General features: G+C 39.7%; 1 protein-coding gene across 2 annotated transcripts; it reads right to left on the reverse strand.

Annotated features, from left to right (window-relative positions):
* Positions 1-18,091: 18,091 nt before the first annotated feature.
* On the reverse strand, positions 18,092-108,563 carry SPTLC3 (serine palmitoyltransferase long chain base subunit 3). 2 transcript variants are annotated; one of them, XM_067294654.1, is made up of 12 exons: positions 108,301-108,563; positions 73,777-73,968; positions 72,074-72,228; positions 70,962-71,110; positions 59,718-59,842; positions 58,848-58,941; positions 46,906-47,011; positions 39,263-39,482; positions 36,945-37,071; positions 22,054-22,189; positions 20,932-21,061; positions 18,092-18,550 (listed from the first exon to the last, which is right to left on the reverse strand). In XM_067294654.1, exons 1-12 carry the CDS (start codon positions 108,406-108,408, stop codon positions 18,437-18,439), a joined length of 1,656 nt encoding a protein of 551 aa, XP_067150755.1. In that variant the 5' UTR covers positions 108,409-108,563; the 3' UTR covers positions 18,092-18,436. The 2 variants fall into 2 exon arrangements, with proteins under 2 accessions (XP_067150755.1, XP_067150756.1); XM_067294655.1 differs by lacking the exon at positions 18,092-18,550 and having other exon boundaries at positions 20,947-21,061; positions 22,064-22,189.
* Positions 108,564-144,179: the final 35,616 nt, after the last annotated feature.

Below are 144,179 nucleotides of genomic sequence, written 5' to 3' on the forward strand. Positions count from 1 at the left end.
GCTCTTTTGCTTCTCAACAGAGAAGATGCTTTGCCTAGTCCAGATTTTTTTTCCCACTTACCCCACCCCTTCATTAAGGCATGTTTAACTTTAATTCACCATGACGGGACAGTAGCATGAATTTAAGGGCTTTGGTGAATGAGGCGGGGGTTGCTTCCACATTAAAAGCGATGAAGTGCTGCACCAGAGCTTTATCTTTGTAAGCAATGGAGTGAATGCTTGGTCTTAGCTGTGATGTAGTTGCTAGTTAGTAACTTAGTTCTCTTGCTTCCAAGACATGTACATTTCGTCTTTTTTATTGGCCATACTTGCACTTCCAGAGTTAATTTCACCGTCTGCATCAGAAAAAAGAACTGGAAAGGCCTGGAGGAGGTTTCCGGAAAGAATGAGATGGGCATAGGGAATACAAGGGTTTAGAACAGAAGGTTTAATAAATCACAATTATAAGCTCGGCCTAGGCTATTCCAGTGCTGGAGCAGAGTACTTGTATTTGCTGACCTAAGAGGGCTTTTCCCTCATCCCTCAGGCTGTAGAAGCCCAGCATCTATAGCCATTTGCTCTTAACAGCAATAAAGCTGAATCACTGAAATTAATGGATTTTGTCCACCTGTGGATTTCTATTTCCTGCCCACTTTGCAAAGGATAATGTGTTTTTCCTCCCTCAACTTCCTTCCCAATGGCAAGACCTCAAACTTATATATAAAAGAAGTCAAACTCACTGGTAAAACTTATTGAGACTAATTAAATAATCCAAGTGCCTTGCTTACTCATACAAGCACAGCTACTGGAAATTGAAAGGCTGACACAGTATCATACTGTGTGGAGCATAGCATGGTAATATTAGGAACATTAATATTAATTAGCAGTCCCATTTAAAAACAAGTAAACAAGTATCAAACAATCAAAAATAAAAACCAGATAATTTTAAAATGAAAATAATTTAAATATGTTTACATGCAAAAAAGACATAACGCTGTAAAAGAATGGTAATTTGGCTTGCATAACAAATGCGGACCTGTCTGGACTTCTCCATTATCATCTTTGATCTTGAAAAGAAAGTCTGCAGCAAAATATTAGAGAAAACCAAAAATAAATCATTAAAACCATTAAAATGTTGTGTTAAAAATCACACAAAACATTCTTATTAGAGCATATGCATCCCAGATCACACTCTTACTGTAGTACAATGGAACATTTTTTTCTTTTTATAAAAAACAGGGAAAAGATAACTTGAATAAATACTGTGTGCCTACAAAATAAATGACTCAATGGCAACTTGTCCTGAATAAGCTTGGGAAAAGTATCCAGCAGAAATAACAGCAACATCACAGATACACAGAACAAGTATCTTAGACCAGTCAAAGTACCTATTATTGCTTGTTTTTATCCTTCTCTAAAGGGAAGCTATGTTTGACCTCTAAGGAAGGTCAACAATTTAATTATTGTACTCAAGACAAAGCTACTCTGTGCACAGGAAATGAAAGCTGAAGAGAAGCACTTTGAAAAGAAAGACATTTTACTCTTTTAAATAAATGAGACCTGCAAAATTCAATATTGTTTTCATCCTGATCAAGGCTCCTGGCTGGATGCTAAGTGATGTTCGTTGGGTAAAGACAGGAAATCCAGGAGCCTTCCTGCCTTTGCAATACAAGAGTTGTTGTAGGGTAAAGGAGCCTGGAAGACAGTAAAAGAAAAAAAATCTGTACAGGGATGGCTCTCACAGCCATACTTGATTAGAAAGCCAAATCCACTTGCTTGAGCGAACTAGCACCTTGAGACATTTTGATTAAAAAAAAAAGCCATTTCTTGTGCTAGGGCAGTGGGTAGGAAAGGATAGCAGTTCTGCTAGGCAATTGCAATTTAAAGAGAAGGGAAGAACAATTAACCTATAGAGACATGCTGCCTTCTGAGAGAGCATCTAACATTATAGCTTGGCAAAAAAAGTCCAAATTGAACCAAAACAAAGGATGCAGCACCACTGCAGAATATAAGCACTGTGCTCTGCTGCTGAGTTTTTTAACTGACATGGCTCCACCAGCTTTGTACCTCAGTTTTTATTTTACTGCCATACATGGGAGCTATGAACAGTCCAAATAATCTTTGAGGTCATTTTGGTAAAAACGCTGTGCAGTTATTTAGGTGTGAGCTAACCAGTGATAACCAGGCCCACGGCTGCACACCAGCCAGAAGATCTCTCTGCCAGCTGCGAGTTTTGTGCAGGAGAAGGGAGGAAAGGTAGGCTATCGCTCATGGAAAGTGAGGCAGGGACAGCAGGTTCGTGGGGCAGCAGGGCTGCAGCGGGAACCCAGCTCCAGCACAAAGTGCAGAGGAGGGATGCTATTCACCAGTATTGCCAAGACGTGAATCTTTGGCTAGGGTGACCTGGCAAAGAGTGCAAATCATCAGCTGCAGGCCTTTTCAAGAGAGGAGAAAGTGCTGTTTGCAGTGAATCAGGCAAAGGCTGCAGCCTCACTCCGGGTGGGGGTGCATGCCCCGTTCACCATGGACCAAAACATATGCCCAGATTGCAGGAGCCTGGAGCACTCCCAGTCAGATGAACACTGGTAAGCATGTGTGTGTGTCACCGGTCACCAAACAGCACTGTGAGCGGCTGGGCTACTTCTGCTGAGCCCTCTGTGTCCCGGCTGAAGATCAAAACTCCAGGCACCCGGCATCATAGCTTGGCCTCTACCTGCCCTGTGGCACAGCCAAAAAGCTCTGCTCAACACCACTAATCCCCATCCAGCCCGCTCAGGCTTTGAAATACCTCCCTGGTATGACAGAGGAGGGTGGGAAGTCAAATGAGGGTAAGGAAATCCCTTCTGGCTCCCTGCCTGTAGTATATCCCCACCCATGGGCCTGGCTGATACTCTTTTTGGCAGCTTACTCCCCTGCTCTGTGATGATTAAATGGGATGATGTTTCCCAAGAGCACCCCAGTGATTTACAGCTCACGTTGCATTATCAAAAGTTAGGTAGAATTTAGGACCCTGTATTGAATATAATGCAAATGGCAAAACTGTAAGGTAGAGGACCTGTGGAAAAGGCAGTAGCAATCCCCACTCACTAGGGAAATAACTTTAAATTGCGCAGATAACCTTAATCCTGGCATTTCTTACCATCTGAATACTTGACTGAAATTCTTTCATGTGTAAAAGCAAGAACAATCATCTCAGCTGTTCAGTCTTGAAGGGTGTCTTAGCTCCAGGAACGAAGAATGACCTTTCCAGTCCAACAAAACCATTTGACCAGCAGACCTTTAGCAATGTTTTGAACTGCTCTTTGATTTCCATGGTGCCTTGTTTCTTCAGTTACGATTGGCTGAGCTGCCCAAAAACTGTGCTCCTGGCCAGGGGCTTGATATGGTAACTGGTAATGTCCACAACTGCAGCATTGTCACTGGAGATGATAAGGTACTGCAGAGGGATTACCACCAACTAAGTTTCGAGTTCGGAATCTGGTACTTTCTACCTTTTTCCAGCTACTGGAAAAATGGAGACAAATTGCCCCAAGCAGGTGAACTTGCACTGAAGTCTACATAGTGGCTGAGAACCGAAAAGCCTGGCTAGCTGGACCTGACTGATTACATAGATTTAACACAAACAGATTTTTAAAATGGTTGGGATTGGCTTTAATCTGTCTGCATGTATGTACTGACAGAGCACACAGCCTGTGTCAGGGCCAAGGCTGTCACAGTCCCTGCTTCCAGGATGTAAACTGTCATCTGTGGTCTTTGTTCTCAAATGTATGACCTTGCATCTTGCTGTTTTAAAACACATGTTTAGAGGAGTCTAGTTTACCAAATGTTGCAGTTTGCCTTGCAGACTTGACCCATCTTGTTTATTTACCACTACAGCAGTATCTACAACTTTTCCAGCAGCTATTTTATTTTTTTTTCTTTCAAATTCTTGATAACAATAATGAATAGCCTGGGGGCAAGAACAAATCATTGCAGAACCTTGATAAAAATACCCTCATGATACCCTTCCGTTCTGATATATCTGTTTACACATTTAATATGTGCTACATTCATTTTGTATAGTGCCATTTTGAAACTATTTTATACAGATATTTCTTACTACCAAATGTGCCAGTGAACACTCATAAGCCAGAGCAATTGACCTTTTTTTAAATTTGTAAGCATTTCAGGACAAGAATGACAAAATCTATTTTACGTAAATCTGTGCTGACTGGTGTCATTTATGTCACCCTCTCTTTACCTAGACATTGACTACCTTGCACATAAGATTTTCTTGCAATTGTCTCAGAACTGATGTCAGGTTGACTGGCCTATATTTACCTGGGAAGGCTGGGAAAAGTGGGTCACCTCCTTCAAACTTTGAAAATAATGAAACATTTGTTCATTTGTAGCTCTCTGGAATTTCTGTAATATTTTATGAAGGATGTCCACAAGAGTTGTTAATATAAAGTACAGGCTGCTCTAAGCAAGAGAAAAAAATACTGGCCTTGAGGCTTGGAAAAAACTTTGTAACTCTTGGTTTCAACCAGATCAGTATGGAAATGGATAGTATTTGTTTCTGTGGATTAGTAATCTGTCCTGGTTTTGATTCAGATGTATCCAGCTCCCTCAGAACTACATTAAATTTCTGCAATTTACATTTCCAATGTCAAGTTACTGAGTTCTGCAGCAGCAGCATGACGTGGCATTACCAAGCACTGCCTGGTTTCCACCTGTTACTGTAAGTTTCCTGCATTTGCATTAAACTTGGCCCCAGCTTGCAAATATCAGCACAACTGGCCTGAATTGCAGGTTTTTATGAGACTTCTTGAAGTAGGCAGTTTCACCTGGTTTCGAGTTTCATTAGGAAAGCTTTGCTCCAGCTTCAACCATTTTTATGGGTATCAGGGCATCACCTGTTAAAAATGAAGACAACTGTTCATCCTTCAGGAGAACATCAACTGCATGGAGACTTCACTGGAAAACTGTCTTTGACAGAAGACATGTTTTTCTAATGTTTTGCTTTATCTGATTTTAAAAACTCAGAGAGAGTCAGTCTTTGTTTTTCTCCACCAATACTAAATGATTTATCTCCCTGTACACACTTCCGTGTTTCAAGGTTGTGCATACCTCTTCTCTGAATCACTGTTCAGCATGGTCTATGCCTATTCAGTACCAGACCTGGAGAGATGCTGGGTTATCAGACATCTCGCCAGTCCACTAGCAATTTTCACTGAGTCCAGAGGAGCCTATTTGTACCATTTCTGACTGGTGAAGGAGTATTTGCACCTCCTCCTTCTCCCAGTCCACTTACTATACAGCAGGAGAGAAGTCTGCTATGGGGTGCAGGGATATATCATGAAGAGCTGCTCTCTACATGCAGCTCCCTTGCTGTGTCTGCTGGTAGGGAAGAACCTATGCCCGAGACTGGCAGGGGAGAAACATCCACCCTCTGTCAAGCCTATCTGCGAATGGGGCAAAGCAATCAGCTCCCACAACTCTTAGTGCTCCCAGCCAGGATCTGTTCAGGGTCACACAGTGGGATAAATCTGAAGGTGATTTCAGGGTGCTCTAACTCACAGCACAAGCTGACCCACAGAGCTGGGGAGCTACTGAACTTTGCAATGCCTTTATGGCCCATCCTTCTTCTGTGCAGGAGTGGATCTCAAGTGCAAGAATCACACCTCTAGGTTCAACTTTGTGCCTATGACCCTGAATCCAGAAGGGGTGGTGTAAGGACCTGCTTATCTAGTGGATATTTTTATTATTACTTCTTGATGGAAGTAATTCATATTAATGAATGGAGTCATTTTTATGGGGCAATAGATTTGCATGGAAGTCATAGAGTGGTCTGAAGGCCTAGCAGGTTAACAGATGGCAAAGAAAGGGCGTTGCTCAACACCGAGGAAGGAGCAATAGGCAGTAGATACAGCTCTGAGGGCCAGCATGAAGCATGCCCAGAAGTATGCCCAGCTATGTCCAATTGACATCACTTCCCATGAGCATTGGAGAGAAATATATTGTACTGAAACTTCAGCGTGTCTTTGAAACTAAGGCCATCTGAAATCAGTCAGTCTGAATCTTTAACTCTAAAGGAAAAAGGGAACTTACTCACAGAGATTGTATTAGGAAAAATCCAACAGGAGAAGAGCTCATTGATTAATGGCCTTTTTTAAGACTCCCCATAGACTTCCACAAAACATGCAGTGGATTCAGCTGCTTCCCCTCATCCTTGTGAACAAAGACTTAGAGAACCCCCTCATCTTTTTAGGGTACATCTTATCTTGTTTACTTAGGACATTATTCTCTCCCAAGAAGTATGTTTTTCACAGATACACTATTTACATGGGCATAGGGTTAATCTCTGTGCGTTTTGTTCCACCCCTGCTCCCAGCAGAAAGAGAATAAAATTACATAACAGAATAACTTTCATCACTACTTTTAGGGTTGATCCAACATCAGCATTTCTCTTTCAAGAATAACTCCCAGTCTCAACAGCACAGAGGTAGGACTGATCTTCATTCTTCATTAAGCACACAGAGGGCCAGATCCCCTGCCATTAGGGTAGCTGTCACCAAGCTCAGATAAAGCAAAGTCAATCTGCACCTTGATTGCTTTCAGTTCTTGTCGACTGAAAAGGCTGGTTGCACCAAATGAAGTCCCAAATGCATCTACAGCAGACATACTTCCTAAGTTTAACAGGCAGCACCAGCTCCATGTCTTTCAGTTTTACATCTATTTCTTTAAGTTTATTCATGAGGTAAAAGTCCTAAACTATTTAATGCCTTTTTTAAAATCAAGAGTGCCCCTGTTCAGTCAATATGGTCAATAAAATTGACCAAGAGGACTGCTCAACAAAAGCATATGAGAGGTTTAGGGAGCGCTGGAGAGCTCCAGCTCCAGAGCCTGAGCCTCAAGGTTTGTTATGAATGAATTTATGCCCCGTAAAGTTAATTCTACTCCTTACATGGCATTCAGGACACATCCTATATCCAACTTAAGGTTTTTCATTGATATTCCTCAAATCTGTGATGGAAAGATTGTGCCTAACAGTGACAAAAAAGTGAAATCTATCAGTGGCCAGGCTGGGATAGCCAGCTTCTCTCCTCAATATGAAAGCAGTAGAGTCCCAACTGCACTTTCCCTCAGATGTCAGATCAGGAGTAAGAACTATCTGTAATAACTTTCCAGTGCAACTACTTTTATTGTAACCCCATCCCAGTCTTCTGTGACCTAGCTGGATGCAAGCTGTCAACAGAAATATCCAGGCTCCCTCTTTCAGTATCAGTTTTATAGGCTTCACAGAAATTATTTCAAAAACTGGAAGCCTGTTAAAAAGAACATTTCTTGCCTCCATTAATAACACAAGACTGAATTAAATGTTATCATGAGGTATTGATTGCCAGAAGAGTTTCCTTCTAAAGTATAAAAAGCCATTGAAAGTTAACATGCTTAACTGATATAGCACAGATACTTAAGAACTTTAAAAGCCTTTGCTGTGCTTCTTCTCATGTGAAGAAAGTGGCTAACTCTGTACATATGCACACGGGCAAATACATCAATTTCTGCCCATAGCTTGTGTCTTGTGCTGCAGCAAACAAGCACTGCAATTTATACCAGACACTGGAGAATATGAATATTTTCTTTACTACTCAGCTCTAGGAAAGGATAATTACTATAAGCAAAACCAGATGAAAATCTGAGAATATTTTATGATCCACTTTCATTAAAAAAAATCTCTATTAGCCTTAGAACAATGGGGCCAAATTCACACTTGGGGTAACATCACTGACATCAGTAAAATACTAGAATTAATTTGGCCCATGGGATCTACTTGAAGATATAACACACTGTCACAAGGATGACAGCCAAATTCTGTGGAGAAAATCTTTCTATACCGACTAATTTGGCTTTAAACAGACAGCACAGCTGTACAAGCAGTAATTCAGTGGGCTGGATCTGCAAGTGAAACTCTGCTTACATCTCTACTATAAAGCTCATTTATAACTACCGGAAAATCTGGCCAAGTGCCTTTTCCAGACCAAATAGGAGATCACAGTGTAAATGTTATTCAGCACCAGTATGATGCTTATGTGACATTTAGACAAACAAAGAGAAAGATACTGGGAGGTAGAATTTAAAAGGAACCAGGTAGCCAAAGACCTAAATGAAACGGTGATATCCCTTGCTAATCCTCACTTATCCTGTCTCCTCTCTCCCACCAAGCAGTCTCCTGAACCATATTAAGCTGCAGGGAGAATCAAGAAGAAAAGTAGAAGGCTTCTCTGCTGTTTCTGTCGTCATTTATTTATTTTTAAACAGAAAATTCTTGTGTGTTTTAGCGACGACGGTTTAATGAATCCATCAATCACTGCAAACTCCAAACTAGAATCCTACATAAGAGAGACCTATTTGGAGTATGTGACCTAAGCCCATACCTAATGAAATTCATTCTCAGGGACACAATACAAGTCTTTCATTGCTGTCTCCATGGAATCGTAGATGATTAAGCTGGACAGGGCCTCATGGATCCTCAAATCCAATCCCCTACACCTAGCATCAGTTTATCCCTGCGTTGTTCCCTGGGGTGTGTTATCTAATCCTCTGCTGACTGATTGCGACCCACCTTAAAACTTCTCTTCCACTGGTGAGTTTTTCATTGTGTGTTGCCTTTGCAAGCTTGTGATCACCTTTACAGATCTTCAGTTCTCCTACAGCATCTTTTTTAGAGTGTTTGGATCCATGCTATCTCCTCTTCCCTTAACTATTTTAAGACTTCCAAACATTGCCTTCTGCTGTTCTTGCTTCCTCTGTCATTTGCTCTGTACTTCTCAGTGCTGCATGTCGTATTTCAAGGGTGGCCCAGCCAACGCTGCGTCTCCCCTCCGCCACCAGCTATGGCTTCTCAGGGCATGTACCGTTACCTACTCCTGGACCTTTTTTGGCTGCTGCCATACACAGTAAATTCTCCAACCTCACTAGGTCATGACTCAGTTCCTTGCTTCCCTTTTCATGGCTAACAGACTGTTACTATTTCCTTTCATTACCTTTGCACCATTTCTCTCAGGTTGACATTTGGCAATTCTCACTTTATCCCTCTGCTTTCTGACCACTACAGCTTTGCTTTCTTTGCTGATCCTATAGGCTCTGTGTTTGCTTCAGGCTCTGTGCTTGCTTCATATATCCTTGTTGAGAGGACTACTTAGTCAGTTAGGTCAGGAACAATTTCCCTACCGATTCCTCCTCCTCAGGACTCTCACCAGCTATACCACTGAGATGCAAATCCCAAAGAGGCTTTTTAAAATCAAAATTTGACTTAGAGAAGATCCGAACTGACTCCAAGTCTGCAGCTTCTGAGCTCTCACTCTTCATTATTTAGGCTAGTCATGATTCAAACCAATGTAGATGACTGTAATGCACTCAGAGTGCTGCAATTATGGACAAATCCATGGACAAATATGCTTCAGAAGTATCAAAGAAGCTTCAGAAGTATCAAAGAAAGCAGTTGCTGCTCCCATGTGGTTGTCTGCATCAGCCCTGTTCTGAAAGTTACCAGCACCTTAGCTCTGCTTCTGCCTTTGAGCTACTAGCTATCCACAGAGATGCTTTTATTCAGAGATGCTTTGGTTCAGCCAAAGCGAACCAAGGTAGTGAAGACTTACTACGGAAACTACTTAAATCAACCCATGTCCACAGCCTCATGTGATCCCTTGACAAGACTCAGATGGGAAGACTATTACAAATAGCAGGTGTGTGGTGAGGAAGCTGCAACAGTTTCTGAAGCAACTGGGTGATCCAGAACCCAGTGATTTCTCTCCATCCCTTTCCACTTCCTTCTTTACCTCTTGGTAAAGTGTTTTCAGTTTTTGAATCAGCATTTTTGAATCTTAGATGGCTCCCCGATTTTCAAGAACTGAAAGAGACCAAAACATTTGCCTTTTGTACAATACATAAAATCAAACCCTAGATGTTAGCCCACAGCTGACCTCCTGCTGTGTTCACCACAGACAGCATCACATTCTGCTCAACAGCCCCACATCCAACCACCTTTTGTGCTTAGGCTAAAATGTTCCACCTCCTCCCACAACCATGCCAAATCCCGTTGTTTTCCAGCCCTCCCTGTAGGGCTCAGTTCACTCTCCACTGCACTGCAGAGTCCAGCAGCAGCCCATCTCTGCTACTTGGGCCGGGGGGAATGGAAATAGGAAAACCCTAGGACCTCTCCCCTTACCAGTTTGCAGCCCTCTGCTGTCTGTGGCTTGGCCTCTTCTTGTGGCCGGCACGGTAACACTGGTCCCAGCAAGTTCTGTCACAGCTGGGCGCCAGAGTTTGTCTCCCAGTCAGCTGTGGCAGCCCACAGACATGCTCAGGGGCCACACAGTAAACCTGCAATTACAAAGTGAGTGGCAAATTCAGACCCTTTAGAACAAAACATCTTATTATATTGGGGCCAGAACAGAGTCAACACTTTCACTGTATCCTTATTCTTTGGAGGTCCATTGTCCCTTACTACATTCACTAATCCAGAATTTTCTTTTCCCATCTGTTAAAACCCAGCATGAAAATCAGGCAATGCCCTTGTGCCCATTTTTCTCTATTTTACACTTGAAAGCTCACTTAACTCACCCATACCAATTTTGATCCTGTTTGTCTCCTAGTGGTCAGAAATGTCCAAATCTTCACAGAGCTAGTTCCAAGGAAATCTATTGCTTTTCATGACTTTATCATTTTCTGTTGGGACTGGAAGAACTCACTGGAAAAGCTACCTGAGCATCCATATCTTAAAGCATTTTCCTTTCTCTGTTGGAGTTGTCCTTGACCTGTTTCCACAGTATCATTTATTCTGAATGAAAGACGATCCTTGTTACCGTCAACTTTATTTTCTTTGCCACTGGTTCACATCTAACGTGCCTAGTTACGGAATACAACACACCTCTCCGCTTTTTGCCTCCACATTGTTCCTCCCTTGTTCTAAATGATCAAGGGTCCTATCCCCGGTCACAGAGACCTGTGTTGTACTGGTGTGGTGGGATTTCATGGTCTCTTCTGCTTGGCTCAAAATCAGTCTCTCTTTTTTTTCCCCTCCTTCACTCCTGTAGAGCCCCATCCTGGCTGTCTCCACTGTCTTGTCCTTTTGTCTTTTGGGGGATAGTTTCCCTTCCTTTCTTCTTTGCCACTGAATTGTTTTTCTTCTCCAGGGAAATGAATCTGTTGCTCAGCTTCATCTTTCCTGCACTAGCAAACTTCATCCTACCTCTTGCACTTGGGTAGTGTTCTTCCATGGATAATCCTTCTCATCTCTGTGTCCTCCAGGCCATATTTTTCAGAAGGTGGTGTGCTCTAGAGCTGTTTCTTAAGTCTCCTCAGGACACTCCTCAATTATGTCTTCAAATTCCTGTCTAAATTTCAGGTTACCTCCATCTACCTCTTTAGCGCATGCATTGCTTCCTCCATGACTGCGATCAAATTACTTTTCATACATATGTAGCTTCCATCATGTGTCATACTGACTAATGTGCAACTGGGAGCTTCTGCAACCGCCAGCATCTGTGGTGAACCCTTTGCTCTTTAGGCCATTTTAAATGCTTCTTCAAAAGAGTCTAGGTACCAGAATTCCACTGACATTTACTGGGTGCTAGGTGCATAGATTTCTAATACATATTAGAGAAACAGGAGACCATCACAAGCTGTTAAGCAATAAATATCCCTGCAAACATCATCTGTTGTGGTAGGACACTTTATTGAAATCCTGGATAGTCATTTGCAAAAAAGCTGACATGCAGGGTTTGGATTTAATCTTCACATTTCCACTCAAACTGTGGCACTGTTTGAACACAACAGCTTTGGGATCCTGGCAAAAGAGTAAAACTGTCCGAGTTGTTCCACTCTGGTTCGAATTATCTCTCTTCTTATTTATTTATTTTTAGCTTTGAAGTCTGTGTATTTTAAAAATCAATGAACATCATATTAACAAGCAGAGACTAATTACATTTTAACAAACTGGAAAAGCTTGGCTACAAATCTTTGAAAAGATAAATTCACATTTTGAAAAGCTTCCTAATCCAACTGGCATCACTGTAGTAAGACATTGACAAAGCCTGCACAGCATGAAAATGTTAAAAGAATCTATTTTCCAGAAAGTTTTCTATAAATTATAATTAGTCCTCATCATTGTACTGTCTAGTACATTAAGTCTAGTAAACAGGGTACTCAAAATTTTTACAGGATTAATGGAGAAATTCTGAGATGTAGAAATGAAAAGATCACTCAGCGATAACTCTTAGCCCTTCTATGGATCTTCTCATCAGTTCAGCTTAGTGTTTTACAAATTAATCATGATCACCATCACAGTTTTTACAGAAGGGAAAGAATGAGGCCCAAGGTGCCAATGTGTCTCATCTACAATTATTTTGGAGGGCAGAGACAGAAGGGAATTGGGCCTCTTGCATCCAGTGCAGAGCCCTGGTCCATAGGTTACACTGGGCTGCTGAGAAGAGGAATTTTTCAGATATGGCTATTGGAGTGGGCAGCAGGAAACAGAGTTCAGATCAGGATGTTCTGCACACTGGGAAATGCCAAAAGGGTAAATGGGTGGTCCAGGAACTATGAGGAATATCATGCCTGTTCTGACTGCTCTGGCTGGGAGTAGCTGCATCCTCAGTGTTAGGGATTTTTGAAAAGCAGCTCCCGCATGAAAGTATGATCCCCAGCAATGTGCAAAACAGTTTCTGCACAGCACAGAGAGCCAAATCATCACGAGGTTTGTGTGGTAACAAGGGACACACACGATACTTGTGTCAGAGCTAGCTCCAGAAAGCACACTGGGGAAGCTCTGCTTTTGAAATGTCCCCATTGATTTCATCACTTCTGTGCTATTTCAGAACAGCTGCTGGAGAGGTCAACAGAAAAAGAACCCTCTCCAGACAAGAGGCTACCTGCAGCACAGCAAATGCCCGTTTCCATGAGGAAACATTTACTCGCTGCAGTGCCATGGACCACAGGGTCCACACTGGACCCCGATAGGCTTAGCTGTCAACATTAAGATGGGCTCTGAACTGGAAAGATAGGCCTGCTGCTTGCTGTGCTAGGAGGCGAAATGGAATTAGAGCAGATAAGGGCCACAGATGTGATGACACTTAATCCTTTGCCACGGCACAAGATATCAGTTCTGAGCTCTGTGAAGGACTGGAGAGCACATACCTTGGCCTGCCACAAGACACTAGAGTTAGCTCAAGTTCACACAAACTTATCTGAGACATAATTTCAAGGTAGGTGACGGAAAAGCAGTCTTCACCCATCAGATCACCATTTCTCACTGTTACACACATTTAATTTCCTTTGCCTGTTACTGCATGTAACTGACTTGTGAGAATTGATTTCCTAGACTTCCTGTAATGTTGTGCTTTCACAGCTACATCTTCTGGTTGAATTGGTTCGCCAGAAAGAAACTCTTCTGCTGGAGCCTCCTACAGGCAATGCCCTTCTACATCTGCAAAGAAGAGGGCAGGCTGTCCTGCCTGTGCTGGATCCACATTGCAGCTGCGCCTTGCAGAGCAGCATGGGCAGTTCTTGTCACACCACAGGCACCCCTGGATTCAAACCATCTTTACCTGCTGATGTGGGCATCACAGCCATTCTTGATGCTGTGCACCATTATCATGGGACCGATCTCTGAAGTTTTTTTTCAGCATCAGCACTGCTCACTGTAGATGGTGGCTCAAACATTACAACAAACCTGGTTACCCATGCGGCACAAGCTTTTGGACTCAGGTATATCGATAATGATTAATGTCTGTTGGCCTTAGCACAGCACCTGGCAGAAGTGACCCTTCAAAAAGGATCTATAAGAGCAAATCTTAATAGAGTACTAAATGTCAGGGACACCTGCCATCCCATCTACCTTGTCTACTCTTCATAAACAAATTGGAATCACATGCAGAGTGCAGTGTCTCTCTTTACCTCATTCACAGTTACCATCTTGATATTAAAGAGCAAGTTTTTCACCTAGCTGGTACACAAGCTCTAATAACGCTTGCAACACTTGCATAAAAAGTTGTTTGCACTCACCTGGATCTAGTCTACCACATCTCTCTAGATCCTGTGCCTCTCCACTATTCTCTTCATCCGATTAGCATGTGATATAAATGGCTTTATCACTGCTCTGTTATGTCAATAACATACCATATATGTGGAGAACAACATGCTCATCCCTCAGGTGACCGCTGAGCAAGCCAGTCTGATTCACACACCAGATTCCTGTTCTCATGGTGATGAATAATTATTTTGTGTGGTCATTGGAGTGGTCGTTGTGAGACCATTCTAATGGGTCTGAAGGTCTCTGTACTTGCTGGAAGTGTGAACTTACGGGGCAGAAGGTGGGTAAGACGACAAGGTGGCAGTCCACTAATGGACAGAGTAGGATTCTCATTATCCTGTGACTGGTCTGCAGCAAGCATGAACTGCACTGGATGTGTGAATAAATTAGGGAAACACCTACATACCTTTTTTTGCAAATGTAAAAGTGGTTTGTGCTCCTTAAAAGGCATCTGGAGGCTCAAAAGTTCAGATGCCAGTATTGGAATGACATCTACCATTTTTGAGCTGGTGTTGTGGTTTCTTTAAAATTTGGCCATAATCTGTATTTTAATTTGAAGAACAATTAAACTTCATGCACAAATAAAAAGCAGATCAAATACTAGAGAATCTCTATTGGATTTCTAAGCAGGCTAGAAAGTGCAAAATTACGTCAATAAATCAACAAAGTGTAGACTGTAGACGGTTTTTCTCTTGTTTCAGCAGGACTGTGAAATATATGACACCTTCCACCAAACACATTTTGGTGGTGGGAGCGGTGGTTTGGCAGAAAATTCAAATCCTACCTTAATCTTTAAATCCACTCCTGTATCTCAGTCCTCCTGTGAAGAGCAGCAGCTGTGAAATAGTCCAGAGACATCAGTGTTCAAACTCCTCTGAAAAAGATGCAGGCAGCTCACCTCACACTCTGACAGGTTCTTCTCATAGTTGCACCAATTTTAAACCAATGGTATTGACTTCAAAGCAAGATTTAACTTGATCTACACTTGTATGAGTGATGAATAAAACCCGCTCTTGGTTCAACAGTTTGGACAGCTCAGACGTGGTTCAGCTTAGAAACTTAGCACCATCAGTAAGAAACTTTTATTTGAAAAGGAAAGATTAAAGTCTGCAGAAGCTGATGAGGATACCAGGAAAAGCAGGCATGGCAAGTCACTGCCTGGAAAGCCAAACATTATTCACAGTTCAGGTCCTCAAAGTCTGCAGCAGCTAGTGCACTTTCCTGTAGACCCAGAGGACAGAAACTAACAGAACAGAAGGAATGATGTAAAAAGGCAGGAGAAGCAGATGCAAGGAAACACCTTGACAAGTAAGATAAGCACAGGAAATGAAGGCTCTCTAAAAGATGAGGTGGGATAAAGGCACAGGAAAGGACAAACAATTCAGTTATTCTGTCAAACAGACCTCTGGAGTCTTCCCAGGGCATGAAGGTCAATCAAGATTCTGGTAAGATAGCAGGGTGTTGGAATTACAGCTTACCAACAAAAAGTTAGTGTACCCGTACTTACATTTCCACTGCATTACAAACATAACATCTCGAGCAATTTTTATTTATGGAAGGCAGTTCCTCTTCAAAAACATCTAAAACAATTACAGAGAACTACATCTCCAAAGAATATGAATGCCTGAGGATGGAGTATATTATATGAAATATGCGACTCTTAGGTTAAATGTGCTAATTCCCTAATAGGTACTCCATAAGTTTTTTTTCCTAAGCCTACTAAAACGAAGCCTCCAAGAGACAGCCAACTCTAAATGTATTTACACTGAAATAAAGCTGGAAGAACTCCACTGAAATTACACTGGAGGAAAAGCCAGTGCTAGACCATAACTAAATTCCATGGGGAAAATCTAGGAGTCTGTAGTTCCTGGGAGTTTTACTATTACATTACTGGAGCAGGGATTTCTCCCCAAATGTTCCCCAAGCCCATAGATAGTCAGCCTATATTCTCTCTAATGCGTAAGGGATGGAAGAAATCAGAAGAGAGCATATAATAAATCAACTGACAGTCTCTGAAAAATAGCTGTCCTGTCTCCTTAATACGAGAGAGAGTAATGTTCTGAGGGCAAGAGGAATTTGGCTTTAGACAGACAGAAAACATTCCCCTATAGGGGGACAAAAAGTGATTGTTGTGAAGCTTAATCAATCTCAGGCCTCTCTTTGAGGGAAATAGCATGTTGCCTGCAACAGCACGTGTAATAATGTTTGCTGAAATACAAACTATGGCCATATACCCTGAGATGGAAGGTCAGAAGTCAACTGAGGATTTGGCCACAGATGTTTGGCAATAGAGATCAAAACGCAACACATCAAATTCAGTACTTTTCCTTGAGGAACAGGTTGTAGAAATTTCTCAGTCCATCTCCTCGGCAGTAAGTGCGCTCACCCTGCATGTAACAAAGCTGTACATCACAAATTGCCAGGTAACTCAAAGACACAGTTCACATTTCCTAATTTCTCCCCTTCTTGTGCCTGAGAATAGTGTTTTAATATTTATATAGTGAGTTTGCTCTTATGCACCCACACAGCTCCCTTGAACCTCTGCAAAGTTTTTCAAGTCCATCTACCAAAGTGAAGAATCATACGACACCATTTAGTCCTCCCCCCAGCCCCCCAGCTCTTGATAAATGCTTTCTAAAGCTGACATCTGATATTATGGAATGTGTTGTAATCAATGCTTAAAGTTATAGCACCACTGGATTTTTATTAACTTGCACAACAACAACAACAACAAAAATCCAGCAAAAAAATAGGCCCTCATAACCAATCAGCCTTGTTATATCCTGAAAGCTGCTTTAACAAGCAGGGAGTAATACAGTGTAATTGGTACGCCACAATTTAATTGTTCTGTTCTTAAATCTAATATTGCAGCTGTGGGTTAAGTTTACACCAGAGCTTTCAAGAGAACATGAAAGTGTGGTACATCTGTGCAACAGAAAGCTAAACATCTCTCATCTGATGTGTTTACAATGACATTTGATAGCGTGGAATGGTTTGAAGTTCATTCTTAAAGCTACAGAACTACTTTTAAACACTGCAAAAAAGGGAAAAACCCTCCAGTCTCCTCCTAACAACTCAGCCCACATAAGCCTGATGATAATGCCACTTCAGGCATTGCAGGGAAGTTGCAGGCTACAACATCTCCTTCAAGCGTCTTTGTGCTTTTGTCATTTGAGCAATGAAAAAGGGGACAAGGACATCTTCCCCCTCAGATGACACAGTCAATTATATGAAAAACAAACCACTTTAAGAAGTCTGCAACGAGACAAGTAAAAGAACCCCTGACATGCACAAAGCAGGCAAGAATATTTCAAGAAATGTTATGAAATGGATAGCCTTAGTTTAGAGATGGCAGAGTTTTCAGTTTAACAGGTGGCAGAACGGCTTATGATATCTTGAACTTTACATTCTGTATACCTAACAGCTTCAGCATTATGTACTTGTTAGTGAATTTATTAAGCCCATAAGTAGTTCAAGAAACTTAGGAATGGGCCCATAAATGTCATCTGCAGTTTGTGAACTGCAAGTATCTGACTGTTTTGATCAAGGTTTTTACAGGAAAGTTAAATGGTTATTAAAATTATTTACTACTGCTACATGAAAAGGGAGCAAGCCTGCTGAAGAACTTGTGTTGTGATAAGATGTGGAAGGCTGTAGGTCAAATGTGTTAGCAGAAAAGCATTTCCATTTATTTCTAAGCCCAAACTTGTGTGCATTACGAAGATTATTGTGTATTTAAGCGGCCGAGAAAGGGTCTGTGGAAGGGAGGAAACATTTTCCCTTTCCCATAATCTGCTGTCAGAGATATTTGATCTGAGGAGGCTACTACTTTTCTTGTTCTCAGCATTAGCTGCCTTCTAACTTTTTCTGTCCTTGGAGAAATGCATGATAGGGAAATTAAAGAGGTCACTTTCTGCTCTTTCCTCTGTAGCAATCTAAACCAATGTCTTGGTTTATGCTCTTCAACAGACAAAGGTCAATTTAACTGACAAAGCTCAGTTATACTAGCATACTACACTGGAATCCATTCAGCTTTTAAACTTTTTTATTTCAGTCACAATTAAGACTATCTGAAGCCTCTTCATAAAAAGGGGCCATAACATAAGCTGTACGTTAGCAACTCCACCAATGGGATGCTTTCTTTCTCCATTAAAAATACCACAAGAAGGATCGATCTCCTGGGGAGGCAAATCTGTATCAATATTTCAGTCTGTTGAACATAGAAATTTGATACAATAAAATGCAACAACCAAGCTTCCCCTCCTCTCAATTAACTGTGAACCAAAAATTGTCCTTAGAAGGGAAGAAATGCATTCATATTTTTTAGTTTTGGGGTTTTTCCCCTTTCATAGCATCGTAATGTTCTCTTCATGGGTGGAAAACTTAATCTTCAAGTTCAAACCTAGTTTCTTCATACAGTTCAGGATGAGCTGACTTGGAATACCGGGAATACTTCAGCTGTAGAAAATCACCCAATTCATCCAGAGCTTTCAAAACCTGTAAGACCATTATACTGTATCAATTCTCTTGGAAAAGACTTGAGGTTCTTCTACTTTATAGCAGAACAACAAGATCATAAAAATATCAATTAAGGAAAGTTTGAAGTGCAAGTTTTGCTTTCATTCTCCTGTAGTGAGAATGTCAGTGCAGTCACAGATGTACAATAGCACGCACGAGAACAGAATTTACCCCTTCAGTACATTATGGTTTATTAGTCAGTTCATTAATTGAACACAGATGAGAAAAACAGATCTTTTCCAAGAAGCACAGGAAGACAACATTCCAGATAAAGTGTTATCTTTGTTTGTGAAAAAGGCATATGCAAGGCAATATTTCAGCATTTCCCTGCAGATCCCAAAGACTGGAGTTGTCACTGCATTTTCTTAGATGGGACTCAGCCCACAGTGTTGATCAGAGTTATCATAAATACCCAGAATAGGTTTAGTTATTTTTTACTTCATTCCATTCTCTGCTTGTATTAATATCACAGACATAATTAATGTTGTATTAACATTGTAATGCAGTTTGCCAAACTGTGTCCTTAGCTCTTGGTAGGTTCAAAAAGTAGCCAGGGAACTCTGTACTATACAGAAGCAGCTCAATGTCTGGCAGCATCTGAGCCACATTCAAGAGAAGCCACCCTTTTGGTACCAAAGAATAGTGCAGCGATTTTGATTTTGAGCCTGTTTCTGTTTAGCCACTGAAATAAGATTAAGAACAAAAAAATACAGTATTTTGGTAATAGTTTATGCAGAGAGATAGCTTCAAGGTCATTAAGGAAATTATTTTTGGGAGTTTGCCCATCCCACGGATCTTTCTTTCTCTTAGTTCCAGGTCAGGATTCAAAATGAATTTTGCTGAAGGGAAAATTTTTCATGGTACTTGTTACCTGTTGTTACACTGGATTTAGGCATATTCACAAAGTGTTTGCCCTAAAAATCTTTCCATCTGCATGTAATTAAAATTGGGGCATTTCCACTCCCCCATAGTGAAGGACATTTAAAAAGAATGCTACAAACACTGTGGCAATGATCCCAATTTCAAAGCAAAAATAAAGAGTGTTCAAGAATGATGGCCAGGGAGTGTATCAGACCTTCACTGGTACCAGGAAGCAGCAATGTGCAGGCACCAGGAAGTGAAATTGTAGTGATGGCTCAAAAATGTAATGGGTATGATGTTACATTTTGGGGGGAGAAGGGGGAGCAAAGCAAGGTAGCAACCTTAAGCGATTAATCTTCAGATTAACTTCATTGCCTCTTACTAGTTACATAATCCAAAGTTCATATAATCAAACAGCAAAAGACAACAATGACACATAGCTATGCACTGCTCTATGCCATTTTATCTTTAGGATATTACACCCTGCTAATAACTACTGTGCCTTTAAGAGCAGCAGGAATTTTACACTGCACATATGCAAGGCAGATTTTTCAATGTTGCTTGAGAGTGGTGTAGATTGGCATGGGAGCTGGTCAGCCAGGCAGGGCTCTGGCCTCTGATTACATATGAATATCAGGATTCAAATGGAGAGCCAGGAACTCTCTGCAAGCACAGGTGCTTGCCTACACAAAGGAGTGGTGTCTTCTATTCAAATATGTTATGTGTTCACAAGTTTTCTGCTCTGAGCATCATACTTGTGCAAAGAGAAGAAAAAGAAAGCCTTAATTTTACTGTTAAGTCTCAGTGTTGCCTGCCTGTAAGTTGGCATAGTTTGAGAATGAATGAGCCTATATTAAACCAAGCCAAAAACACCTTCGGCAAGAGAGGGAGATGGAAAATTTCAAATAGTTTCTTTTAAACACATTTATGATTATGTTGAAATGGAGGTTTATGATGGAAATCTCAACAAACTCTTAATAGTGTTTCTGGTATCAGGGAAAGATACAGAACTGAGACAGGCCAGACAGCACCAATTAACCCTCATTAGGTTCCAAATACTGTTTGCAGTTTCCACCTGTACCCTCAAGGCTGTCCCATATACTACTTCTGCAATTTAACCAACACGTGGAAATATGTAATGAAAATAAGGGTATGGAAAACCTGATTTGCAAGTATTTCCATAATGCTTCTTGTTTCCTACTCTGATAGTTTTGACCTAGTAGTTAACTTTTGCCCTGCTGTGCTCTTCATGTAGGTCTTTATTAGTTATGACAGATTTGGTCACTATTAGAAAGGGAAGAACATAGCAGGTTAAGTGTCCCATAATTTATTTTTTAAAATAAAATATATAAGGCTAAAATGCCTTTAAAGAACAAGTGACAAGACCAGAAAAACAAATGTAAAAATGAATTACTGAGATTCAAAGTAACAGACACACTGCTTCTCCCAACCCCCTTTGCATCTGAAGCTAATTTCAGCAGGACATCTGCTGTACTTACCGTGTCTAACATCTCCCGTGTATGTGCAGCTGACACACAAAACCGAGCCCTGGATTCTGTGATAGGAGTAGCTGGAAACCCAACCACAACCACCCCGATATTTTTTTCTAACATGCGTCTTGCAAAAGCCCTAGGGGGAGAAGAAGAAGAAAAAAAAAAAGTAAATTATCTCCAATAACCTGACCACAAAGAGAAAATATTCAAGTACAATAAAACAATGGGTAAAATCCTGTCTTCAGTTGAAGTGGATGGTAATATTCCCACTGACTTCAATAAGAGTCAGAATTTTACCAGTAGGACTGAGATTCTTTGCTGTTTAACAGCTCCTGAAGCAAAGAGGGTGTCAAAAACTAGCAGTGTGATGGCAGAGAGAGGCAGCATCATCATAAAATTGGATTGATTCATTTGATTCATTTATGTCAATCAAAGGGCTTGGGTGCAAATCAAAGTGTGAGGGTGTTCACGGTCCCTAAAAACTAATAAAGTTGGGCCTCTGGAAGGTATGAGAGCTGCGTTCCTTCACATCAACAAGAACAAAACAGTCTGTGTGATGGGCTTCTTGTTCCCACAACTGCTCTGTCAGTTTAGGAACCTAGAGCAGCTATCCAGCCTGAGTTACATGCAAAGGCTCCCTACAGTTTGACCCTTTTGTTATGCTACTACTGACTTCTGATCTGCATGTTCAGTTCAATACACAAGTGCTGCTTGATAGGAACTAAATGGTAAAACAATTTATCTATGCAAAGACAGTTCAAATATTGGATGGGGGGAAAGAATGTCCATCCCAAACCATTCATACATCAAGGGCAATACATCTGTTTTAACCATTAAAAAATAAAATAAAAGCAAGTCCAAAATGCTATCAAGAGTGTTATTCCAGAACAAGTTAAAAATGTTATGCACATCTGGAAAATTCTTAAAATTCTGAATACCGAACAGCTCAAAACTAAGTCCAGGACTAAATTTAAAATAGAGCATATTTAAATGATGCAGTCACCTAACAGAGTAAGTTTCTCTTGTGAAGCATTTACCAAACATAATTACATTTTTCACAGTTTATACCAAATAACCCATGTTATTTGAATGGTGTTTGTTTTGCCTATGAGTTTTTTCAGTACTTACCCTATCTTACCAGGCATGAAAAGGAGCAAGGGGACAACAGGAGAATCATCATTGCCATAAATGATGAAGCCCATTTCGTGCAGTCTTCGCCTGAAGTATCTTGTGTTTTTCCCTAGCTGGTGTACTCGTTGGAGCCCTGGAATGAGTCAGTTGGGAGAACAGTCAGTGCAAAGATCATAGCAGGAGTTCAGTAAAAGGGACTAGAAGTAGGACTGTTGGTAACATTTCTGAAAAGTTTGGATGAGAGGTATATGTTGCTATTTGATTCAGAAGAAAAAACATGGAATGAGGTAAATGCAACTATGTTGATTACTATGGCATTTTATCTGATTCGTAATGGTGGCACAGATGACTGATATTCCTGTACTCACAAGATGCATTCCCACAGGCAGAAATAATATGTCTTCTGTGGATATAGACTGGTGAATGGTTTCCTTTACTGTATTCATGGAATAGAGTCTACCGAATGACTGGTACCCACAGAGAAGAAGTTGTGGGTCTCTGTGGATACACGACATTCAATAGAGTAATTTCTTTTCCAACATAATGCACTATAAAGGGAAACAACTTATGTCCACAGAAAGAGATCTTGATACAAATGTCATTATATCCATTTGGTTGTTTTTCTTCTGATTAACAATGCTCTACAGTGCTCTTCTCACATTTTAGCTAGTTCTGTGTGCATACATGGGTTATTTTTTCTGTGGCTGTAATGAAGTTTAAAGTAGAAAATGCTGCATTTTGGGTCAGCCCAAACAGATGCTTTTGTTGCAATTTTTCAGACAAAGAAAAAGCATATAGTAGACTTTGCTTATACACCAAGTCCGATCATCTATATTTTGTTGCCAATAATCAGCGTATCTCCAGATATTCTAATATGCATCTACATATCTAATCCCTTCTTGAATTCCCCTAAGTTTTTGTTCTGAATGACTTTCTATGGTAAGGTCAAGGTCCGTTCCCTCCTCATCTTCTTTCACGACGTAAACCAGGCATGCTCAAAGGGAGCATGTGACAATCCCATGGTATGCTTCCCCTTTTCTCTAGATGCTGTGGAAGAATCCACCCACGTCGAGCATCCGTTCTGCACATTTTGCCATTTACATCAGATAACCCATGCACTCACATTCATAGGACTCCCTTCAGCTACATGCAATCATTGACAGAGCAGGTAAATTGTGGAATTATGTACAATCATTACTGTACATGTTGTTACAGCAAGGAAAGTCCCCAGCTGATGAGAAGCTTTGGCTCTGGGGCAAGAAGCCTGATTTTTAAAGGAATTCTGGTTGATCCAAGAGAAGCTGTTTTAACTTTTGTATTGCCTAATCTTTGGTATCTCACCGAACCACTGTATTTACACCAGTAATGTCCTGTAGCATGGACCACAGGTTCTGCTGTTGATATGGCACAGACTTCGCTCATTCCTGAAGATCTGAACCACTGCTGTGATGCGATTATCCCAAGTGCACAGCAGTGGGGTGATCTGCAGTGGCTGGGCAGGCAGAGGGAGCGTGCTCCTTCCTTGTGGTGTGCTTCCAGGGGCGTGCTCCAACCCAAACTTCCTCCTTGTCACAATCTTACCTTTCCTTGTATGAAAGTCACCAGGAACACCTTGCTGTCTGTCTCAGTAACCACCTACTGAATGATGATTACTTATGCGGTCCCCATTCATTCCCCATGTCCGGAAGGGGCATATGACACTCAAATCCCCTTTATTCTCAGCCCTTATTGTTCAATTAATCTAACTGTCCTGTCCATCCACCAATCTTTGATTGTTCATGATTTGAGGAATGCAGGCTTTGTTGCTATAATCAGATTATTCTTTAGCAGCCCTGATTTGGATTCTGCAGATTTTCATTTCCTACTTCTCCCCCTTCAGACTGCATCTAACTCTTTCTTTTCTTCTAAGACTACTATTTCTTAAAAGGTAACCAGTGTAGTCCCTTTTGCATGAACCTCAGTTCGTAAGGAACAGCAAACAGCATTATTCTGCAGTCCCTGAGTGAAATTATATTGTTAGAAAAAAAATAGGAAAGAGTGGAAAAGAGTATTATAAAGATGACTTGAAAAAGAAACATTGTCTTTTGGTCCTTATTTGCATAACTTATGCATTAGAAAAGCATCTGAAAGATTTTTGGTTTCTAGGGTATGTTTCTACACTTGTTTATTTATGCATTTTTAAACAGAGCACCAAGCTTTACCTTCCTAATTTAAGCAGCTGGCACAATGGTAGGCTGGAAAACTGTGAATGCAAAACAAGGAGAACAAGGGGAATTTACTCAGACACAAAGCTGAGATACAGAATATCTTAATATTTCTTCTAAGAGCTTTCTTGTAAGTCCTTGAGAGGACTCAGAATCAAAAAATTAGCTACTTAGTTTCTCTGTCTTCTTATTTTGTTATTATTACCTCAGTATCATCGCCTGACGACAAAATTTAATCATTTTGGATTTTTGATACAAGTTCTCTGCTCTGCACTGTCCCTATTGTCCCAGACCTCATTCAGTCACTAATCCACTGATGTGCCCCCCAGCAAAACTGACAGGAGAGTTGAAAACAATTATTTTTAATGAATAAAAAAAGACAAAAAACAGCAGAGAAAAATGTGCTCGAAAAGTCAGCTCAGCCTTTTGCAGTGTCTCTAAGAGGGTGGTTTCTAACAAGCGCAGTTGCTTCCCTACCTGTTAGCAACATGGTTGCGCTAGCATGCAAAAGGAAAGAGCCACACTCCTCATTACTTCATCTCTATCTGTAGGTGGGGGTGAGTGTTATGTCCTTACCCTAGCCATAACTGTCATATTTCATGAGCTGGTCAATATATGTACCACTCTCCAATACTGCAAGGTGCTGACAGGGCTGGTGCCACCTCCCCCATCGTACCCCCACTACCTCCCCAGCATCAGTACTGATGTTCATACAATCATGCAACAAATCAAGCCAATTCCTTGATCTGCCTGAAGAGTGGCCTGACCAGAAAGAAAACCACCGAAACAGCATCAGCCAGGTCAATTCTATTAACCTAATCACTGGACAGCTGCACAAACACTAGTGCCTGCACAGCAGAGCTGGCGAGCACACATGGCAAGAGTGGAGTTTAGTGGGACACATCTCTCATCTACACACTTATCTTTCATTTTCCTCCCGTTCATCAGCCCATACTTTCAACATCACTTAGATTATGTCACCAGACACGAACACTGAAGTCTCCCAGTACAACTCATTTCCTCTTTTTTCCTTTAAAGTTGCCTTTGTACATATGCATCTTGTTTTCACTCTTAATTTACTTTTTCATTTTACTTTTCATCCTGTTCATTCACTACTTTCTGCTGTGACCATGCACTGATTAGATGCTTGTTCCCTGATTTCCTGTCTTCCTCCTTGTAACCACAACAGCTAGTTCAGCATTTACAGCTGTTACTACCTTTGGCAGATCTGTCCTCATACCACATTTTGCCGCAGTACCTGCTGTTCTTCCTGTTCCCTCTTGGCTAAGGTGGGGATCACCACACCTACATAAATCTCTTTTCCACTAATCATTTCTGAGCATATATAGGTTTAAACAAGATCTGCTGCTTCATCTGTTCTGTATCTTCTCTAGTCAAGGTTCTGTCAATGTTCTGGCTGGGAAATTTATAGGGAAACTGGGACTTGCTACACAGTGATCAGTGTTTTGCTGAACAAATTAAAAGATCTCATAAAACCAGTGCATTTGTAACTTTATGCACAAAACTGCCCACGCAGACAACCTGTTAGTTACAGTTTCAGTCATTCAGTTAAAAAAATTCATTGGAAGAGATCTGCTGGGTTAGAAAAGGCCACAAATAGTTTAACCATCTCTCTAATACTGCTAAAACAAAAACAGCTGTGCCAGAGCAAGGAAAACAAATGAAACACAAAAGCATCCTACTACAAAGCCTTCCAGTCACTAATAAAAACAATAGTCTGTGGTATTTCCAAAAATATTTTTGGTGTAGTAGATCTCAAAGAACCATGAGGAAATATTGAGGAGGAGGAGGAGAGATGGGGACAGGGGAGATGGCAAGGAAAGGGGGTTAGAGAAGAACTGCAGAGTAACATGTCTGAAATCTGAGAGAAAGTTTTCCCCTCCTAGAGTTTGTAAAAATGTTATTTGCACCTCTGAATGCCCAAATTAGAAGGAAGAAAGGTGGGGGAGTGACCTGAAGTGGGGGCTCAAAACCACTGCTGCTTCTTGCTATCTTAGCAGCCCTGAACTAGCTTCCAAACTCTCAGTCTACAGCATTTGAAACTACTAGACTTTCAATTAGGGAAAGTTTTCATAAATGCAGATGTTCTTGGCGTTTAATACTTGCTGCCCTCTCCTTTCTATTCAGCTGTTTACCACAAAGCTGGAAACAAACTGTCAGCCATTCAAAATTCCAGGCCCTTCAGTATTTATCAAACCATATGCGCTGAGCCTAGAGTTGATCATTTTGTCTCTATTTCTTATTTTAGGTGCCAGAAATGTAGACTCTGAAGTAAGACAAGGAACCCAGCAAAGGAAACATTGCAGCTCAAAGAGGAGTTTTGGGCAACCTCTCAACCCCGACAAAGTTGAACACCTCTTCCTTTTCCAGTCCTCCCTTGCTAAATCTATATCCTCAATGACTTTGTGATGGGACAGATCCCCTTTCAAGAACGCCTGTGGAACTCATTTCCAGAAAGCCAATGCTGATGCAAAAGAGCCACTTCTTTAATTTAGCAACATCCCAAAATAGTAATGTCATTTGCAGGGATACATTAAAGAAGCAAATAAAAGATCAGAGCATTCACATACATCTGGAGGGAAAAAAAGCACATTAGGAGACAATTGCTACACACACTGTATTTGTGGGTGGGTGCCTGGGAGGAACCTATTTCTTTACCAAGTGTCAACACTTTCCTTTTTGATGTTAAGCTTTGTGGTCAAAGACCACATACATGCATCATATATACACAGCCATCTTATATGCTGTCCTGATAAGAGTAACAAAAACCTTAAAGTTTGTAACTGTGTTTCAACGCTCTTTTTCTTTCATTTATGAGACCCTCCAAAGTCAGATAAGGAGGCAGATCTGAGCAAAATGTTTATTTTGGTCTAACTGGCCCAATTCTTCCTCCACCCTGCAGATTAAATCAGCGTAAGAGTTATGGAATTCAGTTTAGAATCAGATCTTAGTCCAAATTTCACTTGGGTACGTTTAACCAAAGATGTTGCATTTAACAAGAATTTTCTTTAATTCTTGAGGCTGTGATCTTGCATCCCTTAGTCCTGCTAACCTCCTTCTCTTTTGAGTGAAAATCTGCAGACTCAGGCCTATGAGCTAAAATGTTATAATTGTATCTTTCTGAGTACAAGTGCTGCCTCTGCAGCACTAATTACAGCATCAGGGCCTTAGATAGTAAGTATATTTGTTCAAAAATTCTTAGCTATGGAAAATTCTTGAGGATTTACGGTCTTCACTGTCTATGCAAAGAGCATATAGCACAGCGTGCAGGTTATGCCAGACAGTTACGTTCCATGAAACATGTGAGCAACAATGCAGCGTATGTTCAAAGAAAACAGGGACTGGGAGAATTGACCTTTAGCTGGCTAATTAAAAGGAAGCCTACTACTGCTTCAGAGTTTGCAGCTAAGGTTGAACATGTCCTTGTGAAGAGCTCTACATCTTTTTATTAGCTGAATGCAAAGGGAAGGAAAAGAAGGGAAGCTGAAGGACAAAGCATTCTTAAATTTCACAAGTTATCTTCACAGTGCTTGGAATATATAGTGATATCTAACCAGTTTACTGTGATTTCACTGAAATAGAGGATTAATTACCTGGATTGTCCAACGAAAACTGATATTTATTGCAGTCCACCTACTGCTGGAGAATTTTGAGTTTACATTTGTTACACTGCTTTAAAAATATTTATTTTATTGCAAAGTTCTAAAGTGCTGGCAATTCTGGGAAAAGTGCTGATTATATTTTATTTGACACGCACTATTGCATATTACCAGTTTTAGCTCATTAACTTTTCCAGGCTTTTAAGAGGCTTTATGGCTCACAATTAATATGGTTTAGTTTAAGAACAAAACAAAGAGAAGGCAAGAGAGAAAGAAATGATAACAGATAGATGGTTTTTCTCACAATTTCTTTGAAACAACAGGCTCTTGAGAGAGTCACTATGACTAACAGACTCAGTGGTGCTTTGTCATTGCCCAGGGCCAGGAGTGCCATGTGGTCCCAGGAGCAGAGCAGCAGCCAGGCTGCTCCCGCGTGCTCAGGAGCTGCCGGGACCCATCAGGTTAGGGGAGACCCTAACCGTACCCCTTCGTGGGAGGAGGAGACCCCCACTTCGACCCACGACAGGGCTGTCAGGGAAAGAAAAAGCACCGTCGCAGTGCTATGGCTACAAACCTGCTTTTGCTGAGGGCTTTGGAAGCTGCTCTGGAGCTTGACAGAGGACGACATCGTGACTACGAGCCTGAGGGCTGATCTCTAGCGGGCGTTAACTGGCAGAGCTCCACACGCTTCAACAGAGCTCTGCTGTTTATGCCAGCTGAGGGCCTTACCGGGGCAGCCAAAGAAGTAGTAAAACTATCAGGTCTTTGCAACGAAAGCTTATCTTCCTCTTCCAGAGACGTCTGCTTTTCAATCCTGAAAGCTTTAATAAGCAGAGAAGCTGGCTGCATTCAATTCTTGCACAAACATTTTACCTTTGAACTCTTCCTGTAGGCTTCTAACCTTGGAAATTCTGACTCAGTATATTGAAAACAGGAATAAGCAACCTGTAGCCTTTCATATCAAGATCTCAGGTGTATTTTAATTGCTGGAGAGCTATTGTTCCAGAGAAGATAATCCCACATTGTACTTTCCTTTGGCACACAGTGGACTCTTCAAGACACAAATCCACCTGCTTTAATCTTCTCCAGCTGTTGTTTCATTGGGTCTTTTTAGATAATTAGTTACACAATCAAACTTTTACATACTGGTGTCAGTGTGTCTCTTCAATCTGTGTTCCTTGGATGCAGAACTCTACTCCTTGCCCTCCCCTACTAACAACTAGATAGTAAAAAGCAAACTTTCATAGGCTGAAAAAAATTTGGAAAACAATAGCTCTTCCCCACTAAACTGTTGCAGATGGACAGATTTTCTTTTTTTCCTCTGATTCCATTATAAGAGTAACACACATGTATCCCATGTGCATTAAATCACAACTAGAATGCTATAAAACTGGGGTGCCTAAAGGAAATATGTTCTCAGATAAAAAATCTTTATAAAAAATAACTTTGCTATGAACTGGGGAGAAGTGAAGACATTTTCTTCTACAATCTAATGCCAACTATAAACCTAGTAATGTCAACTTAATTCAGCTGCTAAATAAGCCCTTAAGGACTTATTTAGTCAGTGCAATTTTAACTGTGAACTGCTGCAAAACACTTTCCAGAGCTGACTACAGGAAGAAAAAGTGGCAATTTCAGCTGAAGTAGAGAGGACAGAAATGGTACAGACAGTGTCTTTTTTGCTTTATTTCTCGAATAAGTCAAATATACCTACTCGGTCCCTTATCTATACTCAAATATATAGTGTTGCATTCAGTGTCCTGCACAAATGCAGGGACATGGCAGCCAGCCTTGGCTGAGCCTTATTTACTCCCAGCACAGGTGATTAATCACAAAGCATGTCTAGTCCCTCCGCTGAAAGCCGGCCAGCATGCAACGCACTCCATCTGTATCACATTAGGTGTTTTTGAAATGCCAGTGATCTAAACGCAGTTAGAAAAGGCAGTTTTCTCCTTTGTGCTCCTCAGGCTGATAACAGCGCTGGATTCCTTGCGCAGTGGCAAGCAGCATCTGGAGCTGAGAAGAGATCCTTGAGCTCTGCTTTCTTGGCAGCAAAGATACCTTTTAAAGATGACGACTGCACTGTGGAGCTGTGTGTTACTGCCTCTAGGGAAAGTGTGACTTTCTTTTCAGGGGGCAGACCCCTGCCCACTGAGCGGACTGCATGCCAGGATGCGTGGAGAGGCTCACAGTCTGGTCACATCCCTCCTCTCCCTGCTCTTAATGCTTATTTGAAAACACTGAGAGACCTATCCATGGGTAGGGTCTGCTAAGGGACTCAGCCCTGGTTTGACTACGGAAAAACTGACTTCAAACAAGGCAGAATTTGGCCAATACCGAGAGCTCTTGCAAATCTCACTGAAAACACTATTCTTCCAATGCCCCTGCTTGCAAGGATCAACAGAGCCTCTGTGTATACAGTTTGGCTTCCTTTAGAAGGCAGATCGCATGGCAGGTGGCTCCACTGGAATAGGATGTCTCACTCATTTTGAGTAAGGATGGCAGAATTTAGCTCTGTTTCATCAACAACTGCTGGGAGAACATCTGTGATGCTAGGCCCTGACAAATAGTGATAATGATAGCATATTACCATCATCAGCATCTTCACTGTCATAATGACTTGGAGCCCTAGTCATGGAGCCAATGCGATGCAAACAGGGAATAAATCCACTTAAGTGCTTTAAATGTAGGTATGTATTTAGTGGGAATATTAATTTACTTAAAATTAAGCAAGTGTTCAAGCATTCTGCTTGATGAGGGCTCGAGAGAAGCAATCATCTCAGAATGAAGCAACAAGAAGAGAATTTGAGAGGGAATGGTAAAAAGACATACTGACTGACTTTGCAAGCTGTTTCGAGCAGGTTCAAGGGGTCTGTCACTAAGTAGCTTGCAGTATTAAAGCTTAAAGGTTCAGTATTAGTTTCATGACTAGTTCAGTTTGGCACAGGTTTATTTTGTTGCAAAAGGGATTGTTCCCCTCAGCTCTGGCTGCTCAAGTCCTGGCACCAGGATTCATGCTGCCATATGGTAAATTGGCTCAGGGAACCAGTTTGGCCGTAAGCTAACCGTTTTTGGGGGGTTAGGTTATTTTTCAGTTAGATCAGTTCCCTGTTTCAGTTCATTGCATGGCTGCTCAAACACTAATGTTGGCATAAGGAAAGGGGGCAGGAATAAGGGAAGGGGCTAGGCAGGGGAGAAAGGCAAAAAGGAGGGCAAGACTGCCCTTCTCAGCAGCAGTGCTGATTTATGCCAGATAACAGTGATCCTTAACTACGGTCTTCGAATTTACAGAGGACCCTGACTGCCAAAGGTAACATTTTCAAAAGATTGCAGATTCTGCAGAGCACTGATAGCAGTAGAAAATGGAAACTGAGCATTTTAAGAAGCTGGTCCTACAGTTATACCAAAATCTAAGGCAGATGGAAATGCTTCAAAAGGGAACCTTTTAAAAACAGAATCTTTTTAAAGCCAAGCCAAAACAGAAAACATAGTATCCTGCAAATTCTTGAAATCTGAATGTGCTCAAATGCAAGAACTCAAAATCTGCTAAAAAGAAAAATGAAAGCCAGTAGCTGCAAAATGATAAACCAATCAGCACAAATGACAAAATACATATATATTTTGCAGAAACACTTTCTATCTAAACAACCTCAGGAATTACCTTTAACACCTTTTGTCATTCTGAGATGAGAGAGGACAGTAGATGCCTCAGAATATATATTTCAATTTCTCAGTGTCCCATAAAAAGCATATGAAAAATGCCTAATTGCTGTTGGTGAATTATTGTTTGCCATGCATTAAATAGAAAAAATGATGGCTTTGGAAATGCTCTCATTTGATTTTTACATCACTATAATTTATTCTTAGTCATCAAGAAAATTACTTTAGATTTTCTAGCAGTTTTAACTCTGCCTGCCCAGTGGTTCTATTTTTTACCTATCAAATTTAAGTATAAAAATATGCTTTTGGTATTCTCAGGGAGAAGGGGAAAGAAAAGGTCCAAGGTCACAGCTGGAGGGGCTGTGTTAGTGCTTTCCGTGTAAGTAAGCATACATGAAAATTTGCACAGGGTCCAAGTACTTTGAGGCAACTACAGTGTCATCGTATGGATAAAACCTCTAAAGGCAGCTGCTGAGTTTCCTGAGGTATCTCCAGTGGTGTAATGAGAAGCCACAAGGAGAATGTATAAAGAATATCTATATAATGAATTATAAAGAGTAAATACCATGGGAACTTGTGCTTCCCATATCTCCTAATGAATGAAGAGAGAGACGTTTAAGATGAAAAGGCCACAAAGGTATAATAAGACGGATAGAACTATTCTTTTGTAGACTAAATGAACTGAACTATGGAACTTAGTGCCTTATGGCATTACTAAAAGAAATACAGCTGCCAAAATTCATACACTTGTGATCAATTCAATTATACAAGCTATGATAATATCTATAAAATTATGCTACCAAGAATAAAAGTCAGTCTAGAAACAAAGGATCATAGTCCCCTCTGTCTACCTTTCTTTCCCAGACAGGAATAACTATACCTGTTAATTTGGAGGGTACCTGTTAATTTGGAGGGTACTAATGCCTGGTATTCATTCAACATTTCTTGTGATTCATTTTCTCAAGTCATAGCAGAAAACATGGCAAAAGAAGTAATAAGTGACTACGGGTTCTGCAATATCATCACAATCTATTTACTGAACTTAAGATAATGAAATTGCAGGAGATATAGATCATTCCATCATGACATAAAGTTTCATGCCTATCACGAATATTGATATGGGACCTACCAATACATTTATAGACTTTTCTTTGGGAAACACCATGTCTTCTCTTTATCTTTTTACTTTCATCAGCACAAGTTTTTTTTAAATAAGAGCCTCCCCAGCCAAATTGGAGTCTCCTGCTGCAAAGGAAGGTAAGCAGACTTTTTGCTAGTGCGCTTTCACAGCTGTTTGCTGACCAGAGAAGAATAAGGAAACCAAAGCTGCTGAGGTAACAGCACTGGTCTGAAGGGCTGTGTCTCTGCCATAGTTGCTTATAAACCCATGTGTCCTCTCCTTCCCTGTGCCAGGCCCTGTTTGCCCCAGCCTCTCCAGCCTGTCTTCTCAGCACCTTATTTTGGTCCTAACGTCCATCCCCACCACCCGCTTGTCAGCTGGTCCCTGTTGTATCTCCTTTACTTGCCAGCGTCTCTTCTCTCTTCATGCTTCCAGGCTCATCTCCCCATGGGCCAGACAGCACAGGAGGGAGGCAGGTCCCAGGCCCCAGTGCTCTCCCCGGCGGGGCTGTGCTGTTCAGGCCTGCCGGCCCTGAGCTGGAATAAGCTCTTTCACTTAGTGGATCTGGCCTTGCGCAGCCCAGCCACAGGCAGCATGGGAAGGTACGTGCTCAGATCAAGTAGCATCCTGAGAGTGCTAAAAATTTGTCACTGCTCATTTCAAGTAGAGATTTCTTAGAGGCTCACAGGACTCAGATGGTATTTCATAGACATGGCACAAATGATAACCTTGGCTATCAGAATTCAAATCATCATCCCAAAGCCTGGAGAAACTGAAGCTTTTCAGGGAAGAGAACTTTTTTTCCTAGGCTGTCAAAATCTCATATGCATATCTATGAGTCTAAGGAAAGATCGAACCTTTTCTGTTAATATGAAAAAAATAGAGCCTGAAGCAGACACCTGTTACGGATAATTTCCAGCTAAACAGTTTAGGTTTGGTAGAGTCATCTTTAAAGTGTTAGCAAGTTGAGCATAGACAGCACTACCCATTCCTTCCTTCTAATTACACTGCACCCCTGTGTCCATATGCATCCATTCATATCCTGCAGTCATGCATCCAGTAAACTGATCCTCCTTTGGAAATGCAAGCCCTGATTCCTTTTCTAACCATAAATCTTGCTAACTGGAGATAAATGAGGAAAAAATTGGAGATCAACCATTCTGATACACGTCAGAGTAAACACAAACAGTATCTCTGCATTTCTGGCCTCTGATTACTGCATTGTCCACTATATAATTCACCTAACCTACTCTTTTCTAGGTCAGCTCTTAACAGATCAGTGAAGAACAACTAGCAACAAATGGAAGGGAATGTAAAAACATGATAGCTGCGGAAATATAAGAGAAGACTGTGTGAAGTGGTAGAAAATATAAAGAGTTTTCAGAGTGGCAATTAAATGACCAAATCAATCCACCTTCCTTTGGCTTTCTATTAACCCACCTAGGAGTCAGTCATGAAATTCAGATGTAAGAACAAGATGGGTTAGCACATTTGTTGTCGCATTATTTCACACTTTTCAAGAAATACCCTGTAGTTAGTATAGAACTTTTTACCAGACTAGAATTTTATCCCCTGTATCTTTTGCAAGGACCTCTCCCTACAGGAATGCCCTCTAGAGGACAAGCCATTGTCCATTAATGGAGATCTTGAAAAGGATTCCCCCAGTCATTCAGTGGGAAGGGAAGGCCATTTGAACCAACTGCAAAATAAACTCCATTAATGATCCAACAGGTTTCCAGGAAAAAAACCAAAACCAAAAAACATTTGATCGCATTTTACGGAGGGTCCATTATCACTCTGCGGTAATTCCGATTCACTTGAAACCTCTCTGCCAGGTGTCTCTGCCACACATGTCACTACCTCACAGGGACAGCTCACATGCAGAATTCACCATTTTCAATGACAACAGAGCAAAAGAACTCAGCCAAGGCTGCTGTTGTCCTCAGAAACAAAAACATCTAAGAAGAGACAGGCCTCTCTTCCCTGAGCCACCACCTTCCTCCCTCTGATGCCAAAGCAGCATTGTAGCGTGGTCCAGCATAACATTTTTTCCTGTTTTTTTTTTTCTTGTAGTCTACAAGACAGTCTAATAAAGGAAGGCCCACATGAAAGAAAAACCAATAGACTAAAATAATGAGTCTGGTTCAGAAACATTTTTACACATCATAGCCAGTTTGCTAGCCTTTGTGCAATACTCTAAGTTGTGATATATGATTTATTAATCTGTTTTTCTATTTGTTTGTATTTCATGTTACAAGGAAAATTTTAAAGACCTTACAGAACAGTAATTTACTTCCTAAAGCATTTTCAGGAGACTTAATAAATGCTTGGTTTGTGCAGAAATACAAACACTGTGTCATTAAACAAACTGTTTCTGAAAGAGAAAATGCTGCAATCTCTTAGCCTGAAAACAGAGTCAAACACGCACATCTTAAAAAACTCCACTTGAACCAAGTCTCCTATTAGCCTGCGCTGAACTGCATGCAGAGTTATGCTAGCTGAAGGTCATTTGTAAGAGGCTTTGAAGGTTTGGAAATGTTCTGCATGTATAATATTTTACATGCGGCATCTATGAGACCCTTAAATATGTAACTCTTGGGGAGGCTTGGTGTAAGATCGCCCTCTGATGGCAAGCATTTCATATGACTAGTTCAGAAAAGAGCATTGCAGGACAAGCTGTGTGCACATTGCTGAGATGGAAGCAACATGTCAGAGCTGGTTTCTTATATCAAACAAGATGTAGACATCAGCAAATGCAAACTTGACCTTTCAGATTTCAGAGTGCAACAACAGTTCCAACTTAAATTCTCTGCCAAAATGACAAATGCATCATTTTCTCATTGTCTGCATATTTGTACTGGAGTTTTGCTACACTTCATTATTACACTGAGCAGAGTTTGGCACTGGGACTAGATTCTCTATCCCTCCTTTCATACACTGGGGTCTTGCAAAGCCTGGCCTCACTGAGGGGCTGTGAGATACGTCTCAATAGTCTCGTGTCTGTCAAGGTTTGAAAGAACCCCCCGGGCCGCTGTAATAGAATAGTGCAGTGCAGTGCAGTGTGATAAGGTCTTACCCTCTCTCACATACCAGTTCTCTTTTCCATTCCTGCCTTGCCCCCACTCAGATCAGGGATGGCTAATACAGAATTACTCTATTAGCTCTTCAGTAGGCAGGAGAAAAGAGTATAGCACAGTGCTGCTGAATCAGCATAAAAGAGATTGCAAATCCAAGCAGAACCTGTATCTTCCACTACCTGTTACACAGACGACATTGTCCTCAAGCATTCCCAAAACAACTTATAGAAGTTCCAAAACCACCAGCTTTTATCTCTGAGTTAGGATTTAATCCTTCAAACACTGAATACATCTCAGTATCTCACAGAAATACTAGCAGATACCTCACAGTTGTTTTTGTCACTTGCTGCATACAAAGCATGTTACACAGAGAACTGAACTATAGCTACATCTGCAACTTCAGGGAAGGAATATAAATAAACCTAATTTTTCATAAAAGACACCAAATACTGAATTGTTTGGGGACAAAATGTATTTCAAAACTAGCTTCAGGACACCATAATTAATGACTGAGATGGGAATTACTACAATCATTTCATACCATCATTTAACATAAAATAGCTGTGTTGAAAGTCTGAGCTGTGCTTGAGATGCTTGCCAAATTGTAGGCTTACACTTATAAAGAAGTTAAACTGGCCACTGCATTTATTGAGAAGAAATTCCTCGCACAAATACCTCTGAGAAGCTACTTTTTGACAGCATCCAGTCCATTAATGAAGGCATAAGGGATTTTCTCCTGAACTCATCCAACAAAGTCAGACAGTCTACTCAAAGGGCAATTTTTTGTACTTTTTCTATTTTTTGCTGTGAAGCGCTGTGGGCTGGTGACTACAGCAGGTAACTCGGAGTGAGAATTCCAGAATATTTCCATCTCTGTGCTACACTGTGTCTTGAGGAACATCACTTAACCACTTTGCCTGCATTCTCCCATCTGCAAAATGACCATGGTGATGCCCCCTTTCTGCACAGGACTTATAAGAATCCTTGTTCAGCAAACAATGTCTGATTGCTGTGCAAATAGGTGGATAAGGGTGGAAAAAGAAGTAGAGTTGATAACACTCAGAACAGCTGTACAGTGAGAGTGATTTCCTTTGCATTGTTACTATTATTATACTACTTTGCGGCTGGATGACATTTTGTGTGCAGCTGTACCCGGTAGGTGCTCTGGTTATAAACAGAGCATGTGCAGTTAGTGAGGGTGGCTTACCTTGCGTTGTCCCGTCTAGTCCCATGAGACACTTCATTGCCCTGATGATTTGCTCTGCTACGGGTGGACACATGGATGTGGCGTACACAGCACTGTGAGAATGAGTTCGTAAAAAGTCCACAAGGTCCTTACACAAGCAAAACAAAGTATGAATGAGCTTTGATGTGGTCAGAAAGCAGATCTCCCTTTTAACTACTGCTGGAGTGAGAACATGCAAAAGGAAAAAGATGTTTCACCATTTATTGGTTTACTTTCTTGGCTGCTACTGTTAGTTAATACATGGCTTGAAGAAACACCTGGCAGATGTAAATACTTTACAAAGTAAGTGGGGCAATTACAGCTGAAACAAAGTTCTCGAACAGATATTTACTTATATGGTGAGACTTATTACAAAGGAGCCAAAATCATTTGAAGACCAATGAACAGCTGCATTTAAATTACTTCTCAGTTCCTCTTTTAGTGGGAATGAAACATAACATACACTAAAATAGTATAGTTTCTCTGGTAGAGGACCTAACTTTAGGAAAAGCAACCTGATTGATATCTATCTTTGGATATTAACCAAATCTGACTATTAGTTTCTTAAAACTGTAACTTCCCATCAGTTTAGCGGGGATAGTCATGTTAGAGTTAGTAGAGCTGCTTGAGCATTTCCTTGTATAACTAAGAGCAAAATCTGTAGTCCTAGCAAAAGCACTGCTGTACTGTAGGCATATCCAAAGTGCCAGTTACTCTTCTGAACCCAGTGATACTGTAGGAAATTAGAGCTTAATTGAGTCTGTCAGTGTTATGACAGGTTATACCTCCTAGTGCAAAATGTCAGAGAGTAGAAGCTACCACACGAAAAGTTGAGTGCAAGTTAAGGTAATGAGGCCTGCTTGAAAATTGCCCTGGATAAAAAATATCACCAGAAGAAAAACAAAGATATTGGCACAAATTATTGCCAAGAAAAAGCTGTATAAAGCTATGCTGTAATTCCAATGCTAATGCTAAAGAATTATGAAACCCTATATAGGCTATGCACCGCTATGATGCAATTGTAATTTGAAGGGTTTAACCAAATAGCCCAGAAGGCTTCTGTACTCTTACTGACGCAGAAGAAACACGGTGCCACTGTGAGTTTTTGCTTGTATCAACTAATGTAGGTTCATTAAGTGTGTTGGGTGAGCTGACACCAAGGCCAGGAAGCCTGATGGAAAGCTTAGTGATATTCGCATGTACAGAAAGGCTGATCCACTTTCATTTATGAAAACTTCCAAGGATTAGATGAAGAATTACTTTAGATCATCTTTTACAGGTCTAGACTTCCTGTAATTTCTAGCTGTATTAGCCACATTGTCTTCTGGTAAAAGTTAAGCCTTCAGATACAGATTCAGGAAGTAAAGGAAACAAAATTGATTCTTGATGCGTTTTGCTAGTCTGTTTTGAGATCTCCAGGCGGAAAAAGTGAAAAGTCACTCAGTGAGAAAGATATGCTTTGTACTTTCTTATATCCCTTTTATTCTACTCAAGTGCTAACTTATTAATGTTATCCTGACAATATCTATATGGGCTGTCTAAAGAGGCTTCCTACTCATCCAACAAACTACTTAAAAAAAGAAATATATTTGGTACTGTATGAATATGGTAAATTATCAGCAACCACTTGATATTTCAGTCAAACCACAAAAACTATGACATTTCACAATGGTGCTGATTATACTTTCTCTTTTTCTACACCTCCAGTTAAAACAAACTCAGCTCTACTTTTTGTTGACATCTATTGCTGACAAGAAGTCATTTTCCTAATGCATGCAGAGCAATTGAGGACACAGACTTTGCTGTTGCAAAAGGCCCTCAGTAAATCCTCTTTCTCCATCTTCCTAAAAAATGCAACTATGACAATCCACCACTGTTTAGGAATTTTATTATCAGTGGATGAAACTGTGGCTTTAATCTCTACACACTGTTTTTGCTCCACACACTGTTATTGCTCCACTCACTGTTTACAAATGTGAAATAAAGTAACACGCAGTCTGCATGCAAATTAATGTAGTGAAGTATATTTATCCAGCCACAAAGTGGCTAAACATTTCCAAGACAAACAACAATCATCAGGGTGGCACAGAAATACCCAACCCAAGCAAATTACATAACACAACATGAGACAAAAATAAGAAAATCTGACTGTTTTATGTGCATTTGGGATCCAGACAAAAATGGTACTATCTTTAGAATAGTGCTCCTATGAAGCAGTCTATATGAAAAGAGATTAAAATATCCCACACAAGATAAGAAGGTACTTTTCCTCCCCTTGATGTTAAGATGTTTGTGTTTACCTTTTTGCCAGCTATGTATCCTCCAGCTGCGCCAAAGCTCTTTGTGAACGTTCCCATTAATACATCGACATCGTCAGGATTCATCCCGAAGTACTCCACAACTCCCCGGCCTGTCGCTCCCACCGCACCGATGCTGTGAGCTTCATCCAAGTAGAGGTAGGCTTTGTATTTCTTTTTCAAGGAGACAATCTCAGGCAGGCGCACGATGGAGCCTTCCATGCTGGGGGCAAGAAGAGCCGTGGTCAAAAATGAGGAGTTCTACAGCCACCTTACTTCTTAAAATACTGACACAAAATTGAGGCATTATGGGCTACGCAGTGACTCAGACTCCATGAAAGACCTGCTGCAAACTCAATTTGCACTAGCAGTTCAAAGAAAAATTGCAAACCCCTCCCTTCGCAGGTGAATATAAAACAGTCAAGTAGTCTTAGAAGTCGAACAGTCAAAAAGAGTTAAAAAGTCCTTGAACATTTGTGAATTTTCAACATCCCAGAAAAGAGAAGGAAGGTACAAAGCGAGGGGGTGACCAGATTACCCAGACTAACATATTACAATTCACTATAAAACAAATATTGCAATGAATTATAAGGAGCTGCTATAATTCACAGCCTGGTCCTTGCTTATCTTGTGTATGTGACTGCAACAATATTTGGGGTAACAACTCTAGAGCAAACTACCCTGGTGCAGAGGCATTATGGTATAACATATGTAGGAGATGGGTCATGATAAAATGCACAGTAGGTGCCATAACTTAAAGTAGCCCCAGTTCTCAGTGCAGACAAAATCAGTGATATGAAAAGGCATACTCTTGCTTTTTGTTGCTCCCCATACGCACTTTTCAGGAAATGCAGCCTGCTACTTAGCACTCCAAAGTAAAAAAGTCTCCATTTTTTTTTCTTTTTATCTTACAGTCACACAGGAGAAAGAAATATTCTGAATTTCTACTAATGGTGTATTGAGATTCCTAGAAAGAAGACAAGATGATAAACCTTTCATATTATTTCATTTCAGTAAGTTAGGTGGCACAGAGGACCTGTTCAGCAAAATGAAAGCCCTGGAGACAAATAAGAAAGGCACTCTAATCCCATAAAGATGAAGTATCAATAGTATTGCTGTGAAGACTATTATGTCTTGAAAACCTTTGTGAAATGAGTAAGGCTATACTTGGACATGCTCTGATGCACACAGTATTCATTTCATAATGAGTTAAACATGTTATTTTCCACTAGCTGTAGTGAACATGTCTTTAAATGCTAAATACTTCCTATCAAACACAAAGTGACTGTGCTCTGTGCTAGGAAAACCAATGTTTTGTGGCTCAGGCCTGCAGCTAAGGTGTATCTGATTGCAAATGCTGTGGGAGTTTCAGGTAAACAGAAATGTCAAGTTTGTTCCCAAATGGCATATACAAAAGAACAGTGCAATCAATACGACTTCTTGACAGCTTTTAGGCTCTGGACCAGCGGCTTTCACAGACTGTGCGATCGGCACTTTGTAGCTGCACTGTGCAGCCGAGATTTGGTATCACAAAAGGGGTAGGTGGTGCTTTTGGCACTTGGGAAATTTCTGACAATTTTAGTCCTTCTTCATCCTTCAGCCTCCTGAGCAAGCTTGGAAACAAGTGGAAATTCTGAGGAACGTGTTTGCCACCTGTCAATGGGCAAGTCTCCACAGTTTTGAAACAACAACATGAGGGATCGGCCTGTGTTGTTTGTACTGGGAGGTTCAGCAAGCCTGACTGCACATCCCCAGAGGCACGTTTTTGGCTGTCAGGTGCCTGCTGGTGAGTCTTGTCCCTCTGTTACGCCAGCCATAGAGGAGGGAGTTGAAGGGAGCATACACTGGCACCGCAGCCTCTCACAGCAAAGTCCCCTGCCTTAGCTGAAGTTGCCGACTAGGTGGGCTTGTGCTGTGAGCCCGAGGGCTGGGCTCTGCCTCTGGCTCCCCCTCCGCTGGGGACAAACCCCTGCAGCAGGCAAGGGGCACTCAGCAGCTGGGGAGAAGCAACTGCAATCAGCGCAGCTGTTTTCTTGATGAATACAAAGGCAGAACCCACAGTCCTCATGTAACCCAGAGTCGAAGCATTCGTCAGTGAAAAAGTATACCAAGCCACTGGGTGCGCTCTGGCCTGCAGGATCCTGCATGTGCTGGAGGACAGCTTTAGGCCACATCTGGACGGCTGGTAGGTCGGCTACGGAGTGGACAGCCAGCAGGGGCTGAGCATGCAAGGAGCACCTCTCCGGAGGACAGTAGCTCTGCCTGTGATCAGGTATGTCACTTTGCACCTTCCACTGTGCAATGTTAGGGCAGATCAGCCAGGCAGAGAAGGAGAATAATAGTTTTTCCACATTTACATGGACATCATTAGGTTTAATGGCTCATGGATTCAGGCAGGAGACACAGTATTTATCTTCAAGAAGACAGAGTAAAAATTGCGAACAGAGAGCTTGATTTGCTGTGTGTGTGTGGAATGGAAGTTAAGTCATTGCTGAAACCCAGAATACATAGAGCTGCTACATGATTATTGTGACGTTTAGATATTAAGAGGATTTAATGAAAATTTTTTCTTGCTACTATGAGTAGGAGATTTCTTTTTGAACTCTAAGCTGTTTAGCATAACAAGGCACTTGCATTCAGTTTCAGTGCTGACTTAGTGCTCTTGAAAGATGCTGCTTGACATAAATCTTATGATCATTGACAGAGATCCTAACATGGCCTTGAAGTGTGCATGAAATGGATACTGTGCTGCTGGTTTAGTGTACATTTTCTGTGCTGCCATTTGAACAGGCCTCAGTCCTCCAGAGGCAGAGATCAGTGCTGTTTCTATGCCTCGTCTCTTCTTAGTCTCTCTTCTGACCCTGGAAGATGGTTTGTGATATGAACACCTCCCTGTCTAGAGTCACTCCAAAATAAAGCTCACTTCACATATTGCCTTGGGTAGCCCAGATGGAAAGTTTACTGAATCCTTCAGTAAATATTGATATGGACTGAGTTTAAACCAGAGAACTACAAGTGAACTGTAATCTCTCTGCCTCAGTCTGGTTGTGTCACTTTTTAGTGACAACAATAAAGCTATTGATCTGTTTCCAGATCTGTTCAAGCACATAGGGCATGTCTAAAGAGCTGGATGCAGATAAACTTAAGCTGGCTCTGCCCAGGCCAGATATTCTTGGTACATGTTATTACATCCTGTCTTTTAGCAGAAGTTATTAGCTTGGTTGTAGGGATGTATGGCTTCTAGGTCACACCTGACCCTCATCTACCTTGTGCAGAGGGCAGACAGAAGAGCTTGCACCAGTCTGCACTCAGTTTGAATCCACTCTCAGACGTGGGCAGATACATTCAGAATTTTGAGATCACAGAATTTTGAGGCCTGATTCAATTCCTACAAAACCACTGAGATTCTTCCCAATGCAGATCATGAATTCTGGAGCCAGGTGCTATGAGAGACAGAAGGCATATACTTGTGCTGGTCACCTCACTTTGAATATAGGCTTGCTCTTGACAGGAGATGGACAGTGTTCACCCAGTTTATTTTGAAACTTCTCAGGAAAGCAGTTTTCTACAACCTGCTATGATACCACATACTATTTTCCACAGTTTCAGTCTTTATTCTCTCAGGAGAACTAATTTACCAATATTCAAACTATTGCCTTCCTCATAATTGCATCACTCAGCTTCTAAATATGCCCTAGAGTACCACGATCTTTTCAACATTTGAAAACCTATCTGTTCTCCTTTCAGGCTATTTTGTACTTAGGAAAATACCTCCTTCCCTCCTGACCTCTTACTACAAAAATATATGCATTATATTTTAATATTTACTTTGGGCATTATTTTCTTATGCAAACCTTGCACATTCAGACAATAGTCTCTATTTTGTGGTTTAGAGCAATAGTTAAAAATAAATCCTTCAACCCTGCCTCAAATACAACCCCATACACTGAAATGATAGAAGTGTTAATCTTTTATGCTGGCTCCTGGCCAAAGACATTAAATATTGTCCCATTCTTTTTCTGAAGTCCAGTCACCTAACCCCAGGAAATAAAAAATAGCCCCGATAAATTTCATATTGGCATTGAATCCTGAGGAACTTCTACTGTACACAAAAAGGCACTGGACAATATCCAACTGATCAGAGAGCTATTTTCTGAGTTGGAAGGAAATATATCTAAATCAAATTAAAAGCAGGGAAAAGCTGGATAAAAAAATCATATGTTTTGATCAGTTTCTGCTGCCCCTTAACTCCTGCCCTGGGCCTTGGCCTATCTGACTCCTGGTAAAAATGTGTGCAAGAAGCAGAAATCTACCAGTAACCATGTAAGAGCACACTAACTGATTAATTCTGAACTGAAAATGGTAGAAGCCAAAGAAAACATTAGCTAGAATTTAAATAACAGAAATATGATTTAACAAGTCAGTTTAATTTGTGCCCTGGACACTGCCAAAACTTGTTCATGCTTTTTGTGCTGAAGATTGATGGCTGGATGGTCTCTCTTAGTTTGGAATGAATATGGAATTTATTTGCTCCTAGGCTAGTTCAAACTGAGAGCCAGCTTTCACTAGTGGTTACATTTACTTCTGATTTTTTTTTTTCTTTTTCAGATGTTAGATACATTAAAAAGCAAACAAACATATACTTCTTGCTAGGCTGGGCCCTTCCCAAGGCAATGGGCCAATTCTGCCTTCAGTTATAACCAAGTGAGATCTGTGGCTTAAGGTTTCAAAACACAAGTCTGATTTTTTGAACCACTTGTGTTGACTAACAGTGGCCCTTTTCAAATTTTGCTGGCTGTTAAGTCTGGACTTATGTGCAGTGTAAACATACCTCTAATGGAAAGAATAGACAAAATATTTTCCATATCATCAATCTTACCATGCTAAGACTATGGTCCCATATAACTTTTTTTTTTTTTTTTTTTTAAGGCAAGCTTAACATTTCTTTTGCATCTCTGGTAAAAAGCATTTCTGAAAAAAATTGCCAAGCCAAACTTGCAGATCAAGATATTTTAACTTGGAGAGTGGTTTTGACCAAGTTATTTAAATTCTGTATTAACTGACACCAAAGCATAACTTCTCCCTAAGTCCTTATAAAAACAAGAAAACAAAAAAACCCAAACTGTTGTAAGAAGAATACATTAACAGCAGTCTACCTCCTCTTAAACCTTCTAGATGAATGTTAATTTACCATCCAGCAAATCTTCAAGAGAACTAACATTAGCCAATATGGGTGTTGGAAAGTCTTAGTCTATTTCAAAATTCATGGGCCAAGAAAGGAAAATATTAGGACGAGAGGAAAGAACACACACAAAAAAGTAAGAGTACTTCTAACAGGATTTCTAATATGCCTTCTCCAGCTTTTCTTTTGCCTATGGAATGTTATTAGCTACTTTTGGATTAGACTACACAGTCTGCAAATCTGTTCCCAGGAGTGGTGACTAAGGTTGTAAGGACAGATCAATTCTGTGCACCTCAAGTTGGTAGTGTCAACAGAGATGCAACCTAGTGGGGTGTGGTGGTATTCTCCCTCAAGTCAGAGCAGACTTGCTTTGCAACCAAACCACAGTCTTCAATTTCTGATCTGCTTAGGCTACGAAAGTAAACAGCAAACCAACCAACTTACCTACTGCTAGGGCTGGTCTCCAGTGAGATATTATTACAGAACTGAGCCTTGCTTTTCTTCTACTTTGTGCCTTTTTACAAGCACAGACACTCAAGTCATGAGTGGTCTTAATATTATTCATCTCTTATTGGGTGAGAGTGATATGAATGAGGTGGAACCAAAGAAATTCAGTACTTGATTCCCTGTCTCTTTGATGTTTCCCGGTAATCAATAGGAGGTGACATACTAAGGCTGAGGTTTTTTTAGGAAATATAAGATGATTAATTAAATTGTCAAATCCCATTGGAAAGCACTGACTTATGGAACTTTAGGTACCACTAATAATTCCTACCAGAAATAAAAAATCCTTTTTAGTGAGGTTCTCTGAGGTTTAGCATATTTTAATTTTGCTTTTCAACGGAAGGACCTGTGATTATTCTGTAAAGTCTTGCTTGCAAGCCAAATGCAAAACAAAAGGAAAACAACCCTCCTTGCCATTTCTACCTCTGGAGATAAAGTTGCAAATGTCACAACTATCTGACAGTAAGTTTGTCCCACTACTTCACCTGATCTATACCTCTGTGTCACCAGTTTACCTTCTCTCTTTCTAGTGGTCGATATCCAGACCAAAGGATTTAAAACTGAACAAAGCTCAGCAGCCACAGAATTTTCTACAGGCCATGTGACATGACAGAAGTTTTTGTCAGTAAAATGTTGGTGGTCCACTTCATTTCTGCATGATCAAAGTCCTTAAATCTGAGTTTTCTTTTAGTTGTGCCAAGCTATGTTTATTTGAAATTTTTTCCTGTTTTTTCTGGTTGAAAGGAGAAGTTCAAACTTCTTTGGATCTGCTGCTGAACTGTTTCACCTCTGAGTGACAGGTGGTTAGATAAGGCTGATTTGTCCTCTTTGCACCAGATGACAAACTTCAGGTAAAAAGAGAGTGCTGATGACTATGAAGTTGTGACAACACGGGATTGTAAAAGATTCATTATGAAAAAAGCTAATCAGCTCAACCGCACTAGCAATCCTCAAGAAAATGGCATAAAATACTGCCATCCAGACTGTTTGTATTTCAGCAACACATGAAATTGTACATGTGTATAGTGTTAAATGCTGCTTTCATAAACCACTTCACACTCTGTAAATGAGTGGTACCCTTCTGTCTGGTGCAAATGTTGCTACTGCTAAACTTATCCTTCTCCCACTCCACCTCTCTCTTGTCACTCCGCTGTAGCCTTGCCTAGGTCTGTACAATAGTTTCTCCTACTTTCTAGATCCCTGCTTCTTCAGTCCTTGCCTCCCTCTTATGATCGCTAACATTCCCTGCTCCATGAGCTCCTGGGACCAACTCCTTGCCCACCTGCCCCAGTTCCAGATGACTAGAATACTTTGTAATTACATGATATTATTAATACCAATAATATTTGACAGATCCTTGAAGATGCCTCTGTCATTCACATTCCTCCAGGGATGGGGGCTACATGAAATACCTGTTAGACCGTGAGTCCATTAGATCCAGCACTAATTATTGGAAAGGTGCTGGTGTCACTTGGCCTGAGTTTAGCTTGAGGTTTTAGTTTCCACTAGCTGGGTAAGAACTGGACATGCAGAGCTTACCTATTAGGAATAGCATAGCTGTCTTTTGATCTGCCAGCGCATAACAAACTTCTGAACTTACTTACTCACTTTGCGAAACTCCTCAATCCTTCTTGCTCCACGAATTTCATCACATCTCTGGCGACATACATGAACTGACGATCTGTCTTACTTTCATAGTACATCCCCCATTCCAAAGGAAAGTGATTTGCTAATCAACATTCAGAACAACAAACAGGATCTAACTGGAGCAAGTTATGCTAGTGCTCAGACTGACCTAATGAAAATCAATGCATTTATAAGATCACTGAGGATGCTATTGTTACCTCCACCGTCATTAAGTTTTCCTTTTGATTCCTAAGTTATTGATAGCTTCACTCAATATATCATTCTGTCCTCAAAAATGATAAAGAATACTCACGTTTCTAAAACAAAAACATACCTGTAAATGCCCTCCACAAGGATGATAATTTTTCTCCAAGCTCTGCGGCTTCGAGGCTGCCCATATATTATTGCATCCTTCAGTAAACTCTCAAGACTCTGCATGTCTTTATTTAAAAATAAGGAAAAGGAGAAAGCAAAAGATTAACATAAAGACTTTTCCAAGGAACTTTCAATTTTCTTCTGGGTGCTATTTTTTTGTATACAGAAAAAGACAACATTAAAAAAATGTATCACAAAGATAAACTTCCTTTGTTAGCAGGCAAGACCCAATAATTGATTTAATTTACTTGAATGCAATCTAGTGACAAGAACAGTTAAAAAAAGCTTTCAATTATGCACCTTATCCAGGAAAGAAAATTCAATTTCTAGAAATTCTTGGCTTACATTTTTATTTAAAGGCAAAATGGAACTCCTTCTGTTAACTACAGAGGTTAATTGTCAGCTGTTGCTGATATGCATAATGTCTCAAGGCTTTTTGAACAGTGAGTTTTTAGTCACTTTCCAGCATCACCAAAGGCTCATAAATAAAATGGACTGCTTCAGCAAAGGTTTGGATCAGGATGCAGAAGCACGTCTGGATAGCAGCAAGAGAAATCTTGTTCTTCTGAAGAAGGAAAGAGAGTGATAGAATGCTAATGAGAGAGGGAGACACAAGTGGGTACACGTACATGGCATGGATACCCTAATTCGGTGCCAAAATGCCTGGCACTGGCATGACTTCAATATAAGAAGGCCTGGAGCAATGTTAGAAATGTAGCTGCTTTCTCAAGAGCTGAGTGTGGATAATCCCATCAGACACTTTAAGGAAAGCCACTGAAGTTTTGAAAAACATAAAAGAAGGAAAAAACCCAGAGAAATATAGAAATAAGGGTCAGATCAAAATGTGGCTCTCACTGTGGAGTTGAAATCTAACCAGCATATTGGTTTCTGAGTGTAATTCTGGTACTTTTCAGGAATCTGGATAGACATTTCAAAATGTTTTCAAAGAAAGTCTTACAGAGATTTCCAATACTCCCAGTATTACTAGAGAACAGATCAAATTGTGGGCTGGGAAAAATTAATGTCATTTTTTTCATTATATAACCTCACCTTTTCAGCAAGATATCTTAATGCAATTATTGTAACTTTCCAAAATAGTACAATGCTAATCTTTAAAATAGAACTCTTCCAGTTAAGAAAATACATCTTACCTATATTAATGTTGACCTACAGTTCAGTTTCCACCCGACTTTCTCAATTGACTGACTTTGCTCAATACTGCCATTTACTAATCTCAATGAAAGATAAATTTCTCAGAAACACCTGTGCCATTCTGTACCTTATAGTGTAATCTCCTGACCTAGCAAAACCTCTCTATAACTTACAAAGCACAACACATGCACCATAATTTGCGGCTTAATTCAACTGCACAATCATTGGTGCAGCTGGATGAGGTCCGAGATAGAAGTATGAAAAATGCAATGCACACAGCACAGTTTCCACTAGATGGCAGTCAAGGAAATAAAAGTTCCCCAGTGCTTTAAAAGGCATTTATACATCAGCTGACAGTTTGCAGCACTTGCATATTTCATAATAGAGAGCTGCTCACCTTCCCTTTTGTTTCCAATAGATAATACTCAGAAATCATTTACAGTTCTGAGAATTAAAGGACTCCATAGGATGACAGAAAGCTCACGCGTTACAAAAATGGGGGAAGATTTTCAGGCACACAAAGTGGAATTTAGGCTTTCTCTTTTCTCCACTGAATTTAACTGGGTCTTGGTCACCTATATCTTGTTGGGACTTTTGAAACTCTCCTCTGAAGCATACAGGGTCTTTCAAGTCAGTGCTCTGTCTATACGTCAGTCCTGACTGATGCTAGACTTCGGGAAAGCCAGTTTGCCCAAACCTCAGAGCTGAAATCATGGCTTGAACGTTCAATTGTTCTAACATACATCCACATGGAAAGAAAGGAAAGGAAAGAGGGGAGGACAAAGAGGAGGATGAGATGTATAAACTTTGTTTTAAAGAGCTAATTTGGAAAATACATGGATGTGAATAGCTCCTCTGTCCAAACTAGTGTGGAATGAGAGACTGCAGACAGGGAAGAACCTCTCTGCAGCATGAGCTTGCCTAACTTTACGTATCACATAGTCCTGCTGGAGTCCTGGCTAAGGATGTGTGTTTGCAGAACCAGGGCTATCTCACTTTGCTTTCGATATCTCATTCTGAAAAACGTGTGTATCTGTCCCTTTCTTAATCCTGTAACAGCCAACACATACTTTGTTAAGGGGCAGAGAAATTTTACTGCCCCTTTTACTCTGTGCTTGTAGTGTCTCATTTGGAAAGGGGAAATTGGAAGGAGAAGAAAATCTATTACCTTTAATCTTCTTAAAGAAGACTTCTCCTGTTACTCAGGCAAAATAAAGATGCAGTGCTCTCTATGTGCATGTGCTTGGACTTTCCAGACAGCAGGCTATATTGAATGCCAAGAAATAAAGAAAACAGTACCTCCCCAGCTAACCTTCTAATATCAAATTATTTGCCTATTAAATATAGTTAGACTGTAAAATACTGTGGTAGGGATGGGTTGCACAAGTCCATCTTGAATAACCAGTTATGGGGAAAATAACTGTGCTCTCTCGTTTGACCATGACTAGCCTGGGATCCTCAGTGGTAGAGTCTAACAGCCGTTCACTGGGCCCAGGAGGTGGTGGTAGGAATTTCACTTCATTAATTAGTCAAAGCACAACCGAATCTAACCTTGCCTCAGTTTCCACCTGCTACCTGTGGCATATTGTCTACATATGAACAATAAGGTTTCTGAAGCAGTAACTGTGGGTTGCTTGGGTTTTTTAGAATTCAATACAGCGAGGATATACAAAATCCTCATTTGGGATCCTTCAGAGTTACTACAACAGAAACAGTAACAACAACAACTCCTGCCACTGGTTCTTGAGGCAAGTCTGGACCTGGGCAGGTGGCAGTGTGTTGTGTTGCCTCCAGGGCAGGTGAAGCCCAGGCTCCTGCAGGGTGCCCCTGCCCTCTCCCAGGCATGCTCTGCGCCTCCTCCTGGGACACACTGTCTCCACCCCTTATCCACTCATCCCTATATTATAGTGCTGGAGATGTCATCACCATTCCTCTGTGTGGGCTGAAAACCTCCTGCATGATGTCAGCCGAATCCTTTGTAATTAAAATAAAAAGGCCCCTACTATCCTTAGCACGTTCTCCTTTCCTTCCCCTTGTGTTCGCCGCTCTTGCTTTCAGTTTCTCCCACTTCACGCTCTCGTACAAGTTCACACACAGTCTGTGGCTGGAATGAGCCACTATTTTTAAACACATCTTGAAAATCCTGCCCTCCTTCCCCCATGTTTTCCTGCCATTCCAAGAACTGGGAAACTACAGTCATTTTTAGCATTAGACTAGCAAGTGAATGTCTGATAATCACAACACCTCCCTAATTAGCCTTGGCTATTGCAAAGGGGAAGGGGAGAAATGCTGTATTCCCGTGTGGGCCCGTTGCCTGCCCCTTCTCAGCCTCCCATGCAAAGAGCTCCCTTGCGCTGCAGTGCATCTTCTGCAGCGTCCGGCCCCTCCTCTCTCACTGTAGCTTTCCCAGGCTCTGTCCTTGCTGGGGTGACTTGAGTGCCTCCCTCCGATGCTATCCTTCCTTGCAGATCTCTAAAGCAACAGCAAAGAGAAACCACCGCAAGGCTTTTTTGTTGGACTAAACAGTACCTATAGGATTTTAAATAGCAGTTTTCATTCTAGTAGAAACTAGTCTTTGAAAAGTCCCTGACTGTTGGCACAGCTCTGAACAGCAAGAGAGTACTTGGAGTTGTTTCTCTGAAATCACGGCATTGATTATCTTTCTTTGGAATGGGGCAGGGGGTGCTTACTCCAGCCACAGTAACAGGCTTAGGCTTCCCTCTCTGCCCCTCAGTAAATACTGAGCCCTGTGAAAGTGAAGAGCCCTCAATTCAGGACAACTTCCTACTCACACTTAGCAAGTCAAACGGCTTTTTCAAATCAGAGAGGTCAAATGCAGACACAGCATGCTAGGAGCAGGATATACCAGTCTTCTCCCTGCATCAGCGTCTGTATGCATCACAGGAAAATACATGCCAAACTGGATTAAACTGTGGTCCATCTATCCAGTGCAGTGATCTTGTCTCTGATAGTGGCCAGAGGCTTCAAAGAAGAAAAAACCTTAGTGGGTAATGTGCCTTTCATCGCGCTCTGTAATAGCTAGTACAGTGCCCTCCCTTCTTAAATTCAAGGGCCACTTAAACCTCTGGGGGGAAAAAGAAAAAAAAAAAAAAAAAGGAACAACCTTGTACTAAGTTACTGCAAAAGCTCATTTGCAACCAAAGAAAAGTTTGGCTAATTTTCACTTGTTCATTTACTCCTTTTGTTTTTCCCCATTTTATCTGTTTGCTTGCTTACAGCCATGCAAATGCAGTTTTCCACTTTTCTTTTCTTTCTTTCTTTTTTTTTTCTGGAGTATATATTTGCACTGAAATCTGATGACCTTCTACTGGCCTAAAATTTCTTTCAGTGTTAACTACAACAGCTCCAGATAGCTGTGTTTTCTCTTTCTATATGTGTGTCCTCATGGCACACGCATATGAACTCCAAAGCAATAATTTGGCTGAGCAGATTGAGAAATGCCAGAGTTGGATTAACATAAATTCACATCTGTTGTCCATGCAGGAGAATATATTTTGTTCGGAAACCTGAACAGCTCACACCTGCCTGACACAGATCTGTCATCAATCAGCTGATTTGTGAGAACACCCCAAAATCCCTTACTGTCTTTCACAACGCTCTGACAAGGTGCATAAGGAGGAGTTAGGTATGTATTACACTGATCCCCAATTTTTAAATGTGGATTCAAGCACCAGATTAGAGACCAGATTTTCATCTAACCGAGGTGCTTGGTTGTGCTTTGCAATTGCCTGTCTTCTTCATACTATCACATACTCTGCATGTTGAAACGCCCTTGCAATGAAGAGAACTGGAATTTTTTTTTTACCACACAGCCTGATTTCTGTGAATATCCATGACATTCTCACAAACTGCTTATGCAATTACAAATCTAAACCTGAAAATGCGACTGCAATTTACTTGTTTGAGCTTACATAGGAAAAATGCAGTAGAACTAGGATGAATAAACAAATCTCAAGCCTTGACAGCATCCTCTTATACGGGCTAAAATGAACAGCATTCACCTGGATGTAGTTAGAAGCACATCTGTCCACTGAATGAACAGATAGGCTCTCATCCAACACCAGTACAAGACCCAGAACTGCTGTGAGAGAAAACCCCTGATAAAATCACAGGCTGATTAATGGATAGCTATTTGGTTTTACTTTTCATGTTTTATTAAAAGGTTAAAGGGATTTTGGATAATATTTAACCAAGAAGAAGGTCAGAGGTTCTGAAAAAGTGCTTTAAAGTATGTGACATTAGCAAAAGATTGTCTTAAACATAAAATGGGATGGGTGATAAGTCAGTCTCTTCCTGGGCTACAATATTCACTGTTCAAATTCCCACTGCTGCAGGTAATAAAGGCAGCAGAGACTGTATCCCCAATATACTTGAAAGGGCCTGAGACCCCTTGTGGGTCACTTGAGGAGGGTGGGAGATGCTCTCTGGAGTCCAGACCTGGTGGGTAACACCAGACACCTGGCACAATCTAGCAAAATGCTGTGCCACTACCGCCACTGTGGTGGGGAGAAGTTTTAGTCTCCCTTCCTCTTGCTACCCCCCACCAACTGTTGGGCCATGTTGCTATCACCATCACATTTCAAGTGCAGAAGTGCAGATCCTTCCTCACTCCCTCAAAAATCACTGCACAGGAAATGGCAACTGGAATGGTGCCCACACCATAGCAGGGGAGAAGACAGGCAGACGTTTTATGGGCAAGTCAGAACTGTTCTAGCCCACTAAAAATAGTAGCGCATAAATTTAGGACTGATTCATATTTTCACCAAGCAATTTTACTTAGGTCCACACTCATGTTTGGGGTTTTGAAAACAGGCCTGAGTCAATCTACTACTGCAGGAACCACAATCTGTAATCCCTATTTATGAACCTGACAAATTCCATCTTAAATCTAGTCAGATTTAAAGCTCTTACCACTGGGTTAAGAAATCTTGCAGACTGTTCTAAAGACAGAATTACTTGAGCCCCCAAGGAGCAGGCAGAAGGGCCCAGCAGCAGAATGCTCAGTGCTGGTAAGAAATAAAAGAAAAAGAAACTGCATGCAAGAATGCTTATTTTTAAGCCATGAGCTTCCTAGTCACATGGCAGGTGACTGCAAGATCTCCTCTGTACCTCAGCTCATTTCACTGGCAACAAGCTAAATGACATTCAGTGAGACTGAAAAAGGCTGGGTGATGTGCAAGAGAAAGATTTTAGAAGACCACGTTTCACTTCTTGCAGTGCAAATATCAGGAAGATGGTATAGGGCAGATTTCAGTCATTACAATGACTATCTTCAGGAAACAGAAAAGCTGTGATTCACAAACGGGCCTCACTTGGCTACTTGGCTTTTTCTGAGTGCTGTGCCACCAGCTGTTAGCTGAAACTAGGCCAGGTATGTTTACATGTGCTTCAGCTATAGACCATGTGTATTCTTGGAGAGGTACATTTCACTTCACCTACAATGAAAGATCATGGTGCAAATCAGGACTGACTCTACAAGCAGGCAACCTACAGATTTTAATTGTGATCCCTTTCAAAAAAGAAAATATTGCCTTAACTGCATTTAAGTGGGTGCTCAAGACTACACCCACACAGCAGAGTGGGGGTCACTGGAACAGAAAATGTCCCTTAGAGGTTTAACACCCTGTGGCCTACTGGGGCTACCCTGGCAGGGTGAAGACTAGCAACACTACTAAGGAGAACCCACAGGAAGGGAATGCTCCATTCAGTAGTTTTTGGTTATAGGACTGAACTGGAGGATTTTCCTAAATTTCTCTCACATGGGTGACCTGTGGGTGTGTCTGTGTGCTTCTCTCAACCCCAGCCTGTAAATTCCAGTCTCCTGTTTACGAGAAAAGGTTTGTTCACCAGCAGTCAGGTACATTCCTATATCTGAATTAAATGGACTCACAGGTCCACAGCTCCTTTTTGCTCTATCATTCACCTTAAGGCTTGAAAACCTTCTCATGCAACTTAATTGTGTTTCTCAGAAAGAAGAAACATCTAAATACCTGTTATTTTACTTGGGAGAAGCATAGATGTCTAACAATTTTGTCAATTTTAGGAAAACTATTCAGATTTTTCTGTGAAAAGTGTAATAACTAGGACAGCCACCCATTTATTAAAAATAAATTCCCTTAACTTTTGTAAGAATAAGAATATTATACATCACTAAGGTGATTCATAATAGGGATTATTTACTAATGAAATAAGTATAATTATTTACTTTTCCATTATGACAAATAGATCCAATATTACAGATTATATGCTTTGAAATAAAATAAAATAATTTTACATTCTTACAGAATTAGTTACAGAAAACACTTTGAAGGATGGATAGGCAGCAGTAATAGTTTTAAAATGGCAAATTTTCCTCTCTTGTTCTATGATAAAATTTTCACAGAAAAGTTTCCCTATAATTTTTTCTGAAAATAATTTTTCCATTTGAGGGAAAAAAAAGGGAGGTGAGAGAGATTTACAATGTCAAACTTGTTAGGAAAGAGGCTAGGCCTCCTTTCCTAGGAGGTCTAGAACACCCTGTGCATTTTTTTGAATATTCAGGAAGCAGTTGGTTCAGAAAATATCTCATTGCTTCACTAAATCATTACATAATTATTCTTCCTCATTTTGATAACCATTTATAGTAACTTCAACAAACATTATTCACACCTCACCCTTCTCTCAGTGCACCTTCTATACATAAGTAACCAAGGAAGTCACAGCCAAACATTCTAGGCAGTTTTATCAAGGGTATTACACTGCATTTCAAAAGAGGATGATGTAAGCAACAAGGAGCATGGAACGAACCTGGTTTCTCAAACTGCATTCTGATAGCAAAAAAGTTAACTCCGAAATCTGCTGGCCAATTTGAATTTATTTTTTGAGTATACTACCCAGACAGCATGTCTGAGTCACGAGTGGCAGTAACGCCTGGCATCTCTTCTACAGTGTTTTGTATAGGGCAATACTGGGTCAAAGAGTATGTGTGTAACTTGGCACAGCTCCCAAGGAGATGAGCCAACTCATGCCAGCAGACAGCTTGGCTCCATATTTATATGTAAGAATAAATTGCATATTAAGCCCTAATCCGTCTGGGAACAGGACTTGGTTTTACTCATTGTTTCCTTTCTTTGCACCTTTCTGGAGAATTGTTCCAACCACTCATCAAAATGCCCTAACCAAGCCTTTGACACAGTAATGCTCTGACTGGAGGTAGGGGCCATGCTCTGTAAAGGATCATTGATTTAATTTTATGAAATGACACGCGTTGATTCCCTCTTCTTGGAAGTGAGGTGGTATTGCCAGAATGCAGAAGAGGGTTTCAGAAAGTAAGACAGCACACATTACTACCTGATGCTGAAATTAGTGCTTATTAAAGATTTTGCAGTGGCAACTCCAGGTGCGAAGTTTTCTGTACCTCCACAGGGACAATACAACATAAGGAACCTTCCCTTTGCATCAAGCAGTATAACATAGATAATAACTTACTTCCCCTGTTCGTAAGCATGACCAGCACTAACAGAATCTGACATTTTGGGCACGTGTGTGTGCCTGTATATGTGCTATATCTCCACACATTAGCAAGGAGGATAATCTGGTAGCAACATAGCTCCAAACTAGCAAAGCAAACAAGCACCTGCCTAATTGGAAAGAGAAGAATCCTCTTAACACAAGTTGGTAGTTTAGGTCATGTGTCCTTAATTTTTTGCTATATAGTCTTGTATTACACTATTCTCAGATCCTTAGAGAAGAATGCTGTCTGCTTGGTTTTGGGTGAAACAGTGTGCATCCTACAAAGGCAGTGATGCTGGATAACCATAACCACTGCTATCCTTTCCCAACATACAACCTATTTTCTCCAAAGCAAACAGCACATAAATGTATTTCCATACATGTGATTTTGAGAGCTTCAAAACAACAATTTCTCTTTGCTGATGGCAGGTGACAACTGTACCTGAAATGGATTACATAACTTGGCTGTGCTTGCAGATTTGGACTAGGCCTATCTGAAGGACTTTCTGGTTGTCTTCCACAAGTGCTACAGTGTGGCACCCTCTGAGGTCTGCTTCAAGTGAGCCAAGGTCATGCTCTGTAGTGCCAGTCATGCTACACTTCAGGGGGTCATGAGCAGTGAAGTGCCTTGGATGAAAGATGGTCCATTAACTGTGAATGGTCAATGAAGAACATACAAAAAATCTTACTGGTCAGACCAAGGTCCATGAGGCCCAGTATTCTGCCTCTGATGGTGGCAATAGGAGATCTATTTAGCATGCTATTTTGCCTAGCCACTTCCTATGGTCTGTTCCTCTCAAACTTCACAATTATCCTCAACTGTCATTCTAGAGATGTTAGAAGGCACATCCTTGATTATTTCTTTCAATATCCACTTATGAACTTGTCTGCCCCTGAATTTATCTGATCTCTTTTGAACCTACTTGTCTGACTCCACAACCTTCTGTAGCAGCAGCTTTCAGAAGTTCCCTACCTGCTGTATGAAGAAATACATTTTTAAAATCTGCTTAAAATGACCTTCTACAGGCTTCACTAAGCACTTCCTAGTTCTACTACTTGTCATTAGACAAGGAAATTGTGGTGATATGTAACTCATGGGTGTGATTAAAGAAATACTTACAGGAACTTCCTAGCCATGGAACTACCATACAGAGAGGCTCACAGTGGGCTGAGAAAAAGAGCATAAATGTGTGAAGCTTCTTTGTATGAAGTGCTCTGTAAGTGCAACTCATATATATATATATATATATATATATATATAAAGATAAATATAGAAGTATCAGAGTATATATATATTATGTATACATTATGTGTATATGTGTATATATGTATATATATATTTATGTATATAATTGTGTGTGTGTGTGTATATTTTTTACATATATATACACATACACATAATTCAAGGCCTACAAATTTGTGATGACAAAAGCTAACACTCAAATTCCATACAATATTTCCATATGTTTCCACAGTTTCATTGTGAAAATTAGTTAAAGTAGTGTCTCAGAAATGGCAGAGAAGACTGACTTTGGCAAATCAGATCTCTAATCTAGAAAACTGAGTTTTTCTATAGTAACCTTAATGGGCTTCCACTAATGTTTGCTGAGGTACTTAAAAGGATTGCCTAAGTTTTCCAATGCTAGATTGGTGCTTGCTGGATTAGGTCACTATTATTTTTAGGTTCATGCAATATTTACACAGACCATCAGTTTTTATTTAGCATAAGCCCAAGCAGAGACTGATTAGGTATCAGCTTCTTGGGAATGGAATGAAATATTGGCAGATGGTTAGAGTTTGCATTCCTTAAAGTGAGTATCACAGCCCAAAGCAATGTCTTCTCTGCTTCCCTAGGAGTTGAGAGTAATACATTCCTCAAAGTGGAATGGTCTTTGAAACACTGTGGGAAACAGTGCAAGCCAGCTGGGCTGCACACAGTGCTAAATGGGTGGAGAGACTGAGAACATTTGGATTTGGGTAGTGAGAGGCCATCCTGCAAGGTGTAATGCAAATCTAAGTTTAAGTGGGATAAGGCACTGAACAATCTAAGGAATTGTTGAGAGAACACTGGTATAGAAGCCATGCCCAGCCTATCTAGATTGTGAAAATGGACCAAGTTTGCATATGTTATGGGCCAATCTATGAACAATTACTTTTGTAAAAATGTTCTGGTTCACATGATCCTTAATTCTTGAGTGATCTTCAGAAATTGCTTCTTGTCCAGTTATGAATAGATATGAATTATAATAATGTTTTCTATTAATTACATTTATAGTATACCTTTCATTCCAAGGGATCCTTAGGCCTTTTATAACACATACCTAATTCATTTTTGCTCACCTCAGGGCTGAGCACAACACTTAGAAAGCAGGGATTGTATTAGCTATTAGCAAAGGTGATCAGACCTCTTCTCTCATTCCTTACCACTTATCCAGCTTCTTAACCTCTGCTGCATTCACTGCCTATCCCTCCTGCAATCACTGCCTGGTGGCAGTAGTGGGGATGAAAATGGCAAGTGCAATGGGGAATAAAGGCAAGAAAAAGGGCAAACAAGCTCTAATCATCAAAGCCAGTCATAATGTCTGTGACTGTGACCACAGCAACATTAACTAAATAAAAGTTAAAAAGCATGAGCATTTAAGGGATAATTACGTGGTTTACAAAGTTAATGTGTGGTATTAACATGATTTCTACACTAAAATGATACTTTGAAGAGTATTTGCGATGATGCTGTTATTATTACCATCTGCATATTTGGTAAAACCCCTAGGAGTTCAGGGTAGCAATTTCAAAGGGATGCCACATGTGTGTAACTGTGGTAGCATTGAACCTGCTAGAAACAGAGGCAGGAAGTGTGGAGCATTTCTGATAAATCACAGTTTGTGTATGTTATTCTAAGTATGTTTGTATGTATTTTGGTTAAAGTGACAAAAAAACCAAAACCTTTTCAGCAGCACACAATCATTCAGCATGTCAAAAAGACAGCAACAAGGTGTAGACCCCAGGTTTTGAAAATTAAGGTCCAACCTGATGACCCAGATCATGCACAAGAGTAATTATCTTACATAGCTAATTGTTTCCCCTTAGAAATCACTTGTAATATGAACAGTTAAATCCTTCTGCCTGGATAAAAGCATTATCTGGGAACTGACAGCACAGCATGCATTGCAGAGAAGCACTCTTGCCTTGGAGGTACAAACATCTCTGTCACTAAATATTTCCAACTTCAATACTTACTATTATGCTTGAAGATTCTAATAGTAGCACCTGAAAGCCTTGCACCAAGAACGAGAGAAGCGTGGTTCAACTCATCACTTAAAATGAGGCAGCCCTGTGGAGAAGGAGTACAGTAAGGATCTGCATGAGTTGTGAGGCTGTCCACAAGTCTGCATGTGCGTGTGCACAGACATTGTACCAATTAAGCTGTAAGTTTTAAAGGTGAATTAGAATTTCTGCCACCTCTCTGGGGATGCCAGAACTCTACGGCGAGGGCAGACAAACTGTGGTATTGGATTCCCAGAAATTCCTGGGAGGTGTGAGGGGACCAAATATTTCCTACAACTAGGAAATTTCTGTCACATGGCCTTAACTTTGGTCTTCCATTTGCAAGACCAGCCAGCTTTCAAGGCTAGCCAAAGGTCCATTTATCAGGAATAATACGATTGTGTTTCCTCTTTTCTGAAAGTGTTATAAAAATATCCTAATCATCCTCTTTCATCACAAGCATCTGGGCAATTATTCCTGCTCAATCTCTGTGCAAATAGGGAAAGAATCAGCCCAAAATACTTCATCCCACAACACCTGTGACATAGGAGGCAACATTTGTTCACTCTTTAGGGGAAAGTGACTTGGTTAAGAGAAGCCATATAACCATATCACTGATCCTTAAATAGATGCCAGATATGTGTCATAGCAATACCCAGAGATAGAGAATGATGAAAGAGCATAGCCAGGGCCATGAGGTCATCAGCCTTATGACTCAGGGGTTCCTGAGTTTTATGCCTAGATCAAGCCTTTCCATTTAATGTGTGGACAGACTACTGCAACAGTTGTTAGAACAATTGATTTTTTAAAATCGTTTTAGGTGTTCCTTAAGGAAGTACTCACCTTCCCAACAAGGGCTGGAATATTCATAGAGTTAGTTGCAAAGCCCATGCCAAACACCATGGCATCTTCCACACCAAGGAACCTGGCCACTAGTTTCTCCAGTTCTATGTGCTTGTCCAGAGTGCCTGCAGAAGTAAGCACAGGCAATCTTAAAACTCATTAGACTGTAAAAGTTATTAATTCTAAGAATACAAAGCATACAAAAGAACAAGCCAGAAGCGTGCCATTAAATTAGATGGAACTTTTAGATCTGATGAAGGTTTTGCTCTTGTATATGTGGCATAAACTGGAAAATGGAAGAATGCAAACCAGCTATAATCTATGATAACAAATACTGCTGCTCTTAAGGTAGCAAAGCAGTTTCTGTGACAGTTTCCTTTTCACACGATAACAGTTTTTGATCTAGTTTATCCTGAAGATTCATTTTTATTTGTTTGTTTTTGCTAACATGGAAAATATACCTCCTTTTTATAGGAAATTTAGGACAAACACCTTAGACATTCTTGAGTTCTCTCTGGATGAGAGAGAAAGCAAAAAACAACAAAAAAAATATCTCCCATTTTTCCCTGGGTGCTTCTGTGCATATGCGTACAAAATCCTTAATTATGTTTTTATATGTATAGACAAATGAAAGTTTCTACTTCAGAAGTCAAAAGCTATGCTGCTCTAATAAGTGATGATAACTCTCTTTCCTCCCTCTTAGTAATCAAACATAAATGCCAAGACAGCACTAGAGAGGCTTTCTTATTGCATCTCACTTATCTAATACTAAGTCCTGCAGGCTCCAAACCAATAATGTGCTCCAGTTGTCCAAAAACAATAGTGTCTTTCTCCAGCAGCTTACAACTGAATACGACCAAAACACAAAAGGGAAAAAGAAAAGAGTGGTGTTAAGAGGATGAGATAACAAATAACTTTGAACGGTAATGAATCATCTCAGCTTGCCAGCTGTCTAGCCTTTGGTGGCCTGGCTGTGTACTGGAGGTACCAAGGCAGAAGGAATTCTTACAGGATGATCTGCGGGAAAGAGAGTGGCCTGTGGATTCTGATAGAGCATTTCCCCTGGGAACAAGGCCGCGAGCAGGAAACAGAAGAAGAATTCATATAGCAAACATCTCATCTCGCTTGTGAGGCAGGAATTGATGTCACAATAAAATAAGCGAAGTGAATTAGTGAAGGGCATTATATTGATGGGAATGAGAAATCTGTTTGTTGTGGTGGACAAAGGGCAGAAGAATGGAGGGAAAACAGAAGCTTGGCTATGCTGTCTTGACAAGAGCAATGAGTCAGGAAGGTGATCTTATCTTCCTCACAGAGGGAGGCTCATTAAAAGCAAATCCAAATAAAAATGGTAGCAGTATGATTTGAACAACAACACTAATTCAGCTGGTTGCAGTGAGGTAGCATTTTCATTACTTTTTCTCATTAAATATACAAAGTGGTTTGTAAGAATAGCATTCACTTGGAAATAGAACTGAAAAATACCACCCAGGCAGGCAACTGTCCAACAGCCAGGGAGATAAGGAGCAAGGATCACCTGGCTACTGGAAAAACCTGGATTACATGGACACTGGAGAACAGTGATGCAGTGATTTTGCCCAGAGGCTCTGCTAGACCTGAGCTGACTCCTGCAGAGTTTCATGAGTGTCTCTGCACTGCCTACATATATCCTGAATTCTGCAACTCTGCATGTCACATTAGATGATACAACAAGCACATTGAGTTGGGTTGTCTCTGGTACTATGCTCCTGCTAAGAAGACCTCCTGACGTGTTAGGTGACATGATTTAGAAAAATGTGAGTGTCTCTGCAGAACCTGCAGTAGGATGTGAGCTGACTCTGTATGAAGCTCTTTAAGGATGGCTACTCCTTGCACTTGCAGCTCCAAAGACACACAGCCAGCTCAGATCCTCAGCTCTTAGTAGCTAAGCTCCATGAAATACAGAAACATATGATGTTTCAGAGTTGAGCTGCTCACTGGAGAGGTCACAGACATAAATGTATGAAGCTCTATGTCTTAGCTTGTGAGCCCAGTCAGTCTCAAGCTATCCTTATGATTATCTCTGTATTTTTGCATTTTTGGCCTGGTTAGTCTTCCACCTGGTTACAGCACTCATGGGTAACTGTGGATTCCAGCATGGTCAGCTGCCCTAGTGTTCCTTACAGGTGTGTTTTGTCACTTTAGTACTATGGACACACAAACAGAAGATGAAATCTGAAATGGAAACTTGAAGCCAGCCACACTATGGTTAGAGCATGAATTAGGAGTAGGCTGGGCATGGGAAAAAATGAGAGACAAGCAGGGTGTGCTTTGAAAGGCAGGCATTTTAAAGCACGAGAAAATTGTCCCTGACTCTTCCAGGGGTAACTCTGACACTACTGGGGTGGAGCTTTTTGGGGTTGCATCATATATTTTCTAGTTTTAAAAATCAGCAGACCTTGACTTGCTACAGATTATTCTATTCAAGCACCTATTATCTTAGATGAACCAGAAAGGAATAGCACACTTTTGACCTCGTTTTATTGATTTTGTGATGGTGAAGGATTAAACATTATGAAAGTGACTTATTCCTATTTATTATCTACTAATCCTAACAGTGAATTTAGATATTATGGTATATCACTATTGCCTACAAACCCTGGACTAAAGATAAGAATCAATTGGGGTTTGGGTTTGCAAAACCAAAACCCGAATGACAAGGATTTGCAAAATCAGCATTAGCTTTGAATTACTCTAATTATAATGGTAGCATTGTAGGTGGTAGGTGAGGTGTTGCAGGAGTAATACGATACACATCAGTTATTAGGCTAGTGATCAGCGGGAGGCTAGTGACAGCCACATGCATTAGGAAAAGTAGAGCTGATGAAGCATACAAGCTTTCATTTCCCCAGGTTTAAAGTAAAAGGGGTATTTAGTTAATAAGTTATGCAATTATTTAACCATATTGGAATATTTTTCCAGCCTGGGAGATTCCTTAGCCACCATACAAGCTGTACCAATTATATGACCCTTCACTGGGGGAAACAAGGAGAAGGATATGATCTGGAGGAATGAGGTTCATCCACTAGGATTTCCAGGTGGTTGCAGGGACCACCCCAACAAGCCAAAAGAGCACTACCAGACTGATGTGAATCTGATCCAAAGAAACTTCCACAGGCACAAGCCGCTACATCTCAAGCCACATAAGAAAGACTAATTACACTGGTCTTCATTAAACATACACTCAGCAGTGTTAACTCATTTTATTCTGACCCTGAAAATATTCTGTGTTTTGATGGATTCAGACCAGCATCATGATCTGGTAAATGCAAAAGCGATATGCTAAGTATATTATTATTAATAAATAGATATACTGTATACACAGACATACTGTATGCATAAATATAGACATTAGATTTTTCCCCATAGTCTATCTAATTCTTATGTTTACTCCAGGTTGGTCTGACCTGAGAAGTTGGTATACAACTAAAATACAGCTAAATAATGTATGCCACCTTACTACGAAAGATTTGAGAGAAAGCCATCCGCACCTGTAAGAGACCAAATAGAAACAGTTTCTTTCAAAAGTCATTCCCTCCTTGTGGAACAGTTGCATGCAAAAGAAGACAGCAGGTGTAGCAGCTGTTGTTATTTTGTTTCAAGATTATATAGGTGTCATGGAAAGTAAAATCAAAGATCTTTATCAAAAGTGGGGACTTTCACAATGTTAGCCTCCTCCACAGTTTCCCACCCTTTGAAAAGTAAATCCCCTCCTTTCAGAATCTGGTGACCCAGTTCCCTCTCTAAGCTTGTCTCTGCACTCTGGGGACAGGGAACATGAAGTATCTTTTGCTATGTCAGGCTTTTATAGGCTTACTCTGTGCTCTGGAGTTAGAAATCACTGTCAGTCTACTAGATGCAAAGCTTGGAAATTCACTTCCCATGAACCAAACAGTTTATTATTTAGCCTTGACACTTCTTTCAGCTCAGACAAGATGGTTTATACCACTGGTTAGTCTGCCCAATATAGTCTGCCCAGGATAGTGTTCCAGGTTTTTATGTGCTAACAATATGTGATAACAAATGTGAAGCAGTATCTTTTAATATCTTTTTTATTTGTAATTTTAAAACCCAGGCAGGCAGGAAAATACCTGTTTACTTCAAGCTAAACAAAAGCTGGATTAGTAAACCGATGCAAGCAACAAGCCTTTGAGTGAAAAAGGACTCACTTAAAGGATTCCCATAAAAGTCATTTCCACACATGAAGAGCAGCTGTGAATCTTATGGATCAGTGTGAAAAAGAACCATTACTCTATGAAAATGGCAACTTTTCAGAGGTATCTCGAGCTGAGTAGTGAACAAAACAACATGATCCTAAGCTTCCCTGCCACATTTGAAACAAGGTCATAAACTGAGGCCTCCATCTGGTAAGATATTTGTCAGAGATGAAAAAATAACATTACTGAAGCACATACACACTTTTATAAATGCAAGATTAAATGGGTTATTAGAAGCAGAAAGAAGTAGAACATGTAGAAAGTGTATTATTTATTTGCACAAGAGTGAATGATCCGGACAGTATCACTGTCCCGCAGAGACCAGTACAGGAGTGAATCCTAAACTTGTAGAATGATACATGCTGATGAGAGAGTGGGAGAGAAGCACAAGGTAACACTATGCAGTTGCCTCATTTTACCCTGCATGTGTATAAGACAGCCCCAAGAGAAGTGAGTTCTGAAGAAGCATTTGAAAGAAGAAAATGTTGACATTTTCTTAATATTGATGTCAGATGATAGGGTTTTCATACCACAAAGGTACTGCAGGAGTCATAGATACAATAATGTACTTGTATCATTAACTGAATCTCAGAAAAGAGTAGATTCATTTTAACAAAACTGAAGTTTTGAAGTTTCCTTCTTCCAGTTTTGTTTGCTTTTTTTCCTTTATAAAAATACGCAGCTAAAATTTACGGTTGAAGTCCAGCCTCTTCAGTGTCACAGACTGGATGTCAGTGTCTTTAAGTTTCTAAGGATCTGCAGGTACATAGATAACTGTGTATACTGTAGATATTTTAGGTTTTAAACAGATCACAGAACCCTTAGTTACTCCAAATGCCTTCAGTTCCATCTGCCGGGAGTTGGACTGTCCAGAGCTTAATCATGCTTTGCAGAGCATACTTTTGCAATGCTGAAATACCAGAGACAAACCTGATCCTTTGATCATGAACTGGATCAGTTATTCATGAAAGGGTAGGCAAAAAAGGAAAATGATGTTAGTGGGAGATGACAAAGAAGGAAAATTCCTCTAGTTAACTGTTTTCTAATTTACACTCTACCCTATAAGAAACTAGCCAAGATTATAAAACACATAGGTACTAATTCTCACTTATGCAGCTGTATTGTTCTCTAAGCTTATACTTGGAAACTTTAAATTATGGGAACTTTAGTTCCTTGTCACTGCCTGATAAGTGAGGAATGAACCATTTATTTCTGTGTTTGTACAATACTGTGTACAAATTGGGCTCTGGTCCTCATTAAAGCTTTCAAGTGGTGTAAAACCAGGCAAACAACTATTTCTACCTTCCAGAATCTGCTGAAAGAAATTCATATTAGGCCTTAAAACTTAATGCAAGGAAGCAAAGGGGATGGAACTGCTTCTGTAATTTAAATGTTGGCACAGGTTTTCAGATTTGCTTTTTGGAAATCAGATAACCAAATATCAAAATCCCCATCAAACAAAAAAGCCATGCAGCTGAGTACAAGGTAGGCATTAAAATGTAAACTCCTAACCATGCCCTCCAAAATGAATCACCTTGCAAGTGTTCTGTGCAGGCTCCACCTTCTCTTTTGGTCCAAGGCATAATCAGAGGAGAAGGTTTTCAAAAAGGCAGGAATCCTGCTTGGCTGCTTAAATTTCACTAATGATACATTTGCTCCTGCTACTCAGGTATATCATCTCCATAAGGAATACTGGTGAATTAGATAAATAGAGCATTGGAATTACCAGCTGCTCACGTTACACCCACATCCCTGTCCTGGCACTAAGCCTAGGAGTGTGTAGGGCATGATAATCTGCTTTATTTCAAAAAGTTTAAAATTACTGATTTTATTATGATCTGCAGTCAGCAAACAAGAATCAGTTTTAAATAATCATTGTGCACAATTCTCCATCAATATTCTCAAATCACTTTCCTTAGAAAAGCTTTGGTATTTTTAGTGTCTATCAGTGATCTCTCCTCTGTATGTGGCCAATGTCCCCCTGAATAAAAGGAAACCAAGTTTTAGCATCTGCAATATTCTTTGCAATGAGTTCCTCAGGTCTGCAAGCCTCCTGTGTGAAGAGCTGCCTCCTGCTGTTTATATGGAAACCTCCTACCAACCTCCTGCAATGCCCTGTAGATCTTGTACTGCAAGAGGCAGTGAACAGCTAACCCCTGGCCACTCTTCCATGCTCCACAGCATTTTGAAGATTTCTATACTTTTCCCTTGAGGCTCTTTTCCAGCCTGAAGACAGGCATTTTGAACAGTCGAAGACAGCTATCTCAGTAGTTCTTCACAAAGAAGCTGCTCCAGACCATTGATGATCCTTGTTGCCCTTCTCTGGTGTTTTCCAGTTCTACGAAGTGTTTTTGACCAGAACTGCACAGAGAACTCGAGAGCAAACCATAGCTTTATACAGTAGCATACTGATGTTCTATGGTTGGCTTTCTGTTCGCTTCCTAAAAATCTCTAATATTTGATTTGCTTTCTCCCACTGAGCAATGAGCTAATGCTTTCAAGGAACTACTGCTTACAATCCTCGTGAGGGGTAATGGTTTGCTTGGCCTTAAAAAAGGAAAATATTTTTCCTTCAGATTGAAAGTTCCACAAAAGCCTCAGGAATGTGTCTTAAATGACACTATTATGTTAAGAAAATGTTTTATTATTATTATAATTTAAAAAGAGCATAGAATTAAAAAAGGAGAGAAATGTCTAAAATCTTGTCATGGAGGATAAGTCTAGAAAGACCATTCACTATTTTTGTCAGGTTCTTATGCCTCTGTACTTAAACAGGAATGTCTGTTAAAGTGACGCGTGCATTATTATTTTAGAGAAAGCAGGAGTAGGGCTTTACAGTTCACATTGCCATTAGTTTCTGAACTATGTTAACACACATATTTTCTGGGAACATAGAACTTTACATTTAGCGAAGTTTAGCCTCAATGAATTTACTTAATAAAATATAGGTTTGTAAATTTTTAAACAACCATGTTAAAACTTTCATATTAACGTATTCTGAGAGCAAACCACCTGCAACAACATTCTGATCTGAGAGCAGTCTATACCCACTCCATAGTCTGCACAGTAGTAAAAGGAACAGTTCAGGCAGAAGACAGCAGAGGACAGTTTACTATCATATATTCTTTCAAGCATCAGTGCTGTTCAATTTATTTGTTTCTTCTTTGTTTTCCCCTCTCCCTGAAATCTTCTCAAAGGAGTGCAATGATCTTTCTCTTAAAGAAAGACCTATCGCTGCTTTGAGAGAGATCTTGGTAAGCAAAGCCCTGAACATGCCAGGCACTTAGGCAGAACAATACTTTTGAAGTCAATTAGCTGAAAACTATAAATATATTCAAGTGCTTTCTTGGATTAGGACCCCACAGGCAATTTATAGCCTTGGCTACTATTATTCAGTGTATTTATATTTCAAACCACTTTAGCTCAGACACACAATAACAACAAAAATTTTGAAATGTTATCTGTCCAGGAACAAAAGCTTTCTGTTCATTTTTTCTATGATTAGAATGGCAAATGATAATTAAAAAAAGCGACCTTTCATACGACAGACCCTTCCCTACCTCTGTCTTAAAAGTATATGTATATATATTTTAACTCAGATACATGCATAGTTAGAATTTTGCAAATCTGCTTGAGTGCTAACCAAAATAGAGCTGAAGCAGCACAAGTGAGGAAAGAAAAAAGAAAAAGAAAAGAGAGTATCCATACTACTAATGGGAAGCTATTTTCTTTGGGTTGCTTATACAGTTCTTGGAGGGAAAGAGGCTCATACAGAGCTAAGGCCTAAATCATTGCTCAGAATTGCTCTCTGGAACGACTTTTCTTCCCCCCTGACCACGCAGGGTGAAGCCCTCAGCTCAGGCTCTCTCTTAGCTGCTTAACAAAGTGGTTTGACTGCTCCTCTACATGATCTAAGCCAGCTCTTACCACCTGGCTTCCCTATTTTCATAGATTCTGATCTCCTGTAGGCTCACTGAAATCTGCTCCCTAGAAAGCTGTACATTGTACAGTAAAATATGCATGATGAAGTTGTATCAAAAAAGCAACCTTCTTTGTAAAAAATAGCTGGAATCTGTAATAAGGAGCACCTCTTTCTGCCATGTACCTGTATTTCCAAAAAGTGCAAGCAAACAAACACGATATTGTAAGACTGATGGTAAAGTGCTAATGTTTAAGTTAAAAAATCTAAGCAGTCTCATTTATTTCAGATACACGGAAGTCAACTGCAATACACCCCTTGTATAAAAAGAAGCGACATTTTAATAATTTAGGTGCTGATCCTGCAAGGACTTATACACTATCCTTCTTTATTCATAGTGCATTCTTGCATTGTGAATAGTCTGAATGAAGTTAAAGGGACTCTTTGTTGTGAATGCAGTTAAGTACAAACATAAATGTTTGCACAATGTGTCCTAAACTATCAGTCAAGATACCTTCAGGAGTACTGCACAGGAGCTCAGATAAGAGAAAGTCCTAGAAATCTCTGCAATGTGGCTCATGTAACAGACTAGATGGAGGCAACTAATTAGATTTTCTAATACTTGAGGAACAGAATCAATCTTTTCATAGGGTTTTCTTGATAATAGGCCAGAGTCATAAAAGTCTTCAAAACAAAAATTGCACAAACCAAAGATAAAGAATGAGGAACACGGCAAATTTTCTGAAGTACTGGAAACAACTCAAAACATTCTCAGACAAAACAGAATTTAAGAGAAAAAGACCCAGAGAAGAGAAATACTCCTTGAATAACTTAGATCACTAGTAATGGCAACCAATTTCAAGTATGCAGTTCAGGTGAAACAACATATTGCAATCACCAGATGGGTCACCTACCAAAGGAAAGTAGGATCAATCTACAAACCCTCTCTGAGGGGTTTGCATTACTTTTTGTGTCTGGACATGACACTTGAAATAACCATCCCCATTAAAATATGTTATTTTTTCCGTAAGATCCCTGGATGAAAAAGTTTGGTTTGAGAGAAACAAAATGTAAGTTTTCATCTTGCTGGATAAAAGGCTTCCAAGTTTTTCCCCCATCAGAGAGGAAACAAAATTATCCAGAGCCTTCTTGATCAGCAGGCTATAGAGCATTCTTTTAATTGTTCCAAATGGAAAATAAGCAAAGAAAGAACATTTTTCTTTACTTTTTGTTTTTAAGAACTGATACTTTTCTACAGACAATGCAAATTTTGTGAAAGAGATTTTCTATCAGATGGATAATTTTTAATAGGCTCTTAAGGCATATAGATCAATCAGTCAGAAGCTATTTAATTTTTGCTCTAACACTCCCTGCTGGTCAGATTTCATGAAGGATCCATCAGATTTACAGAATGATGTGGCCAATGACAATAACTCACAGAAGACAACAGACAGCAGTTACCCAAGAACAATTCTGGAGCCTTACAAGTTGTGGTACTCAAAGCTGAACGGTAACGCTGAGTCAAAACGAGTGCTTGAAAACCCCCAAGCTGTCTTCGTCATCATCACTAATAAAAGGCAGAACTGGACACAAATAGCATCTCTTCATTTGAGTTTCATGTTATTCAGGTTCATCATAATAAAAATTCCTGAAGATTACCCCTCCCCTGCCAGTTCGGGAAGGAGAATGCTTTAGGATAGCAATGTGCTTGAGTTGCTGATATATCCCAAATAATCAAAAGAGCCTGATCATCAAAAAGAGCAGCAAATTAAAAGGTACTGCAGACTGCTAGAAAACCCAACAAACCCAAGCCCTGTGGGAAGAAAGACCTTTGAATCTCCCACTGCTCATCTTGAAGGATTAGGAATGCGGTAGGAATGAATGCGGTGTTTAAGAAAGAGCCAATACTTCAAGACATATTCAATATCATCCAGTTAGTTACATCTGTAAAATCTGTTTGAGTCTGTAAATCTCCAGTATAGACTACATATAAATAGCCAGAAAAATTTTAAAGAAAAGAAATGGAATAGTGACTAAATTTTCCATTTTGCTTAAGCTATTGCTAAAAGGATTTTCTTTTTCCAAAATCCTTATGATAGTTGCAGGGAAAACATAGCTATTTTGGCAGTAAAGTGCACAAATCATAAGTTGAAGGGTTTGTTTCTGAGTATCCATTGATACTTTTTAGTAAAGAAAAATAGCCTTCTATTTGGATGTTGGAGCACAGCTGTTGAAAGTGAATATGCCACTGACAAAACAGATGAAAAATAATTAACCAGAAAAGTTATAGGCTTCTGTTTAAAAAAAAAAAAAGTCATAACAGTTCCCAAGAAAATAAAAGCTGAAGGAAAAAACCCCCTGCATTTCTATGGCTGGAAGTTGTTTTCACCAAAATGCAAAATGACTTTACTATTAGGAATGCATCATTATATTCACATTTAATATTAGTTCAGTAAAATGCTTTATATAAAAACATAGGACTGAAGATAATACTATATGCAGCCTACACACCTAAAAAGTAATCAATTCATAGAGGATATATTAACCAAAAAGTCACCCAGAGCCTTCTTGTACTCTCTTCTTTACAGGTGTGTTGGAAAATTCTGTGCTGTGCCTGTGCATGTCTCATAAAACATTACAATATAATCTTAGAACATGGGATAAAAAGAAGAAAGTATGTAAAACCTCATTTTACTAATCAGTACTCTGTATGTGGTAACTTAATATAAATCTGTGATGCAGTTAAATTTGCCCTAGAACAATTCCTCTTGAAGTCTCAATGTTTGGTTTACCTCTTTAAAAAATAGCCCTGTTACTTTCTTCATTAAATATCCAAGGCTGCTACATGATACATTTGTTTTTTGCTTTTCCAAAGCTCAGTAACATTTTCTCCTTTTTAAAAAATCCTATGTGATAAGTAATAAAATTAAGCATCACTTTTAGTAGTCAGTCAAGTAATTGTTGCTGTGATTACAATTCTCTAAGCATCCAGTTCCTTCAAGACATCTGTATGAAAAAGCATTTAGTTACAGAAACTTTGGTGACCATCTAGCTGTTTACTCTACTTACCCATTTCTTGTCTGGTACTGCAGATTCCTGTGCCATATTTTTGTAACTCTTTGGTCACAGTTTTCAATGCATTAGCATCCGTTTCTGCAAAGCCGAGGTAGTTATAAGAACCCATATTGATTACATTCTTGATAGTCCTTCCTGTAAGCCTATAATTAAAGCAAATTTTAAGGAATCGTTCAACCCTCCCTCCCATCCCAAACAAAACCAAAAGAAAACACAAATTAAAATTTGCCCATGAATTTTGTTCTACTTTTTGATTCCTATTTGGGAATTTACAATCCTCATACTTCAATATCCTAAAAGTTTTTTCCAGTGGCTTTCTATTTTCCTGGCTAGATACTGCATCCTGCTCAGAATGTTTTCCATATTCTAGGCTGTAGATGGCAGTATACTGGTACTGGGTAAAATGGTGCCTTTATGGATTTTTTTAAAAAAACACCTTGGACTTTTTATAAGGAATTTACAAACACTATTTATTCAAGTGACTTGTCAACAACTTCCACAAAGTAATTAATATGCCAGAGCTGTCACAGAAAAAAAAAATTAAACATTAGGAAAATGGGGTGGGAAACATTATGATACATTCTCAGTGAGCCAAAACCCATTGTTAACATAGCCAACCCACTTTGTTTGTGGTGAATTTCCTTATCTATTTAGCTCAGTAACAGTTGGAATGCACTCAAATCTTCAGGTTGTAAACTGCTCAAAACTCAGCTCAAAGGCTCACTGTGTAAACCAGAAACCGTGTTTACACAATGGAAGAAATTATGACTTAAATCCTAACACAGGGGTACAACAAAGTCAGTTGTAATATTCTGACTAAAGGTCTGTTATTATAATGAAGTACAAATACTCTTGTGCTGACACAGCCAATTAAAGCCCATCTGTGATAGCGTTTGGTCCCTTCCGTACTGCATTGTCAACCAATATTCAGAAGAATGGAAACAGATTGTCAGCACTATACTGATTTCAGCAAAAATATGCTGATGTATGATGTTACAGAGCTGAGGGGCTCTATAACAGGGGCTAAATGCAGCTTTCTGTGCATTGCAGATGTACCAGAAGTTATTTTTATGAAGCTGACACCTGCAGATAGTAAGCAGACTCACCTAAACGTCCAGTTGTAATCATCTGTAACACGTTCCATAAGGTCAAACTGAGGCCCTGGGACACTGCAAATTGGACGATTCCAGTTATCACGTATTCTCATGTAGAGGTTTCTGGTGTAAAAGTTCTCAAAATCTTGATAAAGTGGCACAAAATCCTGTTTTAAAAACATGCACAGGGTTATATTGCTAGGAAAATGTCTATTTATGTACCTATGTTGTTGCCATTAAAAAGGAAAAACTTATTCATTAGTAAATAGAGGGTTATAACAGCCACATGTTCCTATGTCATGTACAACTCTGATCAGCAAATGTCTCAGTTTAATTCCCTCGAAATACTGTTCATATTTTTTATGGTCAACAAGTTGGCCTAATTTTCCAATCCAATATTTGGAAAGCTGGAAATGGAAGGAGCCATGATGCTTTCATTTGGAGAAACTGCATGTTTCAAATAGAATGCTTTGCTACGTGCAGAGCAGACTGCAAAACTGGGATAAACAACTCATTATAATTCATTAAACACTGGATTCATTAGATTCAAGCTAATCCAGCATAATTGGTCTGGGCATTTTTGCCCTTGACCAGATGTGCAAACAGCTAGTTAACACATAAATGCCTTTTGATGGCAAAGAGTTTGGTTGACAATTAGTTTGAATCTATGGATTTTACTTGGAAATTAAATGAAAAGAATAGAACCAAAACAAAGTTTTATATAATACAGCAATATATACATATTAGTCATTGGATACAATAAGCTGATAAAACAACATAGCATGCAGTTAAATATGTGGGAGAAAGGAAAATTAACTGAGCATGTAATGCGTGTGGGGCTGTAAAAAGATTTAACTTGCATGTCTGGAATTACAGTAGTTCACAAATTGCCAAATCATGAAGTGAACTAAAAAGGTTATTCCATGAGAATGTGAATTATGCCTTTGCACCGTGATACTTCATCAGGCAGTGCACACATCTTTGAAAAGCCAAAGCAGAAAATACTGTTTCAGTAATTTTAATTGTAAGAGGAACAGTAATACTATTCACACTTTTCCTCCATTATGCCAGGTTTTGTTGTAAATGATAGCTCAAATTGTAGAGAAGAAGGAGGAGCAACAAAAAATCTAAACAAAGTTGGAATGCGATTAAACTTGCTGAGGTGCAAGTTTCTGTTAGGACTATGCGGGATGCTAAAATTTCTAGGTCTGGACTCACAAGAATTCAGGCTACATTAGGTTTGTGCATAGACAATGATTCCTGAGTGCTCTGTGACCAGTAGATCAACAAACGCAAGTCAACAATTATAAAAACATTAGCTCTGCCTATGGCTACAAAGGACAAAGTAAGATGGCCAGTTGGGACAGAGAAAGTTCAGGGTTTAAGAGCTTTGGAGGGATGCTATATTTAACACTAAGGAGTTTCAGAGCTTTCTTTCTCTGTGGAATGACATAAGACACAGATTCAATTCTGCTGAGAGCATTTTGACACTAATGAATGACATCTCCCAGGCATGCTGTCTGTGAAAATTATGATTTTATATATATATATGTATGTTTGTGTATTTAAACTATACTGCAGTGTGTGATTCCTTTCAACCCTGTGAAATATTCTTTTCTAAGATGAGAGCTGTCTGCCTTTGCTAAATTATTGTATGTAGTTTGCAAGCAGGGGAAAACTCAGCTGTAGATACATAACATCTTTTTCATACATACTTTTTGTTGTTCTCTCTCTGCAGCAACATTACGTTTTTCTAGTCCCCAGGCTCTCATAAAATCTCGCAGGTAGCCAAATATCGTTCCCACTCCAAAACCCAAGAAAGTAAGAACAGCGACATACATTGGCGTCCGTTCAAAGTGCTCAATAAATGGTTTTTTGTAGGGACTCCCATTTGATACTCCATTCTTCTGAAAATACAGAACAGAAACTTGTGGTTAATACATTTCATCTGATCAAAGCTCATACTGAAACCTTAGACCTTGAGGCAAATATTTTCCTCTAATATGCCACAGATTAGGAGAGGCATTTAGACCTCACAGTGTATCAGCTGATGCAACCTATCCTTGAAAAGGAAGACCTCTAAAACTGCAGAGGCTACTGACCGCTACAAATGTCTTCATTTTCTCTCCTCTCTGCACCAATGTCCTCAATTGCAGGTGTCTTCACCACCACTCCCTAATCTATTTTGAAACATTTGATACTTATGAAAGACTGGCAACATATTATTGTGTAATTGGACAATTATTTCACAGGTGATTGGATGGAAACCACAATATTCCATTCTTGCAAGACAGAGCTATAAAAAGGGAAGGGTGTCACTGAAAACTCACCTACATGGGGCCTGACTCTGCTTCTAAGAGTCTTGTGTAATCCACTGCAGCAGCTAGCCTATACACAGCAAACCTTGTCTAAAATAGGGCACCTTTACCATGATGTTCTTTAGATCCGAGGAAGTATCCAAAACAGCTGTGATCCCAGCCTTCTATTTCTGTTGCAATTTCACAAACACTTTTGATTATATTTTCAATAACTTCTTCCATACTTCTAAGAGTACTTAAAAAAAAAAGAAGTGGAGAGAAAGACCCTCCCCCCCCTTGTTTGCTGAGATTAGTCACCCTCTTGTAAATCGCTCTTAAAAATTTACAACTGTGTGTGGACAAATATTTTATCTTGAAAATATTCTAACACTTCACCAGTTTTCAAATTAAAGAAACAAAGTCTTTCAATTGCAAGCTTCTCAGACCAATGCATACTCCGTAGGCTTATCAGGATATTATTTTGAGGAGGGAACTCCCTTATTTCTGCGAAATACGATAGCATTTATTGTTACTTTCCAGTAATGTCCAACCTAATTCAAAGATCAAAAACTCTAATCCAGAAAATAGTCCTCTTCAAAAAACCCCCCACAAAACAAGACATAATTTTTGAGCATGTTATAAGGTATGTCTACCCATTTATGAAGAAACACCATTAATACATTGCTGCCTGTAGGATGCATGAGCTAAAAAGACTATTTATCTATTTATGCAATGTAGCAAGCTGAAATAGAATGATCATATTAAGAACAACTGTAAATTCCCTGCACTTGTCAGACCTACATATAATATTATTGATCTTTGTATTGCATTAAGTTGCCTTTATCCTGGGAAGAGTTTGATTTCAATTTTAACCTGCTGTCTAATTCTAGATTCACAATGTTCTCTTGAGAAAAAAAAAAGTGCTGGACCCAAGAAAGAATTTAAGGATTTTGAAGGAAACTCAAAAAGGAAAAAAATTAGGAGGTGAATAGAAATACATTTAGACTCTGGAAAGAAACAGAGACCTGCAAGGAAGAAGGTATGCACAGCTGGTTCTCACTGTGTGAGGATGGACGTTTGAAGCAATTTTACTCATGCACTCCTACCTAAAAGTTAATTGTCCTTTTAGTTCAAACAATTTATCATGAAAAACATTTTATGAGAATGGGTTAAACACATAGTCAAGTCATATTTCAGGTGAGCCGCAACAGCTTTGTGTACATGACAAGGTAATTTAAGTATTTCATCAGGGATTAAGCTAAGTCACATTACCTTACATTTGCCATGGGCTAAGAGCATATTTATGGTCAGCTATAGCAATTCAGTTGACACATTAGTTTGTCAAGCCATGATGATGTGGTAATGAATCTGAGCCCAGAGAATTAGCAGGATGACTCTGTTTATCATTTTATTAAGAAACACTTTGCTGTTATATATTTTATTTGTCAAGGAGCAGGGAAGCTTTGGCTTATATCAGACTCATCTGTGGCAGAAGTGGAACCCCTTTTGTTTGGGCTTTGTTCTGGGTTCAGCTGCTGCTGTTTTATGCAGTCAGTAATGATATATGGACTGAACCATGTAAGCACTGTTACCTACTGTTCTTAATACAAATGGGTAGTAGAAAGCGGCATCAATAATAGCAAAAGTACTAAGAATACACAGTCAGACTCTGATCCACATATCTCATTGATAAATTCTACAACAGCTCCATAAGAGCACAGATTGTCACTTGCTGACATCAAAGGCGGCATTTTCTAAAATGGCGATGGTCTATGAATGGTGAAATCCAAGTGTCAATTAGAACAAAGGAGGGTGAACAAATCTTCCACCCCTCTCCCCCCCAAGTGATATCTTCTCTAAAAACCAAAGTGAGGAAAACAAAGGGCTTTTAATCTAACCTTACAATCACAAAAATGTAGAGAAAGAGTCTCAGGACTGGAATAACCAAAGCAAGTGGTCTTACCACTTCTGGAGAGTGGTAATGTGGATGCTCTTGCACAAAACTTCAGATCCAAGCATCAAACTAAGAGTTACTGAACATTGTGATGAATTTCAACAATGTCAGCCAGTCAAAATCATCAGTGGAAGGATGGTGAATTGCCATTTTATATTAAGCTGCTGATGGATTTTTACATACTATCACAAAGTTTTATTTGAAAAGAAAGAGCTGGAATTGAAGACTATGCATTTAAAGCACCTAGACAGTGAAGATGGATGTAATCAAGCTGTTCATGCTAGCACCAAAACAAAATACAGCAGATCTCTTACAAATATCTTTGATTCAAAGATCACACCAGGCACTCTTCTGAATTTTACACTCACAACTATATTATTATCTGTAAGAACACCTGTAGTGCACAGTATTTTTTCTAGACCCATACCGCTACTATGACAATTCTCAGTAGCAGATGCTCAGGCAAAGATTATAAAAGCAGATATACAGAATGATACTTTCCTCAGTATAGTCTCCCAGCTTCCAGCAACTTGTGGCTTAGAGACTTCATGAGGCATTTCACATTTAATAGTTACAAACTGATAACTAATTTTTAATTTGGGTGTTTTCGAACACCTGAATATTGTGGAAATGAATTGTGAATTGTTATGATTGATTTATTGTAAGACTGTGTGATAATTTAATTTGACAATTTATGACCATTGTTCCTTGTTCAGCTTTTCTGTTCAACCAGTTATGCTACTCATAATTTTTTGTACTTGAATGACTTTGCCCTATACTCACCTCTTCCCATGCTGAAGTCTTAATGTATTTAGTTTTAGTCCACTCTAATAGTTTTAGACAGGAAAAAAATCTAGGTTTTAATGCTCACCTTTCTCTTCACTTTGTCTAGTTCAATTATACCTTTCTGAGCTGCAGGGTAGGGGAATTAAAACTGCACATAATACTTGAGGGCATTGTGTGGATTTATACATCTGCAAATGAAATTTTGTTTTGTTTTCTGTTGCTTTTGTAAAGATTGCAAAAATTCTACCTGCCTTTTTGCCATGAGGTTCGCAGTTTCAGAAATATCCCTAATTACATTTATTAATGTAATTTATTTTAATAATTAATTATTGTAATAATTACAATATATCCCTTCCCTGGTGGCAATAAATAGTTAATTTAGAGCACACCACTATGTGTGCTCTTGAGATCATTTTCCCCTTCCAAAATGTCCTTTACTCTTTATTTGCTGGCATGCAATTTTGCCTACCATTTTATGAGTATCACACAGTACCATGAGAACCTTTTTGCAGGTCTTGGCAACCAGAGTTAATTTTCCCTACCACAAAGAATTCTGCACTGTCAACTCATATTATCACCTATTTCTCCTCACTCCTTTTTTCTAGAGCTTTAATAAATATGTTAAAGAGCACAGGTCCAATCAGACATCCCTGGAAGACTCCATTCCCTGTATCTCCCCAGTCACCTTTTCAAAAACTGTATCTTATTTTTAACCTTCCATTTCTCTGGTGAATAGCAAACTTAAGCTGTGGCCCATCTGAGTTACTCAGCAACTTTATGTTTGCATTCCTTTAAAAATCTTGAGTAAATATCCTTTGGTCTTTGTGAAATGCTAATCCACATTTTATTGGCTTGTTTTAAAACTTCTTCTACTGGCATTCCAATTCAAAGTAGTTTCTCACTAGTCAGCCACAGAGTAAGGACTCTTTCCAAGCATCAATATGAGGAACACCAAAGCAAAGAAGAGAATAAGGACACCCAAGGCAGAGAGTCTATAGCTGAAATTTGAAATGAATGGAAGTTTTACCACTGAGTTCAACAAATCTAGGTTTTCATTGACTTCACAGAAACCAAGAGCAGTCAGGATTTTAATATGCGATTTCCTTGTGTTAGCTTACTAGATTGTGTTGTCTTACACTCCCTTGTGACTGAAGGCCACACTGGCAGCTGCAAATTGGTCTCTAGAAAGACAGTCACAGCAATAGAATTTGTGAGCAAAATTTTGATGCCAATGAAGTCAGCAGGAGTGATGTCAACGCAGACAGTACAGCCAGCTTTAAATCCAATACCGCTTATAGCCCCATATTTAATCATTACTAAAGGATTTGGAAACAAGTTATATTTTTTCCGTAATGAAGAACCTCATTCTAACCTGTTGAGTTTTTAAAATTTAAAAAGTAACAATAACAATAAATCTAATAGGAGTATTAAAATGGGCATCAGTATAAATATTGAACATAATGGACACACAACAACTTTAATCAAAATAGCTCCCTCCAAAAATGAAATAAACTGATCTCAAAGTCTGTTAAGCATATTCCTGGCAGCAGCTTTAAAAGGAGGAAGCTACAAAACACATTTTCATTAGCAAAGAAAAATAACATATAGCTATACAATAATATGAATAATACTTAAATAATATTAAACTAAATGACATTAAGAAAGGCATTAAAATTGTTGTCACTTGTTTCTCATTCACTTTGCTATTCTCTGAAATCTCTCTGTTCACATATTTGTTCACACTGCGCTTAAACTGAGGAGAGCAGTTTTCATTGAATTAAGGTCCTACAGCCTCTGGAATAGCGCTAGTTGACATGAGTCAAAAATGCAGCAAGAGGAGAGCTATCAATTAAACAGCATGGAGATGATATGACATTACTAAGTCTGTGTCTTGGCCCTGATTAGTTTACTAATGTCAAAGTAACTGCTTATGCTGGCATAAATTAGGAGTAAACCACATCAGCAGAATTGTGCCTGTGAAACTGAGATCTGAGAACTTAAGTTTTCACACAAGTCTGTTCTGCAGAGACAACGTACACTCTAAAGAAATCCAGAAATCCTAATCTTCTTTTTGAAATCTCTCTTTAATTAAACATTTTGGGAACTATTATGGCCACTTCCAATACAGCAGCAGTAGGTGCAGACAGCTAGGTGCAGACAGCTATAACTGTGAAGTAAAACTACTGGGAGAAAAATACAGTCTTTGTTTTTAAATGCACCTTCTCCACAAGGAATAAAATCTGATCCAGAAACAGATGAAACTTTCTTTTACTCTCCTTCCATTTAAGAAGAATGTTTCATCTGTCTCTGGATCAGATTTTATCATGTTGTTGCATAAAACCTATAAAAAAGTAATGCAAGCTGACTGATCCACATACAGCTACCAAGACAGACATGAAGAGGTAGGTGTTGAAAACTGTGAACCAAATGATAGCCATGTTTGCTCAATATCTGTGAGATTTCAGAAGGCCATTGAAATCTTGAGAGCAGATTAGGGCAGTGCATTGCTACTGCCAAAAACTGATGGGAGCACAGACTGCTAATCACCGACGCAACCGATTCTATCTGATTGCTTGCAGATGGCTTGCTAAGTGAGACACACAATGTCTTGGTTCTAAACAGACATTTCCTCCCCAACACTGGAAGAAAAACTACTGGCGAGAAATCCTAAATGTAGGTAATTTTAGGTATCCCAGGATGTATGAGACAGCCACATCTGGATGGCAGGTAGGACACAGGACCTATAGATATCTGGGCCCTTCTGGAGCGAAGGCTGAAGACAGGTACTCCCAGGTCCCATTTTAGACATGAGAAGGGTATGCTCAGGCTGAATCCCAGACACAGCTTGCCAGCGGATAGTCAGAATCTGAAGTGGCTGGTGTGCAACTCCGTCACCTGTGGGACATCACCATCAGAAGGCTGAATCTCAAAGAGTAAAACTCTCAGGTTCTACACAAACTTGCCATGCTGACTGCCATAATTAATGCTTTCTCCTCAAACTCCATTCCTAGGCATCAATAGAGACTGTGAATCTTAAATGATTGGACACTGTCCCCCAGGTAAAAGAAAAGAAAACCAAAATAATGAAAATCAGAATTTTCCTACAATGAATATACCATTGACACATAATGAGATTACCTCACAAACCTCCTCAGTTACAAGCAATAATATCCTTTACTGTAAGTACCTGGTGTCTTCTCTGTTATGACACATTAGAAGCTCAGATCTCTAAGAGAGAAACCAAGGATGACTACAGGGAGAATTCATAGCTTACTGAACTATACAGACAAGCCTTAAATTAAAAATAGTCATGAAACTGATGCATCTAGAAGATGCTAAAATTAAGGGTACAGCCCCTTGCACTGTGACCAAGCCACAGGAAAGTATAATTCACACACTACGCAAACAGTAAAGATCAGCCAACCCAAAAAGCTTTATTTCTTGTTACTGTGTGTCTGCAGAATCATTAACTGATTATTGACTCCTGCTGAAGTTTTAGCAAAAATATACACATGATAATGAAGCAATCTGTAAAGACAAAGAATATAAGTTCCAAGACTGTCCAGAAGATTTAGGAACATATATGACATCTTCAAAATACTTTAGGTACTTAGGAATCCACGTACTATTGACTTACCAGAGTTACAGAGTCTAACAACTCAGGAACTCTGGAAAGTTTGCCCCTGTAAATAGTATTAACTGCTGCTTGTTTCTTCACTGTTACTTTATGTTTGTAGGAAGATTGTGTCTTTTCACTGTACTTTTCACAGTCATCAGGAAATGGCTGTTGTTAATCAACTGTTATCTAATTACAACAAAACTTTCAGCCTCTCTGTACCACTTCACGACACCTTACCACAGGCAAATACTGGCAAAGGCATGAATTTTCACTTTCCACACTTCCCACCACTTTTTCAGTCAAGCACAAGTGATAGGCCAACATATTCATCTCATAATAAATTCTTTTAGCACCAAATAATCAAGTCCTGCAATACCAGCTATGACACTAATACTATGAAAATTCAGATGTGAATGACAATCACATTAAAAATATCCTGTCAAATATAAAACGCTGTTACATAATTAGGAAAAAACACCCTAACTATAATTTTTTTCAGAGTAAATACTTTACTGTGAAGAGTACTTGTTCCAAATGCAACACAGATGGTTTTACAATTCCCTGTCTCTCAGATTTACAGCATATAGTAATTTGAACAGTAACCTACGTGAAGAATACAGGTTATTTAACATCTGAAGAAAATTTCAGAGTATATTAATATTAAATTTCTGAGTTGACCCCTTTCTCAACAAAATAAATTGGAATTTTACCATCAATGCCACTAGTGACCATCCTTAAAATACTACTATCAGATTAGATAAGAATTACTCTTAGTGCTGGATGCTATACAGCAGCATGTCAGAAATAGCTCCATTCCACAAGACAGTGAATAATAAACACCAAAATGATATTTCTGAGTGCAGCACTGGAGGTTGGAAGGACACAGAAGGAAGTTGGTAAGAGTCGAGAGACAACATTGGAAAAAGGCTTCACCTAAAACAGAGATGAACTTGCAGGGTGGACCTATCATTGTCTTAATTTTGCATGTTTTTAAGCTGATAAAGATATCAATTCAAGACACCTCTCATTCTGGTATGTCAGGATATGAATTTCTAGCCCTGCACACACTGCAACCAACGTGTGATTCAGCATCAATGAATGATTATTTGCAATCAATAAGAAAACTGTCTACTACATGCAATTTTCCCAAAATATACAAATCTGTACATACTTTATTCTGATATGAATTTTGTCCAGTAAGTAGAACTGCACATTGCAGAATGGTCACATTACAATGTTTTTCCAAAGTAAAACCACATGCATCTCTTTACACCACAGAAGCTTAGATGGGTGCACACAAACTTGGGACAAATGAGAAGGGTTCTCCTTGGAGAGCTTTTATGTCAGTAGCAAACCCTAAAAACACAATGTGATGATTAGGAGAGGAACAGGACACAAATCTGAGGAAACGCTACTTTGAGTTATTGTTTATATGGCAATTTCTGAAACCTACAACAAATACTATCCAATGCCAACTAAAACATTTATACCAAACACTACACAGGGAAAAAGAAATATATGGTAAACTCTTCTAATGGCTTTACATCTGTACATCACAAGCAATAGCAAGAGACAATAAAAAGAAAGGCCAATATATACAAGGACAGACACAGCTATTACTGTGTTTGCTGTGACTCCCAGGGAATTCAAAGTGGACTCAGCTCAACATAACTGGGAAGCATGGGGGTACAGACAGAACTTAATAACTTTCAGAGACAAATAAGTTCACTACCTAGAGAGATACTTATAAACACCAGAAAGTATTTCCTAACCTTACAGCAATTACAGAGTAGAAAGCCTGGTGTGTTGAATCAGACAAAAGAGTGAAATAAGTGAAATAAGACGCTTAGGTTACAGCAATCCTGGCACAGATCACAGCGTCGAATTGCAGCAAGTGTTTGCTATTATATCCAAAGCTCATAGTGACCTGCGAGTGCCTGGCCACATTGGAATCTCTCCTGATTGTTCATACCCATGGCTTTGGCTTTAAGAATAAAAAAAGAAAGATGAAGCTGTATCACTTTAAAGGTTTTCAGTTTCTGTGCATCTACTAAGAGAGAAAATTTCTGCCAGAAGTGAATTAGTATTTAAGAATGCATTCTATGGATCTTTTATATATATGTATGTAAGTATGTATATATAGCTACATAGATAGATACATATATATATTATATGAGAAATTGACATTTGTCAGGATGAAGGCTGTAGCTGAATGGAAAGACACTTGTGATTACCTAACCACAGCATTAGTGATTTGGGCCAGTGGGGACTCTGAGCTAAAATCTATGTGATGCAATCCACCAATTCAGTTTCCCACATACAGACTTTGGAAGGAACACCAGCAAATCCTTTAACAAGCATCAAATTCTTCTCCCCATGCAGGTGAACAGATAGACCTTATGCACAAGACTTGCACGGTTGAAACATCATTGGACCCCAGTGTTTTGCCCACTGTAGAGTACAATGACTTGAAACAGGGCCAGCATTCAGCACAGATGGCAAACGGAACCAGTTAAATAATGAGAGACATATTTCCTATCAGAATGGATGCGTCTCTGGACTTCCCTAGATCATGCCAAATACATCTCAAACTTCAATCTTAACATGTTAAAACTTTAGGAACAGTCTCAGTCCATCATTATTTCCCAAGAGATGACAGCACCAGTTTTGATGAAGACTTCTGAAATGCATAATACACCAGTCCTTTGTCAAAGGATCACAAACATAATTTACAGCAGACACACTTCCTATCTCGAAGTTGCACAGCATTGCAATAATTTGCATATTATTCTACTTATTCTGAGAGTTATGCACAGGTTAAGCAAAACAACATGCTCTCCAAGATATTTCTGTTATTGCAAGGAGCTTCCTGTCATATTTCAGAAAGGTGCCAACAGAGAAAATCATTGCCAATTTTGTTAACATAATCGGAGTCGTAGCTGACCAAATTTTAGCATTTATCCCATCTCTTCCAAGGTAATTAACAACTTTTAAATGATACAGATCTTATGGCATACCATGAATGGAGAGGAAAGAGAGATGCGAAATTGGTAACTTTCTGATCATGGTATTTCATGATGGGGGAAAGCAGAATTTCTCAAGAACAGCTGGGAAAGAGGTAATCAAAGTGATTTATGTAGGGTTTGTGTTACTAGTTTCACAGGTGGGGGAATTAAAAACCCAGTAGGAAGATGACCAGCTGGGTAGACAAGGTCCTTCTGGGACTATCCTTCTGGGATAGGACTTACAGCATCAAAAAAGATTCCAGGGGAAAAAAGGTTCAGAATGAAGTAGTTTGTGAGAATCATGTTATGTTTTTTAGGACAGATGATTGGAGGAAGACAAAAGTGACAACCATCTTATAAATCTGGCTCTTCAGTATAAACTAGTCTCATAGCACATCACAACAGGAATAAAGTTGAGACAATGAATAGCTTGACACCTTAAAATACAAGAGAAGCCTTCTTAAGCAACAAGACTAATTCATTTAAACAATGGTTAGGCAACTTGGCAATGGTGCCCAGGGCATAATTAAACTGGGATGGATCATGCCAAAGCCAGCACCAGAACTGGCATATGTGGTCGAACTGGTGCACCATTTAACTCAGCAACATGACACAGACTGCAACCAATCTAGCCTCAGATGACATAGTGAGACCCCCTGAAAAAGTATACAAAATAACCCAGATTCACAGACTAGTAATATTTTGCTGAAGGTTTGGCATTTTATTCCTTTTGAAACTCCTGTTTTCTTTTGCTTTTTAAAATAATATATGCTGTAACAACTTCTGAACTTGTTGAATTCTGTGTAGATGTTTCATCTGCAACAAAGTTTTGTGGGAATGGGTTCCACAGTTTTACTCCTCAAGCTGTAGCCTATTCACCTCTTCGTATACTTTCAAGCTATAGCCTATTTACCTGTTTGTATACTTTTAACATAACCCCTAAGTTAAGTGGTTCCAAACTTTTCAAATGCTCATCATTACAGAATTTCCTTCTGCATATCCTGTCATTGCCTCTTGACTTGTACTCTGCCGTTTTTGATACAGAGTGACTAAATATAGATACAGCTATAGATAGCTCTTAGATATATAGATCCAGATAAGTCTTTGATATAAAGTTGTGACTAGAATTAATTACAACGCTTCAGGCCAGGTTATAGTGCTGAGTTAAACAAAGACAAACTGTTCTCTATTAGGCACTCTGACATTGTGTTTTTTTTCCCGACCAGGGCTGCCCATATGCAATGTGTAGAGGATACAGACTAATTTTGGTTAGACAAGACTTAAGTAAGCTGTGAAGAACTCCAATGAAATTTTATCGATATTATAAGAGGTGAATTACCATTGAAATTCACTGCTAACAAACTCAAGATGGTACACTTTGGAAAAAAAAATCCGAACAACACAGTATATAATACTGGCTCCCAACTTAATTGATTTTTTTTTTTTTAAGAGGTTGCAAGGAAAACATCAAGCATTGTTGTAAATAGCTTGGAGTAAAACTTGAGTGAAAGTATAACAATGATCCAGAAAGTAATCAAATGCTTCAGTACTATTGCATAAAGAATTGAATTGAAACCATAGGCAATATAAAGAAAAATGCTATCAGTATGGGAGAGTTAAGCTCACATGATTTCTTCATATGTTGCTCTGAAGACTACAGTAAGAAATCCCATCAGAAATAGGATTATTTACTAGCTAAAATTTGAGTGTGATACAGAATAACAAATCATGTACTACAAAAATGGAAGTAACACACATTTCTGTATAATTAGAATAAATGTGTACTAACCAGAGATGCCAACCTTCTAATGGGAGGTGAATTTTCACATAAAAAAACACAAGGGAAAGAACTGTTTGTTTACTTTAGCACTGGCTATATTTAAATCCATCAGCCCATAGCACAACAAGAATAGTGAGAAGACACATACCACAGCGAATTCTGGACTTAGAGCTTCTCTTAAGGTAAAAATATGTTTTTTTAAGTTATTGAAAAGTAGAGTGAGGCAGCTAAATATTTTCAGAAGATAAAATATCTTAATAGAAACATTTGAACAATAACAGAAAAATGATACAAGCTCACCATAATACCACAAAAACTCAAAGACAGAAACTTGACTCAGGACTCTACAGAATCTTTACATTAATTTAAGGCACAAAAGCAGTCTAGTATTTCTTTTAAGCTTGTGCCCTAATGGAGAAAACTGTATATTTTAACAGCTGACAATCAATCAGCTTCTTTAGATTTTTTTTTCTAAAGCTCCATGGAGTAACATCTTTTTCCATTTTTGTTTGTCTGTCTGTTTGGAAAATAGCAAGAAAAGGTGGTATAAATCTGTTATGACTAAGTAATGTCTACCTCTACACCTATGAGGAACTCGCAGAGGGACTCCTCCAGGATACCAAGGGTGGTACAATAGTTCCACAAGAGGCACTCCTCTTTCCACTCATTTCAATTTCTGTCAGAGAAGACAATCTAGGCCTTGATGACTTTTTAATGTATATTTAGTTGTAATGATGTTCACTAACCATTATTAAATTGGTTAATTCAATCTTAGAGCTCAAAACAAAACAATTGCATTCTCCTTCTACCTCAATTGCTTAAAAATTAATAAAAAAATTGTTACATGATTATTTTTGGTACATCACACATTAAAATGCTCTTAATAAGCTTTTCCAGTAATTATGTAAGTCATGACACTGAATATCAGAACGGTTGGCATTCTGTCATTTAAACCTCCCGTGACTATTACAGTTGAAGAAATTACCCTTAAATAAGTGCTTTCCTCATGTTTTATAGTAGTCTGGGTTTAGGCAATCCTCATCCCAACACGTGGCACTAATTTTCATCCATACATCCACACCTACTTAGAGCCAAAATATCTGGGAACTGTGGTTCTGGGTTGAAAAGACAGAAATTAGGAAAACGAAGCCCATCAGAAATTCAAGAGGCAGAAACCAGGTGCAAGCATAGTGAGGAAAATAGGTGAATGAAGCATGTTTTGTTTGGCTCAGCCAAGACACCTTTTCAAAAACACAGCAATAAGCAAAAAGTCATCTGAATTTGCTTTTGAATTTGAGTAATTTTAACCTGTTTCCTAAGAAAACAATGGTTTATGCCCTCATGTTACCCTTCTGTTTGCAAGTGCCTCTCTAATAACTTTTGAACTCATCGACCAGTTTCAATCAAATCTGCTGGAAGAACAGAATTCTTCAAGATGTGAACTTCCAGAAAGCCCCATGAAAATCTGACCTCAATAGTAGAAAGGGATCCAAACCCATGCATACCCTGAAGGAGAGAGAGCAGGAACCTAGCTCTTTATCCATTCCAGGAGTAAAACACAGAAGCACACATACAATGACTCACCAGTCAGAGCCTACACAGCTCTGAACAAGGCACAATACACACTTTCTATATGGGCTAGAGACAGAAAGAGAGGTGGTACGGAAGCTGCAATGTATTGGGGTGGTAGAAGATGCCAGGCACAAAATAAGATGAAATTGGGCTTTATTACTCCCCTTGCTCACGAAAACAAATGGTTATGGACATTTCCCAAGCCATTTTCTGTCTTACTTTCAATATTATTTCTTCCCCTGTTGCTGTGGGACAAATTTAAAAACAATACTCAAAACATTACTGCATCTTGGAATTAGTTTAAGTAGACATTAGGGTATCTTAACTCAAAGTTTTCATTATACTGATCATAAAATGCTAGAAATTAAGAGACTTAGGAAAGGCAGGAAATGGAACAGCAGGAAAACAGATTTCAGGAGAGCGCAGTTGTATTCAGAAGGGTACCTTCTGAAGGCAGGGAACTCTTTAGAAAGCAATATTAACATAAAATGGAATTAGAAAAACAGCCATCTTTTAAGAAAACAATGTCAAAGGCCAAAGGTCAAACCACTCCAGTGCTACTAAACTAAGCAGAGTGCGGGTCTCAGCTGAAGTACTCCATCCAGCTTTGAGCAACGCTTTTTGAGAAGGAAGACATGAACCAACTGGAGACAGCTGGGAAAAGAACCATAAAGACTGGTCAAGGAAGTTATGAGGAAACAATAAAAGAATTTGAATCTTTTAGTCTAAAGAGAAGAGAAAATCCCAAGGAGTGACAGGAAAAGTGTCTTCAAAAATGTAAAAGGTAACTGCAAAAGGAAGGGAATAAACAGTGCTCTGACAGGAAGCAACACGCTTAAGTCACAGCAAAGGAGATCTAAACCAGAAATGAGAAAGAACTTTCTATGGATAAGAGTGGTTAAACATTAAGCTAGATCAATGGAGTGTTTAAGTAGAACATAAACGAACATCTCACAGGAACATACCATGTATAGTTAGGACTAATATTGTCTAGGGGGAGATACCAGAAAGCAGTGCTGTCAGTTTCATAACAAAATCCTAAAACAGAGTGGCCCAGCTGATGGTGTAACAGGCTCCAGAATAGCCTTCAAGACATTCTAGTGTAAAATCAGCCCTGAATAAAACCAAGGCTGTCATGTTTTATGGAAATGGACTAGATGACATCTCAAAATAACTTTAAGCCTTGTTACTTATTTTTCCTTTTTACCTTAAGTTCAAAAACCTCATCATGACATGAAATGTGGAAGAGAAAAGACACAAGGTGCTGAAAATAGCTGATACACATTTACCATAGATAGAAATGCAAGCAGATACAGATTTCTTCCGATTTATGGATTCTAGAAGAAGGAAGTGGGCATATAGAGTTTCTGCTTAAAGCTAAACTAAAATTGACATGACTAACTCTTGTCAACTGTCCACATTCAGACGACTTAATCTGTTGGGTACTCTTTACAAATCATTGAACAAAATTCTGGCTAACAAAAGGGTGGCACCTCTGTTTACACATCTGTGCCTGTGCTACTAAATTTGGGAAGCACTGAGATAGATGATAATAATTTTCCTTCTCCCTCACTTCATACAGTTATACAGAGCAAAGACTAGGCAGGACCACAAAGAAGGGATGTGCTGAAGTTCTGATCCAGCATACACATTCCTGAGCTACCTGACACATTTTGTTCAAATTAGGAATGACAGAATGTATCTATGCACCAATCTTATTTCTCAAATATGAGTGCTGGCAACAAAACCCAGAATGAAGCTTGCTGTCTCGGAGAGAAATGCAGTTTCCAATTGCGTTAAAATACAAAAATTTTAAAGTACCAGAAAAACAAATAATCTCATATTTCTGGAAGAAAGTAGTTGTTGTTTAAATTGTGTACATGATGATAAGTAAAACTTCATACAGAAGATGAAAAACCTTTCCTTGAAGGTGATTTGGGAAAGGATAGAAGATGAACACTATTTGCAGAAATCCAAGCTTTTAAATTAGGAAAGCTATTGTGTTTTGATGCAGCATTCCAAAAATAATTCTTTCTTCCTGTATTTCAACACAGTGATTTTTTTCCTTGGGTTAAAAGCTTAGATTTCTAAAAATGTCCACTTCTAAGAAATTACTGCTATCACTGTGGCTCATGAGCAGATGAAGTCAGCTTTGTAACAAATAACTCCTTTCCTCCTGACTGCATTATATAAGCAAATAAATCAGTTTATAAGAAAGCTGTCATGATTCTGCATAAATTAGTAATAAATCCCATAAAATGTACATTTCCAGGACACCTCATGTTTCACATCTACCCTTCCATATCTGCAAAAAAAGGAAGAAGTTAGAAACACGAACATATAATCAAGGTCATGCTCTTCTATAGTTGCCGCTACGAACCTTTTTGTGCAACGAGGCAAATAACTAGCAATGAAAGATGCAAGTATCTCTCTGAACTGCAATGGAAAGGATCTCAAATTTGTTCTGAGAACTTTAGTTCATCCAGTAATTGCTGTGAGAGGGTGAACTACCCACTCACGTTGTACCATCTAGCATCCAAAAACATCATTACTACTAAGGAAAGTCCACATGTGCAAAGTAACATTATCTTACTTTTGCGTCCTATGGTACAAATCAATTGACACAGAATCAACCTCAGTTACAGTGGGAAAAATAATTGCCACGTGTCTCACGCAACTACTCCCTCACACAATCTCTGTAAGGAGCCACTCATGTAGGTAAATATTCAGATATATCAGACTTTATAGTTAATTCTGAAATGATACTGGGGAACTCTGACAATCCTTTTGTGTTTTACATTCTTTCCTGTTCCACAGGGAAAGATCTGCCTTCCCTCATTCTCATTTAGAATCTTAATTATCCTAAACGGAATTAACATTTTTATGTGCTCATCCAGATGTCTCCCTTATGGACTAATGGAATGACTCCAGTGTGTGTAAAAGATCTGTTGATACAAAATCTGGAATGATGAGAGGGACGTGCAGAATAAGCACCATAACTCAAGAGTATATATAACTCATCTCCCTTTTTGGGACCAGATTCATACCAGATATTACAGTTATTTGCTTTTTTTTTCATTAAGTAGATATACTTCATAACTACATGGATTAAAGCTAACCTCACACAGTAGAGCAGCTGCTGGAAGATTGCAAATATGGTAAAAGACTATTTGCAATCCCTATGTCTTCATTTATTTTTGCAACAGTCTGTTCATGAGAAGGGAGGTGGAACATCTTGAAGAAACAAACAGCTAGAGCTGCCCCAACAGCAGGGACCTATAAGGCAGAATCCAGTGTCTAACAGTGGGGGAATATGGTCAAGGCATTGCAAACTCCAGAGAGAGCACAGCTCAGTACTCAGGAAGCACAACAGTGGGCACCAGCACAAGAGAAACTTTTAAAAAAAGAAAGTTTCCTGAAAGATGTAATTGCCAATTGCAGAGACTTAACTATGTAACTAGCTTGAGCTAGTTATTTTAAATGTTTGCATTATAGGAGATCTTGACATTTCCAACTACATCTCTGCACTCATAGCTTTAAACAGCAGTGCTTCCACTCTAGATTGGCAGGAGATCACACATGCCTCTTCTGCTGAAAACATACACCCCTTATCTTGCATCAAGTCAGTCCAGATGGCAGGTGATTTCTGCAGTGCTTAAAGGCAAGATCTTGCCTTTCTGACATGCAGGGGTTCCTGGCTCACAGTTTGTACAGGAGCTGGCAGGCCTGCCAACTCCTCCATGCTACTGAGCTTCGTGAAAGCAAGACACCTCAGCAGTAAACTTGCCTCTGTGAGAGGCGGTGGCTCTGTAGCCAGCCTCAGCTCAGTAAGAGCAATGGTCTGGCTCTGACTTGGGTCTTGCCTACATCCACACAGAAAGAGATGGTAGTTCTTATCCCCTATCCAGGGCTGTGGGCTAATCCTCCAAGTGCATTAGGGGTCCTAGCTTGAAGTCAAGCTAAAAGAGAAATAAATGAGACACTGCAGTTTTTCCATTTGGATGGAAGGAGGTAAGACAGTTCAGAGAATCCAAGTATAAGCTAAGTGTTCAGTACAGCCATGTCCACCGGGGCTGCATTGTGGGATATGCTATAGAAATGTACAGTGAAAGGCATTGGCTTTCCTGAGGGACTCCGAATGGTACAGACAAAAAGTTATGCCTATTTTATAAGCAATGGAGAAAAGCATGCAGGGAGTTTATATGGCTTCATGTCAAATACACTAGAACAAAGTACTTATATAAATTCTGTGTTCAGGTAATTTATTTATGGGTTTGCTTTAACAAAAACATGGCTGCTTCACTTGCACAGAATCACAATAACCCAATGATGTGGGTGAAATACACTATCCTCTGAACAGATCAGTAGCTTTTTTGGAAAGAAAAAAATCCCAAAGAGTGAAAGAGTTTCCAAACTGGGATGCTACTATAGACACATTGCCCTAAAGGTAGGCTAAGCTCTACCAATGTATACCAAAGTTGCTTGTCATGTCAGCCATCTAATATGATTGGGTCCTACACCATACCTGAAGAACTGAAAACACAACGGTCAAACAGTGCAGTGGTAAATGAAGATATACAGAAAGGTAAAGAAAATAAAAGTGTAATTATGTTTAAGGTTCAAATTTTCACATATATCTGGATTGGAATGGAAATGTCAAATATTTAAAGCATCCTCACTAAGGTGCCTCACACTGCGTGGATCATTGGCATTAAAACAGAATGTAACCTCTGGGAGGTAAATTCATGCCATGAATGGAATATATTTGTCATGGGCATTCCTGAGCTGCCAGGAGAAAGGATCACAGGCCACAGAATTTCAGAAATTTTCATTTTAAGTGGGAGTCATTCCAAAAATCTGGTCACTTAGTTTGCAAAGCAGAACTGAATTATTTTGAAAATGCCATCTATGTCCCTCAGTCTCTGTAGTGAAGGAGAGGTGGGTTTTAGCAATCTTTTCCCATGTTATAAACATTAAAGCCCACACCAAATCTCAGTGGAACAATATGAAGGATTGTGTTGCTAGATGAAAAACTGCAGCTCTATCATCATTCCCTAAAATCCATCCATGTTCCCTCCAACCTCACTGCTCTGTGTGTCCATCAAATCTGCTTCTGGTATTTTAAGAGAGATGCTGGACATGCAACCACATTTCCCCAGAAATACTACAGGCCAGTTTTGGATTTGGAAAGGAAAGCAAACTGTAAAGTTAAAGTATATTCGTGAAGACTGTATGCAAAGATGGATTATAGTACTCTAGATGAACAGAACAGAATGAAGGTGTTGCAACCAGTTATCAATAGGTTATCCTAGAATTCTCCCAACAGAAGCATGGTAAAAAGCTAGCAGTGGCAGCCATGGCAAGCATGGCTGCTTTTCTTTTTACTCATGTTCTGATGAAAATGTTCAGTCAACACTAAAGTATTTCATTTCAGAGTATTACGTTAGTCAATACGCATGCTGGCTTACAAATGATTCATGTTTCTGTGGCCATTCCCTAGCCAGTCCTGTTCAGTAGTACTATTTTTTCAGTATTTACAAAGGCAGAAAGGAAAAAGTTGCCTCCTCCCTTTGAGATTGTAGCTGCTTATCACCCTACATCTTCCCCTCCTTGTGCCATTCCTTCCCCCTTGGTTCCTTGCCTTCCTCCCGGCTGACATCACCTGCCACAGTCTCAACCCATCCACCTTTCACCTCCTCTTGCAGCTTTCCCTCTCTAGCCTCCAGCTACCTCAGCACCCCCAGCAAGCCCAGCACTCCCCTGACCTAGTTCTCACAGTGCATTTTGCTCCCTCAGGCAGCTCCACTTCACTCCACCCCAGCGCTGCCTCTCTGCTGAGGGCTGCTCACTCCTCAGGACAACCGAGCAATCCAGACTCTCCAGTTCAACCACTGCTTTATCTCACTCCCTATATTTCCACCCTGACTGGCCAATTGTCACCTGTGAGAGAGCTTTTTGTCGGTTCCATTGACTGATACAGATTTTGCTCACCTTGACGTGAAGGGAGAAGGAGCTACAGAAGTTCATGTGTATCCTCATCTGATTCCTTGCACATGATATCGCCACTTGAATAATTAGAAATTGTACCAAGCAGATACGCCTTTCTTCAGAAGTATTCTTGTCTCATAACAGATGTGAAAATGGTACCTAAACTGAACTATTTACTTATAAATGTAACCTGCCTGGTTTATGACATATAAGGCTTTGTATCTAGCTGATGAGTAATTTGAATATACTGTCTAACTAACCAATGGTAGAGAAGTTAGATATTATGCAGCTTCAGAATTAATTTTCCTTTTCCAAAAGTGCTCCATGTTCATCTGTGAGGACCTATTTCTGGCAGCTCTAGGGAAATACTTTCCTTCCAATGGCTTGCACATGTGTGGGTTTTTGATTTTTTTTTTTTTTTTGATTTAATTGTATTTTCAAAACAGAATATTTCAAAGCCCTGGCAATGTTCTTACCTACTCTATTGTTAAAAGTGTTACTTATGAGCTCTGTTAAATCTTACACAGTGAATGATAAAACCCCACAAACTCTTGTTTGAAGAACTTCAGTTTTGCAATGATCTACCAGAACATGTGAGTGGATAAAGCTTGTGACTTTTGTGACTGCTTGTTTTAACCATGGATTAAATGAGGCTAATAAAGAAGCAAGAATCTAGCAGAAATTACAGGAAAAAAAATTCTTTGTCCAATAGCATAGAAAGTAATACTAGTTCATTTGCTTCTACTACAAGTTTTCAGAAATTGTTCTGGAAGATTTATCATCAGACTTTGTAACTCTGGCTGTCATAATGATCTGATAGGTAAATATGCTTCCAATTCCAAGAAGATATGATTATCTACGCATGATCGATGCCCATCTCATATATCTGCTGAAAAACTGCATTGCAAATCCTGTGTGAGTCTTGTGGTAAATGGCTGGTTTTATTTGGCCACACAGGTAATCAGGCATGTAGCATTGTCAAGAATGCAACACACTCTACAAAACTGACTAAAATAGGCTTGAAATGTTAACCATAAGCCACAAAGCTGTATGAGCTGGAAGAAAGGAAAAGAAGTAGTAGTAGTAAACAGTGAAGTGTGCAGACAAATCATTGTCAGTCACCGATTGGGGTTACTTACTGACAAGTGTCAGGGTGTTGAGATATTTTTATTAGCTTCCCTGACAACTCCCCACCCAATAACAAAACACCCAAAGAATCCTCAACCCCCCTTCTTCTAGTCTTTTAGACTATGCTTTTGAGGGCAGAGGCCTTGACTGTATATTTGTGCAAAGCACTTTAACAGGCTTTCAACACTACTTAGGTTATTTTATCGTATTCCTGAAACAAAAATCTTCTAGTCATGATCCCTTAAATCTCAGGGAAGAAGTAGTCAAAGTTCTCTAGGATGCCTAACCATTATTCTTCAACCCAAGCCTACAGAAATTACCTGTCACAAGGTAAAGGGCATGCACCCATTCCATTTCTGTCCTTATGCTGATACTCCTAACTATAGCTCCCTCTGGAATGCCATTACTGCATAAGTGGGATGCTTGATCAACGGGAGGTGAACTGAAATCATGCAGCCTTTGTGAAATGGGTAAACACAAGCCAAATGACAATGATGACCTTGATTTAGCTCACCTTTGGACCAGAGTCCTCTAGAGATGAAGAACTGATGTACTGAATTAGAATTGAACTACCGCAAAATGTTAACCAATAATTATGGTTTTAGAACATTTAACTTAAACTCAAGTTTCACCTGTAGAGGAGAAATGTCCCATGAGAACCCATGAGAAATGAGACCAAAAGCACAAGATATACTTTTCTATCCTGGCTTATCAGCGGCAATTAGGTCAAGGGATGGGTCAACTGCATTATACTCTACTGATAACAAACCACTGACATTTGCAAAAACTGGAAAAACTTTGATGAAAACCCCTATGAATGAAGACTTATTAGAAACTTAGACTTATTAGATACTACTCTCATGGGTGCCAAGTATTTTACAAGAAGAGAACATAAAATGAACTCTTCACCTCAGGAAGCTTACAGCCTAAATAAATTCCACAGAAACGAGTGATAAAATATATGTGAGGGAAAGATGTGTTAGAGTGGAAGTAAACAGAGCTCTATGAACTCTGGAAATAATAAATTCTGGGTTTCTATGTGTGTCTAATGTTGACTGACTTTGATATCAGTGACACACTGACTGCAACTTTCTTCTTGAGAAAACCTCCTTTCTATTACAGATTCTCCAGTGTACATGAGGAATGAGTTCACACTGCAGCTTCTCTTTCAACAGGGAATGTGCTGGGACTGTCTCCTGTGCTCAGCTGCCTACTTTAAGGAAAGCGTCTCATATGCCTTTATCAAGTCTGACTGAAATTGGCTGACAGGTTCACAAGTTGTTAAGGAGTAGACAGACAGATAGTATCACTAAATGTGTCTTGTTTCTATAGGAAACTAGGCCATAAATAATAGAGACTATTAACTTTCAGCACAGTTGCATGAATATGCACATACACAAGATAGCATTATAAGAAACTAGGTAGTTTTCTTTTTCATAAAATACATGTTTTTGACAACTATAAAATGATCAGCAGGGAACAAAAATGAGCATGCCAACCCGATGTTTTAAGAATCCGAATAACTTGTCATTGAGTTGAATTTTGTTTCCTGTAAATATTAAGAATCCTATACCAAAAATCACAGGATTACAACACTCTTTTTCTCATCAGGTACATACAAAAAAGGCAATCTCTGGTGATAATAATAATGACAAAATCAAACTAAAGCATATGCTTGCATAAAAGCACCTAATTCTCAGCCCATCGCAAAACAAGTTTCAAAAAGGTCTCCAGTTATACCAAATAACAGGTATACAAAACTACTAATGGTACCTTTTGTCTGAAAGTTTTAAAATATTTTACAAGTATTTATTAGTAAAGCTGTATTATACCTTATGATTTTGTTTGATTTAATCATGCTGTGTTGAAAGCATAGAGAAGTTCATACCTACCTTTTCAAAAGTATCAATTATTTTGGGGGTAGGGAGGAGAATTAAACTGACAGAGCTCCACTTTTGATCTGTCATGCTTGGTAATGCTTTGATTGTTTTATTAGTTACTAACAACAAAAGTGTCTTGGTGACACTCACGCTTGCATCACCTCCAGACAGATGGATCTCTGATGCAAAAGTCACACTGATTCCCTCCCCAGCTCAAAGAGGTGATGTCAGGACTTCTTTTATACAAAATAAGGTAAAGAGAAGAGACTTTTGTCAGAACAGAAATCTATGGAGAGTTGAGACAATGATGAAGTGCAAAGGGAAGCTTACTGGAAATGGGCAGCTGAACCTGCGTGCTTGGGAAGACGTTGTACAAGGAGGGAGATGGAAGGAACTTGTAAGCATCACTTTACACTGAAAACTGCTGCTGTAACAAGAAGGCCTCTGCTAGGTTTCTATACTGAGCAGTGTTGCCCAAAGGCCAGGAATTTGGAGCCTGCCTGCTCACCTATCCCTTCCTTACAATTAGACAGACAAGAAAAGTACATAATACTTGCAGCCCTTCTTGATCCTGTATATCTCAGGTTAAACAGAGTCATCATTTGCAGAATTTTATTTCTCTGTCACTGGTGAACAAGACGTGAGGAGGCCAATGAATTCCTACCTACTGGTTAGTGCTGCTCTGTCAGGGCCCAGTTTTCAGAGAAGCCACATACCTGCAGCTCCCAGTGAATTCAATTAACTCACTTTGAAAAAAAAAATCAGGCTCCAGAGGCTATCAGAGTAGCTGAGGGACTCCAGCTTGGATTTGATAGATTTTGGATTTGGTTCTTCTGCATACAGCAGAGCTGTTGTTGCTTCCCACTGTAAGTTACAAGACAATTTATGGCTCCTGTTGTCCCATCCCTCACTCTTACAAAGTCTATCTAGAGGTGGAAATGCTGAGAAGTAAGCTGCATCCTTTTCAAGGATGCTTTAAATTACACCTCTTCTGGTACAAAAGGTTTAACCTAAGATGAAACTGAATTTTATCAAAGCTACTCGTGAGTTTCTGAAATATAGGGTTCCTGTCTCAAGACATGAGCTAGCTCATAATTGCTTTGCAAACTCTTACTAATGCACACAGCCTAACCAACATTTCATACTATTGTACATGAACTTATCAGTTGCATTAATACATACTTTATTCTTCTCTGAAAGTAAAGAGAGGTTACAGAATTGATAAACTTTCTATCCCAGGAAAACATGCGTAGATTCTAAGAACAAACAGCACAGTTGTCACAGAATAAAACAGAGGAGCAAAAAGGATAACCTCTATCTTTAAAAGGTGTAGGCTTTGGCAAACACTCATTTTTGTTTTGAAATCTTTACTTATTCCTGTTTGATTATGAATATGAATTATATTTTAGAAACAAAGGTCTGAGTTCAACTTGAAGAGACACTGTGAAGAAACTTATTTAAAACCAAAAATGACTAATAGACCTAAGTTCCACCCATGTGGCATTCTTCCTATGTTAATTTTATAAAGTAATTTTACATTTCTCAACCTGCACATTTAGATTTCTCAACCTGACTGTACACACAAAGCAGAATCTACTTTGTACCACCCATTACATATTCACTGAGATGCACCAATGCAATATGTAAAGGCTTATAAAAATATAACTGTTTGTTAGTTCTTATATAATTGTGAGCAAGTGAAAAAAAACTGAGAATGACTGCCAATAGGTGAGGGGTGGTTATGATTAAAGGAGAGGAAAAGGGGTGGAAGATGGATCAAAACACAGTTTGAAGAGACTAGTTTCCTTGGTGATTAAAATATTCCCCCGCCCCCCACAACCCCCCCCCCCCCCCAAACCAAACAACAAAGTTTGCCCCTTGGGGACTAACACTCCCTAATACTTGCCAGAACCTCCCAAACAATTTTACCACCCACACATGCAAGCAGAAATGCTGCTTTTATAACAGTTATGCAAGGACAAAATTTAGTGATAACACAGGAGAGCAATGCTTTATATAAAGAATAGACAGACATGCAGACATACAGTTTTGTGCCAGATACAAAAAAAAAAGTTTCCCTTTGAGCATGCCTAATGTCAAAAGACTGCTGAAAGTTCAAAAGCTGAAATTAGATTAACTTATTTGCATACCATCTTAAAAAGCTGAGAAAGTTCACTGATTTTTAAATTCTTTCTTGGACCATGAAATGCTGAGTAAGGCTCAGTTTAGCTTAACTGTAACAAAAATCCCTTAAGCAAAGCTTTGAATTGAACCTGTGAATTGTTTTCTAGTTTAGTGACGATATCCGTGTAGTACCTGAAGTTTTAACAGTGAGACTGACCAACTGGTGGTCCAAGCAGAAGATGTGCCTGATCAAATCACAGGGTTGGTATTCTTTCAGGGAGCAGCTGACAACAAGGTACAATCTGACAAACACTGACTTACTTTCAATTATCTCTTAGAGTTATATTTCCTGGCCTCCAAGGTCCCTGACTAAATCACTACAGTTATTGACACGTGGCAGTATGCTGCAGAGGACTCTGCAGTCCATGCCATGATCTGTACAGGCAGATGATGGAAATATCTGTATTCTGTCCCTTCTAAGCAGTGGGCTGAGCAAACTCTACAGACACCCCCAACAACATTGCGTTTGATTTCCTGACTCCAGTGACTTTCAAAAAGTGTAATGTATGGGGGCCGCAGAGAGAGAAATGTTCGTTTCAGAAGACAAATGCTGTTTTGTGCAAGCACAAGGAACAGACCAGAAATTGAATACAGGGACAGAGCAAGGCACTCTCTTGCAGAATAGCCTCATGAAGCTCAAGAACACACAAATGGCTGCTACACGTCCATGTGTAGGCTAACAATTTTGCAACTGCAAGAAAATCAGCCAGGCTGAAGTTTCAGATAGCTACATGTGAGTCACAAAGAAGGATGTATGGCAGCTCTTCAGACCACATGAATCATCAGGAGAGGCAGGAAAGCAGAAACTCAAATGGAAGTTCCTGGAGGAAGCAGAGTGCAGCATGATGTCAGCTGAAATGGCTACGAGTTTCAGTTCCTCACCACAAATTTGTCTTTCTATATTACTGAGTGAATAAGCCTTCACTTCTTGGCAGGCTGAGAGGAAAAATAGGTTTCGTGGAAGAGGGTGAATGATGGAGCACATGCCAAAGCCTGTGCCAGGCCAAATCACAGAATCACAGAATCGCTGAGTTTGGAAGGGACCTCTGGAGATCATCTAGTCCAACCCCTCTGCTCAAGCATGCTCAAGCATGAATAAAGGAAAGTGTATGGCTGAATAATTTTGAGATGATCAGAAGAACACTGCTGTCTTACATCTACACTGGATGCTCTCCCAAGAATTCAAAATGCTTTGAGTCTCAGAGATTAGTTCCAGCAGGAGTAACTTCAGTCCCATACTGCACCTAACATGGATATCGGCCACTTTCAAACTGGCATTGTTAAACACAGACAAATGAGCTCTTTGTATGAGCAAGGGAGGGAGAGAATCACCTGGCCAGAACACATAAAGCAATACCTTGTGCTGAAGACATGGGTGCACACAGATGGCATCTGCCCTGGGAATTCAGCTCTTCACCTCACAGTTCAGTACTAAAGACATCTTGCTGAACACTCTAGCTACCTGGCAGAATTAATATATCTTAAAGTATAAAACCCTCCTGCTTCTCTTGGGTCTGGCATACCACACTTGTGGTTTTTATTCTCTACTCCGCTCTTTAAATGACAATATTTGTCCTCCCAACTCAATATCTGTCCCACAATGACAACTCTCTCACAGAATGGCCTCACAAGAACTTCTAAAATTGTTTTCTGCAGAAAAATTAACTGCCAGGAATATCAGAAATTCTCTGACTGAGCCATTGGTCATTGTAGCTAAATTTAATTTCATCTTTTGCTGCTTGATGCCACAACCTCAGCTACAGTAAAATAAGTTAATTTTCTTTGAAAATAAATTAAAAATTAATAATCCATGAGAGAGTTCTTACTTCTGTCGACAGCAGAAATACACCTTCACACCATGATAAACTAAAGGCTATGGTTTTCTAATATCCTATAAAACAGGATTTGAATCACCGCTGCACACTTGCAAACAGCAGGGTGTGAGAGGCAGCGTGACGTTAACCATTATTCTGGCTAAAGTCCAGTTTATAGAGATGTAGACAGTCCCTAAACAACCATTATCTTATAATTTTGTCCATTACAGTCATGAACTTGCTTCTGCAGTGAGATGCAGCCAGCTATATCCCTGGTTGTCACAGCAGGTTAAAAAAAAAAAAAAAGCATGTTACCATGCTTCTGAAGGCTAAACTGCCACCTACAACTTTCAAAGGCTGATTAGTTCTCGTGTTGGAGATACGTTATACATTGGATAAGCACGCAGGCAATGAGACTAGCCACTTCATGGCCTCTTTTACTAATTATTTCTACTGCACAAAAATAAGTGGCTGTGAAAAACGTTGTCTTTTACTCAAGGAGTAAATACAGTCCTGATCTAGGAATTCAATACATATGGGCTGTGAAAAGAGCTCTGGGAGAATATACCAAGCTGCAGACAAAACCTAAGAACACCCCTAAAAGGCTCTACAGGAGTGGGTTTTTTTGGGTGTCCTAACCATCTGGAAGATAGCACTAATATTTTATTTTATACAGTATGAAGGTAACAAGGCACATAGTCACTGTCCAGAGAAGCACATGCTGCATGCTGTTCTCCTGTTTCTACTAATAATAGTATCAAAACATAACCCAGAAGCTTGGAAGCACTCGCTGACCCTTCACTTTAGACACAGACATAGTAAAGGTTGCAAATGCTTTCACAGATTTAACCCTTCTGATTGACATAATCCAGACCAAGTATCTGCCTCAGGCTGATATTTTTTAAGTTTAGTTAAATTAATGAGGATGGGAAAAAAACCACATTTTTGTTTTATCCAGGCTAAAAAAATACACATAGTGTTTTTCCTGAGCAAGTTCAATGCATTCATTCTTTGGAGGAATGGCTTGCAATTCTGCAGAAAGGGTGAGTCTTCTACTGTTCTTTTGAAAGCAATATCAAAGCTGGCCAAGACTTCAGCCTCCGAAAAATCTCCATTTGATAGAAACTTGCTAAAAGATGGAAAATGAAAGTCCACTGGCATTGTGGATGGGGCTGGACAAACTAAATGTGATTTCCTCACTGATTTTTGTGCTGGCAGCTCCTCTGATATCGGGCACTGAACGATGATTTTCCATGCTATGCCCACACAGCATCAGAAATCTAAATGGCGTATATAGCTTACATGCATAACTATCTTACCAGGTAATTACCCACAGAGGCCCCACTGTAGTTCTGTATCACTTCTGTCCATTTTTAAAGTCATTGCAACTAATTCTTACCAGAGAAATGCTGCCTCTTTACATTATAGAATCACAGACTATCTTAGGCTGGAAGGACCTTTTAAATGTCTCTAGTCCAACTCCCTGCTCAAAGACAGGTCAACATTGAATTTACAGCAGGGTGGTCAGGGTTTTGCCCAGCTGGTTACTGAAAACCTCCAAGAATGGAGGTCCCACAGTCTCTCTGGGTAACCTGTCTCAGTGCTTAGTTATCCGCATCTTCAAAAAAATTTTTTCCATATATGAAACCTCACCTTTCTTGATTTACGATCACTGTCTCTCACTCTCTGGCTATGCACTTCAGTAAAGAGCCTTGCTTACTGAACATATTGAGTGGCTGCTGTTAGGTCCCTCCAAAATTGTCTCTTCTCCAACAGAACAAGCCCAGATCCTGCAGCCTCTGCTCACAGGGCAAGTGCTCCAGCCCACTGACCATCCCAGTGGCTCTCCACTGGATTCACTTGTTTATTGACATCTTTCTTGTATTAGGGGCCCAAAACCATATACTGTATTCAAGCTGTCATCTAAGAAGTGCCAAGTAAAGAGGGATCGCTATACTGGCTATGCTCCTGCTAATACTGCCCGGGATGCTGTTAGCTTTCAGCACTGCTGGTTCAATTTAAGCCAACTGTCCTCCGGGATCCCCAGGGCCTTTTCAGTAAGGCTGCTCCCCAGTCAGTCAGTCCCCAGGCTGCACCAATGCAGGGGTTAGTCTGTTCCAGATGCATGACTTTGCATTTGTACTTGTTGAATTGCATGATGATCCTGTTGATCCATTCCCCCAGACTGTCTAGAACACTCCTGAATGGTGGGCTTGTCCTCAAGCATATTGACTGGTCCCCCCCAGTTTGGTGTTGTCTGCACACTTGGTGAAGGTGCATTCTGTTTCTTTCTCTGGGTTATTGATAGATATTAAGCAGGACATGTCCCAGGACAGACCCCTAAGTAACTCAACTTGTAACCAGCCTCCAGGCAAAGTATGAACCATTAACCATTACCCTCTGAGCCTGATGATTCAGGCAATTATTAACCAATATAGTAGTCCATCCATCTAGACTGTAATGTCACAACTAGCATACAAGGTTTATATTGCTGAAGTGAAGGTGGATGACATCCCCCATTCACAGATCTAGTCACTTCCTCATAAAAGACAATCAGTCAGTCAAACATGATTTACCTTTGGTAAATCCATGCTTGCTATTCCCATCACCAAAACAATCTGTGCTAGAAATGATCCACCTTTTGAAGACAGGTGTAACATTTGCCTTTCTTCAGTCATCAGGGACTTTCCTTGATATCCTGCCAGAGATGACAGAGAATGACATCATTATGACATCAGCCAGCTCTCTCAGCACCCTTGGATGTATTCCTTCTGGTCCTGACACTTGCATGGGTTGAGATTTCTCAAGAGATCCCTAACTCAGTCTTCTTCCACTACTGGAAGCTTTTCTGCTCCTTGAATCTGGTGGCGGTTATGAACCCACCTGGGAGATCTTGTGGGTGAAAACTAGGGCAAAGAAGGCATCAAGTACCTCAGCCTTATTTATGTCCACTGTCACCCAGCCTGTTCAGTAATGGGTCACATTTTCTTTGTTTATTCATTTACTACTAATGTAGTTGGTTTTCCTAACACTAACCCTACATGCCCATGCAATGTTTCCAAATTCCTGTCTCCACCTCTTGTATACTGCCTTTGTGCACTGGAGGTCAATCAGGAGTTCCCTGGTTAGCTAAGCCAGTCTCCTGATATGTTTATTTGTTTTAATGAGTAGGGGGATGGGGTACGTTTGTGCTTAAATGAGGTTGTCCTTACAGACCAGACATCCTTATTGAGCTCCTTTGCCCCATTGACTATCATTTGCTTTCCTCTTGTTACTTAGGCCTCCCAAGCCAAGACAAATCAAAACATGCTATCTTTGTGAGGGCCAAAGCTTCCAAAAAATAATTACCTGAATTTAGGTGTTACCAGTGACTCCAGTCCTGCTAGAAACTTTCTTATTATGCTATATGAAAGATCTCTAGCCTTGTATGTAAAGTCTCATGCAACACACTTAAAGCATTGCTACAAGAGTCCTTGACTGTTTGGTGAGCCTACAACATCTGCTGCATCTCAGTTTGCTGAAAGAAGTCTTTGATATTTCCTGCTTCCAATGCATTGAGCTCATCACACAGCAGGGTAGATGACAGAAAGAAGGGTGTGGATCTGAAGCCTGTGATTAATAGCTGAGAATGCTGGTGCACAGCAACGAATTTCTGGGTCTTGAAACCAAAGAGAAAGCTGGAAATGAGTACAAGGAGGTCATGTTTATGGTGCAGCTGAGGTGAAAGTTGTGGTAATTGGTAGAGAACTCAGACTGGAAGCCAACTCTCAATATCCTTCATTTATCACTACAGCTATGAAACCCATAGGGACCACGGGGATTGCACTTTCCACTAACACATGCACAATGGAATAGGTCCAAAAGGCTTAGGTGCTGCAAATGAGCCAGGCTGGGGCCAATAAAGTCCTCTTTCACTTTGTTTTTACCCAAAGCAACATATAGAAATGAAGCAATTTCAGAAGAAATGATTCTGTTAGTAGATCATTACTGTTGCAGGGTTGAGGCTGCAAACATTTGGAAAAGCTGTGGCCTATCAGCCTTAAAACCTCCCTCCTTTCTCTTCTCTTATCAATATGCCTTACACTATTCTTCAAATTACAGATTTTAGCTTACTTTTCCACACAGGACTCATTAGTATTTTATTGAGTTTACATCCAAAATGCCCCAGTTACACTAACTACTGCAAAAGCACACGAAGTAAGCACTATATATGTGAGAGGACAGAACACAGAGCAATCACAGGGTGCATTTACAACATACAGGAAAATTATTCCTGTGAGAACAGTTAAATGGCATTTTCCTCTCATGACTCTTATTTTAAAAAATTCCAAATAATAATTTCATTAAAATCTTCCTTTGGGGAGTAAGTGACACTGTAGTGCAGAAAGGAAAGAAGAAGGGGAGCCATAAGCATGGAAAGGCCTGAGACTGGCTGCTGGCAGGACTGAATCAATAGCAGAGTAGAACAGTTTGGAGGACCAGACATCACAGGACAGGGTGTAAATATAATCAGCTTCTGAGTTTTAGAGCCCCAAATGTCAGAAGGCTCTGACAACATCTTCTGGGTACCGAAGTAAGGGGGGGGCAGAGGTTACTGGACTTGATACTATGTTGCTGGGCTCTGTGTGGCTCCAATTTACATCTTTTCTGCTTTCAAAAAGGAGCTCAAAAGCCCTGGAAAACTCTTTAGTCTATTCTCTGCAAGCTTCTTCCAGGCTACTGCCATTAGTGTAGTACAGAAAAAAATGCATTTAGGATTAGTTTTATACTGTCTTTTTTGAAGATGAAAAGATTTAGGCTCTGTAAGGCACCCAAGGAAATTATTTATCAAAGAAATAAAACTGCTGTGTAGGTATTGTAGGAAAAAAGTTCCCTTTGGACAAACAGGCCTATTGTTTTGATATATAATTTCTCCTGCAATTGGCACCCAATAAACAAAAATAGTAAAAAAAAAAAAAACAGGAAAAAAAGTCACAATCTGCTGGCTACTTCAGTTAGATAATTAAATAGGTTAACTACTGAACTGTGCTTTGGATAAGGACAATGTCAGGCTACAGCTCTGGAAGAACATAAAGCATCTGTCTATGTTACAAACACACACGAAATGGAAATGACGGTCCACGATCCACCTTCCAAAGTTTACGTCTCACTATGCTCCAACTTCCAAAGAATGCAAGGATGGGGATGTGCTCAGGCCTGGTGTCCACTACTACATGGGAGTCTGTATTACCAACTACAACTCAGTGAGTCAGACTTAAAATCACAGAAGCTATTCAAACAGCAGTCCCACTCCACCAAAGCTGTATATCTATTCCCAAAAAGCAACAGCATCTCTTCTGACAGCATGCCTTTCTGCTTCTTTATCACCCAGCTACCTCCTCTCCTGCCCTCCTCTCCTGTAAGCAGTATGCCACAGATTGCTAGAAGCAAGGAGAGCGTCCCTTCTCCCCTGCATTTGATCATCCCTAATTACACTCCTCAATCCATTAAACAAAATCCTTTGTTCTGGGGTTTTGCCATATCAGAATGTTTTCTCTCTTTCTGCCATGCACATACACGTACAAATGTTCTTATATAATTAGGATGCAAAATATGTTGTTCCTGAGCCAGTGTTTTCAAAGTCAGTTTCCAAAGCCAGCATTTCTGAAGCCAGTGCTTCCTGCAGGCTCCCTAGAAAAGAGGTTTATGGAGCTGATTTCTGCAAAGCCTGATGTTCCAGTCAGTTGTGTGTAGTAACTATTGCTACATATTCCTGGCTTAGAAACCTTCACTGTGCCATGCCCTCACTGCAGCCTCTGCACCATCAGTTGCCTCTCTCACACCAGGACACCTCCTTCTCCAACCTTCCCTGCCAAGTAACAGAGTTGTAATTAAGCCCAAGACTTTCAGAACTGCCACAGGTCTCAAGTGCTAGAGCCAGTATCATCAGCCATGTCCCCTTAGCATCCCGGCATGATGTTTCCTGTACTATGTAAGGTGTTTAATGATGAGTTAATTTACTTAATAGGCAGTGAAGTGTGCGTATGCACGTGCGAGTGTGTGTGGCTGGGTGTAAGGGAAAACTGGGGGAAGGCTGAGAAAGAACAGAAGAGGAGAAAGGGAGGATGACTGGAATCATGACAAACCTGGGTCTGGTTTCTGCACAGGCTTCCTTGTGCACCCAGCTGCCATTTTCCCTGTGCCTCAGATCCCAGCTGTAAAATGGGGAGAGCACCTCAGCGAGGTGCTGTGAATATAATAAGCCCATGGAAAGACTGTGTGATGTTCCACTCATACAGCAATAAGCCATGTAAACAGATCAAGTATGAAGGAACACTATCTATTCCTGTAAAATAGGATAAAGCGTAAGTACCAAACAGGGCGAGGCAGATGGGGTGGGGAAACAGACCAGACAGGAATGGGTAGATTCCTACCGGGAATGAGATTCCTGTTTCATACAGGACTCTTGTCTATTATTGTTTTCTTCTTTCCCAATCTGCATTTGAAGCAGGAAGAGAGGGGAAATGGTATGTGATTCTGAACAGAGCACTAACACAGATTTGCCAAATCTGCCTTTGATAAACCTACTGAACATTTCTGAAGCTTCATTTCCTCACCACTTCTTCAGCTGGGAGTGATATTTACCAGTCATTCACTGCTTCCCTCCTATGGCACATGGCAGGGCAAGACCCCTTCTCCTCCAACCATATGGTACTCATAGCAATTTGCTAATCTAGCAGGGGTATGTACTAACATTTCTTTCATGTCTTCCCCCCACTTTTAGCCCAGGCTTTACTTCCTTGTTCCTCACCCTCAGAAATATTATTCTTTTCTTTTCTGGCCATGTCTTTTCTATTAAGCAGGAAATTAATCCATTCTTGGAGTTTGCTGCTTTCAAAATATCGTATTTGCAACAGGTTAACAATATCTGAATGGCAAGGCTTACTCCTTGAAATTTGCTGCTCATACTGAAAGCATATGTTTCAGACATCATAGTGGCCATGACTATAATATATAAAATTATGGGGAGATATACGTAATAAATAAAAAGATGTTAGATTAGGTTTCTGGGAGCAAATCCCAAGAAAGGCCTTTTCCATCATTGCACAAGCTTTCTTGCTTTCCTCATCCTACACAAGCCAATGACCAGGAAACACCCAAACCAAGGGAGACACCTAAAGCCAGACAGTCATTAAACTTCACACTGGGCGTGCCTTCATTAGAGTGCTAGGTGCATGAGATCCCCATTTGAAAAAGATAGCAGTTTGTTTGTAAAACCAGGGAGCCTAGCCACACTCATTGTCTAAAGCTTTCGACAGGGACAGGACAGAGATGTTAAGGTGTCAGGTGAGCATTCAGGCTCAACAAGCAAGCTCTCCATTCTCCTCACCTTCACACTGGGCTTTAAAGCCAGCCTTTTGCTAGTCACAGTCAGACCTTCCACTAATGGCCATACCAGAATTCATAATTAGAACACTTTAAGGTGGATAATGTGTTCCCAACCAGAACAGGTATTTCAGGCAGTCTACATTTAAAATTTGAGCTCTTTTGTCAAAAGAATACCTTTGGTTTTGTGGTTCATTTTTGGGGTGCTACATGCCAGCTATTCCACAAAACATTCACATAAATGAGAAGCGTTAGTTTCAAAGAGAAGAGCTTGAAAAAACAGTAAGTAAACTGACTTGGATTTTAAGCACTACAGATGCTGGCAGCGTAGAGGATAAGTTGCTAAGGCTGGTGAGCAGGCATCAGTAAAGTAGGTATTAAGCCAACCTTTCAGTAATATAAACATTAGGAAAAGACAGCTTCTCCTGCTTGCATTTTTTTGGTCATACTCGTACAGCAGTAAGTCATACTTTGAAAACCACTCAACACACACTTTAAGTTGATAAAACAGCTTTCCACTAGTGATTCATACATTGCAGAGTCAACTCCACTGTTGGTTAGACTTTAAAAGGAAACTGCTACCTTGCAGAGTGCATGTGCTTGTTGTGTTTGATATGAACTAGAGGCTAGTTAGTCCACAGGACCACCAATACATTATCCGAGCACCCACATCTCTCACTGGAGTTCAGGATGATAGAAGAAGTGCAGGATCAGGTCCCAAGATGATAAAACTTAACACATAAGCCAATGCTGTACCACCAGTTCAATGAAGACTAAGACCTCCATAAAGCTAGTTTAGTAAGTAATGTTGTAACTGTCTAATTGATTTCAGTATTGAGGCAATTAGGGTAAACAATTAAACCTTACCTTAATTCCTTTCGTAATTCCATTTTTCTTAGAGATTCCACTTTTTAAGAGATTATTCTGTTTCTGATAATGTAGATGTCCATTGCAGACAGCGCTGGGATTAGCCATCTGTTTAAATTAGTCAGATTCTCAGTTCTTAAGGGTGTCTCAGGTCTTTCTACTGTAAAAAAGAGAGTGGGACGAGCAGATAAAGTTCTGAGTTAAGGCCTGAAAGGTATCCAACTGGTCTGTCAGGATTTTCCAGGATGAGATGAGGAACTATCTTTTGCAATATCTTGGAAACTTAAAACTGTTTCTTTCATACACCTTCAGCCCCAGCAAGCTAGAATATTAAATACATAGCAGGGGGTGTACACTTAAAACCTCTGAAAAATACTGTTCATTGCTGCCTATTGTACGAACACTGCTTTTATGAGTCAACAAGACTGCTGCAGCTATCAAGAAGTGGGTGGATTCAGAGGCGGAGACACTTAAAGATATATTACCTACTAAATATCTCCCAGTGAGGAACAGTGCTGTTTTTTCGTGATTATACTAAATGTAGAGCTATGTTACTCCATTTACAGTGCAAGAATAAAATGTTTTTAAAATTTAAACAGAATAATCTTTAAAATTACCTGATTCATCTTGCTAAGAATATAGAGGCTTAAGAAAAATGGTATTTTGGTGTCTGAGTAGAACAGAACATTTGGGGTTTTTTTCTTTATCTCTTCTTATATAGGTAGCATGACAGATACAAAATTAATTGTGCAAGGAAATGGAAAAGCATTTTAGTATTGAAATGAATTCTTTATCTAGAACTAGAAACAATTTATTTGACTCTATCCTTCAGATTCATGCAGAGGTGTTTACTACAGTGAACTGTCCCTTTAAACTCAGTTTAGCTAGTAATAGGATGAAGAGTGTGCTATTATAATTAATGAGAAATGGATTTTTATAAAGTTGGTTAAAGATATAAGCTCTTAATGAAATATGAAACTACTAAGCAGGGCTATGTACATACTTGCTTGTAAGACAAGAGTTCCTTGACTGCAGAAATACATCTATTGTCTTTGCTGGAACAAGTTCTTGTGTTTTAGACTTTAGTGGCAAACTATAAAAGTGTATGCTGTTTTCTCTCTGGCCACATGCAATTGAATCCCTTCCTCCCCAAATAATTAAAATTAGTGTGGAGACAGGTTAAAGGAAAGCTGCATTATAATACCCATTTTAGAAAAGAGTAAGGATGAAAGGCTGTGTGAATAAAAAAATTCGAAGTGTTTTAATTAGAAAAAATAATTCTCATCTTGGCAATGAAATGTAGTGATATACAGAAAATGTAGCTTACTGCTGCAGTATGAGGAATACAGGAGAATAAATGTTAAATGAGCCACTGTGAAAATGTACAAGGAAACACATTTCATTGGTTTTGAAAGCTTGTCTTAGCCATGTAATGAATTGCTAAAGTGTATTTCCTCCTTTGAAGTGAGTTGCAAAGTGGGGTATCTCCAGTCTGTTGGAAAACTTCTGTTCCCTGCTTAAGTGAGACCTAAACTGGGTTTAAAAGAAATATCTGTATATTCTTCCTTCTATGTATCACTTCTTCATTTCCTACTCTAATGGTCTGCAGAGACTTCCATTAGGAGTCAAGCTTTGTAAAAAAAATTCCCAGGTCTTTGATAAACTATAGATTAGCACAACTGAAAAAAAAGAAGCCCATTTCTAGCTGTTTGATTTTGATATCTTTGGAAAGAAACCTTTTAGTTACATCTTTAAATTAGTAAGGCAGTAGTACCTTTGGTCAAGAAAACATCTCCATAGCTCACTAAAAATGACACAGAAACAGTAAAATTCCAATTATTTTGCTTCATAATTACACCAGCTTCAGAATCAGAACTCAGCTTTCCTAAGTTTTGTCTCTTAGGCAAGAATTTCTCATTTTTTAAAAAAACACAGACTTTTGTAGACTTCATTAAGGCACACATAAGAATAATTAGTTATAGAATAATTGTGAATATGTACTGATAAGATCAATTATTGGTCATGAGAAGGGGCTAGGAGTTCATATTTGCGAGGAAAAGACAGAGGTGAGGACAACATAGAAGCAGGTGGAATGAATTTGCAGTAATACTTTCCTGCACACACATCACCCTGCACATACTATGCCCTGAGAAACAGAACAAAGTGATGTAGGAGAGACCTCCCTCTCCCTGCACCAGGCAGCCTGCTCTCAGGAAGACTCATTTGCAGCATTCTTCACTTTGGAATTATTTCCTAGATTTTCACAGCAAATAAAATGCCTGCAAAACATGATTTGTGCTCTGCCAGTTACTGATCATCTTGGCCCTGTCTTGATGAAGTTAAGAAAACTTACCAGAGTAGCTTTCTTCCCCTTAGCAGCTTCCAGTGACTCAGCTAACACCTCTGCCAGGTACACCTCCCAACAGACTGAGCACCTTCCAGGGCACAAAGTGATATAATTTACATCTCTCATGCGTGACTTATTCTTTTTCTCATTCACGCTGATAGGGGAGGAGAATCTCTGATTAGATGATGCAAATTCTCTCTCTAGTCCTGGGCTGTAAGTCATATTTGTTATCCATTTTAAGCCTCCTAAAATATCAGTGGCTTTAAATGAGTAAAAGTGTGAAGTAAATGTGCTATAGAAATTTTAGTTTTTAGTGTTTTTAACATATGTAAGATCACAAACAAACAGCATCAATAAAACCCCTGTTCATTCAAAAATTTAAAGGGGCAGTTTTAACAAGTTCAGAGAAAGGCTTTCCTTTTGGATTTCTTTTAACCGTGCCCTAAAATCCAGAGCTCACTAGGGGCTGAGTCAAATTCCTGCCTTGATTCCATTCAGAGCAAGTGATTTGTAGAAGTGAAGAGTGGCCAAATAAACACAGATGATCTGTAAACAGAATGTGGTATTTCTCCCAGAGAAGAAAATGTTGAATTATGCCTTTTAAAACTTCATCTTACTCAAAAACATCTGTCACTCAGGCTTCTATATCCATATCTATTATGAGCTACTATAAGCTGCATCCAAATCAATTAATTGCTCAAAAATGTGAGAATCTAGGCTGCCTGGACACTGGAGGGACGACCCAATAATTATTCCCTATGGAACACCAAAACCACTAACAGCAATGCCCTTTCTTTTCTTCCTACTCTAGAAAAAGGGAGGAAAAGCTCACTATGCTGACTGCGCAAGAACTGTGTGTATTTAACTAAAATATACAACAATACAATGGGGGAACCCAGTTCTGCAAAGATATACACATCGTTCACTTTAGTAACTCAGATATTGGTCAGAAGTTAACAAAGTCTATCTTCGCATATTGGCAAGAAGATGGTGAATTTCCAAGACTGTTAGCAGACCACACGCTGTGCTCTGTATGGATGTTAGTAAAGTTTGTAAGATGTGGCTACAATTATTACAAATCTGTAGGAAAGCCACCAATGAATTTCCAGGGTCTAGTCTGTATTCCTTGCTTTTTCATTATCATGTTATGCCATTGGGTCCTGACTGATCCACCTCTTAAAATGAGAATAAAAGTATTTCTATCCTGTTGTAAAGTGCTCTGAGATAAATTGCTGAGGAGTGTGATACAAAAATGAAGTAAAACAGATATAGTTAATTAGCAGAGGCTGAACAACAAAGCAAACAGAAAAAGGAGGAGTAGGGCTTTGTCTAAGCAGTCTCTTAGTTTTTAAATAACTTTTCTGCCATGCACTACCACTATTACAGAGGATGTGGAAAAAGGCTGACCCACTGCTGACGGAAGCCAAGAAAGAGAGGTGAAAACATTCAACCTTCTGTTAGACTTTTGTCTCAGTCAGACCATTGCCTCTCATGAGAGTGGCCCAAGGGTTCCCATTTGTAATAGCGCTACTGGATCACCTACAAAGAAAAAGGTACATGTTGCAAGAAAGTGCAAGAACTGATCCCCAGAATTCTTAAGTGCCATAATCCAGAAAGATTTCCACAGGATTCCTGCTTATCCCAGAGAACAGTTAGTGACAGTATAGTTGTGAAATGGTCTTACAATCTACTTGTAAGGTCTTGATAACTTGAGTTCATGACAGATGAAATTTACATGCCACAAGAAACAATATAGAACTACATGGGGCCACCCATTAGCTTTATACTTATTTTCACTGAACAGATACCAATGTCAAATAAGGGCTGAAAGAACTGGGGAATAAAGCTCAAATGGTTGCTTAATTGTCATTGTTACTTAAATGACACAATTTTAACAATATTTAAATTAGCTGCAGAACCTGCCCCAGTGGTGAAAAACATAGCTAAGAAACCTTCGTCTCCCTCCCCGATAACTTCTCTTGCAACAGAAGCCCATGTTATTAGTTCTATGTATTAGTGAGCAGCTTATTCTCTGATTAGGATCCCAGTATGTTACCTGTGGATATATGGATATCAGAGACAATTCCTGCCTCAGATATTTTAGTGATTCATCACAAAGCAACCAGTGGGGCTGAAATGAAATAAATGAACAAATAGGGAGACACCATACCAATAAAGCAACATAAACAATAGCAACTAGCAGGTATCAGGTGGCCAGTCATCTTCTTGGGCATCTTTCCAGATTCAGCAGAGGCTATCAGCACTCTACCATTCATCTCAGCTGCCTGTTAGCTGTAAGCTACAATTCCTAAATGTTTGAATGGAAGAACCTTGAATTCATGTTTGCTACTTTAAATCCTGTCTAGCCAATGCATCTGTGAGGACAGGTAAGGATGTGACCCTAGCTTACCTGAGGCTAGAACACCTGGGCAAAAAAGACTGCACGCAAGTGTTGATGGATCCTCCAGTGCCATGCACCACTGGCCCCTGATGGATATACAAAATGGTTTGTTATTGGCCAGAAAATGCCAATTCTGCCTAGAGCATCTCAGAACAAAGACCCATGGTATAGTTGGATGCACCCAGCCAGCACTGCAACAGACTGCAACTACAATAGGCAGGGCTCTGCTATTGCAACACTCCCACCTGGCCTTGCCTAACCTGGATGCTGAGTGCCTGCAGGCTGTGTTGAATCAGCTGCAGCGCTGCCCTCTTCCAGAGCCCTGCAGAGTTGATGCAGCCCCACCAGTCTTCAAGGGATGCTCTCCCAAAATGTCTTTGAGAGGGCAGGAACATGTTATCTCCATGCAGTTTTGAGGGAAGAGCAAATGGCAGCTGGAAAAATGAGGCAGGGGGCAAGGGTGGGTTGGAGTCAAATGGAGCAGCTGAGCAGAAGGCTGCTCAAGTGGGTGAGTAGGGAGATGGAAGGAAGCAATCCCCCTATTTTGCCCCCTACAACTTGGCCAGCTCTCTTTTACGCCCTGTTTTCTCCCATCTTCTGGTTCAAGGCAGCCTGCCATACTCACTTGCATCGTGCTCTCATTTTCAGAGCTATGAGGCTGGCACTGCTGCCTTTTCTCATCTCCACAGTCTAGGAGCTGGGGGGGGGGGGGGATGGAAGGGCACACACAGGCTTCCCAGGGGTGAGGTAGAATGACAGCATCCTACAGATATAAGTTATATCGGACACTGGTGGCTGGGAAGGTCAATCAGAGGGAAAATTTGGGGGCCTTACAGCCTTGCTGGATTGTATGAAAATCCAGAAGTATGGCTGTGAGATCAGCAGAGCAGGAAGATCCTGCAAACATAGTGGTCCTTTATCACTTAAAAGATATCTTCCATGAATTCACTGCAAAATGTTTACACACTGGCAGGAAGAGCACAGCCAGAGGTGTGGACAGGGGTGCAGGAAGTCACATCCAGCTGTGAAAGCTGGGCTAGCACTGGCTTGGAGTCAGGAACTGAAGTCAAGCTGAACCAAGCTCAGGATCACAGAATAGTTGAGATTGGAAAGGACTTCTGGAGATCATCTCCTCAGGAATGTGAGGAGATGAAGGCTTCTCCAGACTTGTCCAAAAGCCTGGTGGAAGTGTGACTAGGGGCTGTGAAACCCAAGAAGCAAAGGCTTGGCAGAGTGCTAACCAAGAATTTTGTTAGAGACTAAGGCAAAAGGAGCCTGTAGTGCAAGAAACCAGGGAGCCTGTAGTGCAGAAGGACACCTGGGGAATTAATACACAGAGGGTCTGGGCCCCACAACCAGAAACCAAGGGTTAGGTGGGCAGGCAAGGGAAAGGCAAGAACTCAGGGTTGCAGCCGCTGCTGATTTAGCCCCTTCCCCAGGATGAGGGGGTGGTGCAAACCTTGGCACTTTGTGGGGACTTGTCTGAGTTGGGCATGGGTGCCAGCTGCAGTGCAGCCAGGCAGAAAGGGCCTGTCAGGGCCAGACACACGGCTGCCACAGTGCAGTCTTTTGTCAGACACAACTGTCTAGCAGACACAGCTTTGACATGTACAGTCACTCATTAGTTCGTGATAATAAGCCTCTCTGGGGGAAGCAAGAATAACAGTTTAGAGTGTGTATGCATTTTTTTCCTGTCAGCATGTACAAATGACTACTTTGCAGTAGGATGCAACTTCTTTCTTTCCTACTGATGTGCACTTTTTTATTTGACCTTTTTCCTACAAGTGTAAAAACAAGTCTAGACAACTCCCTCAGTGTTGCTCCTGTTCTAAGGGACAAAAAGGTTGTCATTCTGCTGGCAGAGGTCCTTCCTCCGCTCCTCAGACTGCAGCTAAATCTGAATGCTCGTGCTCAATACCTGCCTGTAAGGGGGATGGAGGCCCCTCTAGAGGTTGATAGATAGAGGAGAGGTGTTGCTAATGCTTTACAGCTGAAAATGGGATTCTGGGCTTCTGAACTGTATTGGTTTTCCCTAAAAGACATTTTTAGCAAATTCACCTGGGGTGTAAAAACTTCTTAAAGATCATGGATAAAGATACAAGTAAAGCAAGCCTACTGAGAGCTGCTTACAGACATTATGCAGGGATCCACACATTTGAGGGGTCTACAAAAGACTGAGAATTTAATTCAGTTCACTGCGGAAAGCTGCAGTGCTCAATACAACTGTCATATTCAGTTCCAGAAGACCAGCCTGAGAAGGAAAAGAGTATAAATGATTTTTTTTCCCAGATGGGTCTTGCATACTGGCTGTTATTTAATACAGCAACAGTCCAGAAGGATTTGCTTATTTTCAAAGAGGTGGGATATTACTAACCTGCTTTCAGGCTCATCCATCAAGGAGTGGCATAATATGATAATTCTGTGGGAAGTAACTTGCACGCAGGTGCATGGAGAGAGCACTTCCACAGAGAAAATTGAAGATTCTGCATTTCTTTGAGTAGTCAGCATTTTCTTTCTCTTCCCTCCCTCATCTGATCCCCTCTCTCTAAAAAGAAAAAAAAAAGATCTGTTATCCCCCCAAAACCCAGCTCTGGGCAGTCCAGAACACTTGTCACCTTTGATATTTGACATGGCTCCTTAATTCTCTCCAGCTCTCTTTGATGGATGTCCCAAGGAAAGCTCTTGGGAAACAGCATGAAGCAGGCAGAGACTTGATCATTTACAGTGTTTATCTGAGTTTCATCCGTATTGCTTTATCATCACAGTGTATTGTTTTTCTTTTCCCTTCCTTAAGTAAGGGAAGAGTAAGAGCAGTGGTTACAAAGAGATGCATGAACTAAAGAAGTCCAGCTGTTTTAGTACCTTGAGTTATGAAGACACTGTTATATGTCAGAATGCCAGGTCATCAGATTATTGGATGGCAAGATCTTTGCTTTGGCATCTTGTTTCTGTCATTTTTGCTTTTTAAATTTTAATGTGTAGCTGCGCTGTTAAAAAGAGAAATTCAGCATCTTGTATTTTCAGATGTAATTCCTTCCTAGATTAGGGTTAAAGTCTTGCATTATAATAATACATTATTTCTGTAAGTCAATACATGTCAGTGAAGTAACAGCAGTGTAAATAAATTGCTAGTGGTGGCAGACATCTCCAATTTCTAATTTTTTTTAATTATAACTTTTGTCAAGAATGCGTCAGCAAGTAATCTAAGTTTTATTGGACTTTTGAAAACCATTTTAGATTATTAAATCCATAGATCATTTATTATAGGCTAGTAAAAGATGATGGAATGACATGCTATAACCAGGCCTAAGCCTCATGGATTGGCACGTGCACATCATTTTGAATGTCATTCTTGAAATAGTAAGGAAACCTCACATTTCAAATTTTCGATTTATATTCTAGAGTCATTAATGATGAAATATACTATTCAGCCTGGGGTTTAGATGAAATTAATAAGTAACTCCTTGTTTTTATGTTTCTAATCAGAAGTATACACCTTAAATATCCTAAGTCTGCACTAGATCACATATATAAATAAAGGAGATTAAGGTTCGAGTAGAAAAAAAATGACAGGAGGCCTCCAGATATCCAACCTCCTTCTAGTTACACAGAATGCTTACAGGTGTATTATGTTATGAAGGAAAGGCATTGTATTTCAGGATAACTTGGTTAGCATTAATAGGTTGGGGTGTTGTCTTGGAATTGATGTTTACGGATATTTTTGAAGGTGAACTGATCTTGTAGGACTGTGTCTGTTTGGATAATTTGTATCTAAGAAAACTTAGGGAAAGGTCCTTTTAGGGAAAGGTCTTCCCACCACTACCATAATTTCCATAATCCCTTTTGGTTTTTAGTGTCCATAAACTGAAAATTAAAATATAATATCTTTAATATACTCTAAAAAGTTCAGATGCAGCCACTGATTTTGGATATTTCTCTTGAGAAATTAGGCCTCTAAATCCTTATTTCTTCCCTTTTTGAAAATTTTACCATAAGACTTCAGTCTAAAAAGTACCTGTACTCTGTATCAATAGTCTGACATTATCATAGCATGATCTACTGGAAATTCAGTCACAGTTGAGCTTTCTCTGAAATATACCTGCATAATTTTACCATTGTTGGTATTCATGCAGATTACAAAAGTGTTTTATCATTGGTTTTCAGGATTTATTGGATAATGCCTGCATAAGGTATTGAAATATCATAAAACAAGTTGAAAATAATAATGATTTTTTGATCTTTTCCTTTCTGAAATTTTCAGATGCATTTGGGTCATATTGTAGTAATCCAAAACCATGAGAGCTAAATCTTTTGTTGTTACTGAAAGCTGGGATTCTCCTAACATCTCTTATTTACGGAAAGTTAAGTTCTAACAATCCCAAATCACCACAGTTAGAAATACAGGGGCTGCTGCAATAGTCTTAAAATATTATTGTAGCATTTGCAGGTGAGAGGGAATTCTTCTGACTTTTTAGTGTCAAAGAATTCTGCTAACCCTTGAGTGCAGAAAGCAATTGGTATAAACATTTTTCTAAGATCCTTTCAGAGGCACTTATGGAAGTTGACTCAGGTAATAAAAGGAAATACAAAACAAGCTACTCTACATGTGGGGAAAAAGTACCAGAAATGACATTGCTGGGTAAAAGGTTGACCTTTCCTATTTTGGGGACTATTCATGTACTTAACTGCAGGCATATTAAGTGGTGCTTAAGTTATGAGCCTAGTATCCCTGTAAAGGCAATGACAAGAGGCAGAGTCCTCAGAAGCACAAGAATTAAAAGTTTACTTTCTTTCATTCACTATGCAAGGAGTCTTCTGGCAGATGACCTCAACACTAATAATGTAGTGAAGCATAAAACAGGTAAACAGTTTATCCACTTGTAATGTGGGCAATCTAGAGTTTATCCACGTCTCACTTTCCAACCTGGAAAAACAAATAGTTAATTTTATTCACTTTTTATTTATGAAGCAAGTGATTTTACTGTTTTTTTTAAATTTTCCAGTACATCATTGTGAAAAACAACCTGTTTGCCAAGACACAGAAGAAAATTCATAAAGACTAACTCATACTGAAAGCTTGTATTTGGTGGTCTATAACAAGCTGTACCACAGCCCCAGGTAGAAAAGGTCCTGATGATAGTTTCCTTTCATTTAGAATAAAATCTGCTTTTCTTTAATTAGAAATCATGCACCTACTTGTTCTTGCATGATGTACAACAATAAGGCACGAAAATGGTTAGGAGCCATAAGCATATGTATATATGCTCCTAACCATTTTACATATATATATATACTGCTACCTTGGTTTCCTTAAGTTCTTTTACCATGATTTGTCCTCTGGGTATATCCAGATGACAATTGGCTGTGAGTGCTTGCTCATAATGTTTGGAATCTGTTGTGATTTTTGACTTATTGTACACCATTTGGTTAGGAATCTATACCCAACCCCAAGCCTTTTTGTGGCACCTGACACTTTAATCTCCTTGCAAGGATTAAGATTCTTTATAAATTGTGTGGCTGATACAGTTCTGTCTCTATCTCATGGTACAGAAAGAAAAGAATATCTGACTAGAATCTCATTTCTTCTCAGACAAAACCAACAGTAATACAGAAAAACAGACCTAAACAAAAAGAATAATAGTACAGCAACCAAGAACCCGCTGCAGAAAATACAGTATTAAGCACAAGGAGACCTAGTATACCCTTCATTTCTAGCTTCTTTCACTTACAAATACTATGCCAGTAAGATATTCTTACATAATATTTGACCCTAAAGTATCAGTCAAATGGATGAAAGAACTTTGCAAGCACAGTATGGAGGCAATACCTCTGACCTGGGCCCTTTCTCTACTGACTTCTTTAACCAGTGATAGGATCCAGAGTGCATAACCTCTATAGTTCTCCAAGGCAGATTCTAGTCTCCCTTTCTGACACCTCCCACCAGTCAGGCTAGTTTGTTTGCTGGTCCCCATAATTTAGAATGAGCCAATATGGTAACTGTCACTGTTTCCAGTCTTTGACAAGATGAATGGAGCAGGCACAGCTCTGTGCCATCTGTTCCTTCTCTGTCATCAACACATCAGTTAAGACAAGTCATACCTAGCTACATACATCTAGAACATTAAAATGGCTGACACCTGACTGGAAAGACGAATCTCCTCAAAATTAGTTAAAAACCTGAAGCAAAAGACACAGGTTTAACCTATGTTTAATGATGAAATTTCAATCTCTGTACAGGAAATTAGGAAGTGATTTCACACAAAGCTTAAAGGTTATTTTTCACTGTTCATGTAATGTAATTGTTCAATGCTTCTCAAAGTATGAGTTTTATACTGGCTCAGAGGAGGACTAGTAATGGTACCTAGTTAAGAAAAAAGAAAAGCATTGTGAAATACCTGAAATATATTTTTTAGTCTAACAACAAATGGCTACATGTTGCAATTCTTACTCACTCAATGAAACGCTTCATGTGAGTAGACCCAGTGAAGTCAATGAAACCACTCACTCAAGTAGTAGTTATGCTCCAATACCTTTTTATTAGTGTTACTAAACTTAGTGACACGATACAGTAGATTATTTGCTTTCCCCATTGCCAGTGAACAAATCATTGCAAGAAGTGACACAGGATTAGATTATTGTGTTAAAGGTGACTCCTTACATGGGTTAACTTTAGTCTCATTTCCTGCTGCCATTGCCTATAGTTTTTCTATTCCTTATTTCAATTCTGTCCATCCCATCTCTCAGGGAAATACAGGTTAGGAAAGACAAAAATCTGTGTTTATTAACATTTATCATGGTAAAGAGATGCTTCATGTGAACTAAGAATTTTTCATTCAGCAGCCTCATGATACTTTACTACTGTTGACATTAGCTATTTTTATTTGGAACCATCAAACAGTTAAACTGTCAAACAGGTGGAAGAAACCAAATTATTGTTCACTTCACCTAGTTCCTGTAAATTTTCAAAAGGTTTTCCAGGTCCAAATTTTTCTCTTTTCATTTAGGCAAAATTTATTTTGATATTTTTGAGTTTTACTCATCTATGGCTTTGCTATTTTAATCAGACTTAGTTGTAATTCTTTCTTCATGTCATGCCCCTCTGAAGTCAACTGAACTCTGAACAGATACAGGTGGTCAGACTGGAGGCTGAGAGGCTGAGTGAGAATTTAAAAATTTTTCCTAGAAATTGGTTCCAAATGCAGCTAGGCCAACACTGCAATATTAACAGAAGGATTTTTAAAATCCGCAGTTCTGAGATACATGGTTTCAGAAGTTTGTTTAAGCCTTATATATAATTGCGTTATATCATTGTGTCAATAAAAGAAAATGGTTTTGTTCTGCACTTGCGGTTATTTGTATTTAAGATTTAGTGTACAAGTCTGAAACTTTCTGCATTTGTTACAGAAGTTCCTAGGAAGCTTAACACCCTCCAGTATTACAGAAGCACTGCCATGTTTCAGAAAACAGGACTCTGAGAATCATCTCACAGCTGGTACATAAATTAGAGAGAATAAAATCATGTGAAGGATTCCTAAAGCAGCAAGTTTCAGTCATGACATTAGTTTCAGTCACGAGATCGTTCATCACATCCACTCATATTCTTACAGGATGCCAGCTTGGTCGGATTCTTTCATCTGTCATACAAAGACACTGAAAAATGAAAGCTGCTTTCCTGTGGGGTTCATTCAGTCTTATATTCCATGTAACCTCTGATTGTACTATATTGCAAGGTATATTGACAGATCTCAGAAAAGAACTGAACTCAAAGATTGCTTTTTCCAGCCTCTGTGGTTCTCCTGTTCATCGTTCCCTTTTGAAACAAATCCCTGTGTCAAAGAAAGCAGCTTGGGGTTTACACTGTGATGTGCTGCGACAGCATGTTTTACATCACTGGAGAAAGGCTAGACTAAATGGGCCTCAGTGTACTTTTAACCAGGCCTCATTCCACTCTCCAGCTACAGCCATTCGTCCCTTAGCCTGGGAGGTAGCCGTTCCAGCTATCTTTAGTAGCTTCCCACTTGGAATGGATTTTCAAGCATCCTTTTCTATACATGAGATTGTAACCCAGAGTAGGGGACCTTGTGATGGTTTTTCAGGGCTGCTAAAATTTCAAGCTATTAAGTGATCAGCCACAACTTGCTCTGTGACTGGTGTACATCCTTCAGTCCCAGTGTTTTTACTAAAGCTAACAGACATCTAAAAGAGTCTTTTAGCTTAAACGGTTCTTTTCCTTACCTGCTGTTCACTATGCTGGCAAAGAGCAGCTGATGTCGTAGACTTAATGCAGCATTAATGCAGTTTCTTTGCATATCATTCCCTTCTCTTCCTTTCCTTTGCTAGAGAAACACATGCTAAAAATAGAGATGACTCAAGACTTCTCACTGGGATAGGCAAAACTGAACACTCAGCAGAGAAAGAGAGGGCTGAGGGTAGGGAAGGATAGACTTTTGTTGAAAGAAGTTTGAAAGAGGAAAGGGGTAGAACAGGGATGGAGAACCGGTGGGAGAAGTTCTGGGGAAAGAGGTTTACTATCCCAGTTCTGTGAAACAGCAAAGTAAGCCTTACCCCTTCTTTGATTCACACAGAAACTGCCATGCTCCAAACCCCAACTTTTCCCTTGTCATGTCTAGCAGCCAATTTGGCTTCCAAGATTGTTAGCCCCGGTAAGGGAGACAGCTGAGCCACAGCCATTTTGCTGCCTTAGCTGCCTGCTACCCTAGACAATTGCCTCTTTCACATGTGCTTTAAGGCAGTCCTTAACTAGATTTGGCAGAAACACATGCTTCTGGAGGCCACTTTCTATCACCCTATGAACTGACCCATTTACATCAATGGTGTTAGTAGAGTATGTGCTATTACACATCATGTAAGAATTTCAGAATACTAATACTGTTCTTAACCATTTTAAATCAGAGCAAAGATTACATCCTTTATTAATAGATTTCTGAGGCCAGGAGAGATACTAACCTTGAATCATTAGGTTCAAAATTAATATAATTTTACTCAGCTTGATGCTCTCCTAGTGCACAACCTGGTGCTCTCAGTTTTTTTTGGGGTTTGACTAAGGGATCTCTGAAAAGCTCTCAGGCTTAACTAGGATACTTTGACAATGGAAAATGTAATACTTAGCAATTAGTTCAAGATTACACAAGTTCATATTCTGATGTTTAAGACAATGACACACTCAAGTACAAATCAGTAGTTCCATGTAAAAACAAAACCTAGAGAGGAAAAAAAAAAGTCCTGTGATAATGATGCAGTGAGTTATGGCCCCATCCTAGGTTGATGCATATGCCTCCACAGAGCCCCGTTGACTCTAGACATTCTGTCCAAACTCAGATTTACACTTTTAAAGACTCGGACCAGCATCTAACTGGGTCTTGTGTAAGGTTGCTTGTACTTTCACTAGCTTAATTCACTATGTTACTGAAACTTGACAAGAAAGTTGAACGTTCACTCTGACTTCAAGCGTGAAAAGTTTCACAGCAACCCTGCCCTCTGCATGGTGCTTAGGGCAATATTTTAACTTCAGAGATAAATCCCAGATTTCATATAGTATAAAACAGCAAGCAAATCACCCACATATTTCCTCTGATATATATACACTCAATTAGAATTGTCAAGGGACTCTACAAGAATTCAACTATTATTCACTATCATGACCTTTTGATAATGCAAACTAGCTTTTGCATTAAGTCATTTTATCAAATGATAGTCACTCCCAGAATACCAGACAAAGCTCTTATTCCAACACCCCAGCCATCCTGCAGTTACCTATATACCTAGCTTTCTTTCTTTGAGTATTTCTATTCAAATTGATAGAACTGCTCACAGCATAACGGTAAGGCTGAGAATAGCTGTTTGCAAGATGTGGCAAGCTTTTCCAACTCTGTGTAGCTTTATAGACATGACCAGTTCGACTGATATCAATGTAGTAGCACATGTGATGACGAATTTGCTGGGCTGCAATGGAGAGAGAAGAGTACAGAAGGTAGAAAGAGATGGATAACAGAAAGAGAAGTTACTCGCCCTTCCCTTGCCACTTTGCTCGGCTCCTGGGTCAGTGCTAGGGAAGAAATATTTGTGAGATCTTGCCTTGTTTTATGTACTAGTACAAACATAACCTATCTGAAATAGTTGTAATGAACACGTATACAGGCAGATCTGGTGAACGGGAATGGATAACGTAACATAGTAGGTACTTATGTGCTGTGGGGAAGTGTGTTGGATGAAATGGACCTATTTGAGTCTCAGGCACCTAAAGAGAATAAAATAGCGACTCTCTCTAACCCCACAGATGAAGTAGGTCAAGCAAACAAATAGACCCGTTATGTGGATTTAAAGCTAAAAATATCCCCTTTGTAAAGTTTAAGTCCCATCTTAAAGATATAACTCTTTTTTTTCGCTTGTACGTTGAGTGCTATAAGATCGTTCCAGACTGGACTTTTCCAATGGTCAAAAACTTTTGTCTAATTTTCAGCCTCTTTGTATTCAGGGACTGCTTAAGCCCATTGTTTCTTGAGCTAACTTCGATCTTGGTTTAAATTATTTTTTTCACACACTTTAGTTTTCCTTATTGATGTACTTACAGGCAGTAATCATAAGCCTTCTAATTCATTATTTTTGAGAGCCAGTCTCTCCTAATTAGACAGAAGCTTGGTCCCTAGATTAGCCTTATTGCTTTTTTCAGCACTTGTTTGAGGTACAATTCATCTTCCTTTTATATAAGTATTTGAAATGTATCATGGTATCCCAGATGAAGGCCAAAGCCTTGTACAAAGACACAAATTCTGATCAAAATAGTTTTTAGATTGTATTCTGGGTCTGCATTTGCTTTTGTTTAGTACTGTACCATACTTGTGACTCCTGTTCATCTTATGATCAGCTACTATATGCTTCTCCTGCTCATTAGCTTCTAACTGATGAACTCCTTTGTCACAGCAGATTGAATTTTATTTTATTTCCTTAATCTCAAATGCAAGGCCTTCACTTTGTACTGCTGACTTTCACCTTACCCTTATTTATTTCTTCAACTCTTTCTGGGTAAAAGGGAAGACTTGTGAGGCACCTAAAACACTTTGGATATTGATCATAAATCCTAACCTTGTCTGTCAGAGGATGTTATCAGAACACTCCTAATATTTCATGTACTAACTGCATTATGAAATATTTTAACATGACTTGACCTGAGACCAATCCTGTAGGAGTTTCACCAGTCACATCCAATTTTCTGATTGTTCTTGTAGCATTTCTCTACATCTTCTCCTACTTCAAATCATGGTTACTAAATCAAGCTGTAGGTTGCATTCTAATAAGTCTTCTTTCCAGCTTTGTCATGACCTTCCTATAACCTAAAAGTGTGCCTCTCTCCCTGATCATCGCCTTCAGTAAATTAAAGCTGTTTTGCTATCTCGTAATGGCATGAAATAGCTAATTATTACGGAGTTAACACCAGTGAAAAACAAAGCCTTTTGGATTGTCACTTGCTGATGTAGCAACAGAAGTCAGGATACTGCCTTGTTTAGTCTTTGTTCAGACCTCCAGGGTTCAGATATGATAATGTTTGTCCCTGATGGATAATTTGTTTTGTCAGACGCTGGGATTTCCTAAATAATTCCACAGCACTGTGAAGGTTTCCTAGACAGTTGAAACCTGGTACTCCTAAGTATCCTCTATTTACTGGATTCACATTTAAGCTAGATATTATGAGAGGATTCTCTTCCCATACTCAGTATTGCCAACTGTCACAATTTTATTGATAATCTCATGGCTTATCTTTCTGCCTTTTTTTCCCCTGCTTTCTGACAACAGAGGAATGCTTGAGTCAGTAGTTTTTTGTATTTTCATGCATTCCTCTAAAAGCACAAAGGCAACAACATGTTCTCTTAATGAATGCTGAGATTTTCAGATGATAAATGGCTGTGAGAACTAGGTTTCAAGATAAATAATCAATACTGTGAGATCCATATTGAATCTGCAGCCTTGGCAATTCTGGATATGCAACATTTTGCAATATTTCACGTGCTCTTAGAAATGAGTTTCAGTATATTTTCTCCAATAAGACCAAGTCAATATATTGCATTCTTAATTTTCAACTGACCTTTTACACTTCAATCTTCTTTTTGTAGCTTTTGTTGTAGATAAGATGCAGTTCACATCACTATTTCTGCTGTCAAGGGAACTAAAATCATATTTCAGAGAATTTTTCTGCGTTTCAGTATATATCTTGGGTCAAAACCAAAATTTTTCTAAACAAACACTACAACCCCCTATTCTCTTTTTAATTTGGCTCTAGAGAGAGAAGATCCTATAATTGATAGCCCATTTTAACAGTGCAGGCTTGTGGGAGACAGAGGTTCAAATTCCTTCTCTGCTAGATTCACAGCAGAGTCTCACAATTCATCTGCAGTGGGGACTTAAACCACTAGGCTCATTGTCTTTCATTCACTCTCCCACACTATAGCCAAATAAAACTATATTCATGTTCCTCTAAGGATAAATTTTATAGTGAAACAGATGCAGAAGGATACAGAATTAAGCAGTGTTTTATTAAAATAAATCCTGAACTTCCTGAGTCTTCTGGCCCTCAGAGTTTTGTTATGCTCCATTCCTTTTAATAGTACAGAGCATATTTATTGAAATAATTATGGTGTAATGTAAAATCAGTTACAAATCCACATAATGTAGGCTTCAAAACCTCATTCTCTTTAACTAGTGATTACAAATATATAATTGTATTTAGATAAATTATATATTAACTAATTTATGCATTATAAAATAATTAAAGATGATTTAGATTTTTTAGAGGGCTCTTCACTTCAGCTTTTTTAACCAAAATCTGGAAAAGCTCTTGGATGCAGGTATTTCACCCTTCCAGGCCTTTAGCAATTGCTGAATCATGCTCCCATAACTAGAACAACCCTGAAGTAGAAGTTTTTCTGACATGCTGTATAGCATCAAGATATTAGCACAAGTGTTTGTTTGTTTTCTGTTTGTTAGCTTTTTACAATACCCAGGAATCTTCTTTTGTAATAAGATGTCACAGACATGCAGGCTGAGTTTCATCTGTATCAAACAACTGTTATAAAACTGGAGGAATAAAATGCATTAAAAAATGCTCAAATGAGTGATTCTGTACTGACCTCCAATGGCTGTGAATGTGTATAATACACAATCCTACTGTCTGTGCTTCCTTAGGAGCTCAAGTGCTCTAACTGAAACAATGTTCTCATGACAAGAAAATTGCTCTTTCAGGATGGAAACTAAATGATTAATAAAGGGGTCTTGGGACTGTTTTTGTTTTTCAGTTTCATTTTCTTTTGAAGGCCAGGTGAAAATGTGTACAAGCTGAGCGAGTGCTTGCAGAAGAAGTTATTTCCAAAGGCAAGTCTGTGCTTCTATCTTTCAGCTATTCAAAAAGTTTCCAAATCTTCACCAGAAAGATTAAAACACATGCCCACCTTACTCTTTTTATAAATAAACATATTTTTCTGATTATAGGATAGAAAATATTTGAAACATGAAAAAAACCCCAATGTCAGAGTTGTTATGGCTGCTGTGTTCACAATACAGTGTGTTCACAATACAGCACCTAAAAGACCTGATTACTATTGGTAATATTACAATTGGTACAACGTGACTGCCAAAAAAAAAAAAAAAAGTCTAGCAAGATTTTCTCCCAAGGGTTTGTCCCTGAGGCACCAAATGATAAGAATTTCTAAAGATTTATCTGGGCCTCTTATTAGAAGCAACTTTGAGCCTCTCAAGTGGAAAACTTACTCTTTAATAAGAAAATGCCTAGATCTAGTGAAGAGAGCCTAATGAACAACCAAAACTGATATGGGGCTTTGAGAATGAAAGAAATAAGTCCTTAGGCTCCTCCCATGCTGCAGCAAGAAGCTGGCAAACCAAAGATCTCTTGAGTAACTACCAAAGATTGCAGAAAAGAAACCACTTCTATTTTAAGTCAGTCCCAAAGAATCCTATCTCACAATAGTTAAATGAGAGAAGTGGAACACAGGGCATACCATTAAAATTTTCTGTGCCTTTTTCAGCAATGCGCCTCCAAGTTTTCAAGATCAGCTAGTGGTGTTTTTTTTCTCAGCTTGCAGTAGTAAGATGCGGCAGAGAAAAACACATAGGGAATTGCCAAGTATAATTTAATTTCTCCACATGCTATTTGGCTGTACCCGGAGTACTAAGTAGTTTACAGAAGTCCTGTGCACTGTATGGTAATGACCGACAGGAAAAGTTATTTGCATTAACGTAGACCGGAGCATTCTGGGATTTGCTGTCTCGTCACCAACCTATTTCTCGTGGTTCCTCTCTGAAAAATTGCTGCATGAAAGTGCCGTCTGCTCCCTCTACATGTGCAGAGTTGTATTTGTTGACTTGGGTGACACAAGATATAATTTAAAAAGTGAGGCTTTATCCTCTGTGCTTAACTTGAATGGCTGAGGACTGATGGGCTCTATGCCCTCCTAGTTCACTGTATCAGAGAGCGAGGCAGAGCTGAGGAAACAACAGGCCCCCCCATTAGAGCTGCAGAGGGTGAGGCTCAATGATGGTCTTACAACAGAAGCGCCTGGCATATTGTACTTTCTAATCATTTCTACATGAGCTACCTTGAATAGGCAGAGAGGTCCTGAAGGTGTAACAGAGAGCTAATCCGACCTCCTGTCCTGAAGTGTTCCTGGTGCTGTCAAGACATACACATCTTTTTGGAGCATTCAGTGCCATCATACTCACAAAATCACCAGCACTGACAGGCTTGAATACTGACACGAGACCACTGTCACTTCTGCGCTCCATCTCAGCTTCGTATTCAATATTCTGGCAATAAATCTCCCTACCACATATTGCTTCCATTTTCATTAAAAATGATACAAAGAGCTGCATTTAGCTGAAACAATTGCGTTCACCAAATCTTGCTACAAAAACTAACCTAGTCTGCAGGAATGACTTCAAATAGCAGCTGAAGATGCAATGGACAATGAGAGCCATTCCCCCTCAATAAAATCAAAGCTCAGAGTTTGTATTCTCAGAAAAAATTAGAAAATCTAAAAAGCAGTCACATGCTGGGTGCCACAGGAATCTGTTTGATCCCTAAAAAAGGGAAGCAATCTTCATAGGAATCATAGATATTTATAAAAATATTTTTTCTGAACATTCACATGATAGTGTTTGTAGAGATCTCAGTATTAAGGCATTACAGCCAAGTAATTGTTTATAACAAATTCCACTAAATGAATCATCTGGCATAGATGGAATTCAGTGTAGAAACTAGGAAGCATCACATTTTAATGTTGAGTTAAATGTGGATGTTTGGCACATACTTCCTCCTGCCAGTTGAGCTTTTATAAAACATAGCACCAGGAATATCTAAAATTAAAAGAGAAAGAAACAAACTTCTTAGCCTCTATCAAACTCCTCCTTTTAGGTATATACACTGGTTTGAAAACTTTTTGGTCTTAAACTTTAGTCCAAAGCCACTAAATTCCATAGAAAGACTCCCATTTGTTTTGGTGGGCCCTGAATCAGGCCCCTAGAGCTCAAAAACACAGAGAGGAACATAAAACAAGCTACAGAATTTCCATCTTGTTGGATGCTCTGATTTTTCACAATTTTCTTTTGTCCCAAATTTGGAGAAAAAACTTGAAATCTTGAAATACTAAACAGAATGGTAATTCTAAAATGCCTTTGATATTAAACCTGAAAATATAGCATAATATGCTGTCAAAATAAAGGAAAAGGAAATGAAGAAGTCTAAACTAAACCAGAAAATGCAAGCAAATCAATTAATTGATTTTTAAATCATTTACAAATGTATCTGTCAAAAGTGTCATTGGGATGGATATAGTCCTGCAAATAATTATAGTTTTCATGAAACTACATTTTTCCCAAGGGAAGCTTACAGACAGCAGTCTTGGCATAGCAACCCTGACACCCTAGGCATTTACCAAAATCCTTTCCTGAATTACAGAGGTTCAATTCCTTGCAGGAGAGTGACAAAGAGTGTTTTAAGTCAACCTCTTCTTGTTGATGATGCAAGGCCTTTCAGTGACTGTTCCAGTTTGTCGTGTAAATTAGAAGAACCCCAGCACTGCAGAATCTGGCTGCAGATGAGGACAGGGACTCTAAAGGCTGAACTTTCCAGACAGGATCTGAACCATTCTGAGAAGTTCTTGCTAAGCACAGCTAGTTGGAACCTGGTATAGCATAAAGCACTTTTCCTCAAAAGCACCTTAAGCCTAACGTCATTGAGAAAAAACTCCCAGCAAAGTCCATGCACCCCGCCTGCACCTATTTCCACATTCTTCAAGGCTTCTTTATGCTGCCAGTGAAACTGAGCTTTGGTAAAACTGAGAACCTTGCTTGTCTGATCTTTCTATCAAAGACCTTTGTAGCACCAGAAAATATAGATATTTATGAGGTTTAAGTATAGGCAGATGTGATTCAACGTAAGAAAAGACAGTGTATAGTAGTCATGAAAGAAGAGGGTCTTAACTTACACATTGCTTAGATTTTCTGAGGGTAATATTATGTGCAATAAATTGAGTGAGAAAATGCAGCTGGCTTAGCACAGCACAGCGAATGTTCATTACAGGTGAAGAAGCATAATGTCATGAGTGACTCAAGTCACAATTCCTTTTGCCAGAGAACTATTGAAAAGTGATGCCTGGGTGCCACTTGCAGACCTGCTATTGTGGACAGCAGGCATTGCTAGCAAACAATACCTTTGAACTGTAGCCTGCTCTCACACAGATACATTTTGACATCCAAAAACATACCCATTTCATTTCTTACTTTAATAATAATGGCATGTTCAAATGGCCTGGGAATAGAGTGGGTAGCATATATATGTACAGATACTTAAAAATTAAAAGACAGCATACCTACACACCCTGAAACACATATATCTGTGCTGTCTTTTAATTTCACAGAATCACAGAATGGTTGAGGTTGGAAGGGACCTCTGGAGATCATCTAGTCCAACTCCCCTGCTCAAGCAGGGTCACCTAGAGCACGTTGCACAGGATTGCATCCAGGAGGGTTTTGAATATCTCCAGAGAAGGAGACTCCACAACCTCTCTGGGCAACCTGTGCCAGTGCTCTGTCACCCTCACAGTGAAGAAGTTTTTCCTCATATTCAGATGGAACTTCCTGTGTTTCAGTTTGTGCCCTGCCCTGTCTTGTCCTGTCGCTCGGCACCACTGAAAAGAGTCTGGCCCCATCCTCCTTACACCCTCCCTTAAGATACTTGGAGACATTGATAAGATCCCTCCCACAGTCTTCTCTTCTCCAGGCTAAACAGGCCCAGCTCTCTCAGCCTTTCCTCATAAGAGAGATGCGCCAGGCCCCTAATCATCTTTGTAGCCCTCTGCTGGACTTGCTCTGGTAGTGCCACGTCTCTCTTGTACTGGGGAACCCAGAACTGGACACAGTACTCCAGATGTGGCCTCACCAGGGCTGAGGAGAGGGGGAGGATCACCTCCCTCGACCTGCTGGCAACACTCTTCCTGATGCAGCCCAGGATACCATTGACTTTCTTGGCCACAAGGGCACATTGCTGCCTCATGCTTAACTTGGTGTCCACCAGCACTCCCAGGTCCTCCTCCACAGAGCTGCTTTCCAGCACGTCAGCCCCCAGCCTGGACTGGTGCATGGGGTTATTCCTCCCTAGGTGCAGGACCCTGCACTTGCCTTTGTTAAACTTCATGAGGTTCCTCTCTGCCCACCTCTCCAGCCTGTCCAGGTCCCTCTGAAAGGCAGCACAGCCCTCTGGCGTATCGGCCACTCCTCCCAGTTTTGTATCATCAACAAACTTGCTGAGGGTGCACTCTGTCCTTTCATCCAGGTCATTCATTGATGAAGAAGTTGAACAAGACTGGACCCAGTACTGACCCCTGGAGGATACCGCTAGCTACAGGCCTCCAGCTAGACTCTGTGCCACTGATCACAACTCTCTGAGCTCTGCCATTCAGCCACTTCTCAATCCACCTCACTGTCCACTCATCCAACCCACACTTTCTGAGCTTGTCTATGAGGATGTTATGGGAGACAGTGTCGAAAGCCTTGCTGAAGTCGAGGGAGACAACACCCACTGTTCTCCCCTCATCTACCCAGCCAGTCATTCCATCAGAGAAGGCTATCAGATTGGTTAAGCATGATTTCCCCTTGGTGAAGCCATGCTGACTCCTCCTGATCACCTTCTTTTCCTCCACATGCTTGGAGATGGCCTCCAGGATGAGCTGCTCCATCACCTTTCCAGGGATGCAGGTGAGGCTGACTGGCCTGTAGTTTCCTGGGTCCTCCTTCTTGCCCGTTTTGAAGACTGGGGTGACACTGGCTTTCTTCCAGTCTTCAGGCACCTCTCCTGTTCTCCATGACCTTTCAAAGATGATGGAGAGTGGCCTAGCAATAACATGTGTCAGCTCCCTCAGCACTCGTGGGTGCATCCCATCGGGGCCCAAGGATTTGTGGGTGTCAAGTTTGCTTAAATGATCTCTAACCCGATCCTCCTCCACTAAAGGAAAGTCTTCCTTTCTCCAGACTTTCTCTCTTGCCTCCAGGGTCTGGGATTCCTGAGGGCTGGCCTTAGCAGTAAAGACTGAAGCAAAGAAGGCATTCAGGAGTTCTGCCTTCTCTGCATCCTTCGTCACCAGGGCACCCACTCCATTCAGCAATGGGCCCACATTTTCCCTTTTCTTCCTCTTGCTACTGATGTATTTGAAGAAGCCCTGCTTGTTGTCCTTGACATCTCTTGCCAGATTTAATTCCAAACAGGCCTTATCCTTCCTTGTCGCATCCCTGCATACTCTGACAACGTTCCTCTATTCCTCCCAAGTGGCCTGTCCCCCTTTCCACATTCTGTATATTTCCTTCTTCTAGTTGAGTTTTGCCAGGAGCTCCTTGCTCATCCAAGCAGGTCTCCTACCTCCTTTGCTTGACTTCTTACTTATATGGATGCACTGCTCTTGAGCCTGGAGGAAGTGATGCTTGAATATTAACCAGCTCTCTTGGACCCCCCTTCCTTCTAGGGCCCTAATCCATGGGATTCCTCCAAGTAGATCCCTGAAGAGGCCAAAGTCTGCTCTCCTGAAGTCCAGGGTTGCGATCCTACTTAGTGCCCTGCCTCCTCCTCACAGGATCCTCAACTCCACCATCTCCTGGTCACTGCAGCCAAGGCTGCCCCCAACCTTCACATCTCCAACCAGTCCTTCTTTTTTTGTTAGTACCAGGTCCAGCAGCACACCTCTCCCCATTGGCTCCTCCACCACTTGTGTCAAGAAGTGATCATCAATGCTCTGCAGGAACGTCCTGGACTGTGTGTACCTAGCTGTGTTGTCTCTCCATGCCCTGGCTTGGACTGTGCCAGTTGAATGGTGGATTCATGCTGAGTATCATGATTTAAGACTAGAAATTCAAGCATATGTCTTCAGTTACTGAAGTGTTTGTAATACTGAGTATGATTTATACAATCTAAAAAAATTAATAAAAGTCTCGGGTCAAATTATTGCCTGTTTGAATACTTTCTACGGCAAAGTGTCACAAATGTATTACAGAATGTACAATTCATGTTCATTTTCTGGGGTAATCACACAACAAGCAGGGCAGCTGGCCAATTTCCCCCCAAATTGATTACATTTGCAAGCATTATGCTAAAACCAGTTTCCATTCATTTGAATTCTGGTTTCTGAACTGCCCTTTTTAGCACAGATTAATGCTACTGCAAGAGTGAATCTGATCAAACCTATAGCTAAAATTTTTTGAAAGATCATAAATTTTGTTTTTAACCACTAAGTGGAGGAAGTAAAACTAACTTTACACTTAATGGAAGGCTTGCAGATTGGTGAGGCATTAGGCTTTTTCACTCTACGTTGGAAAGGATCTGACACTCACCAACTTTCTTACCCTCTTATCTAGGAGACAGAGATAAACCTTGCTGGCGATAAGTTTTGCACAACTAGATGATAGTATTTGAGTTGAAAATCCTCAGGCAGTTTGTTGACCTCAAAATTATGGTCATCCTTTGTGGTATTAAAAAGTGAGACTATATGCTAGTAAATTCTTTATAATACTGTGGCCCTCTTATTATCAGGACATTTGTTTCAACTTAACTGGAATGTGAATTGTTGAGAGAGATTTCAAAAGACAGAAATCACAGAGGAATGGATACATGAATTTTTAGGAAAATGAGTGAACTTTTTATGAACTTTCCGGAAAATGGATGTGAGAGATGTTTCCAAGTTAGGGAAGCATAGTACACCAAGTCATATCAATTAGTGTTGATAAAATATCCGAGTACAACTTCCTTAATAGGATAGCCAGGAATTTCTGGGTGCTATGGAAATGGAAGAGGAATTAGATAATTTTCATGGTCACACAATATTACACAGACTTTTTGCCATTACATAGTGAAATGAAGAAGCTGAGTGGCGCAGGAATGGGGTAAGGTGGAGCTTGATATGCTATTAATTCATCTTTGACAGAGAATAGAAATAATTAAACTAGAATAATGGGAAAATGAGCTCTATTAAGTGCAGGACAGGCAGAAAATCTCTTGTCTGGCTTCAGGTTGCCACTCTTAGTGGAAGGACAAACTGTGCAGAGACAGCAAATACTCTTCCTATGTTAATTACACCTGCTTCACTGGAGAGCAAACGATAGAGATGTAAGAGGCCCACAGCTGGATGAGCGCTTTAGAGGTAGCTAAGTCTGAGCAGGTACATCTGCTGAGGAGAACAGCAGAATGTCATGTACTAAATCAAATTGAAATACACAATTGAGTAATTTACCAGGAGAAGGAGGAAGACAGTTTGCCTATGGGAAAAGATAAATTACCTCCAAGATAAGTATTGTATCACCAACTCTGTGCTCTACATACTTGCATAAGGCAGGAATGCTGCAATGAAAACAGTTTCTTTATTGCTCAAGACTTGGTGAGATTTAGCTCGTGTAATTAGCACACATAAGGTCATCTGAGTGCCAAGCTACTTTAATTTTATTGTGAGATAAATTCAGCTAAGTCAACCTCTGGCAGACACATAGCACTGATCTTCTAAACTAAAGTGTCTCACCTTCACTATGTTTTACCTCAGGAAAGTTAAGGCATATTAGTTACCCATGGTTTGAAGGAAAAAAAAACAAAAAACAAAACAACCCCAACTCTTTCAGCAGTGGTGAAGGCAAATAGTCAGTTTAATTTATTATAAGATAAGAACCAAGGTTGTGCCTAGATAAGAATAGAGCATGGGCCTTACACAGCTAGCCAGAGGCAAGTACCTGAAGTGTCACTTTCCCCTTACGTATCTGTAGTGACATAATCCACATTTGTTACCTTGCTCTAAAGAACTCACCCGTCTTGAGCAATGAAGGCAAAACCTTCCTCTGTTTGGGATTTGGGGTCAAAGGCAAAGCTTGGAGAAGGTGATTAACAGGATCAAACATATTAGGAGTTGTCAAGAAACCTTTCTGCTCTATTAAAAAATGGGTTTGTTTCTTAAATACAAGACAGCAGATAGGATCTTAACCTTTGGTAGTAATGTTCATCTGAATCCCTCATCTGAAGTGGAGATTAAAAGGGAGCTGACTGCTAGCCTTCTCTTCTCTCCATACTTAAAGTTTGATACAATCCTTTGCCTATATTTTGTTTTGTATTGAAACATCCCCCTGCTCCCAGCGTTAAGTTCTGAGGGGTTTTCTTTTGTTTTCAGTACACATACTGTAGCTATTACCCTTATTCTGTAGAAGCTATTTTACCTTTCCCTTGCCTTTAACACAAACTGATATATCAGTTCCTGTTTACATATTCTGCTCCGGATACTTCTAAGAATGAAGTTATCTATGTAGGACACAACCTGTACCTTCCATTAAGGTTAGGGATCAGTCCCTCTTCCCTGGGAGCTTCTGGAAGTGAATATCCCCAAACAGCAGCAGTCACCAATTTCAAAACCAATTCATTTAAATTAAAGGGGAAGAATCCAGGCTTTATAGATTAAAATGGAGGCAGAGTCATGAAATTTATGTTAAACATAGCATAAAATCAGAACCAGACTAGATCTTTTCTGTTACAATTTGTTGACTAAGCAAGAATAAAACCTTACATAGCAGAAAGGTCAGTTTCTCCTAAAAAACAACACACAATCTGCCAGGTCTCCCCTGCTGAAGCTGTATAACCTTTTGCTTTGTCCTCTTAGGGGCTCTGTGTCCAGGTGAGAAGACTCTTCCTTAGCAAGTGGGATGTGATGATTGCTGCTATTCTAATAGTTGCATATACTAAGTTTGGAATCCCTTTCTAACTGAAATGCTAATTGAGTTTGGGCTGAGACTGAGAGATTTACCTCCTGTATACATTGTGGGCACTTCTGATGTATCAAGGACATGTGATCATATGAAAAAGCAAGTCTGACCCTCTGCTGGGGGCTACAGAATCTATAGTTAATCAATTCTGCCAATATCCTTTTAAAACACTCAGAATGTTACAATCTGAATGGCAAATATTTCAGCTGACAGTGAGGTTTGCTGGGATGTTAATAAGCTGGCATACCCCAGCTGGTACCTTTGTTCTTAAAGCTGTATCACTTCAGTATCAGCTTAACCTTCTTTTAGAACATAACATTAATCTGTCACTGAAAATATATGGGATAAATGCATCACAAGCTACATGCAGAAGCTGTCACAGTGTAAACCAAGTTACTCAGAGAGAAAAAAACCCACAGGGATTCATAGTGTGAGACTTGACGATTCTCACATAGAATGCAGTGGTCAAAATCCTTAGCATTTACAAACAGTATGAATATCTCCACCAGAGCAATCACATATGTCAAACATTCACAACAGACCTCTTGACACAAAATTTGGTAAACAAATCATTAGTGTAGATCAACCAGTGTAGTCCTCTGTCCCATTATTTAGTGTTACCAGTTATTACAAGTGGTTCAGACAGTTTTGACCCTCTTGCCTTTACCTTTTACAACCACTGGCCGTTATCCATTCATGCAGTTTCACTGACCTGTGAAAAAAACATGTGACAGAACTTAAAACCAGAGACAGAAACAAAATTAGTTTACAGCTATTTTAAATTACATTAGAATTAACAACTGACCTTTTTCTTCTCTCTAATTTTTAACTGAAATTCAATCTATTTGTATCCAGAGGGACATTTAGGGTGGAATTTTCAGCACTGGCTCAATTCTTTTCAGCTTTAAGTCAGTGTAATTGGCTCCAGCAGAGACAAAAAAGGCAACCCAGGGAACTCTTGAAAACCACACTCTCTGTGCCAAATATAAAAACACTGGCAATATTTCCACTGAATTCACCGTGGTTTTGGGCTTGGTTCTGAGAACCAACATGGGGCTGTGATGGCTGATGACAGCCCTGCCTGAACACCCAGTGCCATGACACGATACCAGAAGATCTTTTCCTTTCTGTTATTGTCACCCGGAAGAGAGATATCATGTACCCAAACATTACACTGAAGGCTGTGATAAGAGCCCCCTCTTAGCCAGTATATCCAATATTTTGTCTCTATCTCTGTTGGACTCCAGATGGAATGAGTAACTACTAAAAAGATGTACAGACAGAGAGCAGAATGAAGTTGCCGCCTTTATATTGGGAGCTAAGCCCATCTAGGTGGCCCCAGATCTGAGAAAGGTATAAAAATAGTTCAAAATAGAAGTTTGGCACAATATCTCAGCTGGGAGAGAAGATATACTGGCTCAGACCCACAACATAAGTGGAAAGATATGCAACTAGGCTAATTTATCAAACTGTAAATCTGGATCAGTAGACCCAGGGCAACCAAAAACCTGATTACTGACTGTACCACTTAATAATCAATACAAAGGAAAAGGGTTTTAATAAAAGCTCCTTACATACAAAATATAAGGATCCAAGATGTCTAATTCAATCTTACACTAAATACAACTTTCTAAAGGGAGATATCATTGTGATCTTCACTAGTACGTTCTTTACAATACATACCTGAAGGTGTCCTGGGTGTCCTGGGACAAGCCAGTCTTGTGTTCTGCACTGAAGTGCATGTTGAGATCAGCTGTAGTTTTGTACTCCCCAAGCAGTGGATCAGTCCCGAATCCACCATTTTTGGATGACAGCTGGCTACATGATGCTGCAGTGAGGAATTGTTCCTTATGAAAAGGTGCAGAAAACCTCTGTATAGCCAGTAACATGCTGATGACAATGTCTTGCCTGCATCCCAGGTGTCCAAAGTACTCCTACAACCCATTTTCATGCGTGTGCACTTCCTTTTAGTGAACTTATACTCAGCCTGTATTTAGACTGTCCACAAACACCATCTGCCTTTGCAATAAGCAATGTACTTGTTGCTTTCTGGGCTACTGGCAGCCCACACCGGTATCAAGCATGTTGCTGCACAATCCAACAGATGGCTGTCTTGCATTTCTTTCTATTAACAATCATCACATTTGCTGCAGAGAAACAACTATCAGTGTTCTCTGGAATGTACTTCCCATTATGAGTCTACAAAATGTAGCAAAAAGGAAGAACAAAAAATCCCCTCAATCCTACCACCTTGTATAAAGAGGATGTTTTAACTACGATACGACTGCTGCCCTGTTTAAATATGATGAAACTGTTACACTAAACATTCCTTTTCTCAGAAGACTTCATCAACTACTATGCCAGAGCTTTTTAATACTTTATTTTAAACCTTTTCACTCTATCTGCATTCAGCAGATTTAAAACAATAAATGCAGAGAGATATAATCATCATCCAGCATACCTAGGTAAAAGTTCTGGTCTTCATTACCTAGAAAGTCAGAAAAATGATCAAACATTTCCAGCTGGCCTTCAGAATCTGTAAGTCAGCAGTTATTTATAGATCCTAAGTAGACTCTGTTAAATACCACAAAAAATACTGAATAATTTTGTGATGAGCATTGTTTGCTTGTTCAGTTATTAGTTATAGCTTATTATTATTAACTGCAAATGCATATTTGCATGACAGATCTTTTATTCTTGAAGATGTTTATGAATCCTAAACATTTCACAAATAGTCAGTGAATAACTTGTGCTGAAAAGTAGTACTGCAAGTCATTACGGGTTAGATGTTTGGTTTTTTTTTCTCATTTTAACAGTCTAAATTATCTAACTATAGTGTAGAAACAGAAGATTTGATTAAGCAGAGAAATTAAATCCTGAAAAAATATCAGCTCCTTAAAGAAATAGTAGCAGAGAATAGTTCACAAAAAAGCTTTATAAACAAATTTTAAGGTGTTAGATGAATTTTTGAGCAATTAATGTCTTTAAGAAAATCCGGTCAGTCCAGGAACAGAAGAAAAAAGAAAAAAGATTAATCAGTTCAATAGCTCATCAGGAATAATCTGAACACTTCTAGTCTATAATGAACTTAAAGATTTACAATTAATCACCACTGTTGGAGTCAAATTCCCCCTATTCTTTACAATTAAAAATAAATTAGACTGTATTCTGGATAACTCCATGTTGTGCAGACATCATAAATACAACTTCAGAGAGTATTTAGTTCAGGTTAGTGGAAAGAAGAGCTAAAATATACTGCTTACAGATATTCGCATGGATATCAATTTTAATTCAGTTTTGGCTGTATTCACACTTACAATTGGCATGTCTGCAGAAAATGTGAATGTTAGGCATACATTAGCAAATATTTCTGTAGAGGTCACTTGAAAAAATATCAACATTTCTTCTTCATCACCTTCTGACCACAGAGAGTTTTGTGGAAGAACCCTCCCTGTCCCATTCCAAATATTTTGGCCAAAAGCAAAAGTATTTTGGATGTCAAACACAGTCTCAGAACTTCATGGAATTTGCACCCTTCTATGTGCTGGAGCCAGAAAATAGCTTGCTTTCTTCTCTTATGAAATAAATGTAATGCAATATGATATGTGGATGTTAAGAGGAGAACTCAGGGAGAAGAGTTAGACCATATGAGAGTATGGTAGCATTCTGTCATTAAAATGCAAACAGTTTTGGCTAGAATATTTGGCTGAAGCTGAAAAACAGTTAGGGGTTTTAATTCCATTTTCAATTATTTATGACTTTGTACACAAACTTTCTCTTGCTGAGAAAGTAAACCATCTAGATTAAAACACAGTTTATTAAAAAAAAAAATTCTGATGGAAAAAAATAGAATCAGTCCACATAAAAAATAGTTTCAAATTCATTATTCTATGATAAAAACTGCAATCCTGAATCAAATTTTTATGGCACAGCCAGTAAGAGAACAAAAACACTAATAGATAAGTGAAAACTTAGCCCCATGTACAATAACCCAGGTAATCCAAATTTGTTTGGATGGAAGCTCTAACCGGAGAGGTGCAAAGGACTGTGGAAAGGCTTTCAAGATGCAGTTATAAACAGAGCCAGACAAAATTCCATAACAGTGCTTATTTTCAATTCCATTTAAAGGATTTGTGGCATGTGCTTCGATGAACAATGGGAAATTAAGGTGTGAGCTTCAATTTTAACTCCTATATGGGTTAATTTATTCTCTAACTTAAATGCTGTTTAAATTAGATTATGTTAACTTATTAACTTATAGAAGGATACAATTTAATGACTCCTTCAGTTCAAAGACCCAGGTCAGTCTTCAAAATTTTTGATTTACAGAATAGGCACTCTGCACAATTAGACCTATATTAGAGCTATGCATAAGCTAAGATTGAAGGCTTGAGCTTTGTCACACAGAAATCAATGGAAAATTGCTAAACACTGCAGATCATGCACTTCAGGAGGGACTGTGGTTTTAAATCCTATATGAGAGCAGTGCAGAATCTTGTTTTCGTATTGAGAACACTGCAGTTACACCTGCACTGCAGATGTGCATCTATGCTGTACTACAGCACATGGGACAAAATCTTCTAGGTCCAGTTCCACCATCTACCCTGGCCTCGGTATAAGTTGGATTTGGGATGAGCACTGGGACACTCCTGCCAGGTGTGGCAAAAAGGCTTGTGGGGCAGACGTTATGCACAACAATGACCCACGCAGCACAGCCAGAAGAATGCCATTCTGGGGCAACTTACAGGTGAGCAGCAAGCATACATACAGATGGGCACTGCAGCTTAGATCCACTCAGAAGCCAGAAAATGGAGTAGAGCAGATGTAGCTCTTGGCTCCTGGGAGTCCCAGCAAGAATAACTGGCTATTATACTACCTTCAGAACAGTGTATAAGCCATTTTAACAGAATCACAGAATAATCACAGAATAATTGGGATTGGAAGGGACCGCTGATGGTCATCTGGTCCAACCAGATTTCCCTCTTGTCTGGTCAGCTCTGCTGGACAGCACAAAGGGCAGCAGAGAGACGTCTTCTACTTTACCATCCACTTTGTAGAAGAAAGTCATAAAGGCACCACTTACATTGGAGGGTTCAGATGGTCACTGACATCTCTGTGCAGAGGGTGAAAAACTGGGACTGTTCACTAACTGTTCACTGATCTCTTCCACTACAAGAACTTGGGGCTCTCAAAGGAAGCTAAAAGCAGCCAAGTTCAGGTGATTTTCATGTTCATAGAGAGCTTGTCTACGTCCTTCAAAGAGATCCACTGAAATTTACTAAATAGTTAGACCACACCAGGCTCAGGATATCCCTTGATATAAAAACAACTGGAGTCTGTGACAGTCTCAGGGGCACTCCCATATATGCTAATCCTCTTCTCACTCTTTCCTAGGCAGCTGCTACTGGACATTCCTTCACTGGTCATTTCAGAGTCCCAGTCCAAGCCTGTGGAGAGGAGGCTTCCTCTGGGGAGGGCCCAAAAGGCATCAATTCCTCTTCTTGCCTTTGCCATCTCTTTGTGGGACATCTTGTTGACATGGTACAGGCTAAATCTGAAGATGAGGCCCAGTGGCTGAGGCTAGACGCAAAGACAAGAAGAGGCAGGTGATCAGCTTGTCTTTGCCTGGAATCTTTCACCAAAGCCCAAGCTTCATGATTTGCTAAAGAGTGTGAGGGAGATGATGAAGAGCACAGACCTCAGCAGCCACTGGGATAGTCAGCCACTCCAGTGGAAGTCTGCTGCTTGCAGTACATTTGCATGCTCCCAAACAGCAGGCAGAAAATGAGGGATGTGCCAATGATTGCAGTCATGATGCCCCTGAGGTCCCCTTGTCCAATGCATCCTGATGCTTCATCCTAAACAACTAACATTTGGAAACAGGACAGTGCGTAATGGATCCCCGGGCTAAACCAGTATAGCTACTTTTATTAGCTTGTGTTCCTCTCAGTGGAACTCTCATTTCTCCTGAAAGAGGAGAGAAGACAGGTTTGCCTTTTCTGTGACATCCATGTACACTTTTTGAAACCATATACTGCATAGTAGGTTTTTCATCTGCAAAAATCAATGGCCAAAAATTTTGTGTGGCACTAAGAAAAAAATCAATGGCAAAGTTTTTACTGGAAAAAATATCCAGTCCACATTTGCATGAAAGCAGAACACATCAGAAAACTATATAATTATGAAGTGAAACAACCACTGGTAAATTGTTTCTAGTCCAGGAGTTGTCACAGCTTTTCCTAGTCTAAGGGGAAGTTTTATGGCTTGCATAAGTCCCTGCACAGTGGGGACTCACAGTGCAGATACTGACATAATCTTCACTGACAGCAAACATCTTTTCAGAGTTTCAGCAACATTTAAAATCCACATTCTCATGATCTTCTATGCAGCAGGCTTCTTTCCATGGTTTATGATCGTTTGGCCATTTTTTACAGTTTTTTTCTAGCACCAAGGTGCTGGGAATTGTCCAGGCTGCTGGGTTCTGCAGAAGCTGTGTGACATCTTCCCAGAGACTCATCTCCATGTCTGGCTGATACAGTAATGGATAGTCAGTCTCATCACAAGCAGGTTATCACCTACCTACAGGAGAATGATCATAGCCCGGTCTCCTTGATATACTCCAAGGTTACCTTGGTACCAAAATTAGACTTAAAATCCCTAGGAGTAGAAAACTTCTGGCACTGGCTGTAGAGGAGAAGGATATTCTGAAAGTCTTTCCTCTTGCTATATTGAAGAAGGAAGAACAGTATGGAGAGGGGCACTATGGGATGTTGTCAGGATCCATATCTTTTACAGCCAATAAAAGGAATCAGTATGAATACTTATTCCAGTTTTGGTGGTTGATGTTAATAACTCCTTCTAAGCAGACTGCATTTCATATTTACAGCTAACATTCATAATGGCTCTGTCAAACCTTCCTTTCTGAAAGTTATTGTTACTTTAATTAGCTTTCACATTAGTTTGGCTAAACTTGGGATTTTTTCCTGTGGTTTCCACCTCTTCTTTTAGCCAATTCCTTCCTGCTTCAGAATGTGTTTCTGAATTGAAGCTAGTGAGACCTGCTGGTCCTGGTGAGTGAACAGACTAGCGCTGTATTTCTACATATGGACAGAACATCTGATGCCATAGCAAATTTTTCCAGAGAGTGCTTCTCACTCTCTCAAATTCTTGAGTTGCTGCAGTCACTAACAGTCTTGCCAAGGCATTTAGATTTCCTATTAGGAAGAAAAAATTGATATTCTACACTGTTTTGGGCACTTGGGGATAATATGTAGATTGTGTTCCTTGAGCAAATCCACCCTGCCTGACCTCCTTGTGGAAGCAGGAAAAGGTCGTAATGCAGGACCTTCAGCTGACCACTATCACTGGAGCTGATTTAAGAAGTACAAGAAAGACAACTGTTGTTTGCCTTTATTTCTGTACGCTTACCTCTACGTTCATTGTAATAGAGTTGTTAATATTGGGTTGCTATGTTCATATTTTTCTCTACTTTCACCTGCACTTTTTCTTGGCTATTTCAGACTAACTGGCAAACCGCAGGAATCCCACTCTTGTATACAAAGTGATTTTGCAAGACTCTTACGGTGCCCACCTCCCAGGAGGTTTTCAGCAGTACCTAACAGGGTGAAGACTGCATGGGTTGCTTCAGAAATCAAGAGTGTAGGGAATCTGTGTGAAAGAGATGTCTTCTAGTGACTTGTTACAGGAAACATACAGTTAAGCTCTCTTTGTTTTGAGGTACAGGAAGATCACACAAATCCACCCCCATTTAGCTTAGCTTCCCCAAATCCTTACTCTTCCTTAAACAGTGGAATCATTTTGTCTCTTCGCACTCTTCTGGAGGGGACGAGATCTACCCTGGAGGAATCACTAAACAACAGGAGTAACAACAGTAAACACAGCTAAAGAATATATTTCCTATTTTCTAATTTGAAAATGTTCATAAAAATACCTTTAAGCAAGTTACACTTTATATAATGATGCTGACATAAAACACTAACTTTCACACACTGGGAGGAAGAAAGGGAGAAGAATGGTATGGAAATAAAAAAGAAAAAAACCCACACCAAACAAATATAAAATTCTACTATTGCCTTGAGGTAGGCAGCGATCATTGTAATCATTTCACCCCTCCTTTGCATTAATATTTTTTTTGTCTTATTTGACTAACATGCACTTATTAACCCCCCAAATCCGAATGGCACATAGAAAGAGTGCGGGGGCTGCCCCCTTTTATGAGAGTTGTCTCATAAAAGGGAGGTGAAGAGAACGTTAAAACTCACTAGGGGTTCTTTTGTTTAAAGCTGTGAAAAACAAGAAAGTGGCTGTGATTGTAGGAGGTATATGCTTCATTGCTATGACAGATTCATTAGATACGTTAATTATTCCCAGCCTTCTAATATAGCATGCATGTATGCAGCTGATCAAATGGGAGACTGCTCTCTTACCATTCAGTTCACTTCCACATACACTGATTGAGATCTAAAAATATTCTCTCATGTAAGCTATGTTCTCTCATGGATTTTGTTCCTGCAAACTTAGCATCTCCTTATTCCCAGGCCTGCTGTGATCTTATCAAGTCTAAATTGGTTCATCTGAAAAAACAACCTTCAAACTAGTTTCAGGGACTGGGATAGTTTGGGGTTTATGAATGCTGTTGTTATTAGGCTAGACAATAAAAAAAAATGCAAACATAAGTAGGAATGGTAGCACTACCTGTTATCAAAATCACTTGACCTTCCCTACTTAAGACCCTGTGTTTCACTGCTCAGGTCAGGATGTGGAAAACAATATAAATAAGTAAATAAATAAAGGACAGCAACTGCCTGT

This window comes from Apteryx mantelli, chromosome 3 (genome assembly GCF_036417845.1).
Source record: "Apteryx mantelli isolate bAptMan1 chromosome 3, bAptMan1.hap1, whole genome shotgun sequence".
NCBI classification, from domain to species: domain Eukaryota; kingdom Metazoa; phylum Chordata; class Aves; order Apterygiformes; family Apterygidae; genus Apteryx; species Apteryx mantelli.

Coding starts and splice junctions, on each gene's coding strand:
- SPTLC3 (XM_067294654.1), bottom strand. CDS start 108,408: ATGGCTAATCCCAGCGCTGTCTGCAATGGACATCTACATTATCAGAAA. Junction 71,111..72,073: donor GATTACAACTGGACGTTTAG/GTGAGTCTGCTT, acceptor CTTTAATTATAG/GCTTACAGGAAGGACTATCA. Junction 22,190..36,944: donor ACTAGACGGGACAACGCAAG/GTAAGCCACCCT, acceptor GACTCATTCCAG/GGCTCCAACGAGTACACCAG.